Here is a 144,179-nt window from a genome sequence, read left to right as displayed (position 1 = left end):
ACCCTCATCTGCATAATAAAGGTCAGAATACCATTACACAGTGGCGGATGGGGGGAAGGGATGAACCCATTAGTTATGAAAGATTGGACTATTTTCAGCTGAAGAAGCGAAGAATATGAGCACTTTTAATGTCTTTTCTTCTGTCTCTGCCATCCAAACAATCACATTCCACAGTACATAATTTCAAACTGTGACAAGAATCTGGAAAGCAGGTAGAGGACACATTGGCGGACTTATGGATTAAGATCTAAAGAATGAACACGAATGAACTAAGTGAACGAGCTCAGCAGGTGAGACAGTGTTCTGGAAAGGAGACACATCTTTGGACAGGATAAGCCTGGGGAAGGTAGAACCGAAAAGCAGCAAGAGTGTTCAGATGAGGAAGCAGGACGCGGGATAAGGCCAAGGGCCATATCCAGGTAATCCCCAAACAATGGACAGCAAAGGAGCAACACCAAGGACCCAACAGGAGAGTGGCCCGAAAGGTCTGCAGAGTGTCCTTCAGTCCCAGGCAGACAAAGGAGAGTACGTTTAATAGTGTTGCTAAGCCCCAGGCTTGAAAGAAAGAAATCCCTTTTTGAATACTCTGTGCCTGGGTTGCTATGCTATAGCGATCTGAGTTATGTAAGCGCTCTGAGAAGAAAGAAATGAAAAGTGCCTTCAGCTCAGTGTCTCTTGGCTGAACTTGTTAGTCATCTTTCTGTGATACGCTAAGTCAGAAGAGGAATCACTGCCAAAATCATTTTGCTGTTATGATTAGTTCAAGTTTCTAATCTTTCACTGTCCTGCTTTTGGAGAGAAATTTAATGCTAATAGGGGATAAAAAGTTAACTTGTTTATTTGCTGAAGAGTACAGGGGGGCAAAAAACCTGGTTTATTTGCCCAAGTGTTTACAGATATGGATAGGTTTAAATCTGCCATCTTGCAATTTGTTTTCTAGTTGACTTATCTATTCTTTGTTCCTTTTTTAAAAAATATTTTTCTACTTTCTTTTGAGTTGAGTGTTTTTACGGTTCCATTTTATTTCCTTTGGTAGCTTGTTAAGGTTATTTCCTTTTGTTACTTTAGGGTTTACAGTATATGTCTATTACAGTCAACTTTCAAGAAATAATGTACCACTTCAGAGTATAAACCAACAAAGGTCCGTCTAGTCAAGGCTACGGTTTTTCCTGTGGTCATGTATGGATGTGAGAGTTGGACTGTGAAGAAAGCTGAGCGCCGAAGAATTGATGCTTTTGAACTGTGGTGTTGGAGAAGACTCTTGAGAGTCCCTTGGACTGCAAGGAGATCCAACCAGTCCATTCTGAAGGAGATCAGCCCTGGGATTTCTCTGGAAGGAATGATGCTAAGCTGAAACTCCAGTACTTTGGCCACCTCATGCGAAGAGTTGACTCATTGGAAAAGACTCTGTTGCTGGGAGGGATTGGGGGCAGGAGGAGAAGGGGATGACAGAGGGTGAGATGGCTGGATGGCATCACTGACTTGATGGACGTGAGTCTCAGTGAACTCCGGGAGTTGGTGATGGACAGGGAGGCCTGGCGTGCTGCGATTCATGGGGTTGCAAAGAGTCGGACACGACTGAGCAACTGATCTGATCTGATCAGAGTATAAAAACCTTACAATAGGACACTCCTTTTCCTACCTCTGTGTATGCTATTGTCATGCATGTTACTTCTACTTACATTATAAGCCCTATAATACATCATATACATTGCACTATTTTCTTGTTAAGCAACTGATTATCTTTTAGACAGATTTTCAAAATAAGGGAAAAAATGGTCTTTTCTACTTACCTATGTACTGTTTCTAGAGCTCTTCATTCCTTTAAGTAGCTCCAGATTTCCTTCTAGTATCATTTTCCTTCTGTTTGAACATGTTTTTTTTTTTTTTTTTAACATTTTTAAAACATTTTTAAACATTTTTTTAACATTTTAACAAAAATGTTTTTTAACATTTCTTTTGGTTCAAGTCTTCTGTGATGAATTCTTCCAGCTTTTATATGCCTGAAAGTAACTTTATTTAACTTTCCTTTTTGAAAGATTTTTTGTTTGTTTGTTTTTGAATTCTAGCTTGGCAGATTTTTTTTCCTTTCAGTACTTTAAAGATGTTGATCCACCATCTTGTGGCTTGCATTGCTTTCCATAAGAAATCTGTGATCATTCTTCCTTTTGTTTCCCCTCTGCATAGATTGTGATGTTTCCCCTCTGACTGCTTTTAAGATGTTTTTCATTATCATTAATTTTAAATATTTTGATTACAATATGCCTTGGTATGGCTTTCATGTTTCTTATTCTTAGAGTTTGTTGAATTTCTTGGATTTATAGATTCATGGTTTTCATGAAATTTGGAAAATTTCTGGTCAATATTTTAAAATATTCTTTCTGCCCTTCTCTTTCAGGGACTTGATCAGTCCCTGATCAGTGTATTTGATCACTCAAGGTTGTCCTGAAGCTCACCAATGATCTACTAATTTTTTTCCTCACACTCTTGCTTTTGTCAACATTCAGCTGAAGATTTCAGGAGGAGCATCTGCAGTTCTCTCGACTTTTCTTTCTGTGTAGTTTTATCTGCTGTTCTACTAGGAAAATCTCGGCACCTTGGTCTCCCTGGACTCTCAACTCCATCTCCGTTACTCAGTGAGAGAAGCAGGCCCTTCCTGGGGTCCTCCTCTTCCTTTCATGTAGAATCTCTCTCTACATGCTAAGCTGGAACAGTTGTAGGGATCATTTGATTTGTTTTCCACTTCTCAGGATGACGTCCTGAGCTGCCTGATGTCCAATGTCTGAAAACCATTGTTTCATACATTTTGTCCAGTATTTCCTTTTTTTTTTTCAGGTAAGAGGATAGATAAATCTGGTCCCTGTTCCATGTTATATGCTGAAAGCGGAAGTTTTAAACTGTGTGAAAAAGTGATTCTCAAACTTTTGTATGCAAGCGTTAACTGGTAGGCTTATTAAAACACAGGGCACAGTGGTAAAGCATCCATATGCCAATGCAGAGACATGAGAGACATGGGTTTGATCCCTTGGTGGGGAAGATCCCCTGAAGAAAGGAATGGCAAACCACTCTGGTATTCTTGCCTGGGGAATTCCTATGACAGAGGAGCCTGGCGGGCTACAGTCCATTAGGGTCACAAAGAGTCGGACATGACTGAGCAATCGAGCACATTAAAACACACGTTAAAACACAGGTTGTTGGACCCTCCCCTAGAGCTCCTAGGTCAGTAGGTATGGGACCTGAGAATCCGCATCTCTAACAAATTCTCCAATAATCCTGAAATATTGGTTCAGGGATCACACTTTGAGAACAGCTGTGTTATACTATTCAACTAAATCCCAGATGATGTTCATCTACAAATCAGCAATACAATGTTAATCACACCGATAATCAAGACAAAACCTGTCAGTCACAGAAATGCAGTCAAGGTCCTTATATAGTGTTGTTTGAATCCATTGGAAGACATGTACAAGAACTACAAACCTGTTCGTGCCCTTTTATCTGGTAAATCCAGGTAATAAACTCCATAGAAACCATGTAGGTGAATCTTTCCCAAGTGATATTTCTTAGACCACTAGTACTCAGGTGGTACAGTGGTGAAGAATCTGCCTGCCAATGCAGGAGACAAAAGAGACAGGGGTTTGATCCCTGGGTTGGGAAGATTTCTTGGAGAAGAAAATGGCAACCCAGTCTGGTATTCTTGCCTGGGAAATCTCATGGACAGAGGAGCGCAGCGGGCTACAGTCTATGGGGTCACAAAGAGTCAGACACAACTGAGCACACAAACATTTGTCATTCATCATTTGAGCTGTTAATAGGTGCTGTGTGAAAGATGTTTATAGTCAAATAAGGTTCAGATCAGATCAGATCAGTTGCTCAGTCGTGTCCAACTCTTTTCGACCCCATGAATTGCAGCACGCCAGGCCTCCCTGTCCATCACCAACTCCCGGAGTTCACTCAGACTCACATCCATCGAGTCAGTGATGCCATCCAGCCATCTCATCCTCTGTCGTCCCCTTCTCCTCTTGCCCCCAATCCCTCCCAGCATCAGAGTCTTTTCCAATGAGTCAACTCTTCGCATGAGGTGGCCAAAGTACTGGAGTTTCAGCTTTAGCATCATTCCTTCCAAAGAAATCCCAGGGCTGATCTCCTTCAGAATGGACTGGTTGGATCTCCTTGCAGTCCAAGGGACGGACCTATAACATGTTAATGTATTTTATGACTCTTCCAAGGGGAAGATAAAAATAAGAAGTGTTTTCCAAACTGATTTGACCACAGAGCCATTTATTTTTTAAAACATCTATTAGTAACTTGAGAAACTTTATTGCTCCTTGGAAGCTAGTTTGGGAAATACTGGAGCAGACCCTTGGCTTTTGTAAGTTTATTATTAATGTTAGCTATTTCTCAGAAGATATTTCATTGCTGTAATAATTTGTGGTTCTGCTGGAGTAAGTGTCCATTCCCAGGAAGTGAGTCACTCAGCTAATGAATGAACCCAAACCACTGCCCATAATCCACACCCTAATTTGCTTTGCTGCTCATCACTCAGTAGCTTTTGTAGTAATAAAAATTTGTTTGCTTTGTGAAAATGACCCTGGAAAAAAAAAGTCAAAGTTTTGGTGGAAGAGAAAAAAAAAAGGAATTGGTAGTGTTGGAAGTGATATTAAAAACGGCATCTTAGCAATGAAATAGAAGTTTGGGGATAAATTTTAAAGGCCATCTCCTAAATCTGTCGGGGACTTAGCTCTGTATGCAAATAAGCTCATACTGTAACCTACTCCGGAAACCAACAAGAATGATTCATGAATCGCTTTAGTGAGAGACAAAACCTAGCAAGATAAAATGTTACACAAGCAATTGCTGACCGGAATATAACTCCAGAGAAAGCCAAAAAGCCTGGGCAGGTGTTTCTGTGAAGCCGCAGGAGGTGAAGACATGAAGTTGGCTTCTAGAATTTAAAGAGGAATTTTATTTTGTATATTATAATGTCAGTAAAGGAGATATGACCTTAGCTGACTATATCTTAAGGAAATGGAATATGTTTCATCCTATGCTAAAGACTTTACAGAAGCCTGAGAAATAAATTTCATGCCTCAGGACATAAAGTTGTAGAGGGAAAAAAATGCTGCTAATCACAATGGTTCTCTTATAAGGACTTAAATTTGTGTTCTTCTTACCCCTTTCATACTCTACTTAGGGCTTTTCTCCATTAACTTCACCAATGTTACCAGTATTTATTAAGGACTAGGTGATATGATAGTTATAGGAGTTTTAAGTATAAAGAAACCAGTGCCCTGCCTGCAGGGACCTCAAGGGTGGAGGACGTGTGAATTACTGCAGCCTGACTGATCCACCACTGTTGTGTTCCTACAGGCTCCCTCACTAAAATGTCAACTCTGTAAGGGAAGATATTTGATCCATCACTGTATTTGTGGAATATACTTTAATTGATAAAATGAGCATCCCTTATAATAAAGCTTGAAAACAACTTAGGTATTTAGAGAATTGGGTGAAGCAAAGAGTTAACACAATGAAATACTAGGCAGTAATAAAAATAAGAAATAGTGTCAGAGGGGGAAAACAAATAGGATAGAGTTATACCAGTGAGTTATTAAAGTATCCTGAACTTTGCCTTGTCTAGGTTTGTGCTCTAACTCTTCCCTGCCCACATCTGTAGATGCCCTACCTCTTTAAGGCTCAGCTGAAGCACCACATCCCCCCTCAGGTAGCAAGACTCCTGCATCCCCCCACCCTCAGAATTAACCTCCTAGAAGATGCTGGTGGTCCTTACCCACACACCTCGTGTTTTACCTCCAGTGTTGACAAGTGGATTTCCGACTGCTAGTAGCAGTGTGTCTTTAGTTGGCAGCCTTCTCCAAACCTGGGGAACGCTGCTGTGTGCCCTTGCTTGGCGGGCCAGAAGGCTGGAGAAGTAGCTGCTCCCCATCGGGGCCCCTGTGTTGCTGTATGTAACGTGTCTCACATTATGCTCTTTAGTGGGAGGTTTTGTGACTGCCTTGGCTCTTGTAACCTGCAAAACTGTTTGAGAACAGAAAGCTTTAAATACTGTATTTCCCAGAGGCTAACAAAGTATCTTGCATACAGAAAGTGTTTTTAAAAAACTAGATTAACTACATTAATCAAATTGAGTATTTTTAGAAGACAAGCACTGTAGATATCTAACACCTAAATAGTTCACAGCATTCTCTGTGGCATTTAATCAATGGAATAACTTAAACAAGTTTTTATGAATCACAGTTATTGATTTGAAAATCTTATAATTATTGTTTCAAGGTCAGAGTTTGGCTTTGTGTTTTATGTTGAGTATATTTTAACATTTCCTGATTGAAAAAACTCAGCATCCACTGAGGGAAATAGAGGGGATAAGATCTGAATTGAGTCTGTATTTTTTTTTTTTTTTTTTTGGCTGTACCATATGGCTTGTGGGATCTTAATTCCCTGACCAGGGATCTAACCCTGAACTCCCTGCAGTGGAAGCTCAGAGTCCTAACCACTGGACCACGAGGAAATTCTCTGTGTTGCTTAACACAGCATTCAGAAACCCACATGGTCTAACCTCCACTGCCTTTCTCAATTTTATCTTCCATACTCTTGCCACCATTCCTATATATACAGCTGTGGGATCTTCCTGCAAAAGATTTGTGGTTCATACTTATCTTTGCTTGTTAACAACACTGTGTTGTTGTTAATGCACAGATAACAACTATACAATGTTCTACAACAATGCAGTGTTCTTATAAAGTGATAATGTTCTTATGAAGATATCGCTTCATAAGAAAAATTATCATTTGAAGAATGGCAATGAAAGATATGATACATGGCAATGAAAAATGGCAATGACAGTGTGATGAGGACAAAAAAAAATACTCCAAATGATAATCCTTCTTGAGATCCCACTTTTGCTTCCCTATCATTATTATGTTGTCTTTGAGTCTTTATTAACATATGTTCAAGTAGCTAGGAATTTGACATGACCTAAATTTGAATAATGATTTACACGCTTTTCAAAGTCATTTCCCAGGTGTAATTCCGTGGCCAGTATCCTGAAGACCCATATCTACAGGACACAAAAAGGATACCACCTCTATGTCACATAGAATCAAAAGACCATAAACAATAAGCATCATTCTTTTAAGAAAAAACACAAGAAATACTCATTCTTGCTAGAAGTATCAGCCAACAGAGAGAAATGAAAAGGCAGTAAAAACACAGCAATATTTCTGATTAAAGCAAAATACTACCAAAATTTTAGTGCATACCGCTTCAGACTTTTTTGGTATGGTATTTTTAACATAGATATTTAAAGGGCTCATGGTATGTGCATGCTTTTTTCTCCTCTTTTTGCACTCAGTCATGGAAGAGGCCGAGCCAGGCACTCCACACAGGCTCACTCGACACCCACTCAAGTTCTAACCCAGCCTTCCATCCTCCAGAGATTACTGGTAGTAGTACTGTTAGTCACTCAGTCGTGTCCGACTATTTGTGACGCCATGGACTGCAGCCCGCCAGGCTCCTCTGCCCATGGGATTCTCCAGGCAAGGATACTGGAGTGATCTCTACCCAAGGATCAAACCTGGGTCTCCCACATTGCAGGCAGATTCTCTACCCCTGCACCACCTGAGAAGCCCAAAGGCTAGAAAGCCAATCATTTCCAAGACTCCCTTGCAGCCTGGCTTCCACAAATAACTGAGTTTCCACCAAACCCAGATGGAAGATACATTCCCTGAGCCAGATTTGGAAGGCAAGTGAGTGACATGAAGTGAAGATCATGCTCAGGGATGGCAGATCTACTCTCAGTCTCTAGGATGATAGCCATTGAGAGGCGAGCATGGGCAGACATGGCGTCTCCTTTCACACTGTGCTGGGCTCAGCTATTGTTCTGGGCTCTGTTAGCAACACTTGCGACCCTGCTCCTCTCAGAAATTCTGTGGTCTGCAACTAAGAACCCTAATTAATACCTGTGAAGGCCTTTTCATGTCAAAAAATACAAGTCAAGAAATATTATATAATTGCCACTAGTAGAATCAGAGAATTCTAGAGCTCAGTGGGAACCGAGCAATCAATTAGACTTGGGAAAATATGCTCAAAGAAGTTAAATAACTCACTCGTTTCCCCAGATGGAGAGCAGTGGAGGCAAGACCACATGTCAATCTCCTTATCCCCACTCCATATAAGGAATTTACTCCACGCTTGCATCCCAATGAGAAGATGGACAAAAATGGCAGTGCTCCAAGTTAAACTTCATGGTTGCATAACACACTCATCCATCATCTGGGAGGCTTTAGCCCAAGAAAGAGCCACAGTGTGATGTCTTTTTAATGTGTTGCCTCTTCTTTCCATCCACTTCCATCCCCCAGAGCAGGCCCATCCCCAGAGACGCTCCCCTGGGTGAAGACCTGCTGACTTAGTCATGGTGCCATGACCAAACACGGTAGCCTTCACTCCCGTTGGCTATGGGGTGGAGCATCTCCTCAGGCGACAGAGTTTCTGTTTGGTTTGTATGAATGAAGACTTGCTCCCAGGGAGCTAGCAGTCTGTAATGCCATCAAAGAGGGACAGTTCTTTTCGCTCTTCTCTTATGACAGCAAAGAACCATTGTCGAAAGGCTCCATTTGGTAATGGAAAGAGCTTCGGATCCAGACTGGATGTGAATCCCAGCTCTGCCACTTACTAGCTATGTGACTGTGGGAAAAGTTATTCAATTTCCACAAGTCTCTCACTTTACTTAATTGTAAAGTGGAAAGAAAGATAATGGCTTTTACAAGGCTGTTCTTTGGACCAGAAGAAATATTTCTGTAATGTTTGACATGTAAGGGACATTCTCAGGTGGCTCAGTGGTAAAAGTCCACCTGCCAATGCAGGAGACTCCAGTTCGACCCCTGGGTTGGGAAGATCCCCTGGAGGAGGAAATGACAAACCACTCCAGTATTTTTGCCTGAAAAATCCCAGGGACAGAGGAGCCTGGAGGGGTCACAAAGAGTCGGACATGAATGAGTGACTGACACACACAATAAATAGTTATTTTTATTGGGTTGCAATATATGCTGTTAACCTGAAGACCAGCCAATGGAGTATGTGTTGGCCCTTCCCTATTTATGATTTTATAGCTGAATTTGAACAGAAGAGTAAGATAACTCCAGGGTAGCCCACTGCCATTTTACAAAGGATTTAGACAGTTTCTTGAGTCCATATAAACATTCATATCTGAGCTCATACCCAGCCATTAACAGGTCAGTGGGGTTTGTTTCTGCTGCAGCCCTACAAGTCTTCCACTAAGTAAACATAGGGACAAATAAATCAAAGCTTGAGTCTTTGAACATATGACATTATTTAAGAATTAGGAATGGAAATTAGGTATTCCCACAGTCTTTGGAATGGTGTGAGTCAATAATATTTAAAGTAAAAGGTAAGTCAGTTTTCCCTATAGACATATAAATATAGAATTTATAGGAGTTGGGGTGTTTTCAGATATTAACCTTTTTTCTACAGCTCAACATTTTTATTATGAGGTGAGAGCTGCAGGAACATGACAATTTTTATTTTGTTTTGCAAGAAACGGTTCATTTTACAAATGACATTTAATCCCATATATGAAGATTACACAAAAGTCCTAGCAGGCATATGCCGTAAGTAAGTAATTAAGCGCCGGTCAATTATAGCGCTGTGCATTGTTTCCAGAATCCTGTTAACTTTCCTTACATCATTTCCCAGAGAAGCATTACATATATATATATATATATATATATATATATATATATATATATATAATGTTTTAACTGGAATTTTTTATGAGGCTTTCTCTGAAGCTTTATTCAACGATAAAAATACATATGGAAATCTTGTTTAATGATATTTGAAATGAAATATATACCCAAATGCTCACTCTTAAATCCCAAACTAGACTAATTTTCTACTTAGTCTTTTTCTGAACAGAAGGGAAAAAAATCAAAATACTTTGATAAGCACTACTGCAGATTCTAAAATTTTTTATTGAAATTTACTGGATAAATATACACTTACTTTTATACAATCTGTAGCAATAGAAAAATTTATATGAAAGTTAGAATATATATATATATATACACATTTTATTTTCCTGAAATTATCTAGTGTTTCTTATCAAGCATGAGATAATTCTTTTGGGGGGAAAGAAATAGGTTTCCTAGTGGTTGTGGCTTTGAGAATTCATTCCCATTTCTCACCAAAACAAGCTCTTAAGACAGACGTTAACATTTGTGTGAAACTTTAGAACTGTGACCTTTCTTAGAAAATTCCATTTTGTGAGTGTACACACAATCACATATTCATTCAACATTGTCTCATAACTGAGAGGTCAAACAGGGTCAGCACTGAAAGATGGTAACTGGTTTGGCAATCGGGGACTCTCCATGACCACAGTGAGAGGCCCAGGGTCTCTCAAGAGGGTGCTGTCAAAGTTGCAACAAGGGCTGGAGTCATTTCAAGCTTGACAGACTGTAGAATCTCCTTCCAAGCTCACTCATGTTTTTGTTGGCAAAAGGCTTCAACTCCTTGGAGTCTGTTGGCTGCAGGCCTCTGTTCTGCACCATGTGGGCCCTCCACGGGCTGCTTGCGTGTCCTCCTGACATGGCTGCTGGCTTCCCCAGAGCAGTGATCCATCTGACAGAGACAGAGATGCAGAGAGAGAGAGGGACGGGAGTGGCAGGACATAGGAGTAAATTACAATGCCTTTCAGGATGTAGGCTGAGAATCATAGACTTTATGCTATTTTCTAGAAGTGAGTCACTAAAACCACCACACACTCAAGGAGAGGGGAAATTAAATGCCACCGAATGAAAAATCAAAGAATGTGTGGACATAGTTTCAAACCACCACAATCAGTTGAGAGTCCTAACTGCAAGTTACAGAAATCCCACCTCAAAATGAAACAAACATCAATGGGAACTCATTTGTTCGCCAAATGAAAAGACCCTGCAGGTAGACAAACTCTGTGAGTCGTTTGTTCAGAGCTCTGGCTCTATTTCTCTGATTCTCTTTGTGTTGAATCCTCAGGCTGGTTTCCTACCAGAAAAATATGACTGTAGAAACTCTAGGCCCCATGTGTGTGCATAGAACTTGCCAGACTGAAGAGCATGGCTCCCTCTCAACATCCCAACAGAGTTCAGAGACTCCCTCTGACTGGATGGGCTGAGGTCACGTGACTTGCCATGCAAACCAGGGGTTGGAAGGCTTAGATTGGCTCCAGAGCGCCACCCCAAGTCAGGGCTGTGGAGGCTGTTCCCTGAAAGCACAGGGACCTCCAAACAGAAACCTGGGCCTCTGGGAAAAGGGGAATGGATGCTAGTGAGACAGCCACCAAAACCTCCTACAAAACTCAAGGAAGTTTCTGTCAACTTTTAACAATGGGGTAGAGAGCATTTTTGTAATTATTGATAGAAAGGGAAGGAAGCAGTAGAAATAGAGAAATTGAAGAGCAAAGTAATATAAGCATGCCAAAGAATGAAAAGCTCAGGCAGAATGGATATTCTTGATAAGATGGGAGAAGCACCTGATCTTCTGAGATTAGGGACAGCAAGTATAAACATGGGGGGAAATATGGTGATTCGAGGCAAAGTGGAGGAAGGCTCAGGCAGTGCTGGCTGGTGAATGGGAATTAGAATGAGGGAGAAGGTGATGTCACCCCCTGAAAGAGGAGAACACTATAATGGGACATCTCAGGGGTTAAGATGGTTGAAATGGACAGACTCAAAGGCTAAATTTAATGGTAGTTTTCATACTAGAAGAGCTAGAAAAACTCTGCTGCAGTAAGAAAGTCTAAACCAGAGGAGCCTGGTGAACTACAGTCCATGGAGTCTCAAAGAGTCAGACCTGACTGAGTGCGCATACATACATGCATGCACACACACACAAGCAGAGCTAGAAAAGCAAGAATGCTCTTGTAGAAAAGAAAACTTAAATAATGCTGCAACAGAAGGTAACAGCAGTGAAGGGAAATACTGTAGTATTCATTAAGGAAAAGGTTAAGAAATAACCAAATTAAAGAAAGTGGGAGTTTGAAGAAAGTTTTAAAAAAAGCAAATATGGTAAGTGTCAAAAATCATATTTTAATCTACCTTTCAGATTTTAAGCATATAAAACTTACATTATTTAGTCTCTGCCAGACAGTGCCTCACAGAGTATAGGGGTAATTTTTGAGTATGGGTAATTTTTAATTCTTACCATGGCTTCTAAATCTTGGCAACAAAATGAGGTGGGAATATCTGCTTCTTTTTTATTATTAAGCATGTAGATAAGCAAAATGAGAGAATGTATATTTTTTTCCTTCATTTAACAAATACTAAAAGATTCCTTTCCACCTAGCTGGCTTCTGGGAAGGAATCCTTGCCTTAAAAGAAAGAAGCCTTATGTTTATATTCACACACTCATCTGGCTCAGAGTTTTGTTAAGAAAAAGTAGCATGAAATAAAAAGAATAAAAATATTTGAAAAATCTGACCTTGAAGCACAAGGTCATGAAGAAAGGCAGCCTAGGTTCAACTTGCCTTAGGACAGCGACCTTGATAAAGGTCTTTGATTCAAAATTGGTTAATGGGTTCCAGAGACTGAAGGAGCTGTTATACAAGTATAACCTGCCTTTCTTGGGAAAAAGAAACACCCTGCTGGATACATTTAACCTTCAATTTTGCCTCTTATAATAAGGTGGAAGGAGTCAAGCAGACTAGGACCATATGGAAATTAAGAAAGGCCTATTCTTCTCTGTGAGGGCACATTTCTCCCACTAGCTCTTTCCCAGGCTGACAATTTACTTTCTACTGGCAGTCTCTTAATGGTTTTGGAAGATACTTCATACTTTCTTACTACCAAACCCTTTGTGGGCAACATAAGATGAACCATCAGCAAAGCCTGGCTTCTATTTCTTTCTGAAGACAGAAGAGGACATCAAGATATCCTTGCTTCACATAACTATCATCATTTACTGAGTGTTCACCAGGCGCCACATGCGATACTTGGCATTTTACATACATCATCTGATGTAACTCTCCCAACAATGCTACAAGGCGTGTCCTATCATCATTTGACAGGTAAAGAAACAGATACAGAGAAGACAAGCATTCGGTCAAGCTCACAGGGTTAGTAGGTGTCAGAGCTGTATGTTGAAACCACATCTGTTTCTGAAGCTCACACTATTTCCTTTGTGCCACTCTGTCTAAATTAATGGAAAGAATTCCCAGCATTTATATTGAAAAGAGTCAACAGTTTAAGGAAATGTTTAATATAAGAGAAATAAAATATTTTTTAAATGTGGATAGTTCAGTACAAATATAGATTAAAAATCAAATGTTACACTTTATCCCCAAACTCACTGTAAAATACACTCAGACAAATACATAGACAGATAGCAGAAATACTTTTTAAGGTCAGAAGCAAAGTGAAAGTCACTCAGTTGTGTCCAACTCTTTGCGACCCCATGGACTTCAGTCTGTGGAATTCTCCAGGCCAGAATACTGGAATGGGTAGCCTTTCCCTTCTCCAGGGGAGCTTCCCAACATCAAGCCCAGGTCTCCTGCATTGCGGGTGGATTCTTTGCCAGCTGAGCTATCAGAGAAGCCCTCAACTTCAAAAGCTAGGAGGTAACTGACAAGTTTAGGGATGACATGAGCATATCAGAAAGCAAATAGCTCAGGCCTGGAGGTAACAAAAAGAACCCAAAAGAACTGAGAAAGGACAACAATTTACTGAAAACCAGTGTGGCATCAAAATTCACTTATGGCTTCATTCAGTTAGAAACACGACATAAACCAGTGCAAGAAAAAATAAATACTGTAAGCAGCAGAGTTAAAGGGTATATAGAATCTGAAAAACAGATTCTTCATGTTGGCCCCAGGAGTCAAGTCACTGTTACATTAGATGATGTCATGAAAATAGGGGCTGACCATATTTAGCAACACTCACAGCAGGCAGGAATACTTCCAGACTCCCAAGACAATATCAGGAGATGTCAATCACCACTACGTGTTTTTGCACAGTACTGGGTGGACAGAGAATAACGCTGCTGTTTTAATGGGTTTATCCTGGATTGGTCCCAGCACATAAAATAAAACAATAATAATACTATAAGCCACTTTGACATGCAGATATATACCATGGTGGCGTTCTCAACCAATGCCCTCTGCCCCCTTCCCAGGAGGGCACTTACCACTGTCTGGGGACTTTTCGATTATTACAGTGTGTAAGGAAGGGTGTTATTGACATGTCGGTGGAGACATTCTACAATGTGCAGCAAGCCCCCACAGCTACGAATCATGCAACCCCAAATGCCTACAGTGTGGAGTTGGAGAAGCTTTGCACTAGAGGAGGCTATTGCATTTGTGACCTGAGGGAAAGCCTTGGTCACTGCCTCTTGGAGTTCTCCACTTTCCTAAACACCAACTCTCAGGGATCATCGCTGCCGGCACAGAGGTCTCTAGTAGCCTAGAATTGTGAACAAGGTAGAGATGCCATTGTTTATTTTTCTTTCCACCTGAAACAATAAAGCAGACTGTAAGGTCCGGTATCAGGTCGCCTCGGTTGTCACTGCCGTCCCTGGGGTTTTCCGACACCGACGCAGCAGGGTCCTTTGGCGCCCGGGTTTGCGGGCTGGGTTTGCCCCCCCGACCCCCGCAGCAGTGTGTGCAACCGTGGTGGGAAAAGCAAAACACTTGGGTAATGAGGCGTTTTGTGTAACGTCATTTATTTAGTCTAGATGAGAAATTTTGCTCTTTAAGAACAGGAAGGCTGCGCGAATTCCCAGAAGCTGGAAATCGGGCCACAGGATACTTGTCCATTGGGGAAGTTGATCACTTTGAGTTTACTTATAACGATAAGGCAAGGGAGGGGGTGGTGGAAACCCCCGATCTGGCCGATTTTCTACTGCTGGAAACCCCTCGACCTTGGAGTGCTCCGTCCTGAAGGAGAACCGGCGCCCGCGGTAGGAACGGCACGTCGCAAGAGCTGTTTCCCGACGGGACCGTCCCGGCGTCCGGCCTCGCGTCAGGGTGAGGCGGTCTCCTTTCCCAACTCCTGAGCGCCTCTGGAAACCGCGGGCTTCAGGGGCTAGGGTGAAGAGGAAACCGGCGGGAACGGTCCCAGTGCGGTGGGGGACACCGGGCGCGCGGGATGCAGCAGGAAAAGGCGGGATTCTGCCTTTGTCTCTCCGGCCTCACCCCGGGGACCCGCCACGCGCAGCCCTCCCGCCAGACGCCCCCAGTCCTAGCAGCGTGCCCGGGAGGCCGCCCGGGGGGGCGGGGCGGGGCGCCGCGAGGCGGGGGTGGTGCACACAGGCCACACCCTTTGGGCTTTAAGAGGTACCGGCGCGGTGCGTCAGGGCGCTGTGGGGTGGGGGCGGGGTGCACAGAGGCCACGCCCACGGGGGCTTTAAAAGGTACCCGCGCTCTCCGCCGGGCTGCCAGACTCCCGCCGCGGTTTCTGCGACCTGTTCTCGAACGCTCAGCGTGGTCCTCCTTCCGATTTGAGTGAGTAACCGGAGTAAGGCGATGGGGGTGTTTCGCCGATCCTGGGGATGGGGGTCCCCCTTAGCCCCCCGGGACCCTCAGGCCGCCCTGCGGGCGCCCCCTCCCATCTCCTCTGATGTTACCATCGCGATCCCCATTTGGTACCCCCTTCATCCTCCTCACTCCTGCGCCCCGATCCCCGCCATACCCCTCCACACACCTGCCCTGGTCCCCGCGGCCGCCCGAGACCTGCTCTCGGATCCCGGGTCCCCTGGGCAGAGAAATAATGGTGCGTTATCTCCATACCGGTTTTTCCGGGAGAGAGAGGTAGGGTCGAGAGTTTCGCGTGGCTGCTAATCCGCCGTTTAGTAGTCTTGGGCCCGCTCCTCCAGTGGCGCATTCTCTCTCCGCGAAGAGGAGGGCGGAATCCGAGTCCTGGGGTCTCCTGTGCCCCGAGTGTGCTGTGCGCTGAGGACGACCTTCCCAGGGGTTGGTTCGGAGCCCTGGGGGTGAGCAGGGGGCTCCCATAGCCGGTTGAACCCAGAATGCTTCCTCTGTTGCGGTACAGAGCTCCTGGTAGCCCTGTTGTTCGGTGGCCTCTGCCCACCGAGCGCCGAACCTTAAATGTTGAAGGAACGGGAGTGAAACGTCATATCGATCTGTCCCAGCTTTTTCCGGAACTTTCTACAATTCAGGTACAAACCGGGAAAGCAAGAATGCTTGTAAATTCTGCAACAGGTTCTGAAAATCACAACCGCGGTTCCAGAACTCCACGTAGGCAGCCCCCAGGGGGGAGGGGGGAGGGGGCTTTTCTGAGTCAGGAGACACCCACGTCTGCCCCACCCCCACCTCCCAGCCTGGACTTTTGTAGAACGGTATCTGTTTAAATGGTTACTCAAAATGTTTAAGCTGCTTTATTCGCGGTCCAGAGACCAGACTTGTTTTTCATTTTCATTTTATAAATACTTTTTATTTTGGGTAATTTTTTAACTCGAGCAGTAAAAATGGCCTCTATAATTCTTAACTTTTCTAATTAACCTGTTTTAAAGCTCTACTTATAAAAATGCCAAGAATTCAAATAGGACAGCCACAGAGTTGGTAATAATTTGACTCAGATTTTCAGGAAAGAGCTGGGCAATAGATTCTAAAAGGGTAAATTTCACATACTCTATGTGTGTGTGTGTGAGAGAGAGAGAGAGAGAGAGAGAAGGTTTATTGTTACTTGTAGCAAGGAAGGAGAATACTTTCCTAAAGCAGTGTCTCCCCAACTGCAAAAGTGTCTCCCCAACAAGCAAAACTGGGGAAGTTTTAAGCTAAGGGCACATGCATATTCATGAGGGGGCTTGAGCAAAGGAGAATTCAGCATAGAATTGGGACATAGGTCAACAGAGTCCAAGCCTTAGTCTATTGAAGTTGGGGGCGAGGGGCGAGGGGCGGGGGGGGGGGGGGGGAGGGCGGTCAACATCATTATTTCATCTCCACCAGGGTGGGAGGGCCTTAGTTACTAGTCTCAGGACTTAATGAAACTCAGGTTCTTGATGCCTCATCTCAGAATTCACTGAGAAAGTATTAGGTAAGAAGTGGAGTATTTAGAGAGAAACACACTCCACAGACTGTCTCAGAAAGTGACAGACTGACATACTTTAAAACTGTATGTATTTAAGACATACTTTAAAAACTGCATACCAAACTAGAACAAATTTTATTAAGTCCTCTGTGGTCTCCCCCCACTATCTCATTGGTCATTGCCCTCTAAAACTGATTTCCTCTGATACTTTACCAGTATTTCTCAAGGTTCTTTCTACTCTGAATTCTAGTTTCCTTTTCTCTTTCAGAGTGAAGTTAGGTAGAGACAGGGTCTGCATCTCACGAGTCTTTGAAATTCACAGAACTTTGCTTGGGTATCTTAAACACTGTTGGACCAGAACCAGTACTGGTTAGCTGAATGAATGAATGAAAGTTTGAGTAAGATTGCAATTATAGAGAACAAAGATTTAATTGGACTCAAGCCACGTAAGTATTAGCAGCTTGGAGCTACAGTTTCTATCTTGAATTTTTTAATGGATTCCTCTAAATGTATTCACAAATACTGATTAATACTGGTATGTGCCAAATCCTGAGCTGAAAGCCATACTCTTTGGAAGTCTGTCCTGATGAAACCGCCAACTCACTTGGATCTTGAGGAAACTCTATTTTACATTAAAACAGCAAGAATGATGGCATAGAGTAAAAGTTGGCAGTAATAAAGGAAGAGCTTGAGAAACCTCAGTGCCACTGAATGTGGGGATCTGGGCCTCCAATTTTTCTTCTCTGTCAAAAATCAGGGAAATCAGATGAGCAGGATGAGCACGCCCACTGCAGGAGAGGAGGCATAGCATGGTGAGAAGGACAGGACTGACCAGTTGGGCCCAAATGCACATCCCAGCTTCAGCACCCACTGCTTTGATGACCTTAGGCAAGTTAGTTTACTCTTGGGTCTGTTACTTCATCTTATAAAATGGGTGTTGTAGCACTTACCTTGCAGGGGTTCTCAGAAGGCATGCCGTTCCTTGTACCATTCTGTACTTTGTTGAACACAGGGGTAAATGGCTATCAGCGAAAGCCTCCTCTGGGAGAGTGCTGACTTGGACAGTATTGCCTAGGCCTTGCTTGGAGGCCAGCTTTCTTCCCTTTTGCAGGTTTCCTCAACTGTGTCATTTCCTGGGCTGGTATTGCCTGGCATCCCTTGTGTTCTCTTGGATGGGGTTCCCTGCACCTGGGTTCTCGATTACTCAGGATGGTACTACCTAATTTCTTTGTGTCTTGGAACAGTTTGGCAGTCTAGTGAAGTCTCTGGACCCCTTCTTAAACTTTTTAAGTACATAAAGTACATGGTACTAAGTTCACCAATCCTCAGAATTTCAGGGACTCTCTGGACCTCAGGTTAAGAACCTTGACTTAGGGGAGTTTTCTCAAAATGGATTGTGGAGGAGCCAGGCACAAGTTCTGATTGTTGAACATTTTAATGTAAGTCTTAGAGGAAGAACCAAAAGCTGTGTATTGTAAACCATTCGCAAAGGACATCAGGTTCCTTTGTTACTCATCTCATTGTGCCAACACTGCTACTAATTGTCCTCGACTAATAAGAAGATGACACATACCATTGAATACATTTCAGCCAGATGTCTTCCCAGTAAGGTTTCATTGTGGCGTCTTTTCCAGAAGAGAAAAACAGAATCAAATCCTCACCCCTCCCACAGCAGGACAGAAAACACCCAATTTAAAAGAACTTGTTGAGAGTGTAGCATTGACATATATACGCTACCACGTATCAAACAACTAGTGGGAAGCTGCGCTGTAGCACAGGGAGCTCAGCTGGGTGCTCTGTGATGACCTAGAGAGGTGGGGGGGGGGGGGAGGAGATACATCTGTCTGTATACATCTATGACTAATTCACTTTGTTCTACAGCAGAAAGTAATACAACATTGTAAACCAAGTATACTCCAATAAAAATTTTTTTTAAATAAAAATACATTAATCTAAAAAAAAAAAAAAAGAACTTGTGCTAATAGGCCATGTCAGTCACTACTGTTTTGTGTTGCTAGCCGTGGTTTACTTTTAGTGAAACATCAGTCAAGTAAACTCAATACAGTCTATTTAAATTTCATTGGTATTTTTAACTTGAATTGGTAATTTTTGGTTTCACAGTTATGAGCCACTTAATAATCTATACCTCAGCTTTCCCACTCATACAATGAGGATAATGATAATGATAATCCTCAGCTGTTACGAGGATTAAGTAAGTTAATATAAGTAAACTACTTAACATAAGTATAGTAAGCTTTACATTTGATTGATTTTTCTTAGTCGCATCCACAACTCTTTGTGACCCCATGGACTGTAGCCCACTAGATGCCTCTGTCCATGGAATTTTCCAGGCAAGAATACTGGGGTGGGTAGCCATTCTCTTTTCCAGGGAATATTCCCCACCCAGGGACTGAACCCGTGTTTCCTGCATCTTCTGGCAGGCGGGTTTTTTTACCACCTGGGAAGCCCAACCTTTACATAACTATTTCTAATTATTGTTACTTATCACATGGCAGACATTATTCTAAGTGCTTTACAAATATCGTCCAATCTCAAAACTGCCTTATGATGTAAATAAGCAGTATCTCCATTTTTAAAATGAGAAAATGAGCAGATCAGATAACCAACCTAAGATCTTTTGGCAAATAAACAGTAGTCTTGGCAGATCAATCTCAGTCTGACTGTATGTAAAAACCACACAAACATTAAATTGTCTGAGTAATTAAATATCTTATCGTTTGCACAGATTCTGGACAGATGGAGGTCTGGCAGACGGAGGTCAGACTGACCAAGCTGAGAGCGTAGTTGTATTCTAATGGGTGATTTGGCAGCTTGTCTCCAAATCTGTGTCAAGGATTTTGCTGTCCTCCGAGTTGAAGACATGAGTGGCAACAAGATATAGAAGCAGTAATGAATGGTGAGGGTGAGGTGAACACAGGAGTGCTTTTAGACAGAAGGGAGGTTTCCCTCAGGAGGAGGATGGACTTGGGAGAGCATTGAGGAGTGGTAGAGTGCTTTTTGGCTGAGAGCAGCCGTTTGGGTGTGAGATTAGCAGAGAGGACACTTAACTGCCAGTTGGCTGGATGAAGACACTGGGCAGAATGGAAGGCATCCCTGGGTGTAAGTTACAATTCACGCTCCAGTGATCTGAATGTTCTCCATCCTTAAATCAGACACTAGAGTTTGGGGGACAGCTTGTGGTTCTGGAGTCAGACATGAGTGGTTGAACCTAGATTTGCATCTTTGGAGGTCACTGATCTGAGCAAGTCACTTAACCCCAGAACATCTGCTAACCATATTTCAGGTGCACTGGTGCTCCTGAAGGAAAAGGAGGCCCACGTTTATGGAGCACAGGCTCTCTGCCAGGAACTTTACGAATGTTATTAATATCTCGTTAAATCCTTAACAGTCGTCCTATGAGAGACTGCTCATCCATTTCCAAGTTGTAGCTGAAGACATAAAGGCTCAGGGGATCAGGAACTTGGTTAAGATAGCAGAGCTGATCACCGACTTTCAGGCTTACAAGTGTCTGATTCTGAGTCCCACACTTTCTCTTCCTCCAGGAATGATGTAGAGGCAGCATGTGCACTGCAATTTCTATGGCCGACATAAAATAATAATCTTGAATTCAGAACCTTGACTGATCTCTGGAATCTTTTTTCAACATAGTTGCAGGAACCCGTATCAGTGAACAAGATGAAACTATCCTGGCATCCCTCTATCAGTAGACTTCCCAAACCCCTTCTGCGTGCGTCTGGGCTTTGGGTTGTATTATTTTGCTGTTACTTGTTTATATACCTCTACCACCAAAGTAGAACTCCCTGAGAAACTGGCACTCTCCCTTTACCCTTCTATCCTCTGCTCCCGACCCAGGATACAGCTTGTAAGATGCTGAGTTAATAGGTCTGCAGGAGAGCTGCATAAACAGTGCAGCGTTAGTCTTTATCAGCTGCTCCTGTGCTGCCAGAATTACTCGAGATTCAGAAATGAAGTCAGGAGTTAACTGGATGAGGGAGGGAAGTCAGTTTTCCTGATGTTTTAGAGGGATTAGGGGTGTAATGAAGGAATGGATGCACTCTGAGATGGGTAGGAGATGAGTATTGATAACAAAGACTGAACATGACTAAATACCGATGGTAAAGGCGACCAGTGATTAGATGCTGACTAGAAGGACATTTTCTCATCTGATTCTCTTAACAACTCTATATGAAAGGCACTGCTGTCCTCCTTTTGCACATGAGGGAAGTGAGACTGTTGACTCCAAAATCCATTTTCTTAGTTCACCCTGAGGCTGAGCTCTCCTGAAGCCCAGCTTGAGGATCTGGCCTTGGTAGAAGGAGCCCATCACTCAGATGCAGTCTCACTCAGATAAGGGATGTAGACTAATAAGAAGGTAGTTTGGGTCGAAGAAGAAAATTTTAGAATGGGCATTCATACATGAATGCTCGTGAAGCTTAATTTCCAATTATTTACAGCTCTCAAACTCTGGCCTCTTTAAAAACCACTGTGTTTGGGGACAGTTACATATTCTTTAACAAGTGACCCTGTCTGGATGTGGCTCAAAATGAAACTGGTTTATAGTAGATTGTCCTCTTGGGAAGTTATTATAGTATGATAACAAAGATTCTAGTATAATAACAAAGACCTGCATGTAGTTGTAAAATGGCAGATCTTCTGGAAGCATTTAGAATCTAGGTTTATGAACAATTCACTCGGCATCAGAGCAATTAACTTAAATTGCAAGTGGTGACATGGAGACTTGAAATTCATGGGTTTGCGTCATTCAGATCCTAAAATAAGGCAGTTAGCGCAGCACAGGTGGGGAGAATGATGCCTCTGGCCACTGGCTATCTAGAGAATGAGCTAACTTTACCACAAGGTGACTCAGATTTAGACAGTAAGTTTCTTCTTGGGCTAAGTCTTATGGGTTCTGGGTGTGGTGCCTTTAGACTAGCGAGAAGCAGCAAAGAGAAACTGCACATAGGTGTTTGGATGAAGATCAAGTTTTTTTCATCCAGCACAGTGGATAAATCCTAGTGCTGGAACTCTTTCCGGTAATGAGAACCAAAGAACAAGATGAAAAACCGGAATTAGCCCCAGTGTGGCCTCTTTTGCAAGGTGTGTGTAACGTGGGATTTTCTTACCATTCTGTAAATTAATGCACAGGATCAGGGAAAGGCATGCAGACTGCTCAGTGCAAATCCAGTCTGCTGTGATTAATGTCAGCTGTTGTGGAGCAGTGCAGCCGGGAGCTTGTAGGAAAAATGAAGCTTTGCGTTTGTGTGTGTTTTAATATATGCATAGCAGTGCCAAGAGTGACAGGAATGGAAGATGGTCCCATTCCCTCTGCCAGATTTAGCAAATGTGCAGAGGGGCACACCCAAAGGTGTAAATTCAAACTTAATTTCATAGTCCCCACGAGTGCCAACTGCCATTTACTTGTGGTGCATTGTAACGTCCCAGAAGGTTTATGAGTGACTGATCAGGTGACTTTTCTTTACGGCTGTTGCTCTGTGCTGTGTCCTATGGGTCCTGGTCAGGGGGTTTCCTCTAGGAAGACTCCTGGCAGGGTGGACAGTATGAGATGCTCCCCCATCCTCAAGCTGCCAGTTACTGGATATCTGCCAAGAAAAAAATTTATGTATTTGTGTTTTATCTTCACAATATCTCTGTGAGGTAGAGGGTTACCTTCCCCCCTTCTTTTGCAGATAAGAAAGCCAAAGATTGCACAACCATTATAATAGTGAAATTAACCCAGGTCTGTCTAAATCAATGTTTTCCTTCATCTCTCCCTTCCTTCTTTGCCCTCCTTCTTTCCTTCCATTACAAAATATTTCAGACATACGAAACAGAGAATAACATAAGATACACCCAGCTACCCACTATCCAGCTTAACCAATAAACATAAATCCAGCTGGCTCTCTCTGAGGATGCCCTATTAGCCTGGCCCACAGGGAGCATTATTCAGAAACCCTGAGCAAAGCCTTTAAGCTGAGTGCAATTTTTAAAAAGTTAATGATTTGGAAATTGTGCTGAGAATCCAAGAATGTGATGGAGAAAAGTAGGGCAGTGCTACCGCTGTCTTCAAAAGATCGAATCGGGAAGTGTACAAACAAATTGAAAACGGAAAGATTCTTTTAAAACAATAGAAATTATGTATTTTAACATATGCCAAATACTCTGGTAGATGATGTGGGGGGAAGACAGAACTGTGATCCCCACCCCCAAAGGAAGAAGTTCTTAAAATGCTAAGCTGAATAGCTATTGGATAGGTATTTCCCCAAAAGATGACTACTTACCTTTGAATGGCATGGTGTGTACAACAGGAATCAGACTTGACTTATAAGAAGTGAATTTATATAACCCTGAATTGCATAAGAAAAGGGAGGATATTCTTCCTTTTTTAAAAGTCCCGAGTTGCTCTACAGCAGAGAGAAACATAGAGTGACAAGTTAGTTTTGATGTATTTTTAGATGCTGTTCAAAGAAAACCCAGGACAGTGTTAGTCTTGATAGAAGTCTAGCTCCTGACAGGTGATTGCTCCAAAGTAAATATGATACACATTGGTGGTACCATGACACTTTCGAATGCGAAGAGAAGGGCCTTGCCAATAATGTATTTTAAAAGCCAGCTAGGCTGTTGATGTTTGGGATCCGATTTTAAGTCACTACAGCATCATTACCTACAAGTCTGGCTTTGGTGTTTGGATACCTCAGAATCATGGGGTTACTTCCAGCAGATGTCTGTTGTATCTGTGAGCATTCCAGAACACAGGTAACTTTGGAGCCATGGGGCAAGGTCATTACATTAACTCTGCTCCAAGCTCAAGCCAGGGAGGGCTGTTGGAGCCAAGCTCTGTGTCAAGTTCTGCAGTCGGGCTCAGGTTTCACTGTGGATTTAAACAACGGAGCATCTGTCTGCAGGGACGGGAATGAGAATTTATGCAACTACTAAAGGACAGAAGGAAATGGCACCCCACTCCAGTACTCTTGCCCGGAAACTCCCATGGACAGAGGAGCCTGGTAGGCTGCAGTCCATGGGGTCGCAAAGAGTTGGACACGGGACACGACTGAGCAACTTCACTTTTCAGTTTCATGCATTGGAGGAGGAAATGGCAACCCACTCCAGTGTTCTTGCCTGGAGAATCCCAGGGACGGAAGAGCCTGGTGGGCTGCCGTCTATGGGGTCGCACAGAGTCGGACACGACTGAAGCGACTTAGCAGCAAAGGACAGCATGCAGATATATCCCATTGGTGCTGGGTATCGATCCTATACGATGCCTTCACAGGAGCCTGGTAACATGTGTGGACCCCAGGAATTAATCTCTTCCTGTCTGAACAAGGGAAATAGGCTTTCTGCAAGTTGAGGCCAACAGACAGTGATAACTAGTCCCATCAGTCAGGCCTTGGTGTGTCTCTTTGTGTGTTGCTGCTGCTGTTTATTTCTGAGACCAGGGGCTCTATCTCCCAAAGGGAATTTATTGGCTCATATAACTGAAGAGCACGGGATACAACAAGGTGAAGCTGAAAAGCATCTAGTTTCTCTGTTTTCCTCTATGCTGGCTTCATTCTTAAGTTTTCTTGCAGACAGCTGCTAGCAACGCCCCTCCTGCATTCGCCCAGTTAGTTGTAAACCAAAGATCAGGTTTCACTTCCATTGAACTGGCCTGGGGTCCTGTGCCTGGTCCTAAACCAGTCATCACAGGGGATGCAGTGATCTGACCGGTATGACGAGTCGCATGTCCAACCCTGGAGTGGAGGGTAGAGTCAAACCCCTCTAACCCAGGGCTTCTCAAACCGTCTGTGATAAAGGACCATTCTCTTTAATTTCCAAATAGAGACTGACTGACTGTCCTCTGTCCGACAAGATGAGTCCACTGGTCATGCTCTTGATTGTTGTGGCATAAAACTGCGGAAAGGTTTCTAAACGCTTACCTGCATGTTGTCTTGAATTGGTAGCAAGCACCGTGGACTGTCTCCAGGAAACTGCATTTAGTAAGTCTCTTAAACCACATGTGCCAAGAAAGAGATGGCTGCTTCCCTGGAGAGAATCTGAGGAAAGTATTCCCAGAAGAGGGGTCAGAGAAGGCTGGGTACCAGCAGGGTGCCCAACACGGTGATTAATTCTGTCAGGCTTTCTTGTGGAAAGACCTCACCTCAGTGTTCAGGAAGCCTTGCGTTCTGGATGGTCTAAATGGTGTAGGATGGTAAGTGGGATGGGAATTTTCTCCATCCTCCTTTTTAATCTTAAGACTGAAGGTTCTTCAGTGTTTTGCTTAAGAAGCTGTCCCTGTTCCTTCTTTTTCTGGCCAGATTTGAGTTAGTCAGGATGTCCCAGCTTTCTTAGCCAGCTGTGAACACTTCGTACTGAGGCCAGCCGCTCATCCAAGGGGACGCAACAGACAAGGGCTGCAACCACCACTGACTGAAGGGAAGTCTGGAAATGACAGTGGAAGCCAAAGGGATCCTGGTACTGTGTTTTTAGATACTGTGTTGTAGGTACTGCAGGGCTGACATAACATGCTGTCTTTACAGGACAGCTGTAACTGGCAAAGGCAGTCGAGCAGGTTGGCCATTCAGAACTAGGCATTTTAAACTGGGTCCAAGTAGACCAAGTCATTGAGAGAGAGACGAGAACACGCTGCCCTACACCATAGCGGGACAGCCAAGGATTTCAGCTTCCAGCTGCTCTGCCACAAGTCACACTGTGTGTGTGCTCAGTTGCTCAGTCGTGTCTCACTCTGTGCGACGCTGCCATGCTCCTCTGTCCATGGGACTGCCCAGGCAAGAATACTGGAGTGGGTTACCATTTCCTCCCCCAGGGGATCTTCCTGACCCAGGGATCGAACCCAGGTCTCCGGAGTCTCTTGCTTTGGCAGGTGGATTCTTTACCACTGAGTCGCCTGGGAAGCCCCATCAGGCCACACTACTTAGGAGGTTTTTCTGACACACTCAACGAGAATTCACTTCACCAGGAAGGGGACTGGCAACATATTTTGTATGGACGGACAGGCCCATCAGAGAGGGATAGCCAGCTGTTGGCTGGACCGGAGGACACTGGATTAGTGAGGCACAGAAGCTTATATGGTCGCCATCTGGATGGAGATCTGTTGTGGTTACAGCCGGGCTCCACCCACGAAGTTGTGCTAGTCAGATAAACAACTGTTTATGCTGTGAACTCCCGTAACTTTACAGAAGATACACAAATTCAGCACTTGCTTCCTCCCTAGAAATTGTGTCATAGTTTGTGTATGTTAAATGGTTAAGAGTTTGGCAGTGTTACAATGAAGTAAACATGTAACAAAAAGCTCTGCCCTTCAGCTGAGTTTTCAAACAGTTCATTACAGCTGGCTGCGCTGGTGGGGTGTTTGCCTTTCCGCTCCCTACACTGCTTTCTTAAAGCCTGTGGATGCGGGTGGCGGTTTGTTTTGTGCCTGGCGACCTGCACTGATGTATTGTCCTTTGTCCTGTAGCAGGAAAAAAACCTGTTTGTGACAACCCCGTTTCCTAGTGAAAGAGCTATAATTTGGGAGGCAAGATGAGGTTATGTGGAGGACCCGCCCGTCTTTGAAAGGTGTGGTCGGGGCAGGTTATAGAGAAATGAACGCTGTCCCCCGGGTCTAAACAGCCCTCCAGGGAACCTGTGCGGCGTCTCGTCGGGTAGGGGCCCGTCCTAACGATGCTCTCTTCCGCAGGATGCCTGTCTGGGGAGGTGGCAACAAGTGCGGGGCCTGTGGGAGGACCGTGTACCACGCCGAGGAGGTGCAGTGTGACGGCCGGAGCTTCCACCGCTGCTGCTTCCTGTGCAGTGAGTCTCCCTGAGCTCGGACTCGCGTGTGGGAGCTTCCATTCACCTACTTCAGGAAGAGGCTGCTTCTGTTAACAAAGCTGACACCAGCAGTCCCAGTGGTTTCTGCCTGTCTGTCCTCCTGGACAGTGCATGCACCCAGCCTCCCAGCAAGGACAGCGAGCCAGACACTCAGCCTGCGTCCCCACAGCACTTCCCCTCCACTCGGCTCCCATGCACGTTATCAGTTATCACGTCTGTCTCCCCTGCCACACCCAGAGCGCGCGGGTGTCTGTGGTTTGGCGTCCAGCACAGTCCCTGGCGCATCCCGGGGCTTGGCTCCAATCCCCGGATGAACGGCTCACTCCCTGTCCGCTCCGGCTTTCTCGTCCTGGCCGACCTCCTCCTCTTTGAAACCTACTGGCGGGTTTCTCAGCATGTCAGTCGTTGAAATTCACATGTCTAGAAGCTCAGATCCTGACTTCTCTGATAGTGAATATATACAGTTCTCTCTTGTTAATGATGTCCTAAATTTGAGGGAAAGGAACTAAGGAAATGAGAATACCATAGAATTTGTGGGGAATTCCTGTTGTTTCTGGATGGAGAATGAGCAGAGTGTCTGATGAAGACAGGAAGTAGCCCATGAAACAGCACATGCCCAACTGCTCCATGGAGGAGCAGTACCTGATAAGGAGAGAAAGAGGATAGGAGAGAAGCCCCCCACCCGCCACGCTGCAGACTCCTTCTGAGGACCACCAAGTCTTCAGTCTTAAAACGGGAGAGTAGCTGCTTCAGAAAACTCAACGTTAATCAGCTTGACTCAAATGACAAATTTTCTTTAATGAAGGATTTGTCACATGAGGAACCTTCCCATCCGTGCAGCTTATCTGCCATCTCTAGAGTACCGTGCAGTGAAAACTACTGTTAGGAGTTCTGTATGTTTTTTAAAAAAAATTAGTTACACTAAGGAATAAGGAATAATCAGAAAGAACTTCCCTCACAAATTTTAGTCATCCTTTTCCTTCTAGGCACCAACACTGAAGGCATCTGGACCTTTTTATACAGCAACTGCTTTGCAGGCAGTCAGAGACAGATGAGAGAGTTGCAGCTACACAGAATACAAACAGCATATGAGTGTGTGCTCTGTGCGCCTCCATAGCAGCTCGCATTCCTCAGATTTGGTTTAACCATTTCGTCTCTTAGAAGTTAATTTTCTTTTAAAGGAATCTAATTTTTCCATAGCTTCGTACCAAGAGAGTGTAAGAACAAAGAGGAAATGCAAATACTTGAAAAATTGTTCTTAGTTTCCTCTAGGTTAAGCCATGATGTCTGCACCATAATCAAGCCAGTGTTTATTAAATGTCAAGGTCATCACTGGTCATTTTTATTACTCTTTCCTAATATTTGCCTCTGCTGACTAAAGCCTTTTAAGGAAATAATTTAGAGTAGTTTATAGACCTAGAATTTTACTGCATAGAATGCAGATGAGGCCTTAGGGGGAGGGGCTGGTTCTCCAGTAAAAATTTCATATATTTAAACTTGTTCTGGTTCATACATACGTGTTTAAAGTTTTTTTCTGTGTATTCTGTGAAGGGTGTTTGTTCTTTAGCAGTGTACAATTTTAGGTTCACTCTGTCTTTAGGCAGACATATGTATGTCAGTACTTGAGCCTCAGCATCAAGGTTCAAAGGTGATGATAGCATTCTGTTCTACCAGAGAAGACTTCAGTCTAAGAGAACAGAAACTTCACCATCCAGCTCTGCCCTGAAGCAGCCAGCTGGCCACGTCTCCCTGCCCCTCTGTCTCTCCTCTTTCCATCTCTTCTTTAAAGGGGGGGACCCCCTCCTCTATCGCACTAGGGCGGGCTTTCCTGCTGCCCAGCTGTGCTACCAGTGAGCTTTCTCACAGTTTGTTTTTTTTCTCCAGCTTAATTGCAGTTTTAGAAAGTGAAATAATGTCTGGATAAAACTTGATGACATTTGGCAGTTTTATGAAGTGGGATACGTGGAAATGTCTTGTGGTTAAGAAATCCATCAAGAAAGAATGTGTTCCCCTCTGGGACTGAAGGGAGACTTGAAACCACTTGACGATTTTCAGACGTTACTTATCACTGCTGGAGAAGCTGGTGGTGAGATGCGAGAAGACTGTTTTTTCCCTTCCAGACTAGTGATGAAAACTAGAATTCTGGATTTAAAACTGTTTTCATCCCAGGAGGTGCTTTTGGGGGAGGAGAGCTGCAGAGGCAGCCCCTCCCCCCGTCAAGGCACTCCTGCCCTTTTGTTCTTTAACAATACTTGGATGAAGGGGATGAAAAGACTGAGTGTTGAGGGCTAGGAGCAAAGGCCTGGGCACAAAGCGCTAGCTCTGGTGCTTTTGTGCACGAATCACAGTCACCTCTGAAACCTCTCTCCCTCCTGCCTGGGAGGCAGATCCTACCACAAAGTTTGAGGCTTCAGGATGTTAACATTCTAATGTATTTCTAATGCAAACCATCATATAGGTGGAGGAAGGCAGATAAAGCAGGAATGAGAGCCTGTGCCTTTCCCTTTTCTAAGTTTTGTGTCAGCCCTATCATTGTTCTAAGGAAAAAGGCATTTTGGGCACATTTTTTAAGTCTAACTTTTTCCCCCTCAGTGGTTTGCAGGAAGAATTTAGATAGTACAACAGTGGCAATTCACGATGAAGAAATCTACTGCAAATCCTGCTACGGAAAGAAGTACGGGCCAAAAGGCTACGGGTACGGCCAGGGCGCAGGCACCCTCAACATGGACCGGGGCGAGAGGCTGGGCATCAAGCCCGAAAGGTGAGTCAGGCCTCTGACCGGCAGGGAGGAGGAGTGGCCATTCATGTGGCTTGATGAGCAGCGGAACCTGGGTGTTTCCAGGTTTTTAGCTTGAAATAATCAAAGACAATGACTCAGATTTACTGCTGTTCTTTAAGCTTGAAATAATGGACAGTTTTGGACCTGGCAAAGCTCTTATTAATTATTCTAGTGATGTGCAGTCCCGGTTTATAGCATTCTGAGCTGTATCAAGGAGTCATGATATTCTCAAAAGTGCTACTTTCACAGCGCTTCAAAGATGTCAGATGTAGTGTCGGAATCAGGAGATGCGTTTCTCCTGTGCAGTTACGCAGTCGGCGACGATTCCTCAGTCACTCCCTCCATGCCAGAATGCTTCCTCACCAAGAAGTGACTTTTCTTTAGCTTACTTAAAACTGGAAATTATTTCCCGTGTTTGATTCTATGAGATGAGTTGCTATTAAAGGTGTCAGTACCCAAGTAAGCCAAGTGCTAATAAATCTGCTAAATTTTAGTGATACATGTTGAGACTAATTTCTTCACATAAAACTTATTCCTATTGTTGACCCAATAATTCCCTCATTTGAACTTCGTATTTTTCACATCCACTTTTATACTGAAGAAGCCAAAAGTGGTGTAATAATCCTGTAAGATGGCCTTTCCCTTGGACAAGGCCATTAATTGTGCCCTTACTCTAGACTGGACACGATGCAATAATATATGGTAACTCATATACTTCTCACAGTCCTATAAAGTAGGGCTTCCCATCTTAGGAACAAAGTAAGACAGAATTAAGTGATTTGCCTACAGTCACACTGCTAGTTAACTGTAGAGCCTGGAACAGTGTAACTCCAAAGCTTATACTCTTAAGCACAAGGCATTATGGTATGCCTGAAATAATGTCTGCTGAACATGTATGTTCATTCTGTATAATCTTCATAGTAACTCTGAGTTTAGATACTTTGTCCCTGTTTTATAGACAGGGCACTAAGGCTCAGTTCACACAGATAAGTAGCAGAGCCAGGATTTGAACATTTGTCCTCTTGGCCCCAAACCTGTGCTCCTTTCTGCATCGAAGCCCACCTCTCTCTCGTTTCTTCTGCTCTCTGAGCCATGGTGCCTTGCTGGGCGTCAGCTGTACCAGGACTGACTCATTCACTGCTGCATGCCGTCACTTGCAGGAAGGCCAGCTTACCTCTGACTTCGTTAATGTTCACTGTTCTTGTTCTGCTCTTTTCCAACTTGTTAAAATCCATTCTTGTTCCCCAAGATTTTATTTCAAGCACAGATCTGTCCAGCTTCCCCCTAAACAAGAGCTCATCCATGACCCCAAAGTGAGTCAGTGACTGTGGCCATAGTGGTAAAGCCACAAGGACCAGTGGCCCCTCCTCTGTGTCTGCTCTTCCCACGTCCTCCAGTAACTGGCCAATGTTCCAAGCTGGCCTGTGTGATCTGTGCCCTCCCCTCTTCCCTGTGTTAGCCTGGCCCTGTGCCATGCATCCAGCAGGACTAGGTGTAGGCTTTCCTTTTCTGGAAGCCTCTCTCAGTGACTGCACTCTGGGAGCACCTGTGGTCTGGAAGGCCCCCATGTGGTCAGCGCAACAGGTGTGGGGCGCACACAGCTCCGGGAGAATTTCTTGACGAGGCAGCACTTGGGGCAGGGACATCTTCATTGGGCAGACCTGGATTTTTTTAGTTCAGGCTCACCAATTTACTAATACTCTAGCCCTTCAGCAGGTTATTCAACACATAAGCCCATGTTTCCTCATCTGACATTCAAGGTAACAATTAACCATACCTGAGGTTGTTAGTTCCCTGGTGACTCAGATGGTAAAAGCAGCAGCCAAAACTGCATGCAATGTGGGAGACCCAGGTTTGATCCCTGAGTCAGGAAGATCCCCTGGAGAAGGGCATGGCAACCCAGTCCAGTATTCTTGCCTGGAGAATCCCATGGACAGAGGTGGGTCGCAGTCCATGGGGTTGCAAAGAGTCAGACATGACTAAGCGACTTTCCCTTCCGAGGTTGTTGGAAGGAAGGTGGAAGATAATCCACGTCAAGTTCTTCTCAGTAGGACTGGCAGATCTGGAAATTTTTCTTGGAGAACACGTAACTACAAGTGTTGGATACAGTGAATAGCTTTTAAAGATCACAAAGTAGGTGGGGGTGTCCTTTGGTATCTGCAGGGGGTTGGTTCCAGCACCCTTACAGATCCCAAGACCCGAGAACGCTCAGATTTTACACAAAAAGGTGTAGTATTTGCATGTCGCCCACACATCCTCCCAGGTACCTTTAAGTCACCTCTGGATGACTCCCAAGACCTATTACAATGTAAGTGCTATGTAAATAGTTGCTGCTATGTGGTAAATTCAGGTTTTACTTTTTGGAACTTCCTGGAATTTTTTTTCTTGAATATTTTCAGTCTGAGGCTGCATCAGTCTGTGGATGCACAACTTGTGGATAAAGAGGGCTGACTATATATATATATATACATACAGTGGGTGGTGGAGTTTTAAAAATATGCCCATTTACAGACAGTTCAATCCTGTGAATTAGTACTGTGAATTGGTATTTGTTGCTTAGAATAAAATTTCCAGTGGCCACATCAAACATGATTCAAGAAATTCTGTGCATGAAACAATTTGCTGCTGCTGCTGCTAAGTCGCTTCAGTCGTGTCCAACTCTGTGCGACCCCATAGACGGCAGCCCACCAGGCTCCCCCATCCCTGGGATTCTCCAGGCAAGAACACTGGAGTGGGTTGCCATTTCCTTCTCCAATGCATGAAAGTGAAAAGTGAAAGTGAAGTTGCTCAGTCGTGTCCGACTCTTAGCGACCCCATGGAGTGCAGCCCACCAGGCTCCTCTGTCCATGGGATTTTCCAGGCAAGAGTACTGGAGTGGGGTGCCATTGCCTTCTCCGATGAAACAATTTAGGTGGGTGGAAATGTAGGAAACTTGGAGATGAAGATATTAACAATACATGTGAAGTTTGAATAAACTGTCTTATGAAAAGGCGGTATTTCTCAATAAACATTTCATTTAAAATATAAACGTAAGTTAATAAAATATAACTAGGACAAGATTGTTTTCCTACATGGAAAAACTGACACTTAGCTACCCTTTGCTGAATGCTAACTATTGTCTTATCTGCTATTTATACTTTCCCCCAATATATTGGGGAATTAAATAATCCATAAAACATACTTAATTTTCATAATTCTGCCTATATGCAGAAACTTGACTGCTTAAACTACCACTGATTTTTTTCTATTTTTTGTGAAGAAGCTAGTTGTTAATTCCAATGTTATATGAACAATAATAATAATATGAATGTGGGGTGCACATACATGCTATGGTAGGTAGCTTAAGTGTTTAGTGCTGAGGATTCCATGAATTCTGATGAGTTTAGACTCAGAGGGACAGATACTTACGTCTGGAGCCTTGTCTGACTTTTGGTAACGATAATGAGCCTATAAATAGACGGCTAGCCCCTGGGATTTCCTTCTTGCCCTGCCCTGGCCTGTGGAGGCCTCCAGCCAAGGACAGTAGAGCAGTTACATTCGAGTTCTGTTGTGTCTGCCTTGTGGCTTCTGAGAGCCTTTTGGGAAATCTTACCTAGTTCCTTTCTTCCCCCTTCCACAAGTGTTCAACCTCACAGGCCGACAACAAATCCAAACACTTCTAAATTTGCTCAGAAATATGGAGGTGCTGAGAAGTGTTCCAGATGTGGGGATTCCGTATACGCTGCCGAGAAGATCATTGGAGCTGGAAAGGTGAGGTGCTGTCTAGAGTCAGTAAGCCCGCTCTCTGCTCCCTCTCTCCCCCAGGTCCCTTCAAGGCCCACTCAGGCACTCTGCCTTATAAATAAATGCCTTGAACTAAACTTTTTCGTAATCAAATTTCCATCTGAATCATTAATTTTTTGAAGTGATCCCCTTGTTTGACAGATCACATCCATGTTTAACAGAAACTTGTTTTTATGGGGGGGGCACTTATGAAGGTGTTAACGAATAAAACAAGACTTTTAACACACCTGGACTGCACAGGTTTTTCAGTGTGGTGAAAGGGAAAAAACAAGAAAGGAAGCATCAGGGCACCTGATGCTAATGCAGTTTGGAAGAGTTGCTCGAGCACATCTCCTCTCTAAGCTGCTGTGTTCTCAACCACGGAGGAGGTGGTCTTTACAGGGAGCCCACTGTGCCTGCAGCCAGCCTTCGGACAGCTCTTAGGGAAATGGCCCTTCTGTGGCACAGCTCCCGCTCCGTGTCTTCTGTGGATGAAGTTTGAACTGAGCACCTCTGCAGGCAGCCGAGCATGTGGAGAGTCTGGTCTTAGCCTGGCTGGGGCTCACCCACAGCAGTCAGGAGCCCATGTGGGGTTGATCTTCCAGCACCTAAACTTACTCATTCTTCTCTTCCAGCCCTGGCACAAAAACTGTTTCCGATGTGCTAAGTGCGGGAAGAGTCTTGAGTCAACAACTCTGACTGAGAAAGAAGGTGAAATCTATTGTAAAGGTATAATTTAACTTCAGTTACTGCTGTCCATATGAATATCCTGTACTGGCTATTAGTGAAGGAAATGTCACCAGCAGGGGGGAAATACTTTAAAAGTGGGGAAAAGGTGGGCATAGTGCCACTGGGAATTTGAAAAGATCTAGGGATGCTTACAGAGAACAGAAAACCACAGAACATTCTTGAGGACACGGCCATTAAAAACGCCTCTACATAAACAGCAGTCTTCTTTCAACTTAAATGTTTTAAGCAAAACATATGAATATATGAAGGTAATAGACAAATATATAACTAGTCTGGTCCCAACTTGCAACTCAGTTGCGACTATGAGCTGAATCCTAGCGAACTAGAACACTCAGACTTAAATTTGCAGCTTTAAGATAGTTACTGTAAGGCAGAGCCAGCAGGTTTTTATAATTTACAGAGGTTTGTTGATACATGGGTCTTAAGCAGTGCTAGCAAAGCAGAGACAACAGCCCACCAGGCTCCCTTGTCCCTCGGATTCTCCACTCCAGTGTTCTTGCCTGAGTCGCACAGTTGGACACGACTGAAGTGACTTAGCAGCAGCAGCAGCAGCAGCAAAGCTTAATGGACTTGCACTAATTCTTCCCTTTTCTTTTTGTAGGATGCTACGCGAAGAACTTTGGGCCCAAGGGATTTGGCTACGGCCAAGGAGCAGGGGCCCTTGTTCATGCTCAGTAGAGGTGCAAACCCAGAACCAAGAAAGATCACACACTGAGAATCTCTACACAATCTAGGCACAGATAATCTAATACTAAACTACTGTGAAATTCTGCAGTACTGAAGTACTGTATGTTGCCCTGTACTTGGATAGGCTGGCTGACTAGTAGGAAGACAGCACTGTATCTTTTTGCTTTTATTCATCAGTATTTCAAGAACTATTTCTTTTACATTTTAAATAAAACTCCAGCTTGATTTGGGTATTCAGTGTCTTTCAGTTAACCTTTTGGAGGACTGTTGTGATGCTGGCTAGTGTAAAACTAACCAGTGGGTCCCCACCTGCATTTTTATTGGTTAACAAGCATCTACCTACCCCATTACGTGGCTGACTCACCAGGTTAATCTCTGCATTACAGCTGTTTGAAAAGATGGCTCTCCAAGCGGCAAGTGTGCCCGAAGTGAGGGTTGTGAGGCAACAGGCCCACCATGCCCGCGCCTCAGAGCTGGCATTTAGCAGTGCAGAACCCCTGCCTGCCCGCCCCCTCAAGCTCAGGGGGCGCACTTCTGCTGCTGGATGCAATCTCCTAAAACATGGCTCCTAGACAACCTGCACCAGTCACCGGAGAGTATCAGAAGGCAGGTTCCGAGGCCCCACAGCAGCAGAACCTCCAGGAGTGAGGCCACAGAAGCCCTTCTGAACAAGCTTCTCAGAAAGGCACACTGACCCAGCGAGGGCACATTGTTAAACAAAACACTTAAAAATTCTTTGGATTTATCTAGGTAATTACAAATAGCTACCTATAGACAACTACAGAATCTGAGGCTTAGTGTGACTTTTTTTTAAGACTCCCCACTCTCATCTGATAGATGGTGAATTACTAATCCACGAAATGGGCGATTATCTTGCAAATTTCAGTTCTGCAAAATCAGCAAAGAATGTTACATTGTCCTGGCACATTCAGCTGGCTCAAGGAGAAAACGAATATTAGACTATATGTGGTATATTTTCATTATTTCTCCAGAAACTTTTAGTTCATTATCAAAGACTCAATCAACCCTTTATTTTTCAGGAGCAGGGTGTGAAATTGTTCTGTAATGTGTAATTATAAAATTGAACCAGCCTAGTGTGTGAATATATCTTAATCTTACATAACCTCAAGAAAAGGGAAAAAGTCAGAAACTTACTGGGAAAAGGCTAGTTGAGGATGTACCAGGTGAAAACAACTCATGATTATTTACATCACAGCCTTGAACACTTTGCATGTTCCATAAGTTAGGTTTCACTGTGAGAAAGGGGACAGCGGGCTGGGGAAGTTAATTAACAAAAAGGGACAGATTTCCCTGGTGGTCCAGTGGTTAAGAACCTGCTCGCCAGTGCAGGGAACATGGGTTTGATCCCTGGTCTGGGAAAATTCCACATGCCTCAAGACAACTAGGCCCATGTACCACGACTACTGAGCCTGTACTCGAAAGCCTGCTTGTCTAGAGCCTGTGCTCTGCAACAAGTAGTCCCTGCTTGCCACAACTAGAGAAAGTCTGCACAGCAACAAGACCCAGCACAGCCAAAAAGAAATAAGTAAAAATCAAAACAATAAAGGATATAGGATTATGAAGACTTATGTAATAAATTGAAATTCTGTGGCAGTTTCAAATGTGTACAAATTCTTTTGACAGCTGGATCAAAAGATGGGAGTCTAATTAATTACCCAACTTTAGTGACTCATTTTTAACAGTATATATAATGGACCAGACTAGGCTAGAAAAGACAACACAGCTGCCTGCCTTTCTCTTGAGATGCTTACTCTTGGCAGGGAGGCCACGTGTAGCTGTTACAGCCATAACCTCAGCTAAGATCTCCCTCATCAGACAGTATCACCAACAGCCTGCAGACTGTTCCAGTGCCCAGTTTTTTGAACCATCCCTGTGGATACCAACTGGTGCAAAGTGAGTTATTCCTGTTGAGTTCTGACTAAATTGCAGATCTGTGAACAAAAGTGCCTTTTTAAGCCATTAAACGTTTCGGTGCTAGAGATGATCAGAATTTAACCACAGAGCCAACATTCCCAATGCTACTAGGTTTCCCAATCTGTACTGCAGATGCGAACAGATATTCACGAGGAAAATACACGAAGTTGTCAGGCACCTGATAATTTGAAATTTAAAGTTTAGACGCGTCCCCCCCCATTCAGAATTAAACTTATTCTTAAATTGGGAGCCATGGCAAAACAGCTACTCCAAAACTATAAAGGTTCCAGTGGTTCCAGGAGTAGAAACAGAAATTTGGCTTTGAGCAGGCTCTGTTCTGAGAGGCATCACTTTCATCATTTGGAAGTAGAGCAATAGGGTAGTCCCAAATTAATCCAAATGTGGTATTAAAGTGTTGCATAGTAAATATCAATCTTTTTGTTTTAAAAATGACACACTTGGGATATTTTCAGGCCCCTGTGGTGCTTTGGTACATCTGCTGATAACTCTAGCTCAGAAGGGCTTCCCTGGTGGCTCAGATGGTAAAGAATCTGCCTGCAAAGCATGAGACCCGAGTGCGATCCCTAAAAAGTTTTCATGATCAAGTTTAGGGAGCGTTACAGCCATCTCTGTCTGTACCTATGTTCCTTTAGATTCACAGTGCACATCGGCATATTGAAGTCTTGAGATCTTGAGGTGAGAAGTCTGTTTTAACTTAAAGAAAGCCTTACATGGAATTAACTGTTGGTGGAACCACTAACATCTCAAGGAACAACACTGGGAAATGATGGCTTGGACCACTGGTTCTCCAACTTTCTGACCCCAGGACCTCTTTACATTCTTCATTTACTGAGCCCCCCACCCCCACCCCTCTGCAAAGAGCTTTTGTTTATGACAGTTAAATCTGTCATTACTTTCCATATTAGGAAATTTTTTAAAAATTTAAAAAATACATTAGCTCAGACTTATGGTCAAGTTGAGACTGACAGGAAGCAGATTCACCTCACCTCAAACAATCAAAAATAAAGACAAATTACATGAAAAAAAAAATACGATTTTGAGAACTGACAATAGGCAACAAAGGATAGTTAAGGGGAAAATGAGGTCAGCCTTGAGATTAGCAAGCTTATTACTCTTTTGACAGCTTCTGGGCTATAGTGCAAGGGGGGGGAATAACGAGGGAGCTGAAAGGCACCCCAAGTTGAGGAGACGGACCTGAGGGTCCGAGGGACCAAGGTGGCTAGAGTGGAAGGGGCTGCAGAGAGCTGCACAGAGCAAGAACCCCAGGCATTCGTAAAGCCCCGCCTAGCCCCCGACGTGAAGTCTCCAGCTTCGTTCTGGACTGAACCTGCGTGTGAGGTAATACTCAAGAGTATGGAAAAGCCATCTCAAAGGTTTAGACAGAACAGCGTACGGTGCTCATACAGAGCTGGGGATAGTGCCTGCTCTCACCAGTGAGCTCGGGAAGTGTGACTCGGAACTCTGGATGGAACACACAGTCTTGCTTCAGTAATGGGGAACAATTAACCCTAAACTGAACACTGCTCTGGCCCTGCCTTAAAAACCCCTGCTTATCAGCAAAACTTGAAAGGATCAAAGTTTCCAAATAATTGCATCCCAGAGCAATGCTCTGGAATTTCTACAGCAATAAAAAATACCCAGTACTCAGTTTCTAGTGTCTGGCATCCAATCAAAAATTACCAGGCATTTGCAGCAACATGGATGGATCCAGAGCTTGTCATACTGAGTGGAGTAAGTCAGACAGACAAGGAAAAATATCATATGACATCCCTTATATGCAGAATCTAGAAAGAAATGATTCAAATTTACAAAACAGAAACAGACTCATAGATTTAGAGAAAGAACTTATAGTTGCTGGGGGTGGGAGGAAGGGCTAGTTAGGGAGTTCAGGATCCCCATGTACACACTGCCGTATTTAAAATGGATAACCAGCAAGGAGGGCCTAATGTACAGTATAGCAGAGGGAACTCTGCTCAATGTTATGTGACAGCCTGGATGAGGGGGAGGTTTGGGGAGAATGGGTACTTGTGTATGTATGGATGAGTCCCTTTGCTGTCCACCTGAAACCATCACAACACTGTTAATTGGCTATACTCCAACATAAAAGTTCCAAAATAATTTAAAAAGTTAAATTTACCAAGCATGCAAAGAAGCAGGAAAATAGTTCATAATGATGAATAATAAAATCTATCAGAACCAACTGAGACCTGATATACACTGTGATAATTAGCAGGTAACAATATTAAAACAGCTAATTGTAACAGTATTCTATTTGGAAAGCGTTAAGTAGTAATACGGAAGATGTAAAAACGGTTCAAATAAAGCATTGTAGGTGAAAACTATAATGTAGCAGATAAAAAAAATACACTGAATAGTCCTGATGACAGACTAGACAGTGCAGAAAAGAACTTAAGCGAACTTAAGAGAATTTTAATAAATGAATTATCACTGAGCCATAGGACAGTCTCAAATGTGTGTAACTGCAGTCTGCTGAATGCGGGGGAAGAAAAATATTTGAAATGATGACTGAAAATTTTCCAAAGTTGATGAAAACTATAAAACTACAGATCCAAGAAACAGCATTAGTAGCAATGAGGCTTCCTAATGCTTTGGATGGAATAGTCCCTCTTTTTTAGTACTAGAAACACTGCCATGTATTAAAAAGCACTTACCAAGACGAGGGTAGGATGACATGAGGATAGCACTGAAACACGCATATTACCATATGTGAAACAGATGACCAGTGCAAGTTGACGCATGAGGCGGGGCACCCAAAGCTGGTGCTCTGGGGCAACTCAGAGGGACGGGGTGTGGAGGGAGGTGGAAGGGGGTGCAGGACGGGGGACACATGTGCACCCGTGGCTGATTCATGTCAGTGTATGGCAAACCCACCACAATACTGTGAAGTAATTAGCCTTCAATTAAAATAAACATATTAATTTTTTAAAAAAGTATTTCCCAATACCAGTCTATTATCTGATGACAGAGATATTCTGGTAAAATTTATCTAAGCAAAACATTCATACTTCAATTCAAAGGCAAAAACTTTTCTAAGAGACACATATGATTTCCTTGAGTTGGTGACTTAGCTGACCTAGATCAAGGGACATTATGAATTTTCCACTTGGAATTACAGATTTTTCTATTTTAAAAGCCACATAAAGATATTTAAAACTCTTATACCAAAAATTTGATAAAATTTAAGGTTTACTTTCTGACTTGAAGCTAATGTTTCTTGCCCGGGTATGTACTTGTTTCTAATTATCTCCATAAACTCTTAGAACCAGACATTTCACATCACAGGTGCAAGCTACCAATCTGGGAAGGACCAGGGGATCCACTCAAGAAGATAATAAAGAGAAAAGGACCTAACCAGAGTGAAAGGGGAGGGCTTACTGTACAATTTCCTTTTGTATTTGTACTTGTTTAAAATATTATTACTTGAGTTCTAATAGCTCTGGAGGCATTACTTTTGATACAGTAAAATAATTATGAAATGAGTATTAGGCCAATCTATTTGTTTAATACCATGGGGTTCTCAATTAAACCGTAAACAATCATGTGATCAGCAGGAAAGGATTGTTCCATATTTTTTGCTTTGTAAATTCCCAAATAAAGCTTTCCTTGTCATGCAGAGTTTCTCAAGTAACTGAGAGCAATGTTTCATAGGTTTCCCATATTTTACTAGAGTCTTTAGACACACTTACATTTAAATCTTGGGGATTCATACAGTTCCTGAGAATCCTAGTTAACTCTATGGAATCTAAAATTCTTAAAGAAAAATATACTCTCTTATTTTAAAAGAATTAATTACAAACACGCACATATACACACATGCACAGAATGAAAGTTGTGTTTGTCTTAACAATACTACCACCTTCTACTTTTGCCAATTTCTAGTTTTGCCACTTGATTCCTAGTTGACCCAGATATAAACATACAGAATAACGTTTTCATATCACAGGTACCAGGATCAGCAGTTCATCAATCTTTTGAAGTGAACTGAGCAAAATAACAAACACACACACACTTAAGAGTCAATATTTATTCTGATTAATATTTTACAAAATTTTGACAGATTTTAATTTATGTAAGGAGAGCTAATTTATTAAACACTTTACAGGTTTTTCTTTCCACAGAATAACACGTTAAGTAGCAAAATAATACTTGGCACAGTTATAAATAAAGAATATAAAATAAAAATATTCATAGCTTAAGTATAATAATGATGCTGTTTTATGCCTATTAATATTTCAAATAAATTCCTGGGAACAAGAGAAATAAGGAAAAAAATTCCAAAGAAGTAATTCATGTTTAGAGCTGAGAAGTAAGTTCTTATTTGCTAAAAGTATCCAATTAAGCTGATATGAACTATTCCTCAAAGGGTCACCCTTATACACAACTTTAGAATGGGGTTAAACTGGTTCCAAACGTTAGGACCTATAAAACCCTCAGAAGGTACGCTGCTGCATAGTTGGCTCCTGACCATCTGACCATTTCTGAGTTATAGATTTCACTGGTGCTGAGATGGTTTAGTGCTAAAGCATTAACATTGCTAATATTTTCCATGTATACATCTACAGGTTTTTTTTTCTATTTAACTGAAAGACATTTCTTTCACACTTAAAAGAATATTGTACCATAAAGAAAGAACATGGTAACAACACTCTCATTCAAACTCTGAGAAAACCACCATTGTATTTGACTGTTAATAAAAAATGTTTCGATAAAAATTGCAACTGAGTCTTCATGTGAAGTGGCTCAAAATACAAAAAATTAAAACAAATTCTAGCCTTTTATAAATAACTTTGAATTTAAAAAGTATCTAAAATTTCCCCCAATCAGTAGTCAAAACTAGCAGAGGCATTTGTAAAGTTATCCAATTGTGTGCACTCTATGACAAAACGGCACGGTGCCATTGCCACCCCACACCCATCTCTTCCCTTCTCAAAAATAAAGCACGTATGCCAATTTTCTAATATTAAAACACTCACATACACTAAGTGATCTTTTTGATGTATGACTTATGGTCAAAGAAACTACTATATAAAAATGGTACTTGGAAATACTGAACGTCAACTATATACATTTCGCTGCTCCTCTTACTAAGGCAAGGGGCGGGTTTACCACTAGATTGCTTTAATACCTGTAATCTGCATTTTACAGAGAATACTAATTTTACCAAGCATCAGACATGCAGTGAACTTGCAGGGTATAATGCCTATTAACAGCAGTATTGAACATCACTAGAAGCTCATTAGTTATCTCCCTTTTCTTTTTGGTTGGATAAAATGAAATGAGCAGCTTTAAATACACGAACACATAGAGACACAAAGAGCAAACTATTCGATAAATTATTTATATACAGATACACAAGCTTTACACTGGTCTAGGATCTGCCATCAGTCTGGCCACCCTCTTCCCACTCTCCCCTGGCCTATCCCCTCTCACACGTTTCCCACAGGTTGCTTGAACCACAGTTTGCTACAGCACTTAAAGAGGACTACACCAAGTCTCACTCTGTAAACAATATTTGTGGAAGCAGTGACTAACAGTTCACCATGAGAGTATGGAAATGCTGCAACAAAAATTGATCAGTGCATCATGTTTAACAATTAGAAAATCTTTCTGAAATTGTTTCAGACAGCATTAACAAATTTCAAAACATTCAACGCTGGGAAAACTGAAACAACCTTAGAGACAAATTCTTTCTGATAGGTCATTTTTTAAAAACCAGAATATACCATTAGTTTTTCTTTTATTCACGTCTATTATGTACAGAAATCATGCTCCAACTTTAGCTAGACTCCCATTATTTTGTCTATAATTTATTTTTGCAGTATATCCGTTTATCTCTATTACTGAGAATTTTGCATTAACTTGAAAATAGCTCAACTCTTAAAAATTGGACTATTTGCACATCAAATTAAATTCTAATTTATGCTTTACTGGATAGTGTGTGCTAGTATACATTCTATGAGGTGCATCATGCACTTAGTAGGGCTTTTAAGTTGAACAAAATAACATGACTTACTATACTCATGCAAGTGCTTTATTATCAGACCATAAAACCTTAGAGCAAGGTTACTACAAATTATTTCACTGAACTAGAAATATATCAGCACTTCAACAGCTGATAGCAATAAAATATTGTTAGCACATTTTTTTGGTGAACATTATTTTCCTGTGCCTCTGAAGACACATTACAGTAGATCCCTAATAAAACCACATGATTTTCATCACAGTATTTACATGTACATTCTAACACGTACATAATACTAGTCTGAATCAATTTAAGACAACTCTCTTGGAATTAAATGCAATACTAATAGTAGATTGCATTATAAAATTTAGCTGTATACCATAAATTTAGTTTTAGCTAGACTCGAACATTTCTGATCAGTAAACCATGTCTGTCAACAGAATAAGTTCGTTCTTTCCTCATGAAAAATGTTATGAGAACAAAACCAAAAAGCTATATATGTTGTGAATTCCCACATTAAGAACCATTGAAATTCTTTTTAAGATCTTTATTCTTCCCAGAAGTGGCAGTGTGTTCTGTCCATGTTTACCTTCGTTAATAAAAGTGTTGAAAAAAAGACTGTAAAGTTCACTGTTAGCCCTACATAGCATGCTATTTGTTCAAAGGATGTGGATTCGAGTGTGAGAGAGACACGGACAGACACAATTTTCAGGCACCACTCAGCAATATGCTTCAAAGGATAAAGATGTTGCTACACGAGCTGGTACCCAGATCCTGATATTTGGTCATATTCTATTGTATACTGCCTGGTCCAGTCCACGATAACAGGACGAAAGAGGCCACAGCATCGAAATTCAAAGAAGTCTATAATATTCCTTACACATCCATGGCTAAACACCCCCCGGCAAAAAAACAAAACAAAACACAGAAACAAACAGAAAACAGAAAAAGAAAAAAATAGTCTATTAGTATAGTAACTTAATATGAGTTTAACATAATTTTAATGTTAAATATATTTTTTCCAAACTTAAATACTCAGATTTTTTGTCAGAAAGAATCTGCTTATAACTCTAAGATATGTATACATTCATGTTTCTTCAGAGCTCTGACAACACTGATTTTTCTCTTGTGCTTATACCATGGGTTACACTATTATATTTTAAAGTTATTCAAACATCCATCTCTCATTCCTATGTAAAATAAAAATTTTCATAAAACCTTTCCTTGACTGGTAGCTCTTTGGCAAGGAGACAAACTATATCCAAAACTGAGAAAGTAAAAGACAAAATAAATATAAAATAGCATAAATGTGAGAGTGTACCTAAGAGTAACAATTTAAAAAAAGAAATGTCAAGGGAAGTCCTGGAATTTTAGAATTCAAGAATTTTAGAAACTTCAAGAATACCTTTGGAAAAGCAGTTAGTTTTACACATTATGTAATTATTATGCCAATGGGAGAATTCTCAAAACTGTTCAACTGGCTCTATTATTTTTTCTTTTAAAGATCTGCGTGCTTTCCAAAAGCATGCAACAATTAACAGCACCACAAAAGCTTGAAGGTAGCAGACAATTTGTTTGAGTAAAACTCAAAAAGTTTTAAATATTTCATATTATTAGGAAACTACTGTTTAACTCCAAACCGAATGCAAATTTCAAAATATATACATATATAAATAAAAGAATAGTACAATCTCTTCAATAAATGGTGTTGGGGAAACTGAACAGTCACATGCAAAAGAACTAAACTGAACCACTATCTTACACTATATACAGAAATTAACTCAAATGGGTTAAGACCTGAATTTATGAACTGAAAACAGAAAACAGAGATGGAAGCTCCTTGACGTTAGTCTTGGTGATGAATTTTTGAATCTGACACCAACAGCAAAGGTAACAACAGCAAAAATAGATGAGACGACATTGAACTAAGAAGGTTCCGCCCAGCGAAGAAAACCATCAACAAAATGAAAAGGCAACCTACTGAACGGGAGGAAACACCTGCAAATCATATATCTGATAAAAGGCTGATATCCAGATTATATAAAGAACTCACACAACTCAAAAGAAAAAAGCAAATAATCCAACTAAAAACAGACAATCTGAATAGACTGATGGCCAAGAGACATGAGAAGACATTCAACGTTACACTAATTGTTAGAGAAATGCAAATCAAAACCACCATGAGACAGATACTGCCACATACTTGTTAGAATGGCTATTATCAAAAAGATAGGAAAGCAAGAGTCGGGGAGGATACAGAGAACCCTGTGCACTGCTGGTGGGGACATAAATCGGTACAGCTACTACAGAAAACAGTATGGAGGTTCCTCAAGAATTAAAAACAGGACCACCATACGATTCAGCAATTCCACTTCCGGGTACTTATCCAAAGAAAATGAAAACACTAGCTTGAAAAGATATATATGCACTCAACGTGTTCCCTGCAGCATTATTTACAACAGTCAAGATATGGTAACAGTCTAAGTATCCATCGATGGATGAATGGTTTTTTTAAAAAATGTGATACACACACACAATCAAACAAAATCCAGCCACTGTAAAGAAAAAGGAAATCCAGCCATTGGCAATGACATGGATGGACCCTGAGGGCACTATACGTGAAGTCAGCAAATATGACATTATCTCACTCACTTTGAATATAAACAAACCTGAGCTCAGAGATACAGAGAACAGACTGTGGAGGCCAGAGACTGGGAGTGGGGGCAGGCAAATGTGTAAGGAGGTTCAGAACATACAGACTCCCAGTTCTGTATAAGGAGCCCTGGGAGTGCAACATAGAGCATGCTGACGACAGTCTGTGTCCTACTGCACGTTTGAAAACCGCTGAGAACAGATCTTACAAGTTCTCATGACAAGAAAAAGTTTTCCAACTATTTATGGGGACAGATGTTAACTAGATTTTAATGGTGATCACTTTGCAATGTTCACAAACATCAAGCCATTATGTTGTACACTTCAAACCAATATAATGTTGTATGTCAATTACACTTAAAGTTAAAAAGAAAAAAGAAAATTAGGTGTGTGGAAATTTTTATGTCATTCAAACAGCAAATAAAATAAGTAATCTGGGACTTCCCTGGGGGTCCAGTGGCTAAGAATACACGCTCCCAATGCAGGGGGCCTGGGTTTGATCCCTGGTCAGGGAACCAGATCCCACATGCTGCAACTCAGAGTTCACATGGTGCAACTAAAGATCCAGAGGATCCAGTACAGGCAAATAAACAAATAAACATTAAAAAATAATATGTAATCTGAAGCAAAAAGGAGCTGCCCGAGAGTCTAAGAAATTTCCCTAAAGAACGAATTTCAAGCAATTGTATTTCTAAAAATCTTATTTCAATTTTCTTGATACATTCATTTTTGAATGAAAATGTATAAATTGATGGAAATGTTAAAGAACAAATACTAAATGTTAGTAGGTCAATGAAGTTTGAATTGTATAATTAAAGGGAAAAGTGAAATCTTTGTATTTATGTTTTACAAGCTATTTTATACATGGCTAAGTAAAAGAAATATTCCCTATTTCCTATCTTATTGCCACTTTAAAAGAAAATACTTCTCTTTGATGTACTCATTAGATATTTGCTTAGTTTAGTTAGTAAGGAATTTCTTGAAGGAACTTCAAGAGAAAATATTAAATCCACAGAAATGTACGTACTTGAATGGACTTTCAATAGATGTTGTTGTGACTTTAAAGTGCTTGTACCTCCTGGCATTCATTCTTTCATTTGTAGTAATACCTAAACATGATATCTAAGAGGCAAAAGAAAGCAAACCATTAAGTCTCTGAATATTTAATATAAAATAAATGAAAATTAATTCCCAGGATTAGGATGGAAAAAAAAATGATGAAGTCTGTTTTTGGTTTTCCGTCAGGAGACATCAAGCTAATGTACAAGAGATCATCTGTCTCTATGAAAAGCAGCTAGTTAAATAGAGAAATAATTTTTAAACAGGTTACCTGGCATTGTGTATGTGGAGAGATGGACATTATGTACATACTTCTACTCCATCAGCTCCTTTAAGCAGGAGATTTTTTAAAAATCCTAATTAAAAGGAAAGGGCTTCCCAGGTGGCTCAGTGGTAAAGAATCCACCTGCCAATGCAGGAGATGCAAGAGATGCAGGTTTGAACCCTGGTCAGGAAGATCCCCTGAAGAAGGAAATGGCTACCCATTCCAGTACTCTTGCCTGGAAAATTCCATTGGGTAAAGTAACCTGGTGGGCTACAGTCCATGGGGTTGCAAAGAGTCAGATATGACTGAGCACACACAGAGAAAATCCATGTGTATCAGTTTTATTAATTAAGTTAAGAAAAAAAAAGTCTTAATTAAATTAACTTTAAAAATTAAGTTAAAAAAACCTCTTGAATAAATACTGATATTTGCAGGTAATAAAATATTACTATTAAAACACATACAAAATTAATGGCACCATTAATCTAAGCTCACAGTATGTAAATCAGCAAAGACAGAAACAATAAGCTTTGTTAAGAGTAGTACTGAAAGTCAGAAGTTCCTAATATAAGAAGATGGAGGAGAGGTGGAAAGACAGAGGGGAGAAGAAAGGAACAGCAAACTGAAAATTTTAACTCTTGAAAGAATTTTAATTATTGAAAAGTAGGAGTGGTTATAAAGAGGATACACTATCGTCTTTTAAGCAAGGAGTGAATTTTTAAGAGTTCTCGGCACACTAAAGAATAACTCATTTGTACATACCTGATACATTTGACACATGAGTAATACAGCCACCCACATGAAATGGAAAACACTGTTCAGAAACATCCAGAACATCCAAGGTGAGCAGGTGGCAATTTGAGTAATGTATGTCCAAAATCCATCCTTGGTGTAGCTGGTCTCACAGTGCAGTCCCCAGTCTAAAATCAGAGCACAGGTACTCAGATTTACTTGACAATCATCCAAGCCCCTTGTGGGTGATTTTGTGGTAGGTACCACTTAGAAAACATGACCTAAGAATTAAATTAAATTAAATTTAACTGATGACTCTCAATGCAAGTATTTTTGTACTCATAAATAATTCCCTTATCCCCTAATGAAAAAACATAAAGAACAGAAAGCAGCAGCCAACCTTAAAAACAAACAAGCCTGTCCTGTAACAACAGTTTTTATCTGACTGGTACTGCATACATAGAATATATAAAAACACGTCCTTTATACAAAGATAAGGTGATATATACATGTGAGACTTCTTTGGAGGGAAGGCATATAATACAAGATCACCTTGGGAAGGAGAGCTTTTTCCAAAACAAAATTTACTCAGAGAGCCGCTGCCAAAAAGAACTGATGTTATTGCTGGACTATGCTCTTTCTTAGGGGTGTTGGACTGCCAGAAATTAGGTAAAGATCTCTGATCAAAACTTTCTCTCTGTTCATCTCTATTTGAGGAACTAGCCTCCTTTTTCATTATGGTATTAATAATAAATATTCTTAATATCTGTGGGAGTAGGAAGACTAGGAAATCATCCAAGACTTATTTTCAAGTCAGTATCTAATACGTCTTCACGCTAAGTACCAACAAGCCCTGAAGGACAGTAACTAATATTTTCATTCAAATTCTTTCTGTTCTCAGTGCAATAAAAGCCTATTATTTCTTCTAAAATACTAAACCATATAATCAGTGAATGATAACTTATTTTTAACCTTTTAAATATTCTCCAATAGACAATAATTATACCTTACTCTTCAAAATATTTCAAGTTCTGTGAAAACTGAACTCCAACTATATTTTCCCAGCTGTTTGATAAGAAAGAGCAATTAGCATAATCAAAAAATTTACAAACTACTAAAGTAAAGCAAGCATGCAATGTGAAAAATCTTGGTGTATTTTACCCAGAAGCTTTTCAAAGCCTATTAAAAGATAATTAACTGATACTTCTGTTGCTTATACTCTACTGAATATGTTTGATAGTTCTCTACTATTTTTTCATTGTAGTGAATTGCCTCAGTTAAAAGACATTTGTCATTATCGTATTTTTTATTAATATGGTAAAGCATAAGTTTGCAACATTTGCTTTAAGAAGATAAAAGGTACTAACTGTACTCACAAGAAATACAACCATAAATCATCCAGCAGATCATAAAAAGCAAGAAGAACAGGTAGCCCATAAAGTATCTATGGTTGCCTGCACCTAGAGAACAAAACAGAAGCAATTTCTTCCAGCTAAGAAGAAACAACCAGACACATACTTAGAGATGAGGTTGGGGTGGGGAAATGCCATGAAAAGTGAGATACACATTGGACAATAATCACATACGTTATTTTATAAAATGATCGTCGAGAAAACAGTTGTTTTAATGAAAGGCTTTAAATAAAAGAATGCTCACAATTACACACAAAGATGTAGTGACTGCAGTGAAATGCATTCTGAAGTCAAAAGTCTTAATGAACCAACAATCACAATATTGAGCTTTGATTCCACTGTGTGTTTTGAGGTTTAAACAACCCTATTTTATCTTTACTTTTATAAACTTTATAATCCAGCTTTTTAAAGGTTTCTCTCCAGGAGTCATACAATCTTTGTAACATCTCCCAGCTGTCCCTCATAAAATCTCCATGGTCATCTCTCAGGCCACTTAGTCCACTTCCTTAGACTGTGCCATTCTCAACACTGAGGTATGCAGAGTTCTTATCTGTCATTTTTCTTTGCCTCTGTACATAGCAATCTTGTAGCAATTTTTAATTGTCTAACTTTCTCTAGTTTAACTAAAAGACAACACAAGCTGCCTCTTGACCGATTTCACTGTTGTCCAATGGAGAAAACAAGAAAGAGGAGGCACCACAGAGAACTGATAAAGAAATTATATCAGTCTTTCCTAGACACTGATTTTATGATGTCTTTCCCCTCTCTCACAGCTGAGCTGATGTACCGCCAACAAGGAAATAATTAGGGGAATGAGGGGTGTTGCGTGGTGCAAGAATGAAGCTTCTACATCTACTTTAATATTGTACTCCATTAGTTACCTAGAGCAATATAAATCAACAATATATTTAAAAATCACTAGTAAAACTTACCTACACAGTTCCCCACCCATGGGCAATGATGGTCGAATTTCGCTATACAGCGGTTGCACACACCACAGTGTTTGGACCTTACTGGTTTCCGTATCTGTCAACAGGCATGTGAAAAGATTACAAAAGGCACTGGACCTAAGACAGAAAAGCTGAACATTTTCTCAGAATACAATTATGAAAAAGACAAGGTTTCCAAAAGAATAGATCCAATCAAAAATCATTCTTGTTTAATAAAATTTCAACTGCAACAACAAAGATGCAAAAGGCTACACTAAAACATAAACTTGCTGTGTGGACAGTCAAACAAACAAACACAAAGTCCTAAGGTGGGGCAGAACCATCAATTTACAAAAATAAGAATCAAATACCAATCTGTTATTGCAGTGAATGTTACTATATTTAATTCAAAACCCTGAAATTCCTCAAATATCACTATTTTGGCTTCTTAATGAAAATCTATCATAGTGAATGATACTGGTTGCTGCTTAATAAAATGACTGTTCCTTAGTAACAGGAAGGTCGTTAGAAGTGAATAAAAGCAGCTCTTAAAATTCAAATCATTAATGTCTTCCCAGAGTTAACATATCTAGCAAAAAAACAAAAAAAAACAAAACAAACAACCCAGTAAGTGCTCGCATCTTTCAGAGCCTCCTCGGATCTCAGATTAAGGTACAGCATTTTTCCCTGCTGAACTGCAAGACCATTATCTAAGAAAATACAACATGCTTGTGAAGTTTAGGCAGTCCCTGTTTGTTCTAAAAAACAAAAAATACATTATACAGCTCCTGACAGGCAATAAAGAATTCATTTTCATGATGCCTTCTGTTTTAAATGTTGTGAAATGCTTTTCTCTCCATTACTCTAAAGCGGTCAAGTGAATATAAGAACTCATTAGTGATCTTCAAAGAGCTGTTAGTCCCAACGCTGGATACATGACAAGAGCTAGAGGAAAAACACTTGCTAGAAGCAAATTTCATAATACCCCTCACTGGTGGTTCAACAAAAGCACTGTCATTTCCCCAGCACTCTCCATAAGGTTCTACATGATTCTGAGGGCACTAAGAAAAAGGCAGAGGTGCATTATGTGGCTCTTACATGTACTAAGATAATCTGTGGACCCAAGAAAAGGCTAAGTTATTCTTCACCACAGATGTGAGACTAAATCTATCAGCAGAAAGAAGTAGGATAGATCAAACAACTTCTACCCTAACTTGCAGCTCTCAGCTAAGTCTCCTCTTTGAGCAACAGTTATGAAGGGATTCTGCACAAAAACTGACACAAGCAATTCATTTTGAGGAAATTCTGATTTACGTATGTCTTCTCACCTATTTGTCAAAGTGAAGGATATCCATATAATTACAAATACCTCTGTCAATTTGAATCATTTTATAACACAACATGCTCTTGATTTTACAATACCAAATTATCTATCCAGAACTACAGCTTATCTTAACATAAAACATAATGAAAACATTTATGCTATAATGACAAAAGTAGTCTTGTTCTTGCCATCAGGTATTTACTTAACAATGAAACTGTACTGAGCAACTCTATGTAAAACAATCTGTTTGACATATGGCAAAAACATCAGCAATGTATACTTGACTTTGTGGAACAGAATAATATGTTCATAGAATAGTAGAATATAAAAATGTTCTAAACATTAAGAATACAATTCTACAAATCACCCGTTGTAAAGCACAGAAACAAAAATCTTTTTAAAGCATGTTTTAAAATACAAAAGAATCAGTACTCTAAAGTTGTTACCCAAAATAAAGCAGTATAGTGAAAATCCAAAATCATAACTGTTTGTCAAAGAATGTTAAGTCAAACTTAAAAGAATCTTTAGAACTAGAGCTTAGTTTCAAAAACTCATTCCAGAATCCTCAACTAAGTCGATTATTTCATTATTATTAAGATGTTAGTTCAGTTGTAGTGTATAACTTACAGGTATAAAAGAACATATAGTTTCAAGCAATGATTTGGGGACATTCCCATCTCCGTACAGAGAAACATGGTTTACTCAGGAACACTATATGCCACAGAAACGCTGTGGCAGTCCATACATTTTCCACAGGAACTAATCACAAAAATCTAGCAGAAAATCACCAAAACACAAAACCGTACTATTACCTATGACCTGGCTGAATATGATAACTTTTACTGTCAATGATAAAAGAGTGCTCTGATTTGCATAAAGACTCTAACACAGATGGATAACTGCTCTGATGTTGTCTTACAGATTACCTAATTTCCCATCATGGCCTTTAAACATAAGAAACTAGGATAACAGCATATTAGGGAATCAGTAAACTTTTGATTTAAATACTTTATTAATTAGTTTTTTGTTGAATTACATCCTGAGAAAAAAAGAATGAATACAAATGAAGGGCAACACTGAGTCGGAAATGCAGTTAAGGTATAACATCAGGGGGAACAAGAACACTGGGAAGAAGGTATCTTTTCACCATCTTTCCTCCTGTCCCATGATCTAAAAGCCTTCTGGCTGGGGGATCATGAAATGTGCTCAGTGAAAGACACTGTCCTGGTTTCCCAAACTCTCTATGCTATGCCACTGCTGAGGGAAAAGGAGAGAGGGAAGAAAAAGAAAAAAATACTACCAAACAGGTACTGCAGAATATACTGAGGTCCAGACTTCCTGTCTCTGCAAGTTCAACTATTGTCTGTGAATTAAAAAAAAAAAAAACACAAAAACTTCATTCAAAATAGAACAATATTCATCAACTACTGTTCCATCAATATGAGTATTAATACACACTACTAAATATAGATAACCAACAAGGACCTACTGCACAGCACAGGGAAGTATACTCCATATTTTGTAATAAACTATAAGGGAAAAGAATCTGAGAAAGAATATTTTATTTCTCAGATTACATATATAAAACTCAGTGATTCGGTTATACACAACTCAATCATTGTGCTGTACACCCAAAACGAAAACAACACTGAAAACCAACTATACTCAATAAGAATATTTATATGAGTATCAACAAACACACATTTAGTTTTAACCACGGTTTTCAGCTGAAAATAATAAATTTCTTCACTTACTTCTGTTATTTTACTATAATTTGAATATAGAAATTTTATTGGATATATGAATGAAGCAACCCTAAACTTAACGGGAATAAAACTAAATTATGTAAGAACTAGTCTGCATGGGTTTTGATGATTAAGAGATAAATGTAAACCTGAATCCAAAAAAGACTCGACTCTTCAGAGCTAGACTATGACTTAAGAAAACCTGGCAAATCAATTAGCAGTAAATGTCTGAAGAATACCGGAACGTAAGAGCAGCGTTCTTTATGCAGCATAGAGAGGGGTAGACTGTAAGAAACTGCTAGTGTTTTCATCAACTGTGGATAGAATAACTCATCAGGATTTGTTCTGTTTTCAGGGACTGGGTTAAACAACTCTTAAAATAATTTAACTGCCTCTGGTCTAATTCTCTACTTAACACGACCTCTTTGGATTATAAATTCGGCTTTCTAAGTACCTGGGCCATAGATGAGGGGTGCCCTGGATCATATATACAAATATGTTAGCTATTAGAACAATTTACCTATACTATCAACCAGTTTTCTGGCCTTCTAGTTTACACGGTCTTTTAACAAGCATTTATTTAATGAATGCAAATTTATTTGCTGAAGCTTTACAGAGATGTTTAAAATACTGTATTAGTCCCTCAAAACAATCATAATCCTTAGAAAGGAGAGAAACGTGAAATTTTAAAGTGCCATTTTAAAATGTCATGGAAGTGTAAGGCCAGGCATCTCAAGAGCACCAACTCTATACAAAATCTCAGATTGGTTTGAAATTCCCAGTTTCTTTGTACTCTCGTATCTGCTAAAAATACTGATAATCTGGCAATAAAACACATGTAACTAGTTAGGTTGTATCTTGCTACCTTTTTCTTTTGTTCTTCTGTGGCTTTAATAATCCCTGGATCTGATTTCCAAGATTTCCCAAAATTGTAGAAAAGTGCAATACTGTTGGCAAGGAATGGAAGATGGATAAATAGAAAATTGAGATGTGCCTAAAGTTAAGGAATCTAAAGAAGCAATGAAAACTAGTTATTACTATAGGTAAACTTATAATCTGTAAGGTTTTATCACACATACAAAGAAACCTAGAAAAAAGTACAAGATGGTTTATTACATCAAAATGAATTCCATCTATACATGCTAGCCTATTACATCACAACAAACACATTTTCCATTGTGCTCATAAGTAAACGCAAAAAACGTCAACTGCTTACAAATTTTAAATCACGTAGGGTAAGTTTATCTGACACTTTTTTAAAGTCAGTGAATACATTATTTTTAAATGATCATTACTTCTTTTGACAAAAACGAGGAACGTCTCATGTCCAAAGTAATTAGCATATTACTTTATCTATGTTCATTAAAATCTACCAAACATTTAGATATCATACCCATATATTTAGAAGACTGTTTTTACATTCTCTTCATTGCCATTTTTTCCCACATTCAAGTTGACTTTAATTTTAGAAAAAGTATTTATAAACTTGCTTAAAACAGAAATACTATCTTTGGTTACATTTTCCTTCCTAATAAAAACATAATAAATGTACCAGGCATTTATAAATGTTAAGTGAAGAATCAAAGACTATTTTCAATAACACTGGGAAAAATAAAGCAATGTTGCTAGAGCAACACATCTTTGAGGCACAAAACACACCATTTCCAAGATTTGACACAGGTACAAAAGCTGTCCACGAGTGCCCGTGAGAATGGTGCCGTCCCTGTACCAGGAAAGAAAGGAAAGGCCTCTCACAGAAGTCTGGGATGGACACTGATGACAGGCGTCTGTTCACATGCTGACTGCACTAACCGTTCACGCCCACCCATCCTCCCACACGTCTGCGGGCCACACTCCCACCAACTGACTGCCGCAGCCCAGATCTTTGTCTTGTTATTCTTCACAAATGTACTATTGGTCTAAAAGGCATGGAGATTCCTACTCTGCTCATTTGTTAGGTCTTCATTATTTATGAAGGCCCCTAAGTACACGTTAAAAAAAAAAAAAAGATTTAGTAAAACATGTATGCTGGGAATTCCCTGGTAGTCCAGGGTTAGGACTCCACACTCTCTTTGCCAAAGGCCTGGGTTCAATCCCTGGTGGGGGAACTAAGATCCCACAGACTGCAGGATGCAACCAAAGAAAAAAAGTGTATGCTTTTCTCGTGTTTAAAAAAATTTTTTTTTATGTAGTACAAGTATCATATAAATATGCTGTAAGATTTTTAGACATTATTATGTATACACACTCTCTACATTTCTCATGGAAGCAAAGGTTAAGAAAGAACAGTTTCGTGAATGAAACAAACCTGTCATTGTTTGGTAAATACCAAACCACCACCCAACCACTTAAAATACAGGAGGAACAAAAAGGAAGAAGAAAGAGTAGTTAATACCAGCTGCCACATATAAAAGTGATTTTCTTGCTCCAGTCCCCTGTTTACCTCCACCTTCCACCATCCTCATTCTCCAAAATCCATGGGAACAGCCAGCACAGAATACACAGAAAGCCAAATTTCCAGCTCTTTCAACAGCCAAAAAATAATTAAAATAAAAAATAAATAAAGCCTAAGAATATAGCTGGATAAATGTTATGTGCCAAGAATGCTGAATGGTGGCATTTTTCAGTGCAGAATCTTTATTATAACAGTTTCAAAAACTGCTAACATATGTAATAAATATATCTATCAGATTCTTGCTGTTCAGTCGCTCAGCCATGTTTGACTCTTTGCGACCCCATGATCTGAAGCCTGCCAGGCTCCTCTGTCCATGGGATTTCCCAGGCAAGAATACTGCAGTGGGCTCCCATTTCCTTCAGGGGACCTTCCCAACACAGGGATTAAACCCATGTCTCCTGCATTGGCAGGCAGATTCCTTACTAACTGACTCACCTGGGAAGCCCACATGCCATTTAGGCTGCACAAAAACCCAATGATAAAGCTTGCTGCCATCCCCATGGCAAAACCGAGGCAAAGGTTAATCAAGCAGTCTAAGATTAAAGAATGGATTAGAGATGGAGCTGGTATTTAAACCTAGGCTCTTACTACATATGCTATCCTGCCTCTCCAAAGTACTCTACAGAATATTCTGAGTCATTAAACATTATGGGAACAATGATCACATCCACCTCTGATTTAAGAAGCTTAAGACCTGATTGAAAAATAATTTATTTTTAGATACAGAATTCCTAATAACCTATTTCAAAAGTCTGTCAACACAATAAACAGCAGACTATATTATTTATGACAATGAATTTTAGAGTTGTATGATAATTACAGAAGAAGTATGAACAAAATTTTCAAATAAAAGTGCAAGGAAATCACAAACCTCACTACCAGAAATAACCACAGCTAAAATTACATGTACTCACTTCCAGCTCTTATCATTCACACATTCTAAAATTAGAATCTCTCTGTAAATACAATTTTGTATTTTTTATTTGTTACAAGTATGAGCCCACATCACTAAGTCTTAGAAAAGCATTTTAACGGATATTTTATTGTCTACCACATGTCGGGTAACTGATAAATCTATCCTCCTATTCAGGTTATTTCCATTTTTTCCCTATAAATGGTACAATGATAAGCTTCTTTGTAAATAAACCTTTGATCTGATCTCTTATTATTTCCTTGTAAAAATTATGGTCAGTGTATAATATAGGGCATTTGAAGATATACTGTATCAGGTCAAAGAACTGGGTTCTATACCAGACTCTCAATAATTACCTGGCTATGTAACTTTGAGCAAAGGATACAACTTCTACGAACCTCAATTTTTCAATCAGTTAGAAAACAGCATTATGATTTGTAAGTTTTTGTTTTTTAAATCTCAAAGAACTGTTCTGAGAACCAAGTAAAATAATATATCTGAAGAACTATAAATCAAATAGAATTTATTTATTATAACAAATGGTTTATATGAATATGACTCATTATTACCACAAAAACACTGAAGATGAGTAACATATGAGAAACTAAAATAACTTATATACAGTTGACCCTCATGTCTACTAACTAAAATTTATTTGTAAACCCAAAACCAATATTTAGAATGCTTCTGCAGTCATTTGTGAATATGTGCAAAGTAACAATAAACATGAGTTGCCTTATGCATACATTTCCAGTTGAGCTAAACAAGGCCAATACTTTGCCTTCTTGTTTTGCATTTGTGTGCTTTTTGTTGGTGATTTTGCTGTTTAAAATGGTCTCCAAGTATAGTGCTTAAGTGCCATCTGAAGTTTCTAAGCAAAAGTTGACATATGGACTATATAAAACTCTCTGGCATAAAGTTTTCACTATTTGTAATTTACTAATTATCCTGCTTTTCTCTACTTATATGCAAACAGATTAACAGTACAGCAACAGTCTAAAATATTTTGAGATGTGAATTGGATTATTTTTTTGGAATATTAAACTTACTGTCCGATTTAGGAAGCCAAGTTAGAAAATATGTCTGGAATAGTAGTCATTTCAGAGGTCAGTGCTTTTTATAAATTTAAAATAGATGAGGTACTGAAAATGAGCAGTTATGTTTTACTCATTAAATAATCCAATAAGATAATTCTAATGCTTAATGAATCTCTGAAGAACAATTTTTATATCAAAGTGTAATACAGGCCCAGAATGAGCTAGTAAAAACTGCAAGTGAAAACATTTCAATAGACACTATGCTAAGAAAGTATTTTAAAAAGTAATCCTATAATGCTGTGAAAATTAAGAATTAGAAGCACAGTTATAATTCTGCGGCTCAGTTTCACAAAGAAATAAGCATATTTTGTTTTTGTCTAATACACAGGACAACTTAACAAAAAGAATGCAATATTATAATATGCAAGACTGTGAAGTGAAATCAGGTATCAGTAATGATTAATATTGTTCAGAACAGTTAAAAGTCACTGAATACTGCATACCATTTAAAATATCGTATACTTTTTATATTGATAGTAATGTTCTGAAGAATGATTTAAGACATCAAACATGTACCCTAATTATAATGAAACAGACCATCTTACTGATTTTTTCTATTAAAACATCAAAAGCTGACATTGTCCTTATTTCTTAGATGTACACACGTGCACGTACAAATGTACAATGTCAAATTATACTATTTTTTAAAAGTGCATCAAAAAAAACAAGCAAACAAAAATAGTACATCGAAATAATTTGCTGAATTTAGCAAACATCTGAAGATACACCACTAAAGGCTTTTCATAAGCAAAAGAGAAAATTAACTGCTATCTATCACGGCAGAACAGTAATAAGTGTGACAGTAAGAAAATATGCAGAGAAAATGACACTAAAACATGAAAATCACAACTCAGGACAAAGGTGCAGAATGTGTTAGAGAATCAGACAAATATGTGTTTCTACTCTACTTTACTAGAGACTAGCTGTGTGATCTTGGGAAAAAACAACAGATTAACTTGTTTAAACCTAAGTTTTCTCATCTATAAAACTGAGACAACAATATAAACGTAATAGGATGTGTAGTAAATGGAACACACAGTATTTAGGAAAATGCCCTTAAAAAACTCAATTAATGGTCACTACTATCGATATTATTACTACTACTGATGTTATTAAAAGCAGCTTTGAAAAGCAATTTATTAAATATGAAATATTTAAAAATAATTAGTTAATACTTATTTTTCTAATAAAACTTTTATTCTAGTATATAGTGAGTAGCTCAGCTATGTTAAATTATTAAACATTTGTTTAAATAACAAACAAAAAATTGTTTTAGATAAGACCTTTATGACCAAAGGATATCATTCCAAAACCAGAAGAACCACGTCACATACATCCAAAATTTGGTTGCCAAATATATTCCAAGGGGCAATGCACTATGCATTGAATGATCAAAAAAGGATCTGTAAAACACAAGTTTTATAAAATGTGAACTCTATATTTCATTGTAGAAATGACTATTTATTTATTTAAATGAAAATTACATCTATTCCGCATAGTAAACTTTTAACAAAACCCAGAAATTCAGGATGCTTAAATACAAAGGCTGTTTTCCATGGTGATCAGTAACACATGAAGGCACAGCTAAATGACTCAAGTCTGAAGCTACTTTTAATTCATTAAGAATTAGAATTATATTCTATATACTTTCCAACTTTAGAATTTCATTGTATTCCTATTCTTTTAAATAAAAAACCCACTTTAGCATATATAGTAACTCTATCATCCAGCTTACTACTCACCAAAGGCATGTTATAATTTTAACAAATGAGTGCAAAGTGAAGTGAAGTCGCTCAGTTGTGTCCGACTCTTTGCAACCCCATGGAGGAGCCTACAACGCTCCTCCGTCCATGGGACTTTCCAGGCAAGAGTACTGGAGTGGGGTGAGTAGTGCAGTGGGTTGCCATTTCCTTCTCCAGGGGATGTTCCCAACCCGGGGATGGAACCTGGGTTCTCACATTGTAGGCAGATGCTTTACCATCTGAGCCACCAGGGAAGCCCAAAGCAATCCCTGAGTTTTTCACTGCATCATTATTTCTCCTCACCTCACATTCCCACTAAGCTTTCAGCACATCTTTTCAAAGAGAATGAACAAGCTAGTTTGGAGGAATTAAAGGTCATTATTTACAGCATTTAGAATTCAGGAAAAAATAAACACTGATAAATTTTATTAAACACTAAGCAGGATGAGCCATCCATGTACTTGCTAAGAAGGCAGAATTGGTGAATTCTTACTTACACCTCTTGGTGAAAGTAAACACTAAAATAAGATTAAGTTTCTTCCTGAGAGTTACCACACTGGTGCACTACCATTCACTCTCATCTCTGTGAATTATTTTCAGAAATCTCTTGTGAAATTCTGGTAAAGACAAAGTACTAAAGGAATGGAAATTAGGTGGGAAATTCTGGATCATAAATAACTTCCTAGTTTGCTGGATGGGCAATTTTAGGGCGATAGGATCTAAGGAAAAGAAGCAAACAGAACAAACACAATGTTTAGAGAACAAAGGAGAAAATCTTAAAAAATAACTGAGCCCACTTCATAGGCTTAGACTCTTCATACGCTTAGATGTCCCCTGTGCTACAACTACACCTCTTTCTTGCATACTGCCTATGACCAAAGAAAATTTCATTTCTATGGAAAGGTAAGCTCAGGCATTATACTTATCCAGAAATAAGCAATATATTACATGCAGAGTTCAGCGAACTCGCATTCATGTCTACTGAAATGTTTTAAAACTGTATTTTAGCCTTAAAAATGTTAGACTTAGTCACTAAAAGTACCTTTACAGTCATTTTTCACAACAATGTTAAAAACGTTAAAGATGTCAGATATAAATTTGCCAAAAATTCTTTAACATTAAGATCAAACATGTTACATGAAGGCAGTGTTCTAAATATACATTTTATATTATTAATATAACATTAATAGCCAGGTGCAAATTATGATTTTTACCTTTCTGGTTAAAAATACAGTTAAAAACAACACACTTACTTTGAAAGAAACTGTACTGTAGCCCAAACACCACCATACATTAGCCCTTTAATGAGCCAAGAATCAATATTTAGGTCTGCTATAAACCCAACCAGCCAAATAACTAGGAAAGGCGTTCCCAGCATTACTTTCTGCCGAAATTCCTGGACAGAAAACAAACAAAAAAAAACACAAAGTTTTTCATGTTTCAAGTAACCTCAGTGTGAATCACTGTCACCTTTGTGAAAACACAAAGCAGGGGTGAGATTATCAAATACACCTACTATGTGCGGAAAGTATTCAAGGTGCTAGTCTGTGTTCTAGAAAGAGGTATTAAATAAACAATTTAAAAGTACTTGGTTGAAGTTGTGGAAAATGAGAACAGAAGTTATAAGAGTGGGTTTATACAGTCAGATACCCACCTGCTAACACATGGATGGGCTAAAAAACAGTTTATGATAATCCTACCCGATTTTAACAAGTGCATTGACATCTAAGGAGACAAGGGCAACCAGAATGACTGAAGGTCCAACAGCTGTATCAGATAAGGAAAACAGTATGTTTAACCTGGAGAAGATATTTTGAATGATACATGTAAATAGTATATTAAAATACCAAAGTAAAAGAATAAAATCAATTTTATTTACAGAGTCCCAGAGATCATAGAATGGAGATGATGTGCCTCTGAACACATATCAAAGTACAGGGCTTAAAACTTCAGCTGTAGTACCATTTTATATTTGTACTGGTCTGTTAGAAATACTCGTAAGTATAAAACCTGTCTGCTTCCTTCTAACAGCTATTACAACCATATCTTTGGAGCAACACACAGTCTATTGCCTCTCCTACGTAACAGCCCTTCACAGACTTGTAGGCAGCTATTAAGTCTTTCGAGTTACGTTCAGTTCAGTTCAGTCACTAGGTCGTGTCCGACTCTTTGCAACCCCGTGAATCACAGCACACCAGGCCTCCCTGTCCATCACCAACTCCCGGAATTCACTCAGACTCATGTCCATCGAGTCGGTGATGTCATCCAGCCATCTCATCTTCTGTCGTCCACTTCTCCTTTTGCCCCCAATCACTCCCAGCATCAGAGTCTTTTCAAATGAGTCAACTCTTCCCATGAGGTGGCCAAAGTACTGGAGTTTCAGCTTCAGCATCAGTCCTTCCAATGAACACCCAGGAATGATCTCCTTTAGGAGGGACTGGTTGGATCTCCTTGCAATCCAAGGCACTCTCAAGAGTCTTCTCCAACACCACAGTTCAAAAGCATCGATTCTTTGGCGCTCAGCTTTCTTGACAGTCCAACTTTCACATCCATACGTGACCACTGGAAAAACCATAGCCTTGACTAGACGGACCTTTGTTGGCAAAGTAATATCTCTGCTTTTCAATATGCTGTCTAGGTTGGTCATAACTTTCCTTCCAAGGAGTAAGCATCTTTTAATTTCAAGGCTGCAATCACCATCTGCAGTGATTTTGGAGCCCAGAAAAATAAAGTCTGACACTGTTTCCCCATCTATTTGCCATGAAGTGATGGACCCAGAAGCCATGATCTTCGTTTTCTGAATGTTGAGCATTAAGCCAACTTTTTCACTCTCCTCTTTCACTTTCATCAAGATGCTTTTTAGTTCCTCTTCACTTTCTGCCATAAGGGTGGTGTCATCTGCGTATCTGAGGTTCTTGATATTTCTCCTGGCAATCTTGATTCCAGCTTGTGCTTCATCCAGCCCAGCATTTCTCATGATGTACTCTGCATATAAGTTAAATAAGCAGGGTGACAATATACAGCCTTGATGTACTCCTATTTGGAACCAGTCTGTTGTTCCATGTCCAGTTCTAACTCTTGCTTCCTGACCTGCATACAGGTTTCTCAAGAGCCAGGTCAGGTGGTCTGGTATTCCCATCTCTTTCAGAATTGTCCACAGTTTATTGTGATCCACACAGTCAAAGGCTTTGGCATAGTCAATAAAGCAGAAATAGATGTTTTTCTGGAACTCTCTTGCTTTTTCCATGATCCAGCGGATATTGGCAATTTGATCTCTGGTTCCTCTGCCTTTTATAAAACCAGTTTGAACATCTGGAAGTTCATGGTTCACATACTGCTGATGCCTGGCTTGGAGAATTTTGAGCATTACTTTACTAGCGTGTGAGATGAGTGAGTTACGTTAGAAGACAAAATTAGATATTACAGTTGTGATCTAACAAAGCTCAGAGTGTAAATATTATTCTCCTCATCGAATATTTACCTTTTTGAAGGCCAAGATTTTTTTAGCATCCCTTTCATACCATTGGCCTCTAATGAAATAAACACTTTTTTCATATAAATGAATATTTTCCCCAATTCAGTCACTGTAATTCATATAGTGAACTAATTGTGTAATTTTAACTTAGACTAATAAGTAAACATATCAACTTCAGAGTTTAGTTTTATGCTGTTGTGAAATGTCACCCTTTCAATTTCTTTTTTATCTCTATTATGTGTGAATTTTGTATCAAGACATTAGAGAACATATAATTGGGAAGAGTATATGAGTAAGGGTGCATAAAGGTGCGACAGAAGGTGAACGCGTGGCATTTGAAAAAGTATTTTCTAAAACTATCTTTAATCTGGTTTGTTTTTAGTCAAGACATTTGTTTCACCCCAGCAATGGGCACATGTTTGTCCTTATTAAAAATTAAGAGAATTTATATACAGTGAAATTCAGCCTTTTCTGTGTCTACTTCTGTGAGTTTTGATGAACATACAGTTGCGTAACAAGCATGAATATCAAGACACAGCACAGCCCCAGCAAGCCCCACAACAGCTTGTGCCACGAGGCGCAGCCCTGGTCGCCCATAGTCTGATATCTGTCCTTTGACTTTTTCCTTTGCACGCATGTCACATAAAAGGGATCATACTGAATGCAGTCTTTTGAGTCTGGTTTCTTTCACTTAGGTAATGCATCTGACATTCATGCATTTGTTTCGTGTATCAGTAGTAAGTTCCTTTTGAATGCTGAGCAGTATTCCATTACAGAATTTAACACAGCCTGGCTGTGCACTCCCCACCTGAGAGAGTATGCTGGTCCCCAGTTTCTGACTGTAAATGAAGCCATCATAACATTGACATATAATCTTTTGCATGAACACCAGCTCATTTCACCTGGTGAAAAACCTACATGTTTGATTCCTGGATGTTTTTCAAGCTGCCATTTAATACACATATTACAATACTGTAAAGATGTAACAGTGATATGCTGCTTTTATAGCTACAGAAAATTTTATATTTGATTACAGAATTTTTCAATTATATAGTAAATCTGAAGGGATTTTGAAGTGACTCTACCACCCAGATTCAATCCAGTTCTTTAATTACACTTTTTGTTTTTAAATAACTGCAATTTTTAATATGGTTTAAAAACTGATGTAGTTAATTTACAGTGTCGCATTAGCTTCAGGGGCACAGCAAAGTAATTTCAGTCACACATATAAAGGAATATTTATATATATATTTTTCCAGATTCTTTACCATTGTAGATTATTACAAGACACTGAACATATTTCCCTGTGCTATAGAGTAGGCATTTGTTGTTTATCTACTTTATACAGAGTAGTGTGTATTTATGTAACTATATATAACATAGTTATATAATAACTAATTTACCTCCCCCCACCCACTATTATCCTTTCTGGTCACAGTACGTAAGTTTCTTTTCTATGTCTGTGAGTGTATTTCTATTTGGTAAAGATGTGCATTTATATTACTTTTTAAGATCCCACACATAAGTGATCTTGTATGTTTGTCTTTCTCTGACTTAATGTGGTTTCTAGGTTTATCCATGTTGCAGCAAATGGCATTAGTTCATTTTTTATGGCTGAGTAATATTCTACTGTGTATATATACCGTTCTTATCTTATTTAGGCTGCTTCCATGCCTTGGCTATTATAAATAGTGCTGCTATGAAAACTGGGGTGTATGTATCTTTTTGAAATAGAGTTTTATCTGGATATATGCCCAGGAGTGGGATTGCTGGATCATATGGTAACTATTTTCAGTTTTTTTAGGAACCTCCACACTGTTCCCCATAGTGACTGTACCAATTTACATTCCCACCAAAAGCATAGGAGAGTTCCCTTTTCTCCACACCCTCTCCAGCATATATTATTTGTAGACATTTTAATGATGCCCATTCTGATTAGTGGGCTTCCCGGGTGGGACTAGTGGTGGCAAAGAATCCACCTGCCAATGCAGGAGATGTAAGAGAGATGGGTTCAATCCCTGGGTTGGGAAGATCCCTTGGAGGAGAAAATGGCAACCTGTTTCATATTCTTGCCTGGAAAATTCCATGGACAGAAGAACCTGGTGGGCTACAGGTTCCATGGGGTCACAAAGAACCGGACATGACTGAGCACACAGGAGAAAGAGGAACATAGGTGGGAGTGGGATTAGGCGACAGGGTGCTCTGCTGCCAATCTGGGAACATGCAAATATATACTGACTGGTGTGAAGTGGCACCTCACTGTAGTTTTGATCTGCACTTCTCTAATAATAAGTGATAAAGAGCACCTTTTCACGGCCACCTGTGTGTCTTCTTTGGAGGAATGTCTATTTAGGTCTTTCACCCATTTTTTTGATTGGGTTTTTTTTTTTTAATATATTAAGCTATTTATTATGAGCTTTTTATTTTAGAAATTAATCCCTTGCTGGTAGCATCATTTACAAATATTTTCTCCCATCCCACAGGTTGTGTTTTGTTTATGCTTTCCTTTGCAAAAACTTTTAAGTTTAATTAGGCCCCATTTGTTTCTTTTTGTTTTTATTTCCATTACTCTTTAGAGATGGATCTGAAAAATATTACCATGATTTATGTCAAAGAGTGTTCTGCTTATGTTTTCTTCTAGGAGCTTCACAGTATCCAGTTCTACGTTTAGGTCTTTAATCTATTTTGAGCTTATTTTTATACATGGTGTTAGAGAAAGTTCTAATTTCATTCTTTCACATGAAGCTGTCTAGTTTTCCCAGCACCCACTTCTCAAAGGGCCTGTCTTTCTTTCGTTGTATATTTCTGCCTCCTCTGTTGTAGATAACTGACCCTAACTGCATGGGTTTCTTGCTGGGCTTTCTGTCCTATTCCACTGGTCCATGTACATCTGGACTGTACATGTACAGTACTATACTGTTTTGATTACCATAGCTTTGTAGTATAGTCTGAAGTCAGGGAGCATGATTCTCCCAGTTCCCCCTTTCCTTTCTCAAGATTGTTTTGGCTATTCCAGGTCTTTTGTGTTTCCAAAGAAACTGTAAAATTTTTTATTCTGGGTCAAAGAAAAATGCCATTGGTAATTTGATAGTTGATTGTGCTGAATCTGCAGGTTGCCTTGGGTAGTATGGTCATTTTAACAATACCGATTCTTTCAATTCAAGAACATCATATACCTTTCCATCTGTTTGGGTCATCTTCAATTTCTCTTATTAGTAGCTTATAGTTTTTTTAAGAGTACAGGTGTTTTATCTCCTTAGATAGGTTTATTCCTAGGTACTTTATTCTTTTTGATGCAATGGTAAATGAGATTGTTTCCTTAATTTCCCATTTTGATATTTCATTGATAGTGTATAGAAATGCAACAGATTTCTATATATTAGATTTGCATCCAGTAACCTTATCAAATTCACTGATGAGCGCTAGCAGTTTTCCACTAGCTGCTGCTGCTGCTAAGTCGCTTCAGTCGTGCCCGACTCTTTAGGATTTTCTACATATAGCATAATGTCACCTACAAACAGTAGCAGCTTTACTTCTTTTCCAATTTGGATTCTTTTAATTTCTTTTTCTTCTCTAAACTGCTGTGTCCAGGAATAAAATGTTGAATTAAAATTGGCGAGAGTGGGCATTCCAATCTTAAAAGATATACTTTCAGCTTTTCATCACTAAGTATGATGTGAGATGTGGGTCAGGCAGTTTTAATAAAAAATGCAGGCAGATTCCAAGTATTCACTACCCAGAGTTCCCATCTTGCAAAACAGTATTATAATATCACAACCAGGATACTGACACTGACAGAATTAAGATGTAGAATATTTTCCTCACTACAAGGAATATTTCCATCCTTTAAAGCAACTTCCCTCATCCCTTACCCTTCATCCCCATATAAACCCCTGCCAATCACTAATCTGTTTTACATTTCCATAATTTTGTCATTTCAAGAATTTTATATAAATGGAATTATACAGTACGTAATATTACAGGATTGGCTTTTCATTCATCATAATTTTCTGGGTACTCATTGGGTTACTGCACATACCATTAGTTCATTCCTTTTTATTGCTGAGGAATATTTCACAGAATGAATGTGTTAGTTCGTTTAATCATTCACCCACCGAAGGACTTTGGGGTTGTTTCCAATTGGGGTCTATTATGAACATATGAATGAATATTATGAATATATGAGTATGAATGCTATGAACATTCACATACAAATCTTTGCGTGAACGTCAGTTTTCATTTTTCTGGGGTAAGCGCTTAAGAGTATGATTTCTGGGTTGTATGGTACTGCGTGTTCTGACCTGCTCTCCAGGGTGCTGTACTGCTTTACATGTCTGCCAGCAATGTCTGAGTCTCTCAGCATCCTCAGCAGCATCTGGTGGTGCTGTAACTTTTTACTGCAATTATTCAGATAGGTACATAACAGTAAGTCACTGCAGTTTCCATTTGAATTTCCCAAATGACTAAAATGATGTTGGAATATTTTTTCATGTGCCTGTCACTTTATACCTTTTTTGGTAAAAATGTCTCTTCTTTAAACTATTTTCTAATTGGATTATTTGATTTTACACTTTTGAGTTTTGAAAGCTCTTAATATATCTTGGAAACTAGTCCCTTTGCTGGATATGTGGCTTGTAAATTCTTTATCCCAGTCTGTAGTCTTCATTTTCATTTTAATAACAAGGTCTTTCACAGAACATAAGTTTTAATTTTGATTCAAATCTGAATGATCAATTTTTACCTTTACAGATCATGCTTTTTATGTCAAATCTCTGTGTAGCCCTAGATTTTTAGGTTTTACATTTTACATTTAAGTCTTCAACAGTTTTGAGTTAATTTATTAATACAGTATGAGGTCTGAGTAGAGGTTTATTTTTTTGCCTATGCATGTCCAGATGTTCCAATATGAATTGTTATAAAGGCTATATTTCATCCACTGAATTGTTTTTACAAATCTGTCAAACATCTGCGGGCACATCTTCATGGTTCTAATTCTAGGCTCTCTATTCTGTTTCACTGATTATTTTATTCCTCCAGCAACAAGACTACCGAGTCTTGACAACTGAAGCTATATAGCAGGTGTTAAAACTGCAGGCAGTGATTCTTCTTTTTCAGAATTGTTTTAGGTATTCTAAGTCTACTGCCTTTCCAAGTAAGTTTTGGTTACACCAAAAAAAAAAAAAAATGCCAGGATTCGAGAACAACTGATATATTTACTACATTGAATCTTCCAATTCATGAATACAATAAGTCTCCCCACTTACTTAGATCATCCTTGATTTCTTTCATTGGCATTTAAAATTTTTCAGCATACAAGTACTTTATCACCATTTACAGATCAACTCTCTAGGAAAATAACCTGAAGACTAGCAGAAAAGATTTACCATAACTAAAGAAATAAAGGTGGAACCACAATGAGATGGCAGGAAGGGGTGAACACAGTATAATCCGAGCTCACATCTCCAGGATCAGTGGACTTACAAATGGAAGGAGAATCACAATCCTAGAGGTCTTCCCCAAGGAAGAAGTGGTTTAAACCCTATGTGGGGCTCCCCAGCCAAGGGGTCCCCTCCTATACTAGGAAGAAAAGCTTCCACACATTTGGCTTTGAAAACCAGCAGGATCCATTTCAGGAGAGCTGGAGGTCCACAGGAAACAGAGATTCTGTTTTAAAGGACAAAATTCAGATGCTCCGAAGTACTAGCACAAAGAGGCAATGGTTAGAAGCCTGGAACAGATGTACTAGCTGAGCTTGAAGAGTCCTCTGGAGCAGCAGAAAGCAAGTAAAAGACCCCTACATATACAAAAATTGGCGGCAGCTATTTTGGGGAACTTCTTTTACCCTAATAACACTAGGTTTCCCTGGTGGCTCAGCTGGTAAAGAATCCACCTGCAATGCGGGAGACCTGGGTTCAATCCCTGGGCTGGGAAGATGCCCTGGAGAAGGGAAAGGCTACCTATTATAGTATTCTCGCCTGGAGAATTCCATGGACTGTATAGTCCAAGGGGTCACAAAGAGTCAGACACAACTGAGCAACTTTCACTTTCACTAACACTAGGGTTGGAAAGCAGTGTTTTAGAATCTTCCCTCTAGCCTATTGGTCCCCAGAACCTGGCCCCACCCTCCATCCGGGCAGCACACCCCAAGCACTGCCCCTACCACCACCTGGGGCCACCCAAACAGCCAACCAATCAGCATGATACACTACAATAACAAACTGAAGAACAAAAATCATATGATTATCTCAGTAGATACATAAAAAGTTTTTAACAAAATTCAACATTTACGATAAAAATCTCAACAAAAGTGGGTATAGAGGAAACATATCTCAATATAAAAAAGGCTATATATGACAAACCCACAGGTAACAGCATACTCAATAGTAAAAAGTTGAAAGCATTTCCTCTAAGATCAGGAACACAAAGATGCACACTCTTCTACTTTTATTGAACACAGTATTAGAAGTCCTAGCCACAGCAGTGAGACAAGAAAAAAAGAATCCAGATTGGAAAGGAAGAAGTAAAACTGTCAATGTTTGCAGATAACATGACGCTATATATAAGACATCACCAAAAATCTATTAGATCTAATAAGTGAATTTAGTTACAAGATATAAAATTAAAACTAAACTCTGTTGGTTTACATACTAATAACAAACCATGAGAAAGAGAAATTAAGAAAACAATCCCATCTACAAGTACATCAAAAAGAATACAATACCTAGTAATAAATCTAACCAAAGAGGTAAAAGATTTGTACTCTGAAAACTGTTAAGACATTGATAAAAGAAACTGAAGATGGCACAACAAATGGAGAAACATACCATTCTCACAGACTGGAAGAACTAAAATTGTAAATGACCATATTACCCAAGGCAATTTACAGTTTCAATGTGTTCCTTATCAAAATACCAAGGCACTTTTCACAGAACTAAAACAAGCAATTCTACAATTTGTATGGAAACACAAATGACCTGAATAGCCAAAGCAATCTTGAGAAAGAAGAACAAAGCCAGAACATCACCTTCCTTGCTTTCATACTATACTGCGAAGGTACAACCACCACAACAGTGCAGCGCTCACAGAAACGGGCACGCCGGCCACTCACCGGAGAGACGCAAACCAAACCCAAACAGGATGCCACCTCAGACCTGTAAGAGTGGGTATCATCAAAAAGACGAGAAAAGCACAAATGCAGGTGAGGAGTGGGAGAAAAGGAAATCCTTGCCGACTACTGGTGTAACTGTAAATCGGTACAGGCACTATGGAGGGTCCACAAAAAGTTAAAACCAGAACTACCGCACATCCCAGAAATATTACTTCTGGGTATCTACCCAAAGAAAACCCAAGGACTAAACAGAAAACATATTTACACCTCAGTGTTCACTGCAGTATTATTTACTGTAGCCATGATATAAAAGCAACTTAAGTGCCCATTGATGTATGAATGGATACAGAAGACGTGATCTACATATACAATGGAATATTACTCAGCCATTAAAGAGAATGAAGTCTTGCTATTTGTGATAACATGGATGGACTGAGAGGTATTATGCTAGGTGGAATAAATCAGAGAAAGACAAATATTACCACCACGTGGTCTCACTTACATGGGGAATCTAAAAATACAAACAAAACAAAAACAGACTCAGAGATACCAGAGGGGAAGGGGCTGCGGCTCAAAGAGATTAAGAGGTACAAATCTCCAGTTATAAAATAAATAAGCCATGAGATGTAATACACAGCATAAAGTATATGGTCAATAATATTATAACACATTTATATAGGAACAAATGTGATCCTATATATATATCCTATATATATAAATGTGACTTAATGTGATCATTTCATAATGTATACAAATGTCAAATCACTATGCATTACATCTGAAACTGACATAATATTGGACATCAACTATATTTCAATTTTAAAAAGTTATGTTTACACTATACTGTAGTCTATTAATACCCTTATGTCTAAAAAAAAGCATATCTTTTAATTTAAAAATATTGCTAAAAAATTGCTAAAAAGTGCTAACCATCACCTGAGCCTTCATCAAGTCATAATCTTTTTGCTGGTGGAGGGTTTGAAATACTGCAAGAATTACCAAAATGTGACATGAAATAAGCAAATGCTGTTGAAACTGGCACCAACAAGACTTACTTGATGCAGCTTGCCACAAAACTTCACTTGTTAAAAAAAAAAGAAGAAATATCTGTGAAACGCAATAAAATGAGATATGCCTGGAATTTTCCTTTGTGTACTGTCTTTGCCTGCTTTTGGAATCATACGTCATTTCTATTCTGCTACTTGCCTATATAAGCAACTTTCCAATATTCTTGTAGGTGAAGTGAGTTTCCACACACAGCATATAATTGAGTCATGGATAATCCACACTGCCAATATCTTTTAATTGGTATATTTAGACCATGTATATAGCTATTCTGGGCTTTCCGGGTGGCGCTAGGAGTAAAGAACCAATACAGGAGACTTAAGAGATAAGGGTTCGATCCCTGGGTCAGGAATATCTCCTGGAGGAGGACATGACAACCCACTCCAGGATTCTTGCCCGGAGAACCCCATGGGCGGAGGAGAGCTACAGTCCAGAGGGTCACAGACAGCCTGATGTGACTGAAGCAACTTAGCAAACAAACAGTTACTCTAACTACTGATATGTTAGGATGCTGCTGCTGTTAAGTCGATTCAGTCGTGTCCGACTCTGTGCGACCCCATAGACGGCAGCCCACCAAGCTCCCCCATCCCTGGGATTCTCCAGGCAAGAACACTGGAGTGGGTTGCCATTTCCTTCTCCAATGCATGAAAGTGAAAATTGAAAGTGAAGTCGCTCAGTTGTGTCCGACTCTTACCAACCCCATGGACTGCAGCCCACCAGGCTCCTCCGCCCACGGGATTTTCCAGGCAAGAGTACTGGAGTGGGGTGCCATTGCCTTCTCCAGTTTTGTTTTCTATTTGTTCTGTTTTTGTTTCCATTTCTTTCTCCTACCTTCTTGTGAGTTACTGAAAAACTTTTCATAACTATCTATAAAAGCTTTTCAGAATTTGTATCTCTTTGAATAGCTTTTTTAGTGGTTATTCTAAGTACAATATAAATATAACTTATCACAGTATACTGGTGTCATCATTTCACCAATCTAAGTGAAGTGTGGCAACCTTACCTCCGTTATTATTCCTCTGTCCTCACCCGTTTACAATATAGGTTGTCTCAAATCAGTTCTCTACATGCATTTAGATCCACGGCAAAATAATGTGATGTTTGTTTCAACTGTCAAACATAGTTTGGAAGATGCAGAATAAGGAAAGTCTACTGTATTTACCTGTAATTTTGCTTACTTGATATTATGTTCCAAGAGCCTTTCTTTTATCACTTCCCGTCTCTCTAAAGAATGTCTCTTAGCCACTTTCAGGGCAGGACTGAGGTCTACAAATTCTGACTTTTCTTTTATCTAAAAATGTGTTCTTCTCCTTCACTCCTGAAACATATTTTCACTGGACATAGGATTCTGAATTGATAATTCTTTCCATCCAGCATTTGGAAAATGCAGCAGCTGCTCCTGCCTGTACAGCATCTGAATAGAAATCCACTGTTACTGGTTTTATCCCTACTGCTAAGGGGTGTTTAAGATTTTTATTTCTTGGTCTTTACTTTCCAGAAGTTTCACTATGATACATTTGGTTTGGATTTTATTGAGTTTACTCTGTTCAGGGTTTGTTCTACTTGTTAACCTACAAGTCTGTCTTTTGCCAAATTTGGGGACTTTTTGGCCATTATATCTTTGAGCACGTTTTCAGCCCCACCCTCTTTTCTTCTGGAACTCCAATCATATCAGTGTCAGATATACTGTTATAAACACAGGCCCCTAAGGTTCTCTTAGTTTGTTTTCATCAGTTTATCTCCTTTTGTTGTCTTCAAGGTCATTGATTCTTCTCTCTTCTCTTCTGCTGTTGAACTCATCCACTGACTTTTTAAAAAATTTTTGATTATTTTAATTTTCAGTTTTACAATTTCCATTTGGTTCTTATTTACAGTCTATTTCTATATCTCTATTTCTTCACTAAGCCTCTATTTTTCACTTGTTTCAAGTATGTTCATAAATATTCACCGAAGGCTTTTTATGATGATTGTTTTAAAATCTTTTGTCACATAATTCTAACATCTTCGATATTACATTGGCATCTAATGATTCTCTTTTCATTCAGTCAGATCTTGATTCTTGTGTTGACGAACAACTTCTGTTTGAAACCTAGACGTTTGGGGTATTATGAGACACTGGGGCGTATTTAAGCCTTTCGTGTGGATTCCTCTGATGCAGGCAGGGGGACACCTTCTCATTACTGGCAGGTGAGGTGAAGTCCAGGATGCCGAGCAGGCCTTCACGGACACTGAGGAGGGGTTTCCTTAGTATTTATGGGCAGAGGTGGGGCTCCCAAGTCCCCGGTCCCCCTCCATGGGTGCCCTCCCTGGCTGGGAGTGCCTCATTCCTGTTTCCTATGTGATCGCCACTAACACAGCAGGGGATGGGACCTCACTGACAGCCAGTGGGGACAAAAATCCCGGCTCTCTACTCGACCTTCCCTGACACCACCCCAGGAGAGAAGCTGGGGCCCATCATTATAGTGTGGTAAGGTTGGAAAGCTGGGTCTTTGCTGGTATGAGTCAGGGTGGGTCCACAGCTTTTTCTGTTGTTTCTGGCTGTAGCAGAAATTTATTTTCTAAAAATTTCTACCTTGCCAAATACGCTGTCTCTTTTGTGGTCTCTGGCTTAAGGGCAAGCTTTTGGGGGAGCTGTTTTTGTCTGTACCCATTCATGATTCTGGGTTGTTGGCTTTGTCAGTTTCTCTTCTGGAAAATATGAAGCAAAAAAAGAAAAAGGAGGGAACTCACCACCACGTTACCCTTTGGATCCTTAGCTCCCTAACTCTCTGGCTTCTTCTCTCCATCCTCAGTCTTCCTATATTTGTTTTGTACATAATATCCAGGTTTTTTAGTTGTACTTGGAAGGAAGGAATAGGGAAAACTACATCTACTCCATCTTCCCAGATTTATTTTCACATAATTAATAAAAAACATTAGAGAGTAATACTTGTGAGATTTTCACTGCTAACAGAAGGGATCCTGGGTTTTTAAATGTTGAGAAACACTAATTGAGAGATTTCCTTATAACTCATCAAGATTCCTTTCATATCTGTCTACTATCAGTGTCCAAAAATATTTTTTTTCCTTTTGGGCTGACTTATTTTTAGTAAAAAGCTATTGAGTCTTGGGCGTTTTCTTGTTTAGTTTTAAATACAGAACATACTTCACAGACTAGCAAATCAAGTCATGTTCATAATTTAAATTTTTCTAATGTGAGATGGAAAGAGAATAGTCTATACAAATGCAAATATTTAATTTCACAAAGCCCCAGTTCATGAAATCATGAATTTTTATCTAGTGATTGCTTTAGATTACATAATATTTTTAAAGCTACTAATGCAAAAAGCTAAAACAAAAAAACCAGGAATATACAACTTCTGAACTGATCACAATAATATATGCAAATGTTAATAAAATTGTGCAGAACTTTTTAATGCAGCTCTCTTCTTAAAAGAAACTGTATTCAAACACGTAACAGTGATATATAGTTCATTACTGCTATAATAAATAATTTTATAAACATCTAAAACTTAACTAAGCAAATGAAAGCATAAAGATAATGAGATGTTCCAGAGTAACAAAAGACATTTTTATTAGTGGCCTAGTTATTATGAGAAATTAGCCACTTTTTACCCTGTTGAGCAAAACTGCTCTAAATCCTAGAGGACAGAGCAACATCAAAGTATTGGGGTGGCCAAAAAGTTTGTTGTGGTTTTTCCATAACACTGTATGGAAAAACCAGAAGAAACTTTTGAGCCCACTCAATAAATAATTAACTATTTTAATATCATACCTAAATAGTAAAATGAAAAGATGGTATGACATGCAAAAACTGCTCATTGGCCTCAAATATGGGGCTGAAAATGACCAAGTTTATAAACTACAAATCTAATTCTTCTGATGTCTAAGTAATGGACCAATGGACTTTTCAGCTCATTAGGACATCAAGGAAGTCTAAATCCTATGTATCAATGAGGCATGCTTTCAAATCTGTTTCCCTTTACCCCAAACTTATTTTGTTTTGGTAACAAATAGATCAGTGTTAACTTTATATAAAAAGTATTACCATTAGAACCGCCTGAATAAGACATATATGATACCCAAGGCTTGCTGCTGCTGCTGTTAAGTCGCTTCAGTCGTGTCCGACTCTGTGTGACCCCACAGACGGCAGGCCACCAGGCTCTGCCGTCCCTGGGATTCTCCAGGCAAGAACACTGGAGTGGGTTGCCAATTCCTTCTCGAATGCATGAAAGTGAAAAGTGAAAGTGAAGTAGCTCAGTCATGTCCGACTCTTCACGACCCCATGGACTGCAGCCTACCAGGCTCCTCTGTCCATGGGATTCTCCAGGCAAGAGTACTGGAGTGGGGTGCCATGCCATTCAAATTGTGATTACTGACAAGTTATCAAATATCTCATCATTTATTTAGATATATCAAAAAAACTATCAGTCAGCTAATTTTTTCTTATAAGGAAATAAATTTTTAAGGAATACAGATCCTTCTTTTGGGGAAAATGTTCTTAGTTTTGAAATCATACAATTAGGCAACTAAGGCAAAAATCAAACAGCTTAAAACTGAAGATTTTATGGAAGATTTAAAATGAGCTTTCTATAGAGAACTGAATAGTAAGTTTCTCTCTCTCAATGAAAGTTACAACATACTACAAAAGAATGGAAAGCTTAAATTAACTATAGAGACGTAAGTAGTTTCAAAATATATAAGGACTAAGATTTTTCACAATTTATTATTATACTAACAAATACACTTAAAAGGAAAAGTTTTATTATCTCTCTATAAAAACTTAACAAAAGCCCACTGAATTAAAGTTTGTTAGTACTGAACAGGCATCTAAACAATTTCACGTGCACCCATCCTTCTTAAACTTCGGTGTCTACCTTTATTCAGCTGGGTGAAATAATATTTTAAAACTACACTGGCCAATGCCAAAACTAAAGCCTATACACATGCTAAGAAAATATGCTTATGAATTTTACTTAAAAAGACTATCTGTTGAAAATCTTCAGTCATGGATTTACCTTATCAGCTTTCAGCTTTCTAAGGAAAGATGGATTGTCATATCCCTTTGCTTGCCGTGCCTCTTGCAAATGGTTGATCATCCACACATTTTTTCTCTGCTTTGCCAAATCAAGTGCTGATTCGCCCTGATGATATAAGCAGAAGAAATTCACATTAAAAAAAAAGAAAACAAAGAAAAAGTAGAATATTTTAGCTACTAGCTAAAATTAAAGCACTTCCACAAAGATAAACGGACAGCACTATTAATTCATTAACATTCTTTTTACATTTGGCAAAGTCAATTACTAAAGACTCTTAAATGATATATTTATGTTTTTCCACTTAAGGTACAGTCAGAAAATATATTTACACATCCTATTCTATAGACTATTTCTGGCTTGCATTTTAACTTATTTTAGAGAGTAATCAAAAAGTAGGTATTTTAGCACCTGCTGGATCAGAGGCTATCACTAAGTTTATGCAGTTATTCTAAATTCTTTAAGGGTTTCATTAGTAATAGTTATTGCTACAAACCATCCTGCTGTAATAACAAACTGCCAGAAATCTCTCTGTTTAATTTTAGTGATGAAAGAAGTCTAAAGAAGAGAAGAGAGAAGAAAAAGAGAAAACTTCCATTTCTACTACTATTATATTGGTATTCTTGATCATGTTAAATTCATTCACCCATCCAGAAACTTCCAAAGAGAACTAGGGCAGTAACAAAAAAGTTAATCTCATGTTAGAGACTTGCAGCTTCCTTTAATTGCAAGAAAAAGAACGCCAGGAAGTATAAATGACCAAAACTAAAATGTTTTAAAGGAAGTAAGAAACAAGAAATGAGTGTCCCCAATTCTAAATTTATGCTTCTTTATGCCTTTATTAATTAAAAATCATATTTCTCCTTTTGGTAGTTATATACCTACATTTTTATTCTATTTCATAGTCTCCACTTTTATCTACTTCCTTAAAAAGAAAAAATAATTTTGTTTGCCAAAATTTCAAGAATTAAGGATGAATATTCAAAATTGCTTTAAAAATGGGGGAAATAATACTGAAATTTTATTTTTAAAAACTGGATGAAAATAAAGAAATAAGGAGGCCTGGGTGCCTTACTTAAGAGGGATAATTATTAATCAAATATGGAATATAGTTTATTCAATTAAAAAAAAAAACACTGAAAAATAAAGAATCAAACAACAAAATAAACACACCACTACCACCAAGAGCAACAGCAATAACAACACAACAATAAAAACAAAAAGCCTAACCAATCCTTTAATAAAAAGATCAATAGTATTTAGTAAGAAATGGGCTAACTTAGGTGAATCTTCCACAAACAGGGATATTTACTTTAAAATGTCTCCTTACCTATTCCAAAATTCTATCACCTAGGTTGTCAGAACCAGCTAATTAATCCAAACTGAAAGATTACCTGAATAAAAGCAATCCCTTGGGTAACAACTCCCAGAGAATATCCTGCAGTTGCCTCGGTCCAGCTGAGCACCCCTTCCACTAGAGGGCCATGTGACACCTAAGGATTGCCTAGATAAAAAGATGGAGGGAGCTTTAAGAAATCTTTCAACTACTCCTCTAGTCATCTGACTACTTTTGTACAGTTCTTTTATTCAGCTGGCAAAATAAACAAGCAATTAATTTAAAAAATTCTACTAAAACCAAGGTTCCAAGTCAAGTCTATATTTGAACACTCCATGTGTTAGCCAAAATAGCAAGTGATAATAACAAGAGCAGTAACAAGAATCATGGAGTATTAGAGTATGTAACTAACTAGTAATAAAAGATATTCTTCAGGGGTTTTGGTGAGATAAACACTATGGAAGGTGGAAGATCACTTTTTGCCTAAGTGAGGTTGAATTTCATTATTAAAACTAAGGAAAGTTCTTCTTTGGAGACCATCAAGGTCGGGTACCTAAGAGGTAATGAAAACTATTTTCTGAAAATAGTTTCTTAGCTCTTTTCAAGAAACCATACAAAAGTCTTTCAATAGATTAATTAACAAAGCTCAGGAATTTTACATTTTGCACAAGCTAAAAATTATGTCCTTTGATAATTTTAGAAAGAAAAGAATATAAATATATAGGCAGCACTCAAGATTAATTGCCCTCCCCAAACTCAATTCACCTGAATTTATCAACCAAAAACATGTGTAAGGAGGTGAAATATATTTTTAAATCCACAAATGAGATGCTACCATGAAAAGGGATTACTGCATAGGTCATGTTTCTTTAAGTATCCCAAATCACTTTCTCCCACTATTGTTACTACCTCAGAAGATTTATTCTTTGTAACCATTAATTAGGGACATGGTTTTTAAACTCTTGTAAGGCATGTCTGATGAAAGTCTGGCAACTTCCTCGCCAGAAAAATGCTGATATTTTATTCATTAACAATTTTAGAGCTCATGGACCTACCCCTTAACCAAAATCCACTGGTGGGCCCCAGATTAAGAACCTCTAATTGAGGGTATATGGTCATTCCTAATCCTTCTAAGGATAAAATTAGTCATTTTAAAGTTACCTATCATTTAATAATATCTCCAAAATAAGTTATTATTTTGATAAAAGAATCATTTGTTTATATATTAAAAGAACTGAAACAGTGAAATAACTAATTTACAAGGATATAAAGACAGATTCCTAAGAAACGTATGCTTTATTTTATTTAGGAAATAGCTATTTTAGAAGAAATAGAGTCAATCAATTGTTAAATATTATAACATAAAGTATAATTTTTCATATTCTTTGAAGAATGTAACTTTATTAGCTATTAAAGCCATATCCAGATTTACAGGCTCCATCTTGGTACAATTCATGTTTATCAACCAGACTTTCTCAAGGCTTAAAATGAAAAAAGGAAAAATAAACAGCTATAAATCAACTTAATCTGTCAAATTCCAGGACAAATAATCTAGGTTGGTTTTTTATTTAACAAATTTTTCACATAGCTATGTGACATTCCACATAGCTAAAAGGTACCATCTCAAATTATATATGACTAAAGCAGAACCAAGTTCTATTGCCCCCAAAAAAGCTTATTTCCTTCCATTTTCACAATTTCAACATGTATCACAGGACACTCAGTTATTCTAGCCAAAACTGAATCATTGATGTTTTTTCTTTCACCTTCATTTTTAATCTACCTTTTCTTTTCTGCTCTAAATTATCATTTCCAAAACCATTCATTTTTCTCCATCACTTCAATCTCAGGTAAAAGTAACATTATCACTTGCCTGATTTATTACAAGAACCAAACTGATCTTAATACATCCCCTTTCATTTTCTTAATTCTTCAATATATTCTCCAAATAACAAAATAATCTTTAAGAAATATTTTAAACACAAAGATTACATAACAATTCTACAAAAATCTTTCCAACTACTTCTCATGACTGCGAATACAGTTAAAGTACTTTATCATGGCCTGGTACCTATCTCTCTCAGCCACTCTTGCTTGGTCAAAGCTGTCATTTCTACACCTCTAACATGACCAGCTTATTCCTGGCCTTGGGCCTCACACTTGTAGGTTCCTCTACAAGAAACGTACTTTCTCATATATCTAACTGATCACGTGTCTCAGAGGCATTCACAAATCACTCTCACCTGACACAGCCCCCTTAGCCCTCATCATGACCACATTTGCCTCTGTGTGTGTGTCTGTTAATTTACTTGTCGTCTATTTCCTTAATACAGTGTAATTTTCTGAGAGAATAGGGACTTTGTCTATCTTAAGCACTGACTGCCCAGCATTGAACAAACATTTGTTGGATGAATGAACGCGCTCCACTAGCAGGTGACTAGACTTCAACATAATAGGAATGCCAGATTCTAGTAGAAAAGGTATTTGATACTTATTTCACCCTTTTAATCACATTAAAATTACAGTTTTAAACAAAAATCTACTTTTTCACCAGTGTGGTTAAAAAGATTGCTTTTACTCTGAAAGTATAAATGTTCCCTGAGCAACTGAAGCAACTCCTTAGATTTTATTTCCTTTAAAAACAGTGTCACTTCAAATAAGTCAGAAAAAGACAAATACCTTATGATACCACTTACATGTGGAATCTAAAAACAAAACATCAACAAAACGCAAGCTCATAGATACAGAGAACAGACTGCTGAATGCCAGAGGTAGACAGTGTGGGAAGTTGGGGAGATTAGCGAAGGGAGTCAAAGGTATAAACTGCCAGTTCTAAAAAAAAAAAAAGAAGTCACGAGGATATAATGCATGACACCATAGTTAATAATTGTTGTTGTTATTTAGCTGCTAAATCAAGTCCAACTCTTTTGCAGCTGCATGGACTGCATCTTGCCAGGCTCCTCTGTCCGTGGGATTTTCCAGGCAAGAATTCTGGGGGGGGTTGCCATTTCCTCCTCCAGAGGGATCTTCCCAACCCAGGGATGGAAGTTGCATCTCCTGCATTGGTAGGCAGGTTGTTTACAACTGAGCCACTAGCGAAGCCCACAGTTAACAATGCCCTAGTGCATATTCAGAAGTCGCTAAGAGTAAATATCTTGAGGGTTTGCATCATCTGCGTGCTAAGTCACTTTAGTTGTGTCCAGACTCTTTGCAACCCTTTGGACTGTAGCAAACCAGGCTCCTCTGTCCATGGGATTCTCTAGGCAAGAATATTGGAGTGGGTTGCCAAGCCCTCCCTCACTGCCAAGGGATCTTCTTGATCCAGGGATCAAACCTGTGTCTCTTAGGCACACTGCACTGACAGGCAGGTTCTTTACCACTATGTCCATCTGGGAAGCCCAAATCTTGAGGGGTTTACATCACAGGAAAAAAGAAATTTGCAGCTGTGATGGTGATAGATGTTTACTGGACATGTTGGTCATTTTGCAAGGTGTACAAATGTCAAATCATTATGTTCTACACCTGGGAATTATATGAAAGTGAAAGCGTTAGTCACTCAGTCATGTCTGACTCTTTGTGACCCCATGGATGGTAGCCCACCAGTCTCCTGCACTGGCGGTCAGATTCTTAATCACTGAGCTGCCTGGGAAGCCAAAAGCTTATCAAAAGTTTATACAATGGTTAATTTTGAGTACAAGATGAAAAGACATTAAACTTACAAACCACATCTCAAATACTAAAAGTTCATGACCGAAGAGAAGTTATCTAAACTTTTATATGCTAAGAAAAGATAATTTTAAATGCTCTGAAAATACATACTACTAGTTTCAAATTATAAAACTGTGCCGTCACTTTGTCATAATTCTTTGGTACTACTGTAATTTCAACATATCTATATGATTCTTGGCAAAGTCTATGGACATACACTATTTGCCATAGTGAAACTGGTTAAAATATAACACTAAATACTGGAAATCTTTAGGAATGGCTATCCAGTAGCTAAGAGAAGAAAAATAACACTCTAAAGCAATTCAGATCATAAAATACAAGGTCATCTCGTTAATTTTTTCTCATAGGGATACTGGTTAGGTTTAGTCAAACTCTCCTTTCTTTTTCTACAGGCCTTGAGATCAGCCTAATTTACTGATTACGATGTTACGAACTTTTCAGAACTTCCTACTTTAAAATGTTTCGAAAAGCAAAAATTTCTCTCTATGATTTCACAAGTGGCAGAGAGGTATGCCAGCACAGTCATGAAAACCAGCCTAGGGGGGAAGCTCAAGACAAGAATCTTCATTCGGTCAACAAAACTTAGAAGAGTGCTCATCACACGTCAGACATGAGGGTAAGTTGACTGTCCTCCTTCCATAAATTTACCAGCAGGTAACTAGACCATTCTGATCACTTTGGGTAGAGACAAAAAGACTTGAAATTGAAAAAAGGTAAAAGAAAATACATGCTTTTCTCAATTTCTTAGCGTTTCCAATAAGATATTTGATATTAACTTTTAAATAAGTACTTTCAGAGACTCATTTCTAAAAATTGGTTGTAATCATAAATAAATTAGTCTAAGCTATTTTATTTTAGTAGTTTAATCTTTTCAGAGTAATCAAACAGAGAAAGAACTGTTCACTGCTACATAAAAAGATGCCCTGATCCAGCAGGAGATAACCAACTTTTTGATTGCCATTTTAGATTATTATGCAGTTCAAATTCCTTTCATATTTAAATAGCATATATTCCTCAGAAATTTAAGAGGCATGACTAAGAAAATACTATGGCTTATAGTCAAAATTAAACAACATTTGTTAATGAGTACAAAGTTATTTAAGAAGGCACATTATTAAAAGATGTTTAAAATTTTGAAGTCATTTCACATAAAAAGTCTGTTGCTAAAAGACAAGCTTTAACACTGAAAATGGTTAACCAAAATTTAAGATTATCAATAGATTGTCTTGTAGGTATTCATAAAAATGTCTATAAATTTCTAAAATGCTCAGAGTGTAAATGTTAACATTTTGTATACTTTTTGGGTTCATTTTTCTTGGATTACTCCAGCATTTAGGGGAGAGAAATTCTCCTATAAATATCATAAAGGTGATTATCAAATTTAAAGGTCTTGACCTTTATAAAAATAAGACAATTAATGACCAAGTCAAGAAATTACTGAAAGTTATTATGCATACTTGGGATAAAAACCTGTGATTCTCTGCAATGATATTATTTATTTATTTATTTAGGTTGCATGGTGCCACATGTGGGATCTTAGTGCAATAATCTTCTTAAAGAAACAGAAAACTATCTATTCAGCTATAAAGAGATAAAAGTCAGTAAGAATTCACTAATGAAAAGGTCACCAAAATATGAAAAATACTTCAATACTAAAAGACGAAAATAAATAAATTAGTTTTTCAAAACAAATTCTTGCATGGAAGCAAAGGGTTAAGGGTAAGTAAGTTTCTTCCACCTCTGACAGTCTATTAAAACACCTAAGTTCTATTGAAGAATTCCAATGTTGGTAATCACATTTCACAAAGCACAATCAATAAAGGCTGTTTTTACCTTGATATTCTGGGCATCAACATTAGCTCCAGCTTCCAGAAGAAGACTAATGACTGTGGTATTCCCTGCTAGCACTGCCCAGTGCAGAGCAGTGTTTTTGTGATACTTGTCACCAAGGTTAACTGAAACATTGAATGTTAAAAGCAATCTAGTTGGATCCACACTGAAAAGGAAAAAAAAACACAACAACAACAACAACCCTAATTTCAATTATAGAAATCATTACAGACACTAAACTGACTGTGGTTATATTCCATCTTGGAACGCTTCTATTCTAACCTATTTTCAACAACTTTATAATGAGTAATGAGACATTTTTAACATGAAGAATTAAGTATGTTCTACATCACAGAACGTAAACTAGTCCCAAGAGAGAGCACACTTGGTCCTGATGTTTATATTCTACATCATGGAGTTAATGTCATTAATATTTAAATACTTAAACAATTAAAATTTTAAATTTAAATCTAGATTGTTCCAAAAATGATTTAAGGCAACTTATTAATGTTAAACTTGCCAATATGCAAGTCATATAAAAAATGAGTTATACTTTTAATAAGAAGGTAGCATCTTCTATTCTTGGAAACTGCTTAAGACTACCTTAAGGATACTACAATTACCAACATAAAGGTAAACATAAAGACTCAAAATATCCAAAAAGATAATCTGTGTTATATACTATGTATTCATTGTAAGAATTTTAAATATTAATAAGTATAACATTAATTGCTTTTTCTCATCACTTGTTTTACATTTTATCATGCTGATGATCTGAATAAGTATTTTATAATGGTTACATACCTATGTGTTCTATAAGCTGCCCACATTAAAGGTGTCATCCCATTCTGATCCATCATATCTACATCCTGATAGAGTAAAAAGTCAGACAGTAAAAATTTCTAAGTCCCTACCAAATGTACTTAGAAAAACATAATTTACACATCACAAAAGAAGCCAACATGATAACACCAGTCAATCAAGGTTGATTTATGAAACTTTTTCTTTAACTTTAAAATAAAACTATTCAATATTTATTATTATTAAACATTCAAATTAATATGGATATAAATATCTGTATAAGTTACTTATTTATAAATATAAACATATACTTAATATTTAATTAACTTCTATTTATAGTTTTCTCTTTTAAGATGCTTCACTCAGCCTTTTAAAGATCTGACCTACTCTTGATCTTTCACCCACAATGGATAGATTAAATAAATGACTTATGTCTCTGAAAAACTTATTTATATTAATTCATGATACGAGAGAATAATAAAACCCTGTTTATTTCTGCTGCTGCTGCTAAGTCGCTTCAGTCGTGTCCGACTCTGTGCGACCCCATAGACGGCAGCCCATCAGGCTCCACCGTCCCTGGGATTCTCCAGGCAAGAACACTGGAGTGGGTTGCCATTTCCTTCTCCAAAGCATGAAAGTGAAAAGTGAAAGTGAAGTCGCTCAGTCGTGTCTGACTCTTAAGGACCCCATGGACTGCAGCCTACTAGGCTCCTCCGTCCATGGGGTTTTCCAGGCAAGAGTACTGGAGTGGGGTGCCATGTTTATTTCTAGCCATTTTAAAACAAAGAATAAATTCAATAAATTTTAAAAGAGTCAAATGTTCTGAATCTACTAAAATTTATTGAATTTGTTCTTTGTTTTAAAATGCTTTTTATCACTATGTCACTATGCATAAATATTTTTAGAATTAACTAACTCTACAAAGTCTGTGGTAAAAAAGCAAGGTAATAAAGCAATCCACTGTCTTACTCCCTACCATTTTCATTTTTTTAAAACTCATTATTTGTTGTGCTTTTTACTCCCACATACTTAAAATAAAAAACCTGAATTGGCACCTTTTGATTTTTCAGTCTTAGGCATTATCCTCAATATCCATATTTTACATAACCTCAATATGTAAAATGGCATATTCTCTCTTTCTTCTCACTGCCCCATCACAGACATGTACCTTTCCTATTCCTTCCTCTGAAAAGATAGTAATTCAGGTTCTATAAATATTTGATACTTACATTATTATAAATACATATGAATACTATTCCCAACAAAGTTATGTAGAAACCATGATTACTTTTCCTCTCCTACCCAGCTTTTTGCTTTCCTTGGCACTCTTTTTTCTCCCTTTTGCTTAGTTCTTTTTTTCTTTTTAGCAAATTAGAATTAAAACTACAACCTATTCAACCCAAACTCTTCTCAAGTTATCTAAATCTTCTTTCAAGACATGCTAATGTATCAGGGATTCTATTCATTTCACTTCCCTAAAATTCTCTTGACCCACTCCAGCAATCAATTTGACTTGATTCTGCTATGTACCTGAGGCATCTGTCTCATTAACTAGAACAGGACTTCTTTAAAGATCAAAATTGTTTTAAAGTCATCTTTGTATCTACTTTTCTGGGCACGGAGAATAATCAAAAACCATCTGTTAAATGAAAAGACAAGTTTACCTATCTACTCTTCTAAGCTTGGGAAAGGCATGGGCGTTAGAACAAGACAGACATGATTTTGAATTCCTAGCTCCACCACTTAATAACTGTAAAATGGGCAAAATTACTTTAATTCTCTGAACCTCAGCTTCCCCATCCACAAATGTGAATACAAATAATGGCTTCATAAGATCCCTGTGATGATTTAATGGAATGATGCGTGTAAGGCAATCTAATTCTATAGCCTGGAACATAACAGACATTCAATAAAAACTGTTTCCTCTTCGTCCCATCCCCATCTCCCATTCCTGGACTCCATCAAACCCGCAGCTGTTATCCAACATATGTTATCTAATCTACCACCCAGCGGAGAGAGCACAGCTACAGGGAGTGCACTGTGAAACACTTCGTAACTCTATGTACCGTTCTCTGTAAGCCACTCTTACTGATGGGAGTATGTCTCAAATGTCCAAATATATTGAGGTAAAGAGAAAAAAAGCCGAGAACCACTATCTTGACAAGTGATAACATATCCTCCTTGGACATCACTAGTTTTAGTCTGTCTCATGAAAACTATAGTTAAATGTTGTGCCTTATCACTACAAATCCATTTCTAAATTTATTCTAGGTGTTGCTGGGAATATTTCATGTAACCTTACTCAATATTTACATTATACATGGCTTTTTTTTTCCAATAAAAATCTTAAAAAAAAAACTTATCTGAAGAAATGACAAACTCCCTTGCTTCTTACATGAGAGTCAAGTACTGTCACTGATTTACTTCCTTTACTGCCCTGGTTTTAAGAAAGCTCAACTAAATTTGATGTCCAATTAAAACAAACATGTAAATCCTTATGTTTAAGTATCTTCTTAGTCCTAAGTCTCTGCATTATCATTTTTAAAAAGTGACAGTATTAAAAATGTTAATAAATAAAAAATGTAAAACTATGCCACACCTCTAGAGTACTAAAAGAAAAATGAAAATCAACCTTTTCTCTCTTTGGGTCAGGATTTAAAACTTGGTACTTCTTTTCCAAGTTCAGCTTGGACGTATGAGTATTCTCTATTAGGAAGAATTAACAAGCCCAGATCAAAGGGTTATGGGAATTCCATGATCAACAGGGCTCCATTACTTAGCATTTTCCCCTGAAAATCATTCAAAAGAATTGGTAGTGAGCACTGAATATATTTAACAGTATAACTAACATGAAACAATTGTGATGAATAGAATGACAAACTGAATGGAAATGTTATATGTTCTAAGAATGTAAATTTGGCACAATTAATAAAAAATGGGGGGGTGGGGGTGGGAAAAGGCTGAAAAGAAAGTATAATGAGTGTCTACCCTACAATAGCTATGAGTCAAAGAATATTATTTAGAGCTGAAAAATCAAGTAACAGAAATATAAGTTATATTTATCAGAACAAAGTTAACATTAAGAAAAACAATATCACTGACTAATGACAAAATTAGACGGAGAAGAATAAGAAGGAATTAGAAATACAATAATTTTATTACTGCTTATAATTGGGAACTAATCAGAACTAACCAAAATTGAGCAAACACCTTATTAAAGTGAGAGGGAAAAGGAGAGTGAACTGTGTGACTGAGAAAAGAAATACCAAGCAGAAGAAGAGCAGGCACAAAGGCCTTATAACAAAACTCATCAAAGCTGTTCAGCGAACTGCAAGACAGGTATGGTAAAAGTAGTGCGTGAGGAGAGACGACAAAAGATGGGATCACAGGCTTCCAGGGCTGACCACACATAGCTCAACAGGCCAGAGAAGGACTTTGGAACTCATTTAAAGTACAATGGAATGTGCATTAGAGGGGTTTTCTTCCTATAATATTTTAGCATATACATTGACAAATTCTGGAAAAATATATAGTAAACCAGTAGAGGAAGAGATCTCAATGGGGGTGAGGAAGTAAAGGAAGGTGAGATTTCATTCTCTAAGCCATACTTTTTTATTATGTTTGAATACTTTACAGTAAGTATGTTACTTTTGTAAGCAGGAAAAAAAAATTACTCATGAAAAAGAAAACGAATTATCTGTCAGACATTCATTAACATCATCATGCATTTACTGCACAAAAGGCACTGTGACAAAAAACTCTACCCTTTAAGAATTTTATAGCCTTCATACAATGCCAGAGTTAAAATGATTACAACTCAAAAATCAATAGATTAACAAAAAGAGTCAAAACTTTACTCCACTATTCCTACCCACTTAAAAACTGGAAGGAAAAAGGTGAACATGTCTTGTAAACTTTGTCTGTAATAGAGAAGGCCACTAAAGACAATGGCGTGTGCAACAGCGCCATCTACTGCTTTTATCCCCAGTCTAGAAGGAACTGTAAGGACAAAGGTGATCCCTCCTGGTAGCTGGTCTCCAAAGGCAGCTTCCAATAAACCTCCTCTTCGGGTGTGCAAACCTGTGTTCCCACAATGAACATAGGTTGGCCCTGTAACTTGGTTTAATTGACAGAATGGAGCAGAAATGTTTTCATGCTGGTTCAAAACCTTTAAAAAGTCAGACAGCTTCTGCTTTTGCTCTCTGGGGAGCTCTGCACCACCAAGTTTCCCTGCTAGAGAGAGCGCATGGAGGGGTATTGTGCAGGAGAAATTCTGGGACTGCATGGAGAGAAAGAAAGAGGCCTCGCTGTCTGGAATCCCAAGTGAGCCCAGCCTTCTGGCCATTCCTATCAAGATACAAGGTATGCAAGTGAGCCATTCTCCAGCTCAGCAGAGCCCCTATATATGTCCCCCCTGCCATCATCACAAGAAGAACCACCCAGCCAAGCCCAGTTAACCCAGAGAACTGTGAAATATAATGGTGGGTGCTGTTCTAAAACCATCAGATTTAGGGGGTAGTCTTTAACACAGCAACAGATGCTAAAACTCCCCCTTTCAACAATTACCCAGCCTCAGCCTCCTTTTCTTAACAACAGTGTACAACACACAACCATCACTGACTGGCATGTCAACAGCAAATACCTCAGAGGAGTCATAAAATAAATACGTTCAAATCCTGAATCTACTGTTTTGCATTAAAATAACAAATATATTTTAACAACACTGAATTAAAATCACTTATCTTACTTTTATGATAAGATCCTTAGCTATAAAACTAATGTTTAAGTACAACTAAAAAAAAAATCTCATGAAAGAAAAATTAAGTGATATAACTTTTAACAAAATACATTTGCTATTAGAAAATCATGGTACACATAAATTGATAATATTTAAAATGATTACAGTCACTACATATTCAGGAGTAACTAGAAAGAACCACTTAAATCATGAGAATTCTTCGGACGTGTAAGAAGCAATATTTTATACATCAGAAACAGAAAATGAGTGAGGAACGTATCCCCCTTGAGAGGGACTTAATATAGAAAACAACCAGTAATATGTTCAGAACAGTTTAAATGAATTCAGATAATATATTCAAAGGGTGTAATTAAGGGGGGAAAATAGACAACCTAAATTGTCTCCCTTACTTTCTGGAATTCATGTCTATCACTACTGGAAATAAAAAACCCAACTTAACAAATCATTACCTGGATCATAACTGTTTTTTGTATTTTTATGTTAACTACAATAAACAGCTCATTTATTTACTCTCTTCATTCATCAGAAAGTACTATTTTAACATCACTAGACTGTTACACTTCTTAACACCAATGATCTTAGGTATTCAAACCATGAAGAAAGTTTGATTAAAATCTACCCCACTGTGATTTTTTTTACCTGTCCTTTTGCTATGAGATAAGCAACAATTGAGGTATGTCCAAACTGAGCAGCCAAATGAATACAGCTACATCCTTCTCCATCAATTAACGAAGGGTCTGCACCATATTTCATCAGTTGCACAACCATAGATAGATGGCCTTGTCTAAAACGTAAAAGAATAAACACTTAAATATATAAAGCTATTTCAAACAAGAAACTCTGGAAAGATCTTTAAAAAAAAATAGGGTAATGGTAGAAAAGATTAGAAAAACCTTATTTTATGTTATTTTAAAACAAATATGTCAAGACACATTTAGGATTTTATGTTCTTAAGTCTTAACTGGTATAAAAGTCTCTGAAAATTTATACTGATAACTTCTTTAAATATTTAAACTTTTTTAGTTTACTTTTTAGCTTAAAACTATTTAAACTTCTTTAAATAGTTACTATATTCTATTAATCCTATTCCAATATGACCTTAATTGTCCCATGAACTAGACACTTCTTTGACTGTAAACATATATAAACTGCAAAAGTATGCCAAAGTTTAACCCCATCTTAAAATTAACTGGATTAATATCAGCATGGTTAATTCCTAAAGGACACTTCAGACAATAAACTGCTTTCAATACAAGTAGCCCTGGACAGCAGTAAATGAGTACATCATTGATACTAACTATCAGCATAACAAGTTCTCCCATTCATTTCAGCATATCATTCTTTTAAAAAGTTGCTTAGTTATAGACTGCTAAAAGAGGAAAAAAATCCAGAAGTAAATTTAAACCTTGTGGCCCAGTGCAATGGAGTTGAATTTAGGTCTCCTCCAAGTTGATCCACAATAGCACCTTTCGAAATATAGTATCTATAAGACAAAATTTTAAATAATTAAGACAATTTCCATGTTCAATTTTAAGAAATTATGCAAAAACTAAAGAAATAATTCTTTATTTTAGATCTCATGCTAGTTTATGCCTCTGACAATAAACAGTCTTCTGTGAGTTTTTAAAATATATTAGAAGAATTTTATATGAAACATATCTGTCTTGTTTGTTCCAGAAGTAAAAGGAAAACAGTGTTTTTAATTATAAAAAAGAATAGCAAAGCCAAACTACCATCATATAAAAAAGAAAGCAGTCCAACAGCCACAAGATTTGGATCCTGGTTGGATCAGGTAGAATTCTGGGAATCAGAACAGCTGTAGAGCAGGCCGGACACTTAACCTACCACGAGCAAAAGCTCCGTTTTACCTTCCTGACAAGACTGCTGTGGGTTAAATCAAACAGTGTACGTGAAGGAGCTTTCTAAACTGTAAAGTGTAACACAGGTTTTTCATGATGCTTTTTTTTGTGTGTGTGATGCTTTTAAAGTTATGTTGCTTTAAAAAGAGCAACCTCATTGCTTACTAAATTAAATGTCATAACATCTTGATATTCTCTGAAAAGAACAGGACCTAGCTGTTTATATAATGCTTGCTTTCAAACTGATTAATGCAATGAATCTTGAATACAAATGATTTCAAGGCATTTGATGGCAAGTATTTGACGCATGTATATTACTGAGGTTCTTTAAGCTGTTCTAAGCAATTACTGCTCTAGGCCACTAATGCATTCACTCTTAATGCTCATAGTTCTACACATTTAATACATTCATACTTATGAGCTTGATTCAGAAATATTCTTCTTTGTATACTTAAGTTGGTGCTTTTAAGGCATTATGCAATGATGTGCCCAATTCCACTCTATCCTATAGAATAGCTTGAAGTAACTTAAAAGTATTTCCAGACTAACATATTTTCAGTCCAAAATATCAGACAGTCTGAACACAAATATTCGAATACTACTAAACTTTCTTGAGATATTCAGCAGACTTCAATGTAATAATTAAAAATGGTTTTTTTTTTTTTTTTTTTTTGAGCCCAAAAAGAAGTACAGCACTGCCAAAGAACTGCTTTGACAGGAAATATTTTCTTAAAAATTCCAACTAGAGTGGTTTTTTAAAAGTAATTTTATTGCCTTCTCTATAGCTAATATAGCTGTATCCCTGAGAGGTATTTTTACTCACATTTCAAATTCATGCTAGGACTATGGCAAAGAGTCATTTCCAAAGTTCTAGAGTACAACTTTTTTTTCACAACGATAGGGGAACTTTTTTTCTGCATGCTAATAACTTCTATCATCTTTTTCATTGTGTAAACTTCTGGAAGAAAAACATCATATTTTTATAATATGTTATTCTTTGTAGCTTGAAGATCTTTGTTCAAAGCTCCAAAATTCTGAAATCTTATAATTCTTACTGTTAAACCTAAGCCTCCTTGCAATACTATAAGAAGGTTATTATGTACTTGCAGGTACTAATGATCCCTAGGTATGAGAAGAGAGTATCAGTGAATAAGAGACAGCAACAGATATCTGAAAGAGGAAAAGCAAAGAGCTAAAACCCAAATGTCTTCAGAAACACCAATGAGAAGCAAGCCAGAATATGTTTTAAACCCTAGAAAGGTTAACGGATTAAAGGTAAGAGTTACAACAAAAGGAAGAGGTAAGAAGCTGGACTGTAAACAGAAACAGTGGTTCAAAGTCAATATAAGTTGCTGAAAAATTATTGTTTTCCAACTTATATTCTCACTGAAAGTATTTATTTAGCATCACCACAAGCATTTTGCAGAGAAGGCAATGGCACTTCACTTCAGTGCTCTAGCCTGGAGAATCCCATGGACAGAGGAGCCTGGTGGGCTGCAGTCCATGGGGTCGCACAGAGTCAGACACGACTGAAGCGACTTAGCAGCAGCAGCAGACATTCTGGGCTTTGCTGGTGGCTCAGACAGTAAAGAATCTGTCTGCAATGCAAAAGACCCAGATCTGATCCCTAGGTCAGGAAAATCCCCTGGAGGAGGAAATGGCAACCCACTCCAGTATTCTTGTCTAGAGAATTCCATGGACAGAGGAGCCTGGCAGGCTACAGTCCACGGAGCTGCAAAGAGTGGGACACGACTGAGCAACTAACACAGACACACACATAGGCATTTTAGTGACATGGAAGCAATCAAGCAGCCAACAAGACTATACTAGTTTTCTTTGTGCGATGTATTCTTAAAATGTGACTTCAAATTTTCAATAATATTACAGTGATAACTGAAACTCTTATTAAAATTAGACTGATTCTAGTGTCCTTAAACTTCTCATGCTCCTGCTGATTTTAACATTCAACCATTCAGTATTTGCCAAAAGGTGTATTCAGTGCATCTTCACCAGAGAAGTTTAGGGACTCAAGGAATTACATCACAGAAACACAGGAGACACTGAAAATGTAGCAATGAAAGTTTCCGTGCTGAAGGGACATTTGGGAGGTTCCTGTTGTGAACTCTATAAGTTCCACAACTTCTAATCACTTTTGTTATGTCTCTCCTAAGTATGAATGGTCAAACATGATCAGATAATTGAAGAAAACTTCAAATATGGAAGGAGACCAAAATAACAGAAGCTCCAAATAAATAATATACAGAGAAGAAAACCTTAAAAAAGAGACTGATGCTGGGAAAGACTGAAGGCAGGAGGAGAAGGGGATCACAGAGGACAAAATGATTGGATGGCATCACTGACTCGATGGACATGAATCTGAGCAAGCTCCAGGAGATGGTGAAGAATAGGGAAGCATGCTGTGCTGCAGTCCACGGGGTCGCAAAGAGCTGGACATGACTGAGCAACTGAGCAACAAATAATTAATATCCTCCAAAAAAAAATATATAATACTCATGACTTAAGAACAAAACATTTTTTTAAAGTGGGGTGAGAGGTAGAGATCAACAAAGAATGCTCCAAAATGAAAACACAATAGATAAAATTAGAAATTCAAAAGAAGGATTAGAAGATAAACTAAAAAATCTCCCCAAAGTACAACAGCTATAAAAGGACCATATCAATGTACAATGATGTAAACTTTCACAAAGTGGAGGATAAAGAATAACAACTTACATGTTGCCAGAGAAGAGTAAGCCACACACACAGAATTTATAAGCTGCATGTTTTTTAACAAAGCCCCATACTCACTAGTAACACTTTGACTTGAAATCAAACTGAAATCAGAGACTGCAAGCATTACCATCTCTTGTTAATGAAGAATCTTGAGGTAACAGGAGACTGCTAAAGCCAAAAACCTGCACTAAACCTTTCTAGTTCATTCTATCAGGATAAAGTTTAAGGAACAGTTCAAAGACTTCCACTTGAAAACATTAGAAATATGAGAAATCCAGGTTAGGTGAAGGTCTCCTCCATTCCAAATTATACTTACTTTAATCTTATCATCATGAAAGTGACCCAATTACTTTGCTTGCAGTAAGTTTCTTTAACACGTCCTGACGGAACATAAGACACTTCTCCATAGGTCTCTGGTGCTCCCCTATGTCTTGCTGGGTATATGAGAAGACTGCAAGGTCCTAACCACTCTTCACATAAGACGTTTCTCAGAGCTGTGCGTGCATCAAGCAACCTTGAGGATGAGGTAATGTCTCCCTCTGGAACAAAGAGCAACCTTGCTTCCTCCATACTATGAAAGCAATGACAAGAGGAGGGAGCGGAGCAGACTGGAGACCGCGCGGCAAGCAGAGCAGCGGTGGGATCCACGGGCCAGCACATTACCAGCCAGCAGCCCAACCCTGGTGCGCATGCCCTGGCTGCCGAGCGGTCACCCCCACAGGCACCGCCCGGCGCTCCTAGACCGTAACCAGGTGGGGCCCGCGGCCACACTGGGGCACGCCTAGCCAGGCTTGGGGGCACTGATCAAGTGGGCGCAGCCAAGGAGCCACGGACTGCAGCCTGGTGCGGACACTCGTGCGTAGATGCTGCAGTGGGGGGCGGGGGGGACACTGGGTAGACAGCTGGACTGTTCACGTGGGCCACCGGCAGTCCCCCGCCAAGCGCGGAGGCCGACATCCTGCAGAAGTACCCAGACAACAGGCTCCTCTCCCAGTACACGCTGTACAGCTTCATACCCAAGTACTTATTCAAACAATTCAGAAGAATACCAACTTTTATTTCCTTATATTTCCCGTACAGCTGATTACTGATATGCTCAGGAGCCTGGTGAGGAGCGGTCTCTCCCTGTTCTTCCGCATCACTGTCACAGCCATCTCAGGTGAGCTTTACAGACAGAGAAGAGGAAGGTTCTACAGAATCTGTTACCGCGTATCACCTTTCATCCAAACCAGAGTCACCTGGCTTGTTTCAGCCAGTTCATGGAAAGTTTGGCTCACTTCTAGAAGGTCACTTTTGTAACTGCTTTAGACTGATTCTCAAGTTAAGAGACTGTTGTTCTTTGTTCAGTCACTAAGTTGTATCTGAGTCTTGGCCATGCCACAGACTTCAGGGCACCAGGCTTTCCTGTCCTTCACTATCTCTCAGAGTTAAAATAAGAGAGATTGTACAATTTGGTGCCAGTTTGCTGCCCTGAGAGTTTGAGGAGGAACCTATTGTTCTCACACTGAATCACATGGAGATGGCACCTAAGTCGCTTCACCTGCTGTGTCCCCAGCTGCCCTAACTGCTAGGACCTGCTCCCAAAGCGGGCCTGAGGCGTGACCCCATAGCACAGCCCACTGACTCCTGACTTGCTCGGTGTGGATCCTGACGTTCTTTGCAATCCTGATGAATGAAGAAGCCAGTGACTAATGGGAGGAGCAGTTCATCTTTTATTTCTACAATCCGTTCACTGATGTTTAGTACTTAACCATCAGCTCTATTCAGTTCCAGAAAATTCCCATCATCTTGAAAGAAACCCGTGAGCATCTCTCTCTACCCTCCTCCCCATCCCCAGCCCCTGGCAGTCACCAGTCCACTTTCAGTTCTTTTATTTGCTTATTCTGGATTTTTATTAACAGAATCGTATACTAATGAGCTTTTGTGTTTGGCTTATTTCACTGAGCATGTTCTCAGGGTTTATCCACATTGTAGCATGTGTCAGTGCTTTACTCACAGATGAATAATATTCCATCATGTGGACAGACCACACATTCTGTTTATCCGCCATTCACTGATTAACATTTGCGGTGCTTCTACTTTTTGCCTATTATGGAGAACACTGTTATGAACATTTGCTTAAAAACTTTATGTGGACATAGCTTTTCAGTTTTCCTGCATACATATAAAGTAAAATAATTGCTCTAAAGTTCTTTTTTTCCTAACTGACTGCCCCCTTTACATTCTCATCAGCCATGTTTGAGATTCCAGTTTTTTTTACATTCCTGCTGAGGCTTATTGTCCATCTTCTTCATTATACTCCTCCTAGTGGATGTGAAGTGGTACCCACCATGGTTTTAGTTTTACATTTCTTTGGTAACTAATGATGCTGCGTAACTTTCCCTGAGTTTACTGACCTTTTATAAATTTTCTTTTGAGAAATATCTTCAAAATCATTGGCCCATTTTTAAATGGGGTTGTCTCTTATTCATGAGTTGTGAAAATTCTGTGTGTGTTCCAGATACAAGTCCCTTATGTGCTGCAAACATTTGAACAAAATGATATTTGTATTTGAAGTTGTTTCCAAAAGGGAGCATCTAAATTCTTGGTAGTCACACTGTTGCTGACAAAGCCATGCTTTCTGTGTTAGTCTCTAAATTAAAAATAAAAACACTAGGGGGAAAAAGGGGGGATGAGAGAGAAGATGGTGGAGGAGCAGGCGGACGCAGGAGTGCATCTCTCTCCACAGGTGCACCAGGAAAACATCTTCAGATGCCAGGGTCTCACAGAATACCAGCTGAGAGGAGACAGGAGTCCCTGCCCACTGGAGGGAATAGACTCCTTTCACACACATTCAGTAAGATGGAGGAAGGAAGGGAAAAAAGGGAGAGTGCGCAGGACTGGACCTCCATCCAAGGGGTGGGGAACTGAAGCAGGGGGCAGACCCCCACATCAGACCAACTGTTTCAGACAGAAGGGAGGCATTTGAGGCTGATGGGAGAGTGCAGCAGCTGGTCTGTGACACTGAATGGAGTAAGGACCACACAGACAATCCTTGCCACAGCCCTGCATACCCCAGACACGGATGCAAGTCTCCTGGAATGGGTGGCAGCTGAGACTGAAGTGTGCGGACTGGAGAGCAATCCTAGGGTGAGGTCTGCTGTGGACTGCACTGAGACAGCTGGAGGGGGCATGATGGAGATCACAGCCGTGGAGGCAAGGCAATACTGCTAAGTCATGCGCAGGGTGTGGGGCCAAAATTGTAGCCTCTCTTTTCCTACACGCCTGTGCTGGCAGCTGGCCAATAGTGAAAGACCCACAGAGCGGGTAGACCTCTGAGTGCCTGATCTGTGGAGCAAACAAAAGGATCCCAGCCAGGGGGTGGGGTCTTTTGAGCACCAGCTGTGCCAAGCAACAGAGAAGGATCCCAGCTAGGGGGGTCTTTTGAGCGCCAGCTGTGCCAAGCAACAGAGAAGGACGAGCCAGTGAAACTCTTTGAACAACAGCTGCCAGAAGCTACAAAAAAAGATTATTAGGGCCTTCCTGGTGACGCAGATGGTAAAGAATCTTCCCGCAGTGCAGGAGACCTGGGTTCAGTCTCTGGGCTGGGATGATCCCCTAGAGAAGGGCATGGCAACCCACTCCAGTATTCTTGCCTGGAGAATTCCATGGACAGAGGAGCCTGGCGGGCTGCAGTCCACGGGGGTCACGAAGAGTCAGACATGACTGAGTCACTACCACCACCACCACCACCACCAGAAAGTGCCACCGCTCCTGTGCCTGAGGACACCAGTGTCCCTGCCTACTTGGCACTGCCAGGGTTCCCACAATCCAAGCAGCTGCACCAGCTCCACACTCAATCCTCACAGGGGCAGAGCTGCCAGAGGCTAGAAAAATCTCTAACAGTGCTATATCTCCTGTGCCCATGGCCGCCAGCTCCCCTGCATGCCTGGCGCTGCAATCCAAGCAGCTGCACCACCTCCACACCGGTCCTCTCTGAGGCAGACCCAAGTCCCAAAGGGCAGTCTCAGGAGCAAACGCCTGTGGATGACCACATGCAGAAGTGAGCTAAAGGCACAACTGAACTCCAGAGGCAGTGTAGCTAAGGAAGAGTAACAGAAACATTTCCACCAGCTGTACAAGCTACAGATTAAATCCACACAATCAACAAGGCAGACTCTGCATCTATGGAACATATAAAACGATAATGAGAGTTCCCACAAAATAAAACAACCTAGCTCTGGCAGCTGCGGACACTGGAGGCAAAACACGCAGGAGTAGGGCCAAATGAGAGTCTGAGCTGTCCCCACAGCAGGCACAGCGACCAGCCTAGTTTTGGAAACCAACCTAAGGAGGTGGAGGTGGACTGTGGGACTTACAGCAAGGCAAGAACGCTGACAGCTGAGATGTGAGAGAAAACACTATCATTCTTATATTTTGATGCATTCTGAAGTTGGTTCTGGATTTTTCTTCTCTGTTGCTATGACTGTTGATTTATTATTAAATCTCTTTAAGCTTTTCAGAACTTTTTTATTTTAATCCTACTTTTATTTCCTTTATATACTTCTACCTATACTATGCCTCAGATCATGAACTTATTGCCAAATTCAGATGTAATTGAAGAAAGTAGGGAAAACCACTAGACCATTCAAGTATGACCTAAATCAAATCCCTTACGATGATACACTGGAAGGGACAAATAGATTCAAGGGATTAGATCTGATAGACAGACTGCCTATCAGATGAACTATGGACAGAGGTTTGTGACACTATACAGGAGGCAGTGATCAAGACCATCCCCAAGAAAAAGAAATGCAAAAAGGCAAAATGGTTGCCCAAGGAGGTTTTACAAAAGCTGTGAAAGCAAGAGAAGCAAAAGGCAAAGGAGAAAAGGAAAGATATACCCATTTGAATGCAGAGTTCCAAAGAACAGCAAGGAGAGATAGCCTTCCTAAGTGATCAATGCAAAGAAATAGAGGAAAAGAATAGAACGGGAAAGACTAGAGATCTCTTCTGGAAAATTAGAGATACCAAGGGAACATTTCATACAAAGATGGGCTCAATAAAGAACAGATATGGTATGGACCTAACAGAAGCAGAAGTAGAGGTGGCAAGAATACACTGAAGAACTATACAAAAAAGATCTTCACAACCCAGATAACCACAATGGTGTGATCACTCACCTAGAGCCAGACATCCTGGAATGCAAAGTCAAATGGGCCTTAGGAAACATCACTGTGAACAAAGCTAGTGGAGATGATGGAATTCCAGTTGAGCTATTTCAAATTCTAAAAGATGATGCTGTGAAAGTGCTGCACAAAGATGCCAGCAAATTTGGAAAACTCAGCAGTGGCCACAGGACTGGAAAAGGTCAGTTTTCATTCCAATCCCAAAGAAAGGCAATGCCAAAGAATGCTCAAACTACCGCACAATTGCACTCATCTCACACACTAGCAAAGTAATGCTCAAAATTCTCCAGTCAGGCTTCAACAGTATGTAAACTGTGAACTTTCAGATCAAGCTGGATTTAGAAAAGGCAGAGGAACCAGGGAGCAAATTGCCAATATCCGCTGGACAGAGAGTTCCAGAAAAACATCATTATGCCAAAACCTCTGACTATGTGGATCAGCACAAAAGTGTGGAAAATTCTTCAAGAGATGGGAATACCAGACCACTTGACCTGCCTCCTGAGAAATCTCTATGCAGGTCAGGAAGCAACAGTTAGAAATGGACACGGAACAACAGACTGGTCCCAAATCGGGAAAGGAGTACATCAAGGCTGTATATAGGCACCCTGCTTATTTAATTTATATGCAGAGTACATCGGGAGAAGGCAATGGCACCCCACTCCAGTACTCTTGCCTGGAAAATCCCATGGATGGAGGAGCCTGGAAGGCTGCAGTCCATGGGGTCGCAAAGAGTCAGACACGACTGAGCAACTTCACTTTCACTTTCCACTTTCATGCAATGGAGAAGGAAATGGCAACCCACTCCACTGTTCTTGCCTGGAGAATCCCATGGACAGAGAAGCCTGGTAGGCTGCAGTCCATGGGGTCGCACAGAGTCGGACACAACTGAAGCAACTTAGCAGCAGCAGCAGCAGAGTACATCATGAGAAACATTGGGCTGGATGAAGCACAAGCTGGAATCAAGATTGCCAGGAGAAATATCAATAACCTCAGATATGCAGATGACACCACCCATATGGCAGAAAGTGAAGAACTAAAGAGGTTCTTGATGAAAGTGAAAGAGGAGAGTGAAAAAGTTGGCTTAACGCTCTACACTGAGAAAACTAAGATCATGGTATATGGTCCCATCACTTCATGGGAAATAAGATGGGCAAACAGTGGAAACAGTGTCAGACTTTATTTTTTTGGGCTCCAAAATCACTGCAAATGGTGATTGCAGCCATGAAATTAAAAGATGTCTGCTCCCTGGAAGAAAAGTTATGACCAACCTAGACAGCATATTAAAAAGAAGAGACATTATTTTGCCAACAAAGGTCCATCTAGTCAAAGCTATGGTTTTTCCAGTGGTCATGTATGGATGTGAGAGTTGGACTATAAAGATGGCTGAGGGCTGAAGAATTGATGGTTTTGAACTGTGATGCTGGAGAAGACTCTTGAGGGTCCCCTGGACTGCAAGGAGATCCAACCAATCCATCCTAAAGGAAATCAGTCCTGAATATTCACTGGAAGGACTAATGCTGAAGCTGAAATTCCAATACTTTGCCCACCTGATGGGAAGAATGAACTCATCTGAAAAGACTCTGATGCTGGGATGGATTGGGGGCAGGAGGAGAAAGGGATGACAGAGGATGAGATGGCTGGATGACATCACTGACTCAATGGACATGAGCTTGGGTAAACTCTGGGAGTTGGTGATGGACCAGGAAGCCTGGTGTACTCCAGTTCATGGGGTTGCAAAGAGTCAGACACGACTGAGCAACTGAACTGAGCTGAACCTACTCATTGGCCTTTCCTGGTTCTGTGGGTTTTTTCTTGTCCTCCTTCCTCTATTTCACCATGTTTGTTAGTCTGCTTTGTTTTCACTGCTTTATTCCCCAGCTGGCACTCTGCTTTGGTCTCGTTTTTTGGCTTGTGTTTTAGTTTTGTTTGTAACTGGTCGCTACCATTTTTTATTTCCTTTTGTCACCGGGTTACTCTCTTCTACTTCCTTTTCCTTGGGCTGTTTTAATTTTATGTGTGTGTATGTGTATGTTCCTTTGTCTTTGCTTTTATTTGTCTGATTTTGTATTTCCCATTTGTCTGGGGGTTTTCCTTTGTTTCTTGTTTTGTCTTTTGTTTTAATCCCCTTTCATGCCATAACAAACAACTTGTGGAATCTTGGTTCCCCAACCAGAGATCAGGCCTGAGCCTCTGGAATGGGACCTCTGAGTCCAAGACCCTAGACTGCCAGAGAACTCCTAGCCCCAAGAGTGTTAATTTGTGAGAACTCCCACAAAAGTCTCTACCCGTATCCAAGGTCCGGCAGCACCCTGCACAAGACACCTCACCCAAACAACAAACAAGACAAAAACACAAACTCAATCATCAGCAGACAGGCCTCCCACAGACACCCTAAAACATACCTCCTCACACAGCCCTGCTCATCAGAGGGAAAAAAGCTCACCTCCTCCAACCAGAACGCAGAGACAAGTCTTCCCAACCTGTAGCCTACACAAACAACTGGACCAACCTAACCCGCCGTGGGCAGAAACCAAAAAGAACAAGGAATACGACCCTAAAGCCTGAGAAAAGGAGACCTCAAACACAGTAAGTTAGAAAAAAATCAAAAGACAGAGAAATATTGCACAAGTGAAGCAACAAGTTAAAAACTTACAATACCAAACAACGAAGAGGAAATAGGCAAACTACCTGAAAAAGAATTCAGAGTAATGATAGTCAAGATGGTCCAAAACTTCGAAAACAGAATGGAGAAAATCCAAGAATCAATTAACACATTTAACAAAGACCTAGAGGAAATAAAGAATAAACAGAAAGAAACAAAAGAATTAATGCAATTAAAAACATTCTAAAAGGAATCAACAGCAGAGTACCAGGCAGAAGAACAGATAAATGAGCTGGAAGGCAGAATATTGGAAATAACTACTGAAAAGCAGAATAAAGAAAAAAGAATGAAAAGAATTGAAGATAGTCTCAGAAACCTGTGTGATAATATTAAACACACCAACATTCAAATTATAGGTGTCCCAGAAGAAAAAGGGAAAAAGAAAGGATCTGAGAAAACTGAAGAGATTACAGTTAAAATCCTCCCTAACATGGAAAAGAAAACAGCCGATCAAATCCAAGAAGCAGAGTCCTCCCAAAACAGGATAAACCCAAAGAGAAACATGCCAAGACACATACTAATCAATCTAACAAAGATTAAGTACAAAGAAAGAAATCTAAAAGCAGCAAGGGAAAAGTAACACACAAAGGAAATACACAAAGTAACACACAAAGTAAAGCTGTTAATCATATTTATAGGATTAACAGCTGATCTTTGCAGAAACCCTGCAGGTCAAGGGAATGGCAGGATATATTTCAAGTACTGAAATGGAAAAATCTACAACTGATTACTGTAGGCAAGGATCTCGTTCAAAACTGATGGAGAAGTCAAAGGCTTTACACAAAAGCAAGAGCTGAGGATCTAGCACCACCAAACCAGCTTTACAGCAAATGTTAAAGGAACTTCTGTAGGCAGGAAACACAAGAGAAGGAAAAGACCTACAAAAACAAATCAAAAACAAGAAAAGGTCAAAAGGGACATATATATCAATAATTACTTTGAATGTAAATGGATTAAATGCTTGAACCAAAAGACACAGACTGGCTGAATGGATACAAAAACAAGATCCATATATATGCTGCTTTGAAGAGACCCACTTCAGAGCTAGAGATATACAGGCTGAAAGTAAGAGGATAGAAAAAGATATTCCATGCAAATGGAAATCAAAAGAAAGCCAGAGCAGCAATCCTCATATCTGACAAAATAGACAAATAAAGAATATAGCAAGAGACAATGAAGGACACTACATTATGATCAAGGGATGGATCCAAGAAGAAGACATAACAATTGTAAATATTTACGCACACAACACTGGAGCACCTCAATATGCAAGGCAAACACTGACAGACACAAAAGGGGAAACTGACAGTAATACAGTGATAGTTGGAGACTGTAACACCCACTTATACCAATGGACAGATCATCAAAACAGCAAATTAATAAGGAAACACAACTCTTAAATGACACACTAGACCAGAGAGACCTTACTGATATCTTCAGGACATTCCATCCAAATGTAGAAGAATACCACTTTCTTCTCAAGCGAACATGGAACATTCTCTAGGATAAACCACATCTTGGGTCACAAGTCAAAACCTAAGTAAATTTAAGACAACTGAATTGTACCAAGCATCTTCTCTGACCACAACGCTATGTGACTAAATATCAATAACAGGGAAAAAAACTTTAAAAAACACAAACACATGGAGGTTAAACAATATGTTTCTAAATACCCAACAGATTACTGAAGAAATAAAAAGGGCAATCAAAAAATTCCTAGAAACAAATGACAACGAAAACACAACTCAAAACCTATGGGACGCAGCAAAAGCAGGTCTAAGAGGTAAGTTCACAGCAATACAATCCCACCTCAGGAAACAAAAATACCAAATAGACAACCTCATTTTACAGCTAAAACAACTAGAAAAGGAAGAACAAAAATCCATAAAGTTAGCAGAAGGAAAGAAACCACAAAAATCAGAGCAGAAATAAATGAATAAGAAGTGAAGGAAACAATAGTAAAAACCAAAAACACTGAAAGCTGGTTCTTTGAGAAGATAAACAAAATTGACAAACCATTAGCCATACTCATCAAGAAAAAAAGGGAGAAGAATCAAATCAACAAAATTAGCAATGAAAAAGGAGAGGTTACAACAGACAATGCAGAAATACAAAAGATCGTAAGAGCAACTATATGCCAATAAAATGGACAACCTAGAAGAAATGCATAGATTCTTAGAAAAGGTCAATCTTCCAAGACTGAACCAGGAAGGAACTGAAACTATGAACAAGCTAATTACAAGGAAATCATAATCAAAACTATGGTAAAAAATCTCTGGAAAAAAACAAAAACCTAGGGCCAGATGGTTTCAAAGCCAAATTCTATCAAACATTTAGAGAAGACCTAATGCCTATGCTTCTCAAGCTCTTCCAAAAAACTGCAGAGGCAGGAACACTTCCAAATTTATTCTACAAGGCCACCATCACCCTGATACCAAAACAGATAAAGATATGACAAACAAAGAAAATTACAGGCCAATATCACTGATGAACACAAATGTAAAAATCTTCGGTGAAATTCTAGCAAACAGAATCCATCAACACATTAAAAAGATCATACACCATGACCAAGCTTGGTTTATCCAAGGGATGCAAAGATTCAATATACACAAACCAATCAATGTGATACACCATATCAATAAACTGAAGGACAAAAACCATATGATAATCCCAATATATGCAGAAAAAGCTTTTGACAAAATTCAGTGCCCATTTATGATAAAAACTTTCTCTTAAAAAAACGGCCATAGAGGGAACCTGCCTCAACATAATAAAGGCCATACATAAATGATAAACCCACAACAAACATTTTCAATGGTAAAAAACTGAAAGCATTTCATCTAAGATAAGGAACAAAAAGGGTGCCCACTCTTGCCACTATTATTCAACATAGTTTTGGAAGTCCTAGCCATGGCCATCAGAAAAGAAAAGAAATAAAAGGAATCCATTGGAAAAGAAGTAGAACTCTCACTGTTTGCAGATGACATGATACTATACACAGAAAACCCTAAAGATATTATCAGAAAACTAATAGAGCTAATCTGCTCTAGTAAAGTCACATGATACAAAATCAATACACAGAAATCACTAGCATTCCTATACATTAACAACTAAAAATCAGAAAGAGAAATCAAGGAATCAATCCCATCTACCACTGCAACAACAACAACAAAAAACCCTATGAATAAACCTACCTGATTAAAGAAATCAAAGACAACATAAACAGATGGAGAGATATTCCATGTTCCTGGGTTGAAAGAATCAATATTGTGAAAATGATTATACTACCAAAAGCAATCTACAAATTCAATGAGATCCCTATCAGATTACTAAAGACATTTTTCACAGAACTAGAACCAAAAATTTCACAGTTCGTATGGAAACACAAAAGACCCCAAATAGCCAGAGCATCTTGTAAAAGAAGAACAGAGCTGGAGGAATCAACTGTTCTGACTGCAGACTACACTACAAAGCTACAGTCAACAAAATAGTATGGTACTGGCACAAAAATAGAAATATAGACCAATTGAACAAAATAGAAAGCCCAGAGATAATCTATGCAACTACAGGCACCTTATCTTTGACAAAGGAGGCAAGAATATACAATGGAGAAAACTATCTTCAGTGAGTGGCGATCGGAAAACTGGACAGCTACCTGTAAAAGAATGAAATCAGAGCACTTCCTAACAGCACACACAAAGATAAACTCAAAATGGATTAAAGATCTAAATGTAAGGCCAGAAACTATAGAACTCTTAGAGGAAAACAGAGGCAGAACACGTGATGACGTAAATCAAAACAAGTTCCTCTATGACCCACCTAGAGTAATGGATATAAAAACAGAAATAAACAAGTATAGTTTAATTAAACTTAAAAGCTTTTGCACAGCAAAGTAAAGTATAAACAAGGTGGGAAAAAAAAAAAAAAAACCCTCAGAATGGGAGAAAATAATAGCAACTGAAACAACTGACAAAGGATTAATTTCCACAATATACAAGCAGCTCATGCAATTCAATACCAGAAAAGCAAACATTCCAATCAAAAAGTGGGGAAAAGACCTAAACAGACATTTCTCCAAAGAAGAAATACAAATGGCTAATAAACACATGAAAAGATGTACAACACTGCTCATTATTAGAGAAATGAAAATCAAAACTATAATGAGGTATCACCTATCAATCAGAATGGCCATCATCAAAAAATCTGCAAACAATAAATGCTGGAGGGAGTGTGGAGAAAAGGGAACCTTCTTGCACTGACTGTGAAAATGTACATTGATATAGCCACTATGGAGGACAGTACGATGTTTCTTTAAAAAAAAAACCAGGAATAAAACTACCATGAAAAGTGAAAAGTGAAAGTGAAGTCGCTCAGTCGTGTCCGACTCTTTGTGACCCCATGGACTGTAGCCTACCAGGTTCCTCCTTCCATGGGATTCTCCAGGCAAGAGTACTGCAGTGGGTTTCCATTTCCTTCTCCAAAACTACCACATGACCCAACAATCCCATCACTGGGCATATACCCTGAGAAAACCGTAACTGAAAAAGACACATGTACCCCAATGCTCATTGCAGCACTATTTACAATAACTAGGACATGGAAGCAACCTAGATGTCCACTGACAGATGAATGGATAAAGAAGCTGTGGTACACATATACAATGGAATATTACTCAGCCATAAAAGGAACACATTTGAGTCAGTGCTAATGAGGTGGATGAACTGAGAGTCTATTATACATAGTGAAGTCAGTCAGAGGAGAAAAACAAATATCATACATTAATGCATACATAGCGGATCTAGAAATATTGTACTGATGAACCTATCTGAAGGGCAGCAATGGACACACAGAGAGAACAGACTTGTGGACCCAGGAGGGGAGGAAGAGGGTGGGACAAGGAGGGGAGGAAGAGTGGGACAAAGAGAGCAGCATAGAAACATGAACACTACCATATGTGAAATAGAGAGCCAGTGGGAATTTGCTGTATGACTTGGGGAACTCAACGTGGTACTCTGACAGTCTAGACAGGTGGGACGGGGTGTGAGGTGGGATGGAGGTTCAAGAGGGAGGGGACATATGTATACCTATGGCTGATTCATGTTGATACATGGCAGAAACCAACACAATACTGTAATTATCCTTCAATTAAAAACAAATACTTTTAAATAAATAAATACAATTATATCTTAAAAATAAAGTTATTAGAATATTTTTCTAATATCCTGACTCAAGCTTTCTAATAGCTGGCTTATGTTTGTCTTTTTTTTCATATTTAGTTGCATTTCATTTGTTTTGTTACAGACCCTGTAGTCATGCCTAGACTTTCCAAACTGAAAACATTACATCTATATATGATCTACAAAGTCAATGTATGATCAATGATTAAACTGGAATATCTGAAAGAGATGCAATTTTGAATTAGTGTCAATGTTTCATATTTCTATTTTCTGAGTAAAGAAGAAATAAATATACTTTGTTGTTATAAAGCAAAATAAATCTTAAATACTGCTTTAAAAAAAAAGGCAATGAATATCCACTGTGTGTGCTACATCCACCTGGACCATATCAAGCTGCTCCTATAGAACCTAGGGAGCAAGAGGGAGCTATGTAAATAAGATGGTCATGCTATTTGCTGCACTCTGAATAACAAAGGCCTTTGTCTCTACTAGAATCATGTATCTTCTGCTGCTGCTGCTCCTAAGTCACTTCAGTCGTGTCTGACTCTGTGAGACCCCATAGACAGCAGCCCACCAGGCTCCCCCGTCCCTGGGATTCTCAAGGCAAGAACACTGGAGTGGGTTGCCATTTCCTTCTCCAATGCATGAAAGTGGAAAGTGAAAAGTGAAAGTGAAGTCGCTCAGTCGTGTCCGACCCTCAGCGACCCCGTGGACTGCAGCCTTCCAGGCTCCTCCATCCAAGGGATTTTCCAGGCAAGAGTACTGGAGTGGGTTGCCACTGCCTTCTCCGGTATCTTCTACTAGTATCCATGAAATAGTAATATGCTTTAGCTTTAAAGTAGGGTGTATCTCTACACTCAAAAGTAAAAATCTTGAGGCTATAAATACTACTTGCTATTGAAAATGGTATTTACTCACAATTATGTTTATTTTAGGAAAGTAACTTGCTAGACTATGTATTTTAAGAAATTAAGTTTACCCCTCTGAAGATATAATATACACAGACACTATAATTATTAACCCACTCTACAATTACTGACTTTATTCTGTAACCTCACTTGTCCATAAGTGGTGAACAATCCATAACCCAGACAACATCAAGACTTTATGTCTGCATTTCTCATTTTAGAGTTTCTTACCTATTTTTACACAAGACAAATGTGACTTTTTGATCAACAGAAGATCAAACATATCTCAACTGCAACACTTGAAGCAAAAACATAATCAAGAAATGCTTTAAAATTCTGAGAAAAAAAGTTCAATCTAGAAGTCTATGCTCAGCCAACCAACCAATAAGGTTTAAGGGCATAAGAGATAGTAACTTCAAAACATTTTCCTCCCAAGCACTCTCCTTCTCTCAGAAAGTTATCAGAAAGTTTAGTTATCTACTAAGAGCAGAGAGTAAACCAACAGATAGAAGCATGTGAGATGCAGGAAACTGAGACCAACAATGGAGCAAAGGGATTTCACAGAATGCATGCAAAGATGTCTCAAGACAATGGCTGTATGCAGCTCTCAAGAGCAGAATGCATGCGAAGGTGCATCTCGGGACAATGGCTGTATGCAGCTCTCAAGAGCAGAATGCATGCGAAGGTGAATCTCGGGACAATGGCTGTATGCAGCTCTCAAGAGCAGAATGCATGCAAAGGTGCGTCTTGAGACGATGGCTGTATGCAGCTCTCAAGAGCAAACAGTCTTTGCTAGAACAGAAAGATGGAGAAATTCAGAAATGACTTCATCCTCTCCACTCCACCAAAAAAGGAACCAATAAATTATCTGATACTGTTTGTACACACAGATGGTTTTTACAGTTCTATTTAACAGTATGGAACAATCAGTTATGATATACAGAAAGTTAAACAAATGAGGGGAAAAAAGCAACTATTACTTCAGACAAAAATAAAAATTCTACAAGAACAAAAATGGATCACTGAACACTTCTGGGCTTATCAGTGGGAATGTACATATGCACAACAGTTTAAACTTTACACAGTAATTTAACTAAAACTGTAACAGCAGATAGAGGAAGAAGTATTAGCAGTGAGGTGTTCTAGGACATCTGGCTATCCCCAAACAGAAAGTCAAAATAAAATAACTGATAAGCCAAGAAACAGCACAAAATTTGGCAATATTTAATAAAATTCATCCTCCCAAGTTTGCTTCTCATAAGAATTCTACAGATATACACAAACATAAGAAAATGCTATGTGAAGAGGGTATTAATCACAACACTGTATGAAATAGTAAAAACACTAAAATCAATCTAAATGTTCACCAATAGGTAAACCATTAAATAAAGTCCATACAATTGAATATTATGCAGCTTTTTAAAAAGAATGATGTAGCTCTAGTTGTACTGATATGAAAAATCTTCAAGAAACAAAAATTAAATGAAGAAAGCTGAAAAGCATTTGCTATCATTTGTGTAAAGAAGATAACTTTCTACATAAAAGTAACAACATAAAAATATAAAATACAGTAATGAAAGAAACATCTAAAGTATTGAAAATAGTTACCTCGGGGGTATAGAACTAAAGGGTAGGGAGGGGCTGCTGTTTTCATTGTAAGACTTTAAGTACTATTTAATTTTTTTAATTGCTTAACTAAGATCATGGCATCCGGTCCCATCACTTCATGGCAAATAAGATGGGAAACAGTGGAAACAGTGGCTGACTTTATTTTTCTGGGCTCCAAAATCCCTGCAGATGGTGATGCAGCCATGAAATTAAAACACGCTTACTCCTTGGAAAGAAAGTTACGACCAATCTAGACAACGTATTAAAAAGCAGAGACATTACTTTGCCAACAAAGGTCCGTCTAGTCAAGGCTATGGTTTTTCCAGTAGCCATGTATGGATGTGAGAGTTAGACTATAAAGAAAGCTGAGCGCTGAAGAATTGATGCTTCTGAATTGTGGTGTTGGAGAAGACTCTTGAGAGTCCCTTGGACTGCAAGGAGATCCAACCAGTCCATCCTAAAGGAGATCATTCTTGGGTGTTTACTGGAAGGACTGATGTTGAAGCTAAAACTCTAATACTTTGGCCACCTCATGCAAAGAGCTGACTCATTTGAAAAGACCCTGATGCTGGGAAAGATTGAGGGCAGGAGGAGAAGGGGGCGACAGAGGATGAGATGGTTGGATGGCATCACTGACTCAATGGACATGGGTTTGGGTGGACTCCGGGAGTTGGTGATGGACAGGGAGGCCTGGCGTGCTGCAGTTCATGGGGTTGCAAAGAGTCGGACACGACTGAGTGACTAAACTGAACTGATTGTGATCAAAAACAGTAATTAAAAAGAAATACAGAGCCTACAGAAGGCTAGGTAATTTGAACCAACTCAATTAAAGAAAACTTTAAAAAGCTCAACAAAATACAAGAAATATTTCCTAAAAATAAAACTTAAGAAGATTAAGAGCATTCACCTTCATCAGGAGATTAAGATTCAGGAGAAGGTTAAAACTGCCCTAGAGACAATTTGCTGAAGCAGGAGAGTTGGCCCAGAGGCAACCTCAGCAGACAAAGCAAAAGAAGGGCTGGGACCCCAAAAGCTTAACTGTAGGAGCAGTTAAGAACCAGAATTAAACCTTGCTCTAGCATAGTCGTCAGCCACCTGAGTGCTCCAGAAAAGCTAAAGCCTTAAAATTGGGCTTAATAAAAACAAATGGTATCTTCTCACCTTAGGCCTCAAACTATTCAACAACTAAGTTTTCAAACATAATATCTAGTATACATTCAAAGATAAAACAGGAACACAAAAGAATAATACAACAGATACAGACCCACATGCTCCCAATGCTGTCTTCTCAGACAGATTATATAATAACTATATATTTAAGTATGTAAGACAAGATGGAAAATTTCAGCAACAAAAGAATCAAATAATAAAGCTAAAAGAAAATTGAAATTCTAGAACTAAAAATCAAAATTAGGAACTCACTGAATAGATCTAACAGCAGACAACACATAGGGTACAAAAGAACTGGAAGGTAAGTCAGAAGTTTTCAGAACGAAGCAGAGAAAAAAGGATGGTGCACATAGAAGACAGGGTAAGAGACACTGTATATGATGAAAAGGCCAGACATACATTTAATTGGCGTTCCAGAAAGAGCCAAAAAGAGAACGGGGCAGAAGCAGTATCTGAAGAAATGCGTACATGCTAAGTCACATCAGTCATGTCCCAACTCCTCACAACCATATGGACTGCAGCCCACCAGGCTTCTCTGTCCATGGAATTCTCCAGGCAAGAATACTGGAGTGGGTTGCCATTTCCTCCTCCAGAGGATCTTCCCGACCCAGGGATTGAACCCGTGTCTCTTGTGCCTCTTGCACTTGCAAGTGGGTTCTTTACCACTAGTGCCACCTGGGAAGCCCTATTTGAAGAAATAATGGCTGAGATTTTCCAGAGCTGATGAAGACATCAATCCACAGAATCAAGACTTTCTTGCCATCTCAGAGTAAATAAAAGAAATGCACACTTAGAAATGTCATCATGAAATTGCAGAAAACCAGAAAGAAAAAAACTTACAAGCAGTCAGAAAAAAAGAAAGAAAAAAAAAAGCAAAGCCTTTAAAAGTATAATACTTAGACTGATTTATCAATAGTAACAGAAGCCAGAAAACAGTGGAATGATACTCTCAATAAGTCAACAACAAAAATAAAACAAAAATGGCCAATCTAAATTTCTATGCCATCTGAAAATATCCTTCACAAATGAAGATGAAATAAAAACTTTTTCTGACAATCAATAACAGAATTTAGACATCAAGAGACCCCATGCAGGCAGAGGAAAAGTCAGAGGTTTAAGAAGGGGGAAAAGAGCAAATAAGATGGAAACATGCTCTCCAGAAGAAAGTGATTCACAGAGTTCAATGCTTTAATTATTACTTGCTTAATCTTTTTTTAGTACTCTAAGGGCAAATTCTTTTACTTGATATTAACATCATATTTATCTCTAGAGTCTGCATGTTGTACTTCAAAGGCACATCTGCAAGTAGTTCATTTCAGATTCATGTCTCTATCTAAAGATTTTAGGCCCAAATTGCCAGAGACTATTAAGCCAGATTTACTAAGATTTTGTTATCATTCTGACTCCTGTTTATCTAACTTTTATTACTGAATAAGCAGAAAAATAAAGTAATAAAATAATGTATACTGAGTATATAAGGTATTCTTCATTTATGCTGATATGAAGTTTGGTTATTACTTACTATCTTTGTAACTCCTGTTTTCCCTTTCCCTCTTGCCATAGAATTCATATTTAGAATGTGAGCTACAGGTTAGACTGCCTGAGTTAAAAGTTCAGACGCCAACCTTTAACAGCCAAATGTCACTTGGTAGTATATTTAACCTCTTTATGCATCAGTTTCCAAATCATTAGGACAGTAGTAAAAATTGTTATTTTTCACATAGGTTATTTCAAGAATTAAGATTTAAAATATACATGGAAAAGCACTAAGCAAAATATCCATCACATAAACACTCAACATACATTAAAAACAATTTTTTCTTGGAAAAAAAAAAAAGTATACAGAAATTACATTTTAAAAGCTATGAATTTTAGAAATTATATATTTTATAATTATTCTCAATAATTTTGTAGTAACAACTAATTACTTAAAAATAAAGAATACTTACTTGACTAAATCTATTCTGTTATTGATGGCAGCCCAATGAAGGAGTGTAACATTTTCTTTGTCTGGTTGCCTTACATCATAACCTGCTTCCACCAATTCTCGGCAGCGTTCATATATTCCATATCTTAAAAAGAAGGAAAACATGATTGTTACTACTATGTGACAAGAGATTTAAAGCTGAAAATAACATTTCTAGAAGAAACTGATGCTCCATTTTGATACCTGGAAACTAAAAAGGCTTTCTCAATATAAAGTGTTACTTTAGAAATATCAATATTCCAACAGCTTTTACTAACGCATTTTATAATTTTAAATTTCTCTTCTCTAATGCAGTAACTCATCCAGTAGGAGAGAGCAGGGTACTATAAATAAAAATACCTATCAGTTGTTTGTTTTCACTAGTATCACCACTAGTTCACAAAACACAAGGCAGCTTGTTAAAAACACATATAATTATGTTCAAGTATTGTCATAAAGAAGCAATAACAAAGAGTTTATCATTGATTTAGAACAACATCAAAAAAAGAAAAGGATGTCTTACAACTTTAAGATACTTTATTTAGAAATTTAGCTTTGGTATTCCTAAAGGCAAGTAAAAAAGGAAGTGTGGAGGTGGGAAGTAGGGTGGGTGAGGAAGGGTCTTGTGAGTTTAAGTCAATGAGACATAAGAGAAAGTTTACTGAAGAGCTCAAGAAAAGAAGTTAATTTAATAAAGAAGAAAGATGCGCGCACAGAGCTTAACCTTTTCCTCTCTTTCTGTGTAGGTCACTGTGTGGCTGCATATACATTTCTCAAAATGCTAGAACATGGAAATTTTTATGCATAAGCAAAAATGCAAAGAATAATACAACAAATCACCAAGAATCCATCATGGAGGCTCAAAAACCATCAACTTTATCCAAAACAAAATACTGGATCCTTGGAAATATGCGACACAAAAACAACTTTAAATGAGCTTCGACCATATTAATCAGAATGGCCTCCAAAATGGGCAAGGCATACCCCAGGCTGAGGCTGGGGGAAAGGCGACACAGTAATGGACCATTCGCAGCAAATGGTGAGGCTACATGCGTATCACAGTTAACAGAGGAAGAAAGTACACTTCACTAACATTTAGCAGTCTTCACTGCTTTAATGCATACCTACACTGGCTCCGTACTGCGTATGTACACACACACACACACACACACACACACACACGCATGCACGCACAAAGTCAGTCAACCTAAGCAAAGACCAGGAGTTCCACAATTCACAAGAGATGACAGCAGCACCTTCAGTTCTCTGTTCTTTTTCAGAAAACTGTTTATTACATGTGCCCAGTTAAGTAAACTATGACTGAGCAACTGAAGACACACACACACACGCACAGAGGAATCACACACACACACGCACAGAGGAATGTTCATGAGGATGATTCATAGTAATTTCAAGAGAAGTTTCCTTGGGGAGATAAGGGAAAAAGGATGCTGAGCAACCTGCACCAATTACAGCAAAATGTTAGCATCTGCTTCATCTGACAGTTATATTCTTCTCTGTATTTACCTGGGGAATTGAAACATTTCAAACTTTAAATAAATGTTTTAAAAGGTAGAAATCATAGACCGCACACATAGTTAGAGGGTATTTGAGGAATAAAGAAAGGTGTTTTTTTTTCTTAAGATGAAAGATGCTGGAGTATATTTGCTGATGGAAATCATGCATTAGAGAGTGAGATTAATGACAAAGGAGAGAAAGGATATATTAATAGAAGAAAGGTTTGAAAAGGAAGAATTCACGTAGAGCAGTACAACTGGCTTGGTGAAGAGAGCTGGCGGGGTGTGCTTTGGTTCTGACTGTGTGCGCAGCGTAAAGCAGGGTGCCAGTGGACTAAGAACTTCAGAAAGGGTGCCTCCGTGAAAGGAATGAAACCACCGGCAGTATCCACGTTTTTGGGCTTTTCCGTAAAGTTCCTCTCACTGGTAAAGAATGCCCCTGCAATGCAGAGGATGCAGGTTCAATCCCTGGGTCGGGAAGATCCCCTGGAGAAGGAGATAGCAACCCACTTCAGTATTTTTGCCTGAAAAATCCTGTGGACAGAGGAGCCTGGTGGGCTACCAAAACGACTCAGCAACTAAACATCATCAGATTTTTCAGAATCTAGGGGGAAAAAAGTTAACAAGACTTTCAGCTACCGAAGGTATCTTTGGTCAAGAAAAACAGGAAGACTTTCAGGAAGAACAGAGGATTTTGTGGTATTTTAAAATACCACACTCCCACATTTCCCCAGTGGTCCAATGGTAAGAAACGGCCTGCCAATGCAGGGGACATGGGTTCAGTCCCTGGTCTGGGAAGATTCCACGTGCTACAGGGCAACGACGCCCATGGCCCACGACTACTGAAGGCTTCATGCAGGCTCTAGAGCCCACGCGCCACAACAGGAGGAGCCACTGTGATGAGAAGCCGGAGCACCCCAGCCAGAGAGGACCCCCCACTGCCACAGCCAGAGAGGACCCCCCACTATCGCAACCAGAGAGGACCCCCCACTTCACAGCCAGAGAGGACCCCCCCACCTGTCACAGCTAGGGAGAACCCCCCACCTGTCACAGCTAGGGAGAACCCCCCACCTGCCACAGCTAGAGAGGACCCCCTACTGTCGCAACCAGAGAGGACCCCCCACTTCACAGCCAGAGAGGACCCACCACTGTCACAGCCAGAGAGGACCCCCCACCTGTTACAGCTAGAGAGGACCCCCCACTATCACAACCAGAGAGAACCCCCCACCTGCCACAGCTAGAGAGGACCCCCTACTGTCGCAACCAGAGAGGAACCCCCACCTGCCACAGCCAGAGAGGACCCCCCACTGTCACAGCCAGAGAGGACCCCCCACTGTCGCAACTAGAGAAAGCCCTCACCCAGCAACAAAGACCTGCCAAGGCTAGAAATAATAAATAAACAAAAATCTTTTAAAAATACCACAGTCCCATCCTCTGCTCCCAGCAGCCTTGAAAAGAATGTTATATTCCTGGTACTGGTATCATAGTGAGCAGAACAGGAAAGGAGTTCTTTCAAAGCCTCATTCCCAAAGAGGAGTCATTACTTAGGGTGGTTCCCTGGAAGAGTCTACTTGAAAGGCTTATCAACCGGACCTCACCCAGTTGATGACGTAAAAACAGATGTCAAAGAAAAAGACAACTCCAACAAAAAACTTACTGTGTAGCCTTAACTATGTCCCATGTGCTATAGTCATCAATATGAGTTTTCCGTCCCAGGGGTTCACCATATCCATGGTTATAATGGCTCTGAGGTTTGATTTCCTGTTAAAGAAAAAAAAAATTACACAGAAGAAATGAGAAAAGTACAGAAAATATTTCAGTATTTTACTATTGCTTCTGTGCTGTTTGAAGAATGTTCATTATTTAAAATATTAACCTTATGCTAAAGTCCATCCTCTTTGGAGAAAAAGCATGTTCAAACAGATATACCCCTTACACAAACTCTCAAAATAAACAGCTGTAAGACTTTAAATTAGTGACAAATTAGTCACTGAAATTTATCTTTAGCTCCACAGAACTCTACTTCTTCATCAAATCAACTCTCATTCTCTCTGACCAATTTTTCTATTATTCCAGCACAACCTCTAGTTCTACATCAAAACTTTCATCACCTGCCAAATAAAAACTAAGGTCCTAAAAAAGAAACCCAGGACATTATTTTATTAATCTCAGATATCACCTTTTCTTATATTCCTTCACACTGAGAGCTTGTTAAGCATCTATTAGGTGAATAAAGAAAAATGGGAGTACTCTGTGAGTGCTTAGTTACTCAGTCGTGTCTGACTCTTTGTGACCCTATAGACTGTAGACCATTAGGTTCCTCTTTCCATGGGATTTTCCAGGCAAGAATACTGGAGTGGGTTGCCATTTCCTACTCCAGGGATCCTTCTGTTCCAGGGATTGAACCCTTTGTCTCCTGCACCTCCTGCTTTGACAGGCAGATTCTTTACCACTGCACCACCTATAAATTCGCTTAAGTAATCCTACAAATGTCAACACCCTTAAAGAAACTAATTTTTAAATAAAAATTTAAACAGCCTTATAGAATATTATCAATATATCCATTTAAAGCCTATATACTATGTGCAACTTCCCATTTAAAATGCCAAATTTGCCATGCATAGTCAATTTCTTCAGTATATAGCACTAAGATGCAATTACTTCTACATGAAAACAAAAACTGAGCACGTTTGGCTCTACTATCATCCATTCAAATCTCTATGATTCTGATATTTTTCTCTTATAGGTACACACACATGCAAATGAAAACATAAAGTATAACAAGATATTTGGAAAGAATTAAATCCTTAGAATAATTCATTTTTTCTTGGCCACTGAAATTTAGTGATACAAATTTAATGGTAGTTCACTGGAGGAAAAAAGGCTATTATCTTCAGCTCACTTTAGCCATTCAACTTATGAAAAATTCCAAAATTGATTTGTCTGGACCATACATTTAGAAGACTACCAACAATACTGCTGAATATTTTCAACAACAAAAAATTTAAAAGTTTCACAAAAATAAATTCTGCTTAATATAACCTTTCAACAAAGAAAGCTTAGTTGCTTACGAAAATGCTATCGCCAATATTAAAACACAACCATAACAATCACAAATACACATCTGCAGAAGAAAGAAGATAGACACCAGTCTTAAGCCAAGATCCACAACATACATACTGCATATAGTTTATTAAGTGATTTTTTTTTGAGAGATTGTTCTTGGACTCCATTAAAGTACAATTGGTTAAATGTGAACAGAAGCAGGTACACAATGCTGGGTGTAAGCAACAGTCTGAATAATTGGTGGAGCTAACCAATACATGACTTACCCAATTTAATTTTTTTAAAACTTTTCTATTAAATTTCTCCACTGAATTCCAGTTCTCAACTTCTCAATACTCTATATTCAGTGGCACAAGAGAAAGACACTTCTCAGATCAGTAACACTGATCTTCCTTTTTTCTAAATATTTTTATAGTATTCTCCCCTACCATAGGGAAAATAACTTTTTAAACTTTTGAATCTGACTTTTCTACAGGACTGTAAGACATCTGAAGAAAAGTAAAACCTGGCCATAGTTTACAAGCAGAATAGAACAATATATTCAACAAAACATGTTCCGAAAGCCTGCAATAAACAAAACCCTCTACAATGTACTGGGACCCACAAGCCAGGACAGGGTAAGGCCAGTGCAAAGTTTAAGTGGGTTTCAAAAAATTCCATAATCAAAATCTTAAAAATCAAAATGAATTATCTTTTAAAAATCAAACCCCTCCCCAAAAAAGACTACCCAAACATCAAAATTTTAAATATAGACATTACTAGTAGTATTGCTCACTGCTGTTCCTCTGTACCAGGCTCCACTGTGGCTCTCTCACACTGTCCACAGGCTTCTGCTGTTAAAGTGCTGTGCTCAAATTGGTCACCAAATTTGGAAAAACCAGCTGTGGCCACAGGACTGGAAAAGATCAGTTTTCATTCCAATTCCAAGGAAGGGAAATGCCAAAGAACATTCAAACTACCATACAATTGCAGTCATTGCACAGGCTAGCAAGGTTAATGCTCAAAATCCTTCAAGCTAAACTTCAGCAGTATGTGAACCAAGAACATCAAGATGCATTACAAGCTAGATGAATCACAAGCTGTAATCAAGACTTGCCAGGAGAAATATCAACAATCTCAAATATGCAGATGATACCACTCTAATGTCAGAAAGCAAAGAGAAACTAAAGAGCCTCCTGATGATGGTGAAAGAAGAGTGTGAAAAAGCTGGCTTGAAACTCAACATGCAAAAATCTAAGATCAAGCCATCCATTCCCATCATTTCATGGCAAACAGATAGGGGAAAACTGGTAGCATTTTATTTTCTTGGGCTCCAAAATCACTGCACACAGAGATTGCAGCCATGAAATTAAAAGACGCCTGCTGCCTGGAAGGAAAGCTATGACAAACCTAGACAGCATATTAAAAAGCAGAGACGCCACTTTGCCGACAAGAGGTTGCTATAGGCAAAGCTATGGTTTTTCCAGGAGTCATGTAGGGATATGAGTCTTGGACCACTAAGAAGGCTGAGTGCCGAACTGATGCTTTCAAACTGTGGTGCTGGGAAAGACTTTTGAGAGTCACTTAGACTGCAAGGAGATAGAACCAGTCAATCCTAAAGGAAATCAACCCTGAATACTCACTGGAAGGACTGTTGGTGAAGCTGAAGCTCCAATACTTTGGCCACTTGATATGGAGAGCCAACTCACTGGAAAAGCCCCTGAAGCTGGAAAGATTGAAGGCAAAAGGAAAAGGGGGTGGCAGTGGATAAAATGGGTTAGATAGCATCACCAACTGAATGGACATGAACCTGAGCAAACTCCAGGAGGTAGTGGAGGACAGAGGAGCCTGGCATGCTATACAGTTCACTGTTCAGTCACTAAGTTGTGTCGCTTACAGTCACTTAAGGTCACAAAGAGTGGGACACAACTTAGCAACTGAGCAACAACAAACCACTGTGGCTTGGATCAGTATCACAAACCAAGATGCAAATACCCAATATGGTCTCTTGCTCTCAAGGCCTTTACAAACCAAAGTGGAAGGACAAAGTAGATAAGACGCAGAGGCAAAGATTAGAAGCAAGAGCTAAGCTAAAACCTAAATAAACACAACATAAGGACCAAAAAGTAATAATATAACTTTAAAACCTATGTCAACATGAAAATCTGCTAGGGCAAACTGCTGTTCTTTTTCTTACTAAGGACAAACATGTTCTTTTACAGGCAAATAACAAATATTCATTAAATAAATGTCTTTTTAAGGCTTACTACTATAATACTTTCATGTGATTTTAATTTCATTTTTATAAAAATCCCAGAGACCTGCTATTATATATGATTAAACTGTATTCTCTGGAGAAGGCAATGGCACCCCACTCCAGTACTCTTGCCTGGAAAATCCCATGGATGGAGGAGCCTGGTGGACTGCAGTCCATGGGGTCGCTAAGAGTTGGACACAACTGAGAGACTTCACTTTCACTTTTCACTTTCACACATTGGAGAAGGAAATGGCAACCCACTCCAGTGTTCTTGCCTGAAGAATCCCAGGGACAGGGAAGCCTGGTGGGCCGCCATCTATGGGATCGCACAGAGTCGGACACGACTGAAGTGACTTAGCAGCAGCAGCAGCAAACTGTATTCTCAGTTTGTCTTCTATCCATTTTATCCCACTGACAGTGCCAAATGGGATATTCCAATATACTAGAAATCAGACTTTTTTCCAGTAACATTTAAAAGTTAAACCTGTAACCAGTATTTGTTTTATCATAATTATCTGATTTTTATTTAATTTCCTACTATTCAGTAAAGGAAATAAGATTTTTTGAAAGATGGTTTTACATATATCCCTAGAGTAATTCTTGGAGAAGGCAATGGCACCCCACTCCAGTACTGTTGCCTGGAAAATCCCATGGACAGAGGAGCCTGGTAGGCTGCAGTCAATGGGGTCACCAGGAGTCGGACATGACTGAGCAACTTCACTTTCACTTTTCAAAATGGCAACCCACTCCAGTGTTCTTGCCTGGAGAATCCCAGCAACAGGGGAGCCTGGTGGGCTGCCGTCTAAGGGGTCGCACAGAGTCAGACACGACTGAAGCAACTTAGCAGCAGCAGCGGCGGCTAGAGTAATTCTTAAGAGGTCGAGTTATTCCCACTAAAAAGGTAGAAGAAATGGTGTTTAAGCAACTCTCCAACCTGTTTTACTTAAAAAAAAAAAAAGTAATAATATAGAATTTAAATTATTTGTCTCATTTTAAATCACACTGGAAGCTGATTCATTTCTGGAACTAGTACCCTGCCAATCTGACATGACAACGTTCTCTATCAAGATAAACACCACTATCACTAGGTCTAGGAGCAACAGCTGTGATTTTTAAACTTTAAAAATATAAAATAAAAATAATATGCTAATGTAAACAAATATCACCTATAAGTGTATAGATATTAATTTTTAATTATAAATTTGCTATTTTACATCTGATAAATTTTCAACATACAAATTGTTAATAACACTAAAATCTTATAATTTTTCCTTGATTTGAATGAAAACCGAGAGACAATTTAATTGGTTTCTCTGCCAAGGAAAGTAATACTGACTTCAAAATACATATGTAGGTCATCACAACTTTTAAGAATACAGTTATTCCGTTAGAAGCAGCACAGTATAACATAAAAAGTCCTTGACTGGGAGAGTACTGAATCGAAAGTCTGCCACTCTCTTATCTAGGCTACAACCCAGCAAGGCAAATAACTACGGCAGGATTCAGGTCCCTTATTAGCAGAAAGAGGAAGATGAGTAAGATGAGCTGAAAGTTTCTCTGAGGTGCCTCAAGGACAACAGGGCACCAAAGAGCATGATGGTTTCAGCTCCACTCAACTCACTCCCTTCTTAAACAAAGCACTTTATTATTTAGCCTCTTTTTAGATATATGGGAATTTACATAGTATGTCTTTAATTAAAAAAAAAAAAAGATTCAGCTGCTTTAAAAAAACTTGAAAAACTACTAGATCAGAAGTCCTCCAAGATCCCTTCTAAGGTAACACACAATGAAATTATTTTATATATTGGAATAAGGCAATTACAGACACTAAAAAGAGTCTTAAATTAACAGACAAAGGTTTTTATAGTCCTAGGATTGCTGAACAGAACTGGCAAGACAGAAAGCATCTCCAAAACTTGCTGCTGAAATAGCTGACAGGAATGAGAACTGTGACGAGCTCAGCTGCCATACACTGCTGCTAAGAGAAATCCGTAAGATAAAACCCAAACTCATATGCAGGCACAGGCAAACACTGGCTTGCACATCAAGATGACGGGACTCCATGTGTGCATGCTCAGCTGATTCTGACTCTCTGCAACCCCATGGATTATAATCCACCAGGCTTCTCTGTCCATGGGATTATCCAGGCAAGAATACTGGAATGGGTTGCCATTTCCTTCTCCAAGGGATCTTCCCGACCCAGGGACTGAACCGGAGTATCCTGCAGCGGCAAGTGAATTCTTTATCATCGAGCCACGTGGGAAGCCCCAGTAGGCTCCATCTGTTCAGTTTAGTTCAGTCGCTCAGTCATGTTCGACTCTTGGCAACTCCATGGACTGCAGCACGCCAGACTTCCCTGTCCATCACCAACTCCCAGAGCTTACTCAAACTCATGTCCATTGAGTCGGTGATGCCATCCAACCATCTCTTCTTCTGTCACCCCTTCTCCTTCTGCCTTCTGTCTTTCCCAGGATTAGGGTCTTTTCCAAGGAGTCAGTTCTACACATCAGGTGGCCAAAGTATGGGAGTTCCAGCTTCAACATCAGTCCTTCCAATGAATATTCAGGACTGATTTCCTTTAGGATTGACTGGTTTGATCTCCTTGCTGTCCAAGGGACTCTCAAGAGTATTTTCCAACATCACAGTTCAAAAGCATCAATTCTTTGGTGCTCAGCTTTCTTTATAGTCCAACTCTCACCTCCATACATGACTACTGGAAAAACCATAGCTTTGACTAGATGGACCTTTGTTGACAAAGTAATGTCTCTGCTTTTTAATATGCTGTCTAGGTTGGTCACAGCTTTTCTTCCAAGGAGCAAGCATCTTTTAATTCTATGCCTGCAGTCACCATCTGCAGTGATTTTGGAGCCCAAAAAAATAATGTCTGACACTGTTTCCACTGTTTCCCCACGATCTGCCATGAAGTGATGGGACCAGATGCCATGATCTTAGTTTTCTGAATGTTGAGTTTTAAGCCAACTTTTTCACTCTCCTCTTTCACTTTCATAAAGAGGCTCTCTAGTTCTTCTTCACTTTCTGACACAAGGGTGGTGTCATCTGCATATCTGAGGTTATTGATATTTCTCCTGGCAATCTTGATTCCAGCTTGTGCTTCATCCAGCCTGGCATTCTGCATGATGTACTCTGCATATAAGTTAAATAAGCATGGTGACAATATACAGCCTTGATGTACTCCTTTCCCAATCTGGAACCAGTCTGTTGTTCCATGTTCAGTTCTTCACAGTCAACAAAAGAGTCCAAAATGCAGTATTTGGATGCAATCTCAAAAATGACAGAATGATCTCTGTTCATTTCCAAGGCAAACCATTCAGTATCACAGCAATCCAAGTCTATGCCCCAACTAGTAATGCTGAAGAAGCTGAAACTGAACAGTTCTATGAAGACCTACAAGATCTTCTAGAAGTAACACCCAAAAAAGATGTCCTTTTCATTATAGGGGACTGGAAGGCAAAAGCAGGAAGTCAAGAAACACCTGGAGTAACAGGCAAATTTGGCCTTGGAGTATAGAATGAAGCAGGGCAAAGGCTAATAGAGCTTTGCCAAGAGAACGCACTGGTCATAGCAAACACCCTCTTTCAACAACACAAGAGAAAACTCTACACATGAACATCACCAGATGGTCAACACCGAAATCAGATTGATTATATTCTTTGCAGCCAAAGATGGAGAAGCTCTATTCAGTCAGCAAAAACAAGACCAGGAGCTGACTGTGGCTCATATCATGAACTTCTTATTGCCAAATTCAGACTTAAATTGAAGAAAGTAGGGAAAACCACCAGACCATTCAGATACCACCTAAATCAAATCCCTTATGATTATACAGTGGAAGTGACAAACAGATTCAAGGGATCAGATCTGATAGAACACGTGAAGAACTATGGACGGAGGTTCGTGACATTGTACAACAGACTCCATAACATGTGTTTATCCACATGCCTGGGTGGATAGCTAACAAACTAATTAAATGTGTGCAATCTAGTTAATTTTTTAAAAATGCTGCTGCTGCTAAGTCGCTTCAGTCATGTCTGACTCTATGGGACCCCATAGACAGCAGCCCACCAGGCTCTGCCGTCCCTGGGATCCTCCAGGCAAGAACACTGGAGTGGGTTGCCATTTCCTTCTCCATTGCGTGAAAGTGAAAAGTGAAAGAGAAGTCGCTCAGTTGTGACCGACTCATAACGACCCCATGGAATGCAGCCCTCCATCCATGGGATTTTCTAGGCAAGAGTACTGGAGTGGCTTACCATTGCCTTCTCCTATTAAATTCATTTAAAACAAAGAGGGAGGCAGCACTGACCAAAGAATCCTCTATGGCACAGTACTTTATCACCCACCAAATACAGATGTTTTTATAAGTGCTCTATAAGAAAAGGTGCTCCCAGAATTGGTTCTATGGCAGAGTGTATCTGAAAGAACAAACATGCACAGAGTAAATTCAGGAATGCTCAGAAAGAACAGTAAGGGCAGGGACTTGTCCTATCAGTAATTACAAGAGATAGAAAGCAAGCCAATGAAAACCTAGGAGTGCTGCAGTAACAGGGCAGTTAGGAGAAGGAGAACTGGGATCAAGAGGGAAAGGCATGTTATTCAGCAAATGGTTGTGCACGCATGCTCAGTCATGTCCAGCTCTTTGTGATCCCATTAGGCTCCTCTGTTCATGGAATTTTCTGGGCAAGAATACTGGAGGGGGTTGCTATTTCCTTCTTGAGGGGATCTTCCCAACCTAGGGACCAAATCCATGTCTCTTGTGTCTCCTGCAACGACAGGCAGATTCTTTACTACTGCGCCACCTGGGATCCCTTAGAATACCTGACTGAGTAAATGGTATAAGCAGACAAACCAGCCATTTAGGATTTTTTAAAAAGAAATTCAACAAGCTCCAACACAAAATGGTCATGTGTGTGACAGAAAAACGCCAACAAATACAGCCAAGGATATAGTTTCTTTAATGGTAGATGATGCTGAAACTTGTCTGAAAAGGCAGTGCCACACCAAGCAGAATTCAGAGCAGCATGCTCCCAGGGGGAAGCTTCCCAGGTCAGCAACGTATTCCCTGAGAACACACAGGGAGATGGCTACAGCATTCTCCAAGTGAACAGGGGGGCACGTGCCCTCCTGTACTCAGGGCGTCTCTGTGCCCTTCTGGATGCTCCCATCCTGGACATACGACCACGTGCTTGCTGCTTACCAGGTCCAAGCAATAACTTATTCAAAAGAGCTCGAGGACTTTCCTGAGTGATCAATGCAAGACCAGGTAAGCTGCAGATCAACTTTCCAGGATTCCTAGATAAGAGGCAATCAGATCTCAGGACCAGGCCTCAATCTGCCTAAGGACTCCTCCTCTAAGATTCCCATCTCAGTTTTTACATTAGATAACTTCCATCAGATTAAAAATTTAAATATAAGAATATCAGTAATAATAGTTCTAATGTTTAAAAAAAAGCTCTGAGAAAAGCATGAGTAACAACACTTTGAAAAATGGGCAAAGAATATGAAGATAATTCAAAGAGGGCAAAACACAATGGCAAATACAGGTATGAGAAGACACTATAATTCTCAATTACTATCAATGTATTTCCAAACTAAGAGGGAGAGAGAGAGAGAGAGAGAACTGGAGCACAAAATCAATTCAGTGAACTCCTAGAGCGCATGCGTGTGTGTTCCCTGTCTGCCTTTGGGGCATTAACTCATACACACGGGTGCGTTAGAAAACCAGCAGGGCGCCACCCCGCGCTCGTGTCAGGGCGCCACCGCACGCTGACGAGCTACACGGCACAAACGCCTGCTGTCAGGTGTCACTGTGACAGGGTGAACTCTGAACCAAGAAGCTAATTATACTTAATTATATACTTTTGAGCTGCTCAAATTTAATTCTATAAAATGTATAGAACAATACCAAGGGTTACTGACAAGAAGAAGCAAGGAAAGAACATCTCTATGCACAACTGACTTATTTTTAAGTCCTAACCAAAACTGATGAGCCAAATGTGAGACCTTCTTAGAACCTAGGTAGTGATGAACGAAATTCTAGGAATATCATGAGGATTTTTTTCTAAAGAATAAATAATGAAAGGACAGCACAAGCATAAAACATACAAACAAGTGAGCAATGAAGGATAAAGAAAAGTAATAGCCACCACAAAATTATAAAATAACTTTCTTTTTAAAATATATCTAGTTAACAGTGCCACTCAAGATGGAATTTCTCACTAATCCATTTGACGTACCCTCTTTAAGGGAAGACTGGACAAAAATGATTTGGTAGTACAATGGAAAGATCTCACATCAATTTTTCAGTTAGAGGCCTCTTACATACTGTGCTCCGCTGTGGCCCCAGATGCCCGGTTAAGATAAAACGACTTTCATTTTGAAAACAGACCAACTTGAGGCATAAGTTCTCTTTATGCTGCAGAACCACCACTGTCTCAAACTCACTTTGCTTGCTTCCAACAGATTTTACATGAGGAGAATATTTATCAGCTTCTATAAAAAGCTGATTTTCACTTCATTTCCTTCTAGCATTAATCAATATGTATAAACGTGTATATAACAATATACATAAATCTGGCATATTTTTTCCCTTCCACAGACATTTGATAAACAAATGCCTATATGTGTATTTTTCTCCCTCTCTTAAAAAAAAATAAATAATTTTATTTTTAGGATTTTTATTTAGGATAGTTTAAGATTTACAAAACCAATGAAGAGTCCCCATATTTATTCCACACACCCAGTTTCCACTATTATTAACATCTAACATTACTATGGTACAATTGTTTTAATTCAATCAACATTACCATTAACTGAGGAAAGTGAAGAGGAACTAAAAAGCCTCTTGATGAAAGTGAAAGTGGAGAGTGAAAAAGTTGGCTTAAAGCTCAACATTCAGAAAACGAAGATCATGGCATCCGGTCCCATCACTTCATGGGGAATAGATGGGGAAACAGTGGAAACAGTGTCAGACTTTATTTTTTTGGGCTCCAAAATCACTGCAGAGGGTGACTGCAGCCATGAAATTAAAAGACGCTTACTCCTTGGAAGGAAAGTTATGACCAACCTAGATAGCATATTCAAAAGCAGAGACATTACTTTGCCAACAAAGATTTGTCTAGTCAAGGCTACGGCTTTTCCTGTGGTCATGTATGGATGTGAGGGTTGGACTGTGAAGAAGGCTGAGCGCCCAAGAATTGATGCTTTTGAACTGTGGTGCTGGAGAAGACTCTTGAGAGTCCCTTGGACTGCAAGGAGATCCAACCAGTCCATTCTGAAGGAGATCAGCCCTGGGATTTCTTTGGAAGGAATGATGCTAAAGCTGAAACTCCAGTACTTTGGCCACCTCATGTGAAGAGCTGACTCATTGGAAAAGACTCTGATGCTGGGAGGGATTGGGGGCAGGAGGAGAAGGGGACGACAGAGGATGAGATGGCTGGATGGCATCACTGACTCGATGGACTTGAGTCTGGGTGAACTCCGGGAGCTGGTGATGGACAGGGAGGCCTGGCATGCTGCAATTCATGGCGTTGCAAAGAGTCAGACACGACTGAGTGAACTGAACTGATACTTTATTTATATCAGGGCTTCCCTGGTGGCTCAGACAGTAAAGCGTCTGCCTGCAATGTGGGAGACCCCTGGGTTGGGAAGATCCCCTGGAGAAGGAAATGGCAATCCACTCCAGCACTCTTGCCTGGAAAATCTCATGGACAGAGGAACCTGTCCATGGGGTCGCAAAGAGTCGGACACGACTGAGCGACTTCACTTTCACTTTTCATACTGTATTCAGATTGTCTTAATTTTTAGGTAATGTCCTTTTTCTGTTCCAGGATTCCATCTAGGGTGTCACATTAAAGTTGTCACAGTTCCCTAGGCTGTTCTTGGGTATGACAATTTCTCAAACTTTACTTATTCTTGATGACCTTGACGAGTATGTGTTTTGTTTTAGGGCTTTCCTCATAGCTCAGCTGGTAAAGAAACCGCCTACAATGCAGGAGACCCTGGTTCAATTCCTGGGTCAAGAAGATCTGCTGGAGAAGGGATATGCTACCCACTCCAGTATTCTTGGGCTTTCCTTGTTGGCTCAGCTGGTAAAGAATCGCCTGCAATGTGGGAGACCTGGGTTCAATCCCCGGGATGGGAAGATCCCCTGGAGAAGGGGAAAAGGCTACCCACTCCAGTGTTCTGGCCTTGAGAATTCATAGACTATATAGTCCATGGGGTTGCAAAGAGTCAGACACAACCGAGCAACTTTCACTTTCTTTCACTTTCATGTGTTTTTAAAATGTGTTAGTTTTTAATGTAACCTAATTTTGTAAATTTCCTTTGACAGTGCTATATAATCTTTATTTGCCCAAATATTTATATATCTTTAGGTAGTCTGTAATCACAGTATTCATATATTTTATACTCTTCCCTTTACATTTCCTCTTAGAATGACTACTATTAAAAAGACAAGACATAATAAATGTCAAAGACGATGTGAAAAAAGGAGACCCTCGTACACTGTTGGTGGGACTGTAAACGGAAACAGTCACTTATGGAAAATAGTATGGAGATTCCTCAAAAAATTAAGAATAGAATTACCATATGACTATACTATACTTAGACTGACCAGGTTAATTTTGGAGGAATCTGATGGGTACTAAATTTTATCTTGTTTTCATCTGCATTTCCCTGAAGCAAACTGAAAAAAAATTATCTAGAATATCGATTCTGCTGAAAAGTCACCAAGTCAACCACTGGATGTAGCAATATAGATTTCCTGTTACTTTAACAGGGTAGGGGCACACACCAGACCACAACTGATTAAGGAAAAGATGGAAGGAAAGAAACGAGGAACAGCAAGCACAGGCAAATCTTTGGAGTTTTGATACAAGAAGAGCAAAGAAGTAGGGCAGTAGGCAGAAAAGAAGAGGAATCAAAGGAAAACACAGTTTGGGTTTTCAGATTTTTTTAGGATGGGAGAAATGACTGCTAGTAGAAATGATCTGGTAGAGTCAAAAACTGATGAGGTAGAAGTATGAATAGAGAACTGCTGGAGAGATGCCGTAAGTGGGCACGAGAGGATAGAAATTACCATAAACAAACATATGCAGTACTTCTATACTAAAAAACACAGAACATTGATGAAAGAAATCAAAGAAGATCTAAATAAATAGGCAGACATACCATATTTACGGACTGGAAGACTACAAACGGTTAAGATGTCAATTTCCCCCACACGGAGAGATAAACTTAAAGCAAGTCCTATCAAAATCCCAGCAAGATGTTCTGTATGTATATATAACACTATTCTATTAATAAAACTTATATGCAGGGCTTCCCAGGTGGCTCAGTGGTAAAGTGGAGACACAGGAGTCTCTGAGTTGGGAAGATCCCCTGGAGGAGGAAATGGCAACCCACTCTGGTATTCTTGCCAGGAAAATCCCATGGACAGAGGAGCCTGGCGGGCTACAGTCTATGGGGTCACAGTGAGTCGGACACAACTGAGTGCATATACAAAATTTATATGGAAAGGCAACTAAAACAGCTAAAATAATTTCAAAAATAAAAAAAGGAATTGTACAAAGAAGCAGTCTGTTCAAGACTTTGTACATAGCTCCAGCAATCAAGACCGTGTAGTACTGGGTGAGAGACAGATACATAGATCAATGAAACAGAATCCAGAACCCAGAAATGAAAACATACAAATATGCTCTCCTGATTCAATGGAGGGATGATAAGCTTTTCAATAAATGGTGCTAGAGCAGCTGGACATTTATGGGGGGGGGGGTGGAATGTTCAACTTAATTTTCACATTTCATACAAAAAAAAAAAACCTCAAAATTGATCCTGAACTTAAACATAAATGTTACAAGTAAAACCATAAACTGTTTGAACAACAACAACAAAAAAACCTCTTGGATCTACTGCTAGGCAAAGAGAACTTAAACTTAACATCAAAAGCACAATCCATAAAAGGAAAAATTTATAAACTGAAATTAATCAAAATTTAAATATATATAGGAGAAATGGCACCCCACTCCAGTACTCTTGCCTGGAAAACCCCATGGATGGAGGAGCCTGGAAGGCTGCAGTCCATGGGGTCATAAGAGTCAGATACGACTGAGCGACTTCACTTTCACTTTCATGCACTGGAGAAGGAAATGGCAACCCACTCCAGTGTTCTTGCCTGGAGAATCCCAGGGACGGGGGAGCCTGGTGGGCTGCCGTCTATGGGGTCGCACAGAGTCGGACACGACTGAAGTGACTTAGCAGCAGCAGTGTCCCCCCACAAATCCATCCGCTGAAGCCCTAACTGGTCAAGTTAAAATGACGTCATCAAGGTGGGCCCTAGTCCAGCGTGACTGGCGTCCTCTGTCAGTCGCTCAGTCGTACCCGACTCTTGGTGACACCATGGACTGTAGGCTCCTCTGTCCATGATCCCATGGGCATGCCAGGCTCCTCTGCCCATGAGACTCTCCAGGGAGGATACTGGAATGGGTATTTTCTACTCCAGGGAGAAAATGTGGACATGCCAACACCAGAGATAGGTACACACCCAGAAACAGACACGCTGAGGACACAGCAAGAGGGCTGCCATCTGCTAAGCAGAGTGACACCTCAGAAGAAACCACACCTGCCAACCTTGTTCTTGGATTCCTTGTTTCCAGAACTAAATAAATGAGAAAATAAATTTCCATTATTTAAGACATTTCATATGTGATGTTTTATCATGGTGGCTCTAGCAAACTAACACAGATACAAAGAAATATTTAACCCAGGAAGATATAGATGGCAAATAAGCACATGAAAACAAAGTCAGCACCATTAGCTGCTAGGGAAATGTAAATTAATAACATAACGCCTTACCATCACATACCTATTAAAATGGGCTAAAATTAAAAAGTGACCACACCAAATGCTGGAAAGGAGGCAGAGAGATCAGATTACTCACACACCACTGAGTTGGTTGGAATGTAAAATGCACAGCCACTCCAGGAAACAGTCTGACCGTTTTTTAAAAATTTTAACATACAACTATCATATGGCCCAGTAACAGTACTCTTAGGTATTTATCCTAGAGAAATGAAAAACTTAACGTTTACACAGGATCTTTACACAAATACTTAAAGCAGCTTTACTTATAATAACCCCAAACTGGAAACAATGCGGATGTATATCCACATACCACCCAGTAACAGGAAGGAATGAACTACTGATACATGCTAAAACCTGCATGAATCCCCAAACTGTTAATCTAATGAAAAAAGCCAGTCTCACAGGAATACACACGTGATTTCATTTAAAAAATTCTTAAAATTACAAAATTATAGACATGGGAGAATAGATTGGTATGGGTATACAAAGGCAATATGAAAGATCTTTCTGGTGATAAAAATATCCTGTAACTTCACTGATTCAATATCAATTTCTCGGATGTGGTATTATAATTTTTCAAGGTGTTACCATTTGAAAAAGCTATATAAAAGGGTACACAGAATCTCTCTGCATTTTTTCTTCCAATGACATGTGAATCTGTAATTATGTCCATATAAAAATTTTTTAATTCAAAGAAAATCATTAACTTAAAACATTTAAAATGTATAATTTATAAATATAATATGTCTCAATAAAAATAGCTATGTGGTTAAAAAATAGCTTTAAAAGATATAAATTAAAACAAAAACCATACAGACCAGTGTTGTCCCATATAACTTTCTGCAATTACTGATATATTCTATATTTCTGTGCTATCTATAATAGTAGTCACTAGCCACACGTGGCTAATAAAACACTGAAAATGTGACTAATATAACTGAAAAACTCAAATTTTTATTTTAATCAGTTTAAATAGCCACAAGCCACTGGTGGCTACCAGACTGGATAAGGCAGATCTAGACATTTTATAATGGGAAAGATCATTATGTGCTAAGATGAAACTATGGCAAAAGTGTATTCAGAAAAAGTGTAAATTTTATAACACTGTATGATACCAGTAGGGTTTCCCAGGTAGCACAGTGGTAAAGAATCCATCTGCTGATGCAGGAGATGTAAGAGTCACGGGTACAGAGTCAGGAAGATCCCCCAGAGGAGGAAACGGCAACCCACTTCAGTACTCTTGCCTGGGAAATCCTATAGTCAAAGGAGCCGGGTGGGCTACAGTCCATGGGGTTGCAGAGTTGGACTTAGCAACTAGACAACAACATTCAATTATCCTCAGGAAAAAAGGAGACAAGTAAGGAAATAACAAGTATCATATCAAGTGTTAAATCGAAAGCAAAACTTCCTTAGAAAATAATGTCTACATTTTATTCATGATTATAAAAATTACAGAATTATGAATGAAGATTAATGCATATTTATAATCACAGTGAAGGGAGATAAAACCTCCAAGGTAGAAACAGATTCAACAATGCTGAACAATTCTCTCTCTCATAATCTTGAACAGCAGAAAGAAAGGGAAGACTGTAGAACAGTAACAGCTAACTCTGTGCCAACAGCTATTCTAAACTTTGGAGGTAGGATTCCTCAGAATCAAAGATGCTGCTGACTGTAAGATGCACATTGTTGTTCGTTGTTCAGTCATTAAATCATGTCTGACTCTGCCACCCAATGGACTGCAACATACCAAGCAGTATGGACATACGTGTCCATCACCATCTCCTGGACTTTGCTCAAACTCATGTCCATTGAGTTGACGATGCCATCCAACCATCTCAATTCTGTTAACCCTCTTCTCCTGCCCTCAATCTTTTCTAGCATCAGGGTCTTTTCCAATGGCTTGGCTATTCGATGAGAGGGCCAAAGTATTGGAGCTTCAGCTTCAGCATCAGTCCTTCCAATTAATATTCAGGATTAATTTCCTTTAGGATTGACTGGTTTGATCTCCTTGCTGTCCAAGGGACTCTCAAGAGTCTTCTCCAGCACCACAGTTCAAAAGCATCAATTCTTCGGTGCTCAACCTTCTTTATGGCCCAACTCTCACATCCTTATATGACTACTGGAAAAACCACAGTTTTTACTAGACGGACCTTTGTCAGCAAAGTAATGTCTCTGCTTTTTAATACACTGTCTAGTTTTGTCATAGTTTTTCTTCCAAGGAGCAAGCGTCTTTTAACATCATAGATGTGGTCACCATCTGCAGTGATTTTGGAGACCAAGAAAATAATATCTACCACTGTTTCCCCATGTATTTGCCATGAAGTGAAGGCACCCGATGCCATGATCTTAAGTCTCTGAATGTTGAGTTTTAAGCCAGCTTTTTCACTCTTCTCTTCCACCTTCATCAAGAAGCTCTTTAATCCCTCTTTGCTTTTTGCCATTAGGGTAGCATTATCTGCATATCTGAGGTTGATATTTCTCCCAGAGATCTTGATTCCAGCTTGTGATTCACACACAAGATGCACATGGTACTGTAATATTTAATACTGAAAAAAAAATCCATGCAGAAGTAGACTCACACAGTTCAAGCCCATGTGTTCAAGTGTCAACTGTACATGACATTATGATAAAGGGATAACTATGGAGACAGCAAAAAGATCAGAGGTTGCCAGAGTTAGCAGAGAGAGAGGGATGAGGAGACAGAATACAGAGCATTTTCAGGGCAATGGAACTATTCTGTATGATACTGTAATAGTAGATACATGTCATTATTCATTTGTCAAAACCCATATTAAAACCCAGAAGAGAACCGGAAGTAAAGTACAGACTTTGGATGATAACGATGGGTCAATGCATGTTCAATGGCTAACAAGCATGCCACCTCCAGTGCAAGTTGTTGACACCTGGTATATGGGAATTCTCTGTACTTTCTGCTCAATGTTGCTGCGAACCTCAAACTATTCTAAAAATTAATCTATTAAAAATATTTTTTATAATATCGAGGACATTTGCCATCACAGCCAGCTATTCAATCAATTCTGTATCATCACTATCACACGCTGCTGCACAAAACTAAAGGGGCAACTGGATTTAAGCAGCTTGAAAGTGAAAGTGAAAAGTGAAAGTGAAGTTGCTCAGTCCTGTCCAACTCTTTGTGACCCCATGGACAGTAGCCCACCAGGCTCCTCCGTCCATGGGATTCTCCAGGCAAGAATACTGGAGTGAGTTGCCATTTCCTTCTCCAGGGGATCTTCCCGACCCAAGGATAGCACTCAGGCCTCCCACATTGCAGGCAGACACTTCAACCTCTGAGCCACCAGGGAAGCCCTGAATTCAAATTCAGTTCTGCTACTTACCAGCAAGTACCCTCTCTATGCATCAATCCTCTCCTTTGTAAAAGATGTATTTAAAAAGGTGTGGGAATTAAATGAATGAACATATATGCAAAACTGCTTAGGGCAGTGGCTAGCTCATAGTTATAATTTGATAACTGTTAGCAATTACACTTGTGATTATCAGAAGACTGAGGAAATAACATGAAAAGCACACAATACAATGCCTTATACCTTAAATCTCAAGTTAGCATCCTTCTTCCTTCTTGTGCAAAAAAAGAAAAACAAGTAATAAAACTTTTCCCACATATCAAGTGTGTGTCAGAGAGGGGAGGATAAAGTATAGGACTGTTTATAGTATCACCTCTGAAAGTTTTTCAAAACATACGTACCACAAACCCAAATACTAAATTAGAAACTTTGAAAAGTGTATATGGAAGCATGTGTATTCTAACAAAGTCCTCCCTAAGGTTCTAATACACACACACACAGAGACACACACACACAGACACACACATTCTTATGTTACCCAACCCATCTCCCAGGCTGATGGGAGATGAAGTTACTGCATACCAGCAGTGAATGGGATTTAATGCACTGAAATATATATTTTAACAAAAATTTCTTGGAGTTCTTACACATTATCTAGATCTAGGGCTGGCAAATAGAGCCTATAATTCAAATCTGGCCCAGCACCTAAGTTTATATATAAAGTTTTATTGAAACACAGCACAGTCATTCAATCCCATATTGCCTACAACTGCTTCCATACAATCACCACTGAGCTGAGTCGCTGCTCCAGAGACTACATAGTCCACAAACTTGAAAATACTTTCTATCTGGCCTTTACAGAGAATGTTTCCCAACCGTAGTCTGGATTATTCATGCAGAATGCTATTCAGTAGCTCAACTAGAACATTTACTGTTAACAATGAGTGCAGTGTAATTACAGAGTCCCAAAGTACGTAAAAAACTAGAAGACTGGAACAAAGCAAATAAACAGTTCTTCGCATTAAGAGTACAGAGCACAGAAACAGTTTCCCTGGAGCATTCCTTCTTTACGGAAACTGTTCCTCCCCTGATTCCAAGCAAGAAACCTTGGCCAAGTTTACGCTCTCTCCCATGGTCATAGGAGTAGGCACATAAACTAAATCAGGATGACCTGATTCCACTTTCCAGTGTGGAATGAGGAAGACATGCAGTCCCTCTCTAATGGTTAGCTGAGATTTTAGATATAATGCTGGCATCCATGTCCCCACTGCAGAGAATACAGAACCTACTCTGCATAAGGAGAAAATGAAGCTGAAAGGCAGGGATGAGATGAGAGAGAAGACTGTCTTGGTGTCATTCTCGGCTCAGGTTCCAGTTATCCTTGAGCTCAGCTGCACTGCTGGCATCCCAAGCGTGGGCTATGTGAATGAGGAAATTCCCTTTTTTGCCCAAGGAGATTTTTAAAAGGCTGGTGACATTTGCAGTCCAAGGATTCTAACTAACACGACAAGCAACTTCTTCAGTCACAGAACGGTTTGTTCATTCAATCATTCATTCATCCATTCATTTATTTTAACGAGAATGAGAATAGTTCTGGTCACCGATTTTGTTCATCCTTCATTAAATCTTTCATAAATTAATAGATATTCATAATTAGAAAGTTGTTCTAAAAACCTGAACGAGGGTACAGTAACTTCTCAAACATTAGTTAATATTTCTCAGTTGACTGTTCCTAGTATAAAACAACTGAGAAAAAAACATAAGTTATCTGATATATATACAAAAAAACCCTTCAGGTATACTCAGCCCTACTGTTTCCATCTCCTCGATAATAATTGTCGATAATCAGAAAAATGGGCCTAAGACACTATAATATTCTGATTTATCAAAGAAAGATTCTATCATATTTAATATGTATTAACCCTAAAAAGTCAAAGTAATTCATATGGCAAATCAACAACTGAGACAAAAACAAAAAATATTTTGTTAACCCTCTATAATTCAGGAAATTAAGTTTTTCATAATATCTCACAGAAAGTTCAAGTTTCACTCTACTTTCAAATTAGCTGCCTATAGCTCTATTTTAGGAGAAGGCAATATCACCCCACTCCAGTACTCTTGTCTGGAAAATCCTATGGACGGAGGAGCCTGGAGGGCTGCAGTCCATGGGGTTGCTAAGAGTCGGACACAACTGAGCGACTTCACTTTCACTTTTCACTTTCATGCATTGGAGAAGGAAATGGCAACCCACTCCAGTGTTCTTGCCTGGAGAATCCCAGGGACGGGGAGCCTGGTGGGCTGCCGTCTGTGGGGTCGCACAGACTCGGACACGACTGAAGCAACTTAGCAGCAGCAGCTCTATTTTAAGGAGAATTTAACAGAAGATATCATCCTACAAATGTATAATTATTGCACTGGGTGAGAATTTTACCTGCAAATTTTGTAAATACAATACTGTCTTCAATCAATTTTTTAAATTCCACAGTTTAAACTATTGGATATTTTATTCTTAAATTACCTATCTGTAACAGAATCTAATTATAAAATAATATTAGAAATAGATGATGCTTTGAAAGAGAATTTCATATAACCTTGATATTGAAATAACATCTTTAAGGATTACGTGCCTGTTGGGAGTTCTGTTAAAGGCATACTACATCAAGACACCGTAACTGACTAACCAACCCTAAGACACCCTTCAAGATACTCTCTAGAGGAAAGGAGGTCCACAATGCATTTAAAATTTTAACAAAATACACACTCACAGGTGCACCTTCATCTATCCAGAGGGGCCTGAAGGCCGCCAATTGATCTTTTGTTATTTTATAATGACTTACTCTGTGGTCTATCAAAGCATGAAGACCATACTTAGCTTTTCAATAAACCCTCTTAGATCAAAGCACACATCTTTAAGAAAATTGCTGTTGTTTTGTCACTAAGTCATGTCCAGCTCTTTTGTGACCCCATGGACTATAGCCCACCACACTCCTCTGTCCATGGGATTTCCCACCAAGAATACTGGAGTGGGCTGCCATTTCCTTTTACAGGGGATCTTCCCAACCCAGGGATTGAAGCCCATGTCTCCTGCTTGGCAGGTGGATTCTTTACCATTGAGCCACCTGGGAAGCCCTTGGTGTTGGTTTAGTTGCTAAGTCATGTCCAACTCTTTTTGAGCCCATGGACTGCAGCCTGTCAGGCTCCTCTGTCCATGGGATTCTCCAGGCAAGAATATTGGAATGGGTTGCTATTTCCTTCTCCAGGGGATCTTCCCAACTCAAGGCAAACCCGGGACCCCTGTATTGCAGGCAGATTCTTTACCAACTGAGCTATGAGAGAATGGGAAGCCCTTAAGAAAATTAAATAGTGCAAAAAAAGTTTATAATAAAAAGCTGCCTGCCCATCCTCTCTTCAAACCCCAGACAACCAATTTTCTTTATCTTTACTAACATCACAACATTAACAGCTAACATGCATTGTGTTACCAAGTGCCAGACATAGAACTTTATATACGTTTTCTCATTTAATCTTCACAGCAGCTTCATGATGTAGGGGCTATTATGCCCCCATTTTAGTCTGGGAAACTGGAACACAGTACTCTGGAACTTGCCCAGAGTCACATGGGTAGCAAGTGGAAAACTAGGATTTGAACTGAAGCACTTGCAACCTATACACTCCTATATTTACCTACTGAACAGTCAGTCCACTCTTAATAAAAATTTTTGGGATAAGTCTCACAAATTAAATAAAAAGTGATCAAAACAGTAAGATGGCACTTCTCACAATCAACTGCAATTTTTTTGTTCTACAGATCAGTAATTTTCAATTTTGGCTTTGCCACAGTTTATGAGGTCACTGATCAGTTGCATTTTCATTTTATGTATATTGACTCAGTGGTTACTATGCTTAAGGTATAGTATTTTTAAATCTAAATTACAAGTATATGGCCTATAGCTGAATTTTGCTGAATAAAAAAAGGGATCAGATCCTAAAGACTGACAGAAAGACCTGTTTTGAAGGGAAAGAATGTGCCAGTAACCCATTAGAAAAAGAAAACCAATTTTCAGTACTTCAGTTTAATACTCTAAACAAAGAAAAAATGAGACATGAATATACACAAATGTAATGTGAAGAAAATTCAGCATTAAAAACAACGAGACACTAGAGAAAAGGCAGTAACAGAAGTTTTGAAATTGAGAAAGAAAACAAAAGGAAGCAATCAAGAGATGAAAGTTCTACGTAATCCAGGCAATCGAGTTCAAAGCTCTAAGTCAGCTCTTGCTGAAACAGAGAGCCCTTATGATAATGCTCTGCCTGAAGGGAGTGTCATGGCCTCATCATATGAGAGAGCAGGGATGGCTTACTGAGGACGTATTAGCAAGTGAAATGGAAGGCTGGTGACAGACAGCAAGTCAGCTGGATCTACAGACCAACGTATGGTATCCATCTCTCCGCTTAAGTTAACCAGTTTAGATAACGGGAATCCAAACTTACTAACTGGCTACACTTCCCCTTTCAGCAGTTAGTTGGTTTCGGCTATCTTCCCAACTAGGTTATTAACTTCTGGACAGCAGAAGCTATTCATTACATTTTCACCCATAAAAGCTAGCACAGTGCTATGCATCTCGCAGAGAGATGATCAAGCCTATCAACCTTGAAAAATCACAACATACATCAGAACATTAAAGTTTGACGAAATCTGAAGACAGGATCTAGTCTAGCCTCTTTATTTTAAAAGCAAAGAAACAAAATATAATTTAAATGTCTACTAGCCTAAAGTAGAAGAGCTGGGATTAGCACCTTAATCCCCTGATAATCAGTTTATCTTTTTCCAAATAGCCTCTAATTTTTTCCATTAAAATAAAAGTCTATCTCATCAGAAAACAAAAGTCAACAGCATCAGTACTCACTTTACATCCAGGCCCAAGGCCCTTTAGATTTGGTTGGCAGTCTACGTGCCTAGATCTGCGATGACTGCTTTATAAACGTCATTCTACTTCTCACTCACAAGGACTCTAAGAGGTAGGTACTATGAACCTAATTTCATAAAAGCATAAAACGTAATTTGACCATGACAATAGTAAGAGGCAGAATCTAGATTTTCCATTTGTCACTAGTCTTGGCTTTTAACCAGTATCCTATACTGTTTCACATTGACTTTATCACGAATATCCCGAAGCCTCAAGATAAACAAATAATTAAATGACTTACTAAATGAATGGATTATTTAATTAACTGAAAAGTAAGGTTCTCTCACAGCAAATACTTCTAAAAAGAAGGGTTCATTGTTCATCTACTTACATAATCCCCTAAGAAAGGTTTTAACAGTGAGCAGTCTGCATATTAACAGATTTAAGGAATAGATACTGTCTTTACCTCACAAATGATCTATTCAACAAATAGTGAGAAACAATTTTTGTGACACAGTGCTAAATTTGAACATAAAAAGTAAAATAAACTTGTTCCTGCAAGATCCTATTCCATTAAATTAAAACCCAAACAAGTTTCTAAACGATTAATCAAAATCAAATAAATATATAACACCACTCTCCTTCGGGTTGGAGAAAGGAGAAACATTAGCTGAGCACCTACAATGTGCCAGTTCTTAAAGCTCAACAAAGCTCAACAAAGCCTGATCCCTTAATGCCAAATGAACTAGGCAGCATTTCCATTTTCTGATGAACAAACTGAGGCTTTAAGAGGTTAAGAACCTGTCTCAGGTCACTTGGCTCATTACTACAAATCCAGAATTGGAACCCAAGTTTGTCTAGCCAAAAGTCTGTGTTAGGCAAGTTAAAGGTACTATTATCCTATTTCTCACCAAAGCAAATAAAGGTTTGCTCAGTTTCTTTCCAAGGAAGAATGAAGACACTGCTTACTTTACCAACAAAAAAGGACACACTCTCACTTAATCCTTATTATAGCTTATTAAAATTATTACTTCATCCCATTATTAAAAATCATGAACCTAAAACTTAGAGAAGTAGCTTGCCCAAGAACACACGCAGAATTATCCCAGGTCTATTGCTTAGTCCTTAAGTCACATCCAACTCTTTATAACCCCATCAACTGCAGCATGCCAAGCTTCCCTGTCCTTCACTATCTCCCGGAGTTTGCTCAGACTCATGTCCGTTGAGTGGGTGATGCCATTCAACCACCTCATCCTCTGTTGCACCCTTCTTCTTTTGCCTTCAATCTTTCCCAGCATCAGCGTCTTTTCCAATGTGTCGGCTCTTCGCATACCAGGTGTGAATGCAAAACTAACCACAGGAAAAATGCAGAAGGACCATAGCTCTGGTATCGTGTTTGCCAAGTAAAAAGGAATGGTAACTGTCATGTATTTCAATTTTCACTGATGAGGAAGTTGATTTTCTAGTTAAGAGTCAATTAAATGGTAACCTGAAGCCTGGTCTCTGAATTTCAAGCCTACAGGCCATTCCATTACACCAAGCAATCTCTGGATTTGTCGCCTGTTGAAATTATTCCTAAAGTACCAAACAATGAACTACTTCACAAAGCAAAAGTTTATGAAGAGAGAAGAGTTATGTTAAAATACACAGAATCAGTATTTTTGTATTTAAAAATACTTTCACAGGAATAGGTGATGAGAAATATTCCTTAGCAACATTTTCAGCGCATCTTCTGAAAACTTTGTCTATTTCTTGATATAATTTTAGGGCCGGAAGCGTGAACTAAAAGAGAGATGTCTCCAATGCCAATTCTGAGAATTTTTTTTTACCATTTGGTAAAAAAAGAACGTTTAGTTTTATTGTACATCTCTGTTTGTTAGAACAGAATAGCCTTTTCACTGAGAGTGGCCCAGGTATACGCCTAAGGAACTGTCCCACTGTTTTTGATAAGTCAAAGTGACAAATGAGAAGGTGATGAGTATTAGTATATAACATGGGTAAGTGCTTGTATTTATATTTTACTAAGTAATATAAGCATGCTATGGGCTTCCCTCCTGGCTCAGTGATAAAGAATCCACCTGCCAATGCAGGAGAGGTGGGTCGGATTTCTGGGTAGGGGAAGATCCCCTGGAGAACGGAATGGCAACCCACTCCAGTATTCTTGCCTGATGAATCCCATGATCAGAGGAGCCTGGCGGTCTACAGTACAAGGGGTTGCAAAAAAGTTTGTACCGGACTTAACCGCTAAACAACAAACAATAAACAGGGTATAATCTCAACTGCAGAAATAAACAGAATCATTCTAACGCATGATAACCAGTTAGAGACTTCCATGTTTGTTCAGCCTACCACAACACAGAGATTGTCTTCATCCCTTAAGCTCATAAAAACTATACGAGTTTTTCAGGAAGCTTTGCCGCTGCCCTCCGCACATCACTGTGGATCATTTAAAACCGGAATGCATCAAGAATCGCTTCCAGGCCTGAATGAGCACTACCTCAGTTATAAACTAAGACGTAAACACGTACAGAATGCTACTGATCCTGGAGCGGAGCACTGTTTACTTACAGGGAAGATACTCATGTGATGGGAAAACGTGTTGCACTATCCTCTTCTGGCTCCTGCTCCCCGAAAAAACAAGATACTTTGACAAGCTACTGTGAGCGTGGGTCCATTCCCAAAAGTTTCGACCTCTCTTTTTAATCGTTTAAGGATAAACGCTAAAATACGGACATCCAAAACAAGGTGCCCCGAGGTGCTGCCTATGGCATAACAGGAAGGACATCACTTTGGCCAAGAAACTGTGTTTGTACCCTACACACCTCCAGAGAGCCAAATGGGAAGAATAGACACGGTCGTTCACTCTGGTGAAGGGAAACTGAAGAAATCAAAACCAAACGCGCTTCCTTCTCTCCCCACCCCCGCGGGGAAGCTTGAGCAGAACTAGGGAGCTCAAGCTGCGGTTCCAAACCAGTACCAGGCCCCCGTCTCCACCGGACCGGCAAGCAGCGCAGCGACAGAGGAGACCCGTCAACACCTCCACCTCTGCCCTCCAGGCACAGCCAGGGACGGCGTCCCAAAGCACGCCCCGGCCGGGCCCGCCCCGCTATCTCCTCCTCCGTTATCCGCTCACAGCCCGCTCGGGCCTGGATCTGCCTGCCCGCCCTCCCCAACTTCGGCACGCTCCACTACCCCACACACGCAGGCCACCGCCCAGCCGCGCGTCCGGGGGCGAAGGGCCGGGGGGACCGTGGGCCGAGGACTGCGCTCGGAGCCGTTCCTCACCTCTGGATGGAGAAGGGGCACGCAGCCCGCTTCGCTCTCGTACTCATCCGGGCCGTCCGCCATCTTGGTGTTAAATCCCTCCTCCCGCTGCATGCCGGGAGAAAGCGTTTCACCCTCGCGGGGCTCGGGCGAGGCGGAGGGCGAGCGCGAGGGCGAGCGCGAGCCCCGCCAGAGGCGACGCGGTCGCCGCCTCCTCCTCCCCTTCCCCCCGTGCCGCCCCCTCTGCCCCCGCCCCCTAGGAGCGCGCGGGTCCCTGCGCGCGTGCGCGCGTGTCGGGCCGGCCCGCGCGAGAGCGCGCTCTGCTGCACTGCGCCGGGGCCGGCGGGCCTGAGGCTCTGGGCGTGGGCGCCGCCGCGCGGGGGCGGGCCCTGGCCTCCGGCAGCTGTGAGCCTCTGGCTCCCGGGGGGATTCGGCCGCCCCGCAAGCCGGTAACCCGGTCCTTCACGTGGGAAATCTTGAGGCGGCGCAGCCACGAGGGCAGGGCTCCGGAGCCGCGCAGCCGGGACTCGGGGGCCCTGGCAGTCGGGATAGCCCACGCCAGCAAATCCCGCTGTCCCGATCCGAGACCCCCGGGACCGTCCTCAGCGACCTGGGGTGCAGCCATCACCCCGCTCCAGGTACTAGCTTTGGGACGCTCAGGCTTGAATCCAGATGTGCATCGCTCCTGGAAAAAGAAAGACGCACCCCTTCCTCCGCCCTCAAAAAGATCGTCCCACAGGGGTGCTTCCGGGGGGGACACCCCGGAAAACACGGATAAAGCTTGGGATTTCTTCCTGAAGAAGCCTTTTTAAAATGATCCCAAACTGCCCTCACCGGTCTTGAATCACGAATAACCACATTTAAAATGAACGCCCTCAAAACCCGCACGTCCCCATCTGCTACATTGTAATGTAATCCAGGAATTCAGAACTGAAGTTATTTAAACTGAATTCGCTGAAATGCGAACCAGAGAAAATGACTAAAGGCATTTTTAAACGGATATTAGGGCTCCATGGTGGGTAGCGGGGATTGGGTTTTAGAAATGTGCTGATGGCACTGTTATAGAAAAGTATTTATTAGCTATTAAAAATCGAAAATCTAAACTGCTCAGAGAACGATATAGCAAGAAGCATTATTTCGTAGGGATCCTGATACTAACCTGTTTTGTGTTAAAGCCAAATCAGGAAGAAGCCTGCAATCCGACAGTATCAGATTTATTTGTAATCAGGAGGGAGGGCACTCCAGAGGAAGCTTGGATACCGCTCAGAAAGGTAGGAGAAAGCATCTTCTGTGAGGTTTAGGTTCCCGCCAGAGGAGGTCTGTAGGGTCTGGGTGAGCGGGGATCGGTTCTGGATTGGACGCTGTTTCTGAGGCGGGATTTGGGAAAGAGGGGTAACCCGGGATTGGATGCTGTCAGTGGGAGAGGGCGGCTCAGTAATTGGGTAGTCTAGTAATAAAAGAAAAAAGCAAAGTGTGTCTGGGCATCATTGGCAAGAGAAAAGTATCTCTCGGAGCCAGGTGAATATGGCATTTTACAGACGCTGCATGGTTGGGGGTAAAAATAGGATCTCTGTTAACTTTGTGGCTGGTTTTATCAGTGTCTGTTCTCCCTGCACAGTTGCTTTTTCTCATTTTGGTCTGAGCTGATTTTCATTGTTTTGGTCCTGGCCCAAACCAAGAATTTTGGTTCTGATTCCTACACTTATTATGCAGAGTTAAACAGAATTAGGGTTCTGCTTTTGGTGCTCCAAACTGCTTTCAGACACATTTTAACATGGACAGAAATAATTCTTGCCACAACAATTCAGTATTCCTCTTGTCCCATTAGTGTAGATAAGATCGAATTAGAGAACTAAAGGGAGTATGTGGAATTTGACATGTGTTTAACTTGGGGATGAGGTGTGGTTACTGACCAGAGTCCTTGGACCCTTTAATCAATAGAAATTGATAAGAGGCCAGGCTTCAGGCAAAGCTTTATTGGGACCCACATCAGGAGGAAGTGAATTCAAGTAACAAGTGCCCTTGCTTGCTCTCCCAGGAGGTCAGGCTGGTTTCTTAAATGGAATAAGTGTTGGGCTGACTGGTGGGATGGGCTGGGGGACAGGGGATTTAGGTGGTCTGCTCACCCCCTTGGTGGTACTGTGTGTAAGGGTGATACGAAATACTCTGCTCCCCACACCACCAAAATGGCAGTTGGTTTATGGCCTGTTTGTGTCTTATTTTTGACAATTGCCCTAGCTGCACGTGTAGTTAATTTTAGTCCCTTATGGTTTCTCTGTATTCTGCTGCTCGAGACTTTTGTCCAGGTACAAATGCAAGCAGTCTGATAGAGAGTCCCAGGTCCCAGTTAGCTCAGTGCTCTCATTCACTATGCTGGACCTCTGCCAGGTTTCCTGTTCAGGAGGATATTAAAAGAGAAAACTTACATGAGGGCTTCCCTGGTGGCTCAGATGGTAAAGAATCTGCCTGCAACACAGGAGATGTGAGTTTGATCCCTGGATCTGGGAGATCCCTTGGAGAAGGAAATGACAACCCACTCCAGTATTCTTGCCTGGGGAATTCCATGGACAGAGGAGCCTGGTGAGCTACAGTCCATGGGGTCCCAAAGCATCGGACGCAACTGAACAACTAACACACACACACACACACACACACACACACACACGAGGACTTTCACTAGGACAGTCTGGATGTGTGGTAACTTACAGGCCTAGACTGTGACCGGGCTGCTTTCATAATGGTCCATGGCAGTGCTGCCCCTGACCTCTTCCCCAAGCTCCTGTCCCATCACTGCACAGATGTATCCTGATTAGTTTATGTCCCCTACGGTATCAGATCAGGCTCCCAGGGTGGCTCAGCGGTAAAGAACCTGCCTGCAGTGCAGGAGCTGCAGGAGAGGCAGGTTCGATCCCTGGGTAGCAAAGATGCCCTGGAGGAGGGCATGGCAACCCACTCCAGTATTCTTGCCTGGAGAATCCCATGGACAGAGGAGCCTGGCGGGCTCCAGTCCATACGGTCACTAAAGAGTCAGACACAAGTGAAGAAACTTAGCACACATGCATGCACGCTTGCAAGATATTAGATCAGCAACCAGGGGCTCCTCTCTCATTGACTTATTTATACCTAAGAATCAAACTGAGAGTTGGAAATTGAACTAAAGTTGGTTCAGCTGATTTATACTGCTTAGGAAACCTTCTTCTATCCAGATTTCCCAGGCTAGTCAGACCACCTGGGTTTGAATCCTGTTTCTGTTGTGTTTACTTTCTTCCCTACATATCTGAGTCCAGTTTCATTTCTACTCTTAGTTTCTGTTTGAGGACAGAGTATTTCTTCTGTTTACTTTTCCTTTCCTTGAGGAAATGGTGGTGGAGACAAAAGCCCTGTTGAGGCAGATACAGCCTGCATGAGAAAACCTGGGTTATGTTATCTTTGCTGAAAGTTTATTCTAGCTCATATCTCTTATCTCTTTCCCAT

At 39.6% G+C, this 144,179-nt stretch overlaps 2 protein-coding genes across 3 annotated transcripts; one reads left to right on the top strand and one right to left on the bottom strand.

Annotated features, from left to right (window-relative positions):
- Nucleotides 1–15,427: 15,427 nt before the first annotated feature.
- On the top strand, nt 15,428–35,085 carry CSRP2 (cysteine and glycine rich protein 2). Its single transcript, XM_061415594.1, has 6 exons — nt 15,428–15,508; nt 26,749–26,861; nt 29,475–29,643; nt 33,282–33,411; nt 34,059–34,152; nt 34,775–35,085. Exons 2-6 carry the CDS (start codon nt 26,750–26,752, stop codon nt 34,849–34,851), a joined length of 582 nt encoding a protein of 193 aa, XP_061271578.1. The 5' UTR covers nt 15,428–15,508; nt 26,749; the 3' UTR covers nt 34,852–35,085.
- Nucleotides 35,086–40,846: 5,761 nt separating this feature from the next.
- On the bottom strand, nt 40,847–140,927 carry ZDHHC17 (zinc finger DHHC-type palmitoyltransferase 17). Of its 2 annotated transcripts, XM_061415572.1 has the most exons (17): nt 140,727–140,927; nt 114,689–114,792; nt 111,498–111,620; nt 89,669–89,746; nt 88,903–89,047; nt 83,508–83,572; nt 82,707–82,869; nt 75,791–75,916; nt 60,378–60,520; nt 58,685–58,785; nt 53,783–53,907; nt 52,473–52,535; nt 49,852–49,945; nt 48,884–48,967; nt 47,538–47,695; nt 46,479–46,573; nt 40,847–43,689 (listed from the first exon to the last, which is right to left on the bottom strand). In XM_061415572.1, exons 1-17 carry the CDS (start codon nt 140,817–140,819, stop codon nt 43,551–43,553), a joined length of 1,899 nt encoding a protein of 632 aa, XP_061271556.1. In that variant the 5' UTR covers nt 140,820–140,927; the 3' UTR covers nt 40,847–43,550. The 2 variants fall into 2 exon arrangements, with proteins under 2 accessions (XP_061271556.1, XP_061271557.1); XM_061415573.1 differs by lacking the exon at nt 48,884–48,967.
- Between the last annotated feature and the right edge of the window lie 3,252 nt (nt 140,928–144,179).

This window comes from Bos javanicus, chromosome 5 (assembly GCF_032452875.1).
Source record: "Bos javanicus breed banteng chromosome 5, ARS-OSU_banteng_1.0, whole genome shotgun sequence".
NCBI classification, from domain to species: Eukaryota; Metazoa; Chordata; class Mammalia; order Artiodactyla; family Bovidae; genus Bos; species Bos javanicus.
The sequence above is the reverse complement of the archived record's forward strand: the minus strand, read 5'-3'. Positions and strand labels throughout refer to the sequence as shown.

Coding starts and splice junctions, on each gene's coding strand:
- CSRP2 (XM_061415594.1), top strand. CDS start 26,750: ATGCCTGTCTGGGGAGGTGGCAACAAGTGCGGGGCCTGTGGGAGGACC. Junction 29,644..33,281: donor CTGGGCATCAAGCCCGAAAG/GTGAGTCAGGCC, acceptor CCCTTCCACAAG/TGTTCAACCTCACAGGCCGA. Junction 34,153..34,774: donor AGGTGAAATCTATTGTAAAG/GTATAATTTAAC, acceptor TTCTTTTTGTAG/GATGCTACGCGAAGAACTTT.
- ZDHHC17 (XM_061415572.1), bottom strand. CDS start 140,819: ATGCAGCGGGAGGAGGGATTTAACACCAAGATGGCGGACGGCCCGGAT. Junction 49,946..52,472: donor TATTCTGCAGTACCTGTTTG/GTAGTATTTTTT, acceptor GCCTGTTGACAG/ATACGGAAACCAGTAAGGTC. Junction 48,968..49,851: donor ATGGGTGGGGAACTGTGTAG/GTAAGTTTTACT, acceptor TTTGTTCTCTAG/GTGCAGGCAACCATAGATAC.